Raw genomic sequence first — 144179 nt, forward strand, 5'->3', positions numbered from 1 at the left:
CTCTGCTGGGCTCAGTCAAGGGCCCCAGACCTGCTGTTCGCTGGCAGGGATCTGCCACAATCAATTACACCAGGCCTGGTTAATGGGCCTCCCTGATTTCTTGCCCCCTCTCTCACTCTGGACTATTAGGAGGAGAAGTTCAAAATGGAAGAGGGGAGACAATGACCCTTCAAAGAGAAACACTATATATATATGGATGTTTCTTGTGTTGATGTGCTGAAGTCATACAGTATGCTGTGGCTTTGTGTTGGTCGAAGTTGTTTATGTGGGTTATATGAGCCCCTGTGTGTCTGTGTGTGTGTGTGTGTGTGTGTGTGTGTGTGTGTGTGTGTGTGTGTGTGTGTGTGTGTGTGTGTGTGTGTGTGTGTGTGTGTGTGTGTGTGTGTGGGTGTGTGTGTGTGAGTGAGTGAGTGAGTGAGTGAGTGAGTGAGTGAGTGAGTGAGTGAGTGTGTGAGTGTGTGTGTGTGTATCAGGGGGGGCTAAGGTTGATTGGGCTGATTAGGGGTATGTGTATAATGCCTGAGTGCGTTCCTTCACAGTAACCACATAGCTGTGCTGCCGACTCAGTAGGATGCTTCCTTTCATCCTGTCCGCTCCCTCGCTCTCTCTCTGCCCAGGGACCAGGCAGGTCCAGCCTGACACCGTTTCAGACACACACACACACACGCACACACACGCACACATGCACATTCACGCTCAAACACAAACAGACACACACACATGAACACAAACAGACACACACACGTTTTAAAAATTAAATTAAAATAATGTATGAATCAGTTAATTTTGTACCATAATTGAAACATAAAATGCCAGTGGTTAATGTATTACTAATGCAACAACACTCACATATGTACGTACACAATGTGTATGTCTTTTTATTAATAGGATATTTATATTGTTATTATGAAAATGAGTGAAATGTACTTTTTCTAATATTTCTCTCTTTGTCAATTCGGTGTTGTGTATTTTTATGATCTATTTTCTAGACGTGAAGCATGGACTGGTTTTATTATTATCCTGCTGAGAAGACTCAAGAGGAAATGAAATAGGAAAGTTAGATCATTGTGAAACTAAATAAAGGTTAGTTAAATAAAGCTTAAATAAAATAAAACTAATAAAATACATTTTTATTATCAGATAAGTAGATATTAAATATTAAAATGTGTATACTAAAACAGTTACCTATTGCTGATGTACAGGTACATGATCAACACAAAGTCTCTGGATGAGTTACATCCTCATCAATTACATGTTATCGATTACATTAAACATTGATTACATTAAATATTCCTTCAGGAAATCACAGCTAATAGAAAAAAATGTAGGATTACATTTTTTATATGATAAATAAAATGCTAATGAAGAGCTGATTTCCTTTTTGAGAGCTCAATGGAGGCTAAACAATGTAGTTACATTATTCAATTCTGTGTCACAATTGATTGAGTCAAACATGTTTTACCATGCCAAGCTGAGTGAGGTCGAAAACAAATACATCTGACATCAACCAAACAGTAGTTAACTGTTGTCTTCTCAGACGACTAACCTCTGAAACACAATTTATTGTTGTTGTTTTTTTAGATGCTTTAACACTTTATTCACACAGTAAGGAAATCGGAGAGGGAGTCAGGCAAGAGGGAGAAACAGTTGGAAGAATAGACACGAGGATGAACCCTGGTCTCCAGTGGGGAGTTGTATTTGTGACATGTACTGGGAGTGCTACCACTGCAGCAGGGCTCTGGGCTCAGGGCTCTGGGCTCAGGGCTCTGGGCTATCTGAAACACTACTACAGTAGATATCATGAGTAGTGTTCACTCTCTCCATCATCTTCTACTTTCTCCAGTCTTTTTCCTTCATTGATACAGAAAATTGCATCTTTCGATCTTTCATATTCTTTCTCAATACAACAACGCATCAGTCACTTTAAAGTTCTGAAGAGTGACATCTCTAGCCGACATGTTACCATCTTCTGGTATAAGATGATGCTGTCTTTTGTTGTGTGTTGTAAAAGCCAGGTTTTAAGTGCCTTTGCAGAGGCTCCAATTCAACTGGGTGTTTGACACTCTCCCATGGCCTCTCCTGCTTCTCCGTCTCTCAGATTTAAAAACATGTCGCTGCGACCCCTGATCTCCAGCGGCCCACTTCCACTCTCCGCCAGGAAGCCCCATACATGCCTGAACAATTAACTCCCCCACAGCCATCAATTCAGCCCAAAGGAAAGGAAAGACAGAAAGGACCAAGTCACCTGGGTTCAGGAGAAAGAGAAGAAGAAGGGGGGAAATGAGGAGAAAGGTTTTTGTGGAGAAAAACAGCTTTTTATCAGTCCACCCGTGTAACTGTCACAGCGACTGACAGCGAGACACTTAGGAAGGCCTCCTTTCATTCAGTCAGCCAGTCGGCCCCGTCGAATGGTTCAACAAACAATCCCAAGGTGCCTTGGGGTTGTGTTTACCTTTCAAAATCAGGGTCGCAAAAGGTTTGTTCACATAAAAGCGATGATGAACTGAAGTGGCATGTCTGTTTGGTTTCCCTGACTCCCCTGCAGTAGCACAGTGTATATTGATCTCCATCACGCATCACTAAGTGGTCAGTAGGACTCTGTCGGCTGAACGAAGGACTCTCGCTCACTGTTTGAAGCTGCCCTGCAGGTGTCCAAAGCACTGCCTCAGATCCCCATGGAGACACAATTAGCTGCTTGGCCGACCTTTATTTGTGATGCTGCTTAACTTTTCCCAAACACCAAACCATTCCTTAAAGTGACTCCAACTTTACCTGTTATTGCCTGGGGACTGGAGTATACTGTAGTGTTGAACCTGTGGTGTAAAAAGCAATATGAAATAAACTTTTTCATAGAAAAAAGATTGTAGATCAGCAGCTTCCTGTGTTCCAGGAAAAACGACTGCCGCTACCATAGAGTCATTATGGTGGAGGGGTAAAGTATGTACAATACATGACATTACATCAGAACACTCTCAAGTAGGCCAGCACCAACTCACTGAGAAACACACACAAACACAGACACACACTTCATTGAAGGCCTTATCGACAGTAGCTAGAGAGAGAGAGAGAGAGAGAGAGAGAGAGAGAGAGAGCGAGAGAGAGAGAGAGAGATTGCTATTGTCCATTGTATGGTCAATTTTACCCTTGATTATTGTTGTTACTGATTGTCCCATTGACAATCTTGATTATTATCATTAATATTGTAAATGAATCCCTTAATCTCCAAAGTACGCTTTGGCAATATGTACATTGTTACGAATTAGGAATTAAATAGAGAGAGAGACGGCGTGTGAGAGATTTCTCAGTTGCTTTCCTCTCCTTTGATCTGAGGACAGTGATATTGTAGGAAATTCCCAAGGTCAGTTATCCCACTGGAGAGACTCACTGATAGCCAGCACTGAGGACTCCTCCTATCTCTCTTTTTCCTCTCCTCCTCTCATCCCTCCACCCCCTTCTCCTGTCCTTCTCTCAGCCTTCCATCCCCCACTCCTCTTCTATCCTCTCATCCCTCCATCCCCTCTCCTCTCCTCTACCTCTCATCCCTCCACCCTTTCTCCTCTCCTCCTCTCATCCCTCCACCCCCTCTCCTCTCCTCCTCCTCTCAGCCCTCCACCCCCCTCTCCTCTCCTCCTCCTCTCCCCCTCCACCCCCCTCTCCTCTCCTCCTCTCATCCCTCAACTCCCTCTTTTCTTCTCTCTTTCTCTCATCCCTCCACCCCCTCTCCTCTCCTCCTCCTCTTATCTCTCCACTCCCTCTCCTCTCCTCCTCCTCTCACCCCTGCACCCAATTCTCCTCTCCTCCTCTCATCCCTCCATCCCCCTGTCCTCCTCCTCTCTTTGAGTCTGAAGTTGAGTGGTGAGCCCTGCCTGCCAATTAGTGCCAATCAGGCCAGCGGTGTGATGAGTTGTGCAGGCAGGCAGGAAGGTTCTGGGACTGGGACCACCTGGCCACAGCCCACATCTGGCCTCTCGTTCACACACCTGTCAGGGCCAGGCCCACGGTGCTGCTGTACAGGCAGGGCAAGTGTGTGGAGCCTATACTCAGCTGGCATGGGTTATTAAAGGTGTGTGTGTAAAAGGAGTGTGTGTGTGTGTGTGTGCGTGTGAGTGTGAAGCTTCCGGCACTACCACAGCAGCGTCTCTCCGCAGCCCCTCTCTCACACCTTCAGACTCTCTGCTGCTCAAACCAGCGTTTTAGGACTCAAGATCTCGCCAGAAATTGTGGCTGATCTGCCTCGCTAAATAATGCATCAATGCAGGGTTTTTGTTATGTAAAAAAAAAGGCTTTTAGCTGCGCTTGCGGGACAGTAATGCCACCTGACAATCGCTCCCCACAGTCTTGGCAGTGGCCCGGAGTGAAGCAGCCCCGGCTCCTTGTGATTGACAAGGACAAAAAAGAAGACAAATCCCATTCATGTTGTTGAATTGTCAACCGCAGCCGTGGGATTTGAAAAAGGAACCGGATGAGACCGTGACTTTGACGAGAAGAGGTAAAGAACTTAAACATGACAAGTGTGATTAAAATATCCCCAGAAAGTCAGATAGGGCGTCGAGGTAGGAGAGAGACCATCTCCATAAGACATTCCATTATTGATGAGGACTGGGACAGAGGAGCTGGGAGTTTTTCAAGGCCAAACGTATTTGTGTAGCGGCAGCAGCTTACACAGCTTGTTAAAGATGGGTGTTTAGTCACAGGTACTTCAGCATGGTCGACATCACCATTCAGAAAAACAACAGATTCTGTTTGACTGAGGGAAAACAGGCCATAAGCCACTGTTCTGGACAGGTTACGCACCACCATAGTTGCTGGAACCGTGCTGGAAAGGACAATGTGAGGAGAAAATGTCCGGGTCAGTACAGTATGGTATAGTGTGTAAAGGGTATACATTTACTCAATCGTCTTCTGTCCATTTGTCAAGAGTATACAACAGTAGCATGACCCATACATATGAAAGTTGAAGACTTGACCCTCTATGATTTGAGAAAACTGTCTCTACCACACTTTTAGTTTACAATGCACATTAATTGAATATATTTAATCTAGTTCTGGTGGTTGACACCAGTGGTTTCTGGAGAACTGGATATGCTAAGTGAATCCTCAAGCAAGTCCATCTCATTCTTACGTATAACTCATTCATTCCAGCCAATCACTAAATCTGACACATGAAATGTCACTACTTTCATTTATCTGTCTCCTGTCCTCATATTTAGCCTCACATTGAACATCACCATCAAATCCCCGGACTGAGCCACCAGAAATAACTGGTTCGGTACAGTATCTCCATACTTGACCCTGTATGAGGGCAACCGTTAAGTGGAGGATGTGTGCATCAAACCCACAGATACCTGCTCCCACACACACCCTCTAACGGTGCTAGTATATTGGTCATGTTCTGGGGCCATATCAGATGAAGTAGAATTATCCAAGCTATGATTCAGGTTCATCCTGAGTAGTTGAAAAGTAACAGTGACACACTGTACCATGATGCATTCAAAGCCCCCTTTTTACATGAGGAGCCAGAACACAAAACCCATACAGCTTTTTGACCTGTAGACTTTGTCATATACTGTACTGTATGACACATTGATTTAGCAGCAAAAACGTTTTTTTTTCTTTGTACCCATCACAGCCTCCAACACACCAGGCCTCCACTGAGCGTGTCACTCATCACACGGGTCAGACTCTCCAGGCCTTACTTACTCTTCCATATGGGTCCAATTTACCCCGGCTAGTCTGTTCTAGAAAGTTCCATGGCGTTCCTGAGGCCTGAGCCTGGGAGGCCTTGGGACAAGGAACCGTTCAAGGCTCTTTCCGATAAGTCTGTAGAGAAATGACAGACATTCTCTCTCTCTGTGAGTCTGGTTCTATCAGTCTCTCTCTCTCTATCTCTCTCACGGTCAATATGAGCAGAGAAATGCTCACTCGGACAGCGCATTCTTTCCACCAATCCCCATGCTGTGTTTCTCCCAGGTTCACAAAGTAATCAGAAACACATTTGACATCTGTGTGGCTTTACAGGTTGAAGTAGCATAGAATCCATATCCCTTCACAGTACCTGCTCCTTACTTTAGCTGTCTGAGATTGCGGCTGAGGAGGCCAACATTGAAATGGGAGAAATTCTTCTGCTCTTTCTGCCTATTTCTTTCAGCCAATACAGTATAACAGATGTCCATTACAAAACTACGTTGAGGTCTCTGTGATTTTATACATTTGTAACTTTTTCATTGGTTTTTAACAGAGGCCAGATGAGGTCTCCCTGACGAAAAGTACACACCAAAGCCATGACATTATTCAATAAGAATATAGACAGTAAAAAGCAAAAAGGTAAACAGGTTCACAATTAAATTGTTGGGAGCACATTTAAAATGTGTGACTTTATTTCACTGTATATAAAAATATAGACAGAAATAAACATTTACTTATGTCAATTGTTCGGATTAAATAAATAATGGCACAATCCTTTTTTTCTAATGGAACTTAAATTCACAGTCCGTAAGAATTCCAGTCATTACAATTAATGAAATATACCATATTCTTTATATTTTTTAAGAATATGGTGAATAATACATAACATTGTTTATATTTTTGTTGGTAGCCGAGATTGTTTTGATGTCTATGATGTCATCCTGTGTTTATTTGTATGTGACTGTCCTACGTATATTCTACTGTCTTCGTGAAGCAAAACAAATTGCCCAGTGGAACGATAAAGATCTACTCTGCCATGCGTTAGAGAACGTCTAAATCCCTGTCCACAAAATGAGATGTTCCCATTCTCCCTCTGCGCTGTGAGAACATGACACCTCCCCTGTCCACACACACGCACAAACACACACACACACACACACACACACACACACACACACACACACACACACACACACACACACACACACACACACACACACACACACACACACACACACACACACACACACACACACACACACACACGCGCAGAGAGAGAGAGAAACACACCATGTCCAGTGCAGCCGTGCTCAGTGGACTGCGATCGCAGGGTGAGCGGATGTGAAACGTATCACTGACCCAGTCACACACACTGCGGGCCGGGGCACGGAGGACAGACACCACACCAGATGCCGAGTGGTGCCCAGGGCATCAGAGGCATCCCTGTGAGGGGAAAAGGCCCATCGAGCCAGCACAGGGAAATAAGCACCTGTCATGTGCCAAGTGGAGTGTTAAGTGCACAAATTGTGGAGGCGTGGGGGATGTTTCCGCGGGGGTGACAGCTCGGGGCTCTGGGTGCCATGTCAGGGCCTGGCAGATCATGTGGAGCCTTTTCCACCGTTCCTCCCCCATCCTCTCAACCATCTCTACCCCATCTCTCCCCCATCCTCTCAACCATCTCTACCCCATCTCTCCCCCATCCTCTCAACCATCTCTACCCCATCTCTCCCCCATCCTCTCAACCATCTCTACCCCATCTCTCCCCCATCCTCTCAACCATCTCTACCCCATCTCTCCCCCATCCTCTCAACCATCTCTCCCCCATCCACTCCACCATCTCTACCCCATCTCTCCCCCATCCACTCCACCATCTCTCCCCCATCTCTCCCCCATCCACTCCACCATCTCTCCCCCATCTCTCCCCCATCCACTCCACCATCTCTCCCCATCTCTCCCCCATCCACTCCACCATCTCTCCCCATCTCTCCCCCATCCTCTCAACCATCTCTACCCCATCTCTCCCCCATCCACTCCACCATCTCTCCCCCATCTCTCCCCCATCCACTCCACCATCTCTCCCCCATCTCTCCCCCATCCACCACCATCTCCCCCATCTCTCCCCCATCCACTCCACCATCTCTCCCCCATCTCTCCAACATCCACTCCACCATCTCTCCCCCATCTCTCCCCCATCCACTCCACCATCTCCCCCCATCTCTCCCCCATCCACTCCACCATCTCTCCCCCATCTCTCCAACATCCACTCCACCATCTCTCCCCCATCTCTCCATCATCCACTCCACCATCTCTCCCCCAGCCCTGCCGCTGCTGAGGGGCACAATGGCAACAGTTATTAACTGGCTGTCTGCCTCATTTATCTACATTAATCCTGGCTGGGCATCTTTGGGGGGGGGGGGGCGATGTGGGGGGTGTCATCGCTGAGGGGCGTGGCAAAACAATCTCTGCTGAGCGTTTAGATCGTTTGTTCCCGAGCGCCGGGTGTCAGCCACAAACCAAATTGCCAGCCACGTTTGTGTCGCCGCCACGGTCATCCTCTCACCTCACTCGGACTCGCCTCAACCTCTCCCCTCAGGTTGGCGAGGGACGCGGGCCATTGTTGGTGCTCAACCCGCGTGTCACATGGCCTTTTTACAGAGTAACATTAATGCCACATGAAGGGCTGACGCCGAGCGGTGTGAAACTGTGAAATGTATTATAAATTGACCGAGCCGGCGGTGGTTGTACAGTATGGATGTGAAGAACTGTGAGCGCTGGTCGCAGGCATTGTTATGACTCTGGCTGTTTAGTATCATGGGAGTTGACAGGGCAGTACTGGTGGCCATGGAGGGGCAGAGTTCTGTGTGTTCTGTGAACAACAGCCACAGAGCTGCCAGAGAGAAAAACCATTAACTAAAACAGAGTCAGTATGAAAGATGGAGTCTAACCATGCCCCGCTGTTACATGCTTAAATGGATGCCTATTCTCTGCTATTCCAATATAAGGGTTTACCATTGACATGTGACACTCACTTTGTCCTTGTTGTATTTTACTCATGTGCTTTTATTGTGTTGAAATGAATCTCCTATTGGAATTACGAATTGGTGTGAACTTACCATAACCTAAGATGTTGTTTCCAACAGTTCAACTCAGAGCAGTGAATAGCTGCTTCTTGTTGTTTTCTTTCAGGGACGGTCTTAAACAGCGCCTCCATAACATTCCTCCTTATTGGCCGGTGCTCTTTAGGGTTCTACAGTGTTGTTATCAGCAGCAGAGGTAGCACTTGAGATGAAACATCTGTAGGAGGGAGATGGGAACCAGGTGCCAGAGCATCCCTGTGACGAGGGTCTAATCATCCCTCTAGGATTCTACTGCCACCCTCAGGATACAGGCCCACCAGCCACATACCAGTACACACTGACAGCATGAACTGCTTAACCACTTGGCTTTTGCATTGTTACTTTACATTGAGTTTTTTTTCTCCCCTAGTTTTATTGAAAGGGATAAACAGAAATGAGGTGGGACTGGGAGACAGATAGAAGGAACACAGTGTGAATTTTGTCATTGCTTTTGTACACCATAATCAACTGATTAGTTATTTAATCACTGAAGTTCACAGTATGTATGAGATCAGCTCTCAGCCCTTTCTGCTGGAACACCTGCTGACATCTGGTGTAGGGTGAAGTTGCCCCTTACATTTTCCCCACTTATGGTTAGGGTAAGGGCTGGGGGAGGGGAAGCTGATCCTAGATCTGTACCTAGGGGAAACTTCACCCCAGAGCCAGACATCTTAAAAAACTTGATAGCTGAATTATTTGGAGTCACATAGTGAATTTGTAAGAGGGAAGAGTGAACAAACTAATTCTAAAAGAATTCAACCAGTAATTATTTATATAGCCTACAATACAGCATATATAACACATCAACAAGCACTGATATTTGATAAATAGGGTATACCATCTACATAGAGTGTTATCTGTCATACAGTACCTTTATCATAAATGAAATACAAACCCCAAAAAATCACAAGAACCATTTTTAAAAAGACTAAAGCCACACACCAAAAAGGAAGCTTATTCTGCATGCTTTATTAGACTCCATTTGACAAATAATAAAATGTGATGAGAATATATTATAAAGCTAACAATTAATGTAGCTCCCATACCATAATTCTAACTGTGTCAAGGTCATAAATACAGTACCCGTCAAAAGTTTGTACATACCTACTCATTCAAGGGTTTTTCTTTATTTGAACTATTTTCTGCGTTGTACAGTCATGGCCAAAAGTTTTGAGAATGACACAAATATTCATTTCCACAAAGTTTGCTGCTTCAGTGTCTTTAGATATTTTTGTCAGATGTTACTATGGAATACTGAAGTATAGTTACAAGCATTTCATAAATGTCAAAGGCTTTTAACGACAATTACATGAAGTTGATGCAAAGAGTCAATATTTGCAGTGTTGACCCTTCTTTTTCAAGACCTCTGCAATCCGCCCTGGCATGCTGTCAATTAACTTCTTGGCCACATCCTGACTGATGGCAGCCCATTCTTGCAAAATCAATGCTTGGAGTTTGTCAGAATTTGTGGGTTTTTGTTTGTCCACCCGCCTCTTGAGGATTGACCATAAGCTCTCAATGGGATTAAGGTCTGGGGAGTTTCCTGGCCATGGACCCAAAATATCGATGTTTTGTTCCTCGAGCCACTTAGTTATCACTTTTGCCTTATGGAAAGGTGCTCCATTATGCTGGAAAAGGCATTGTTCGTCACCAAACTGTTCCTGGATGGTTGGGAAAAGTTGTGTTGGTACCATTCTTTATTCATGGCTGTGAGTGAGCCCACTCCCTTGGCTGAGAAGCAACCCCACACATGAATGGTCTCAGGATGCTTTACTGTTGGCATGACACAGGACTGATGGTAGCGCTCACCTTCTCTTCTCCAGACAAGCTTTTTTCCGGATGCCCCAAACAATCAGAAAGGGGATTCATCAGAGAAAATGACTGTACCCCAGTCCTCAGCAGTCCAATCCCTGTACCTTTTGCAGAATATCAGTCTGTCCCTGATGTTTTTCCTGGAGAGAAGTGGCTTCTTTGCTGCCCTTCTTGACACCAGGCCATCCTCCAAAAGTCTTCGCCTCACTGTGCGTGCAGATGCACTCACACCTGCCTGCTGCCATTCCTGAGCAAGCTCTGTACTGGTGGTGCCCCGATTCCGCAGCTGAAACAACTTTAGGAGACGGTCCTGGCGCTTGCTGGACTTTCTTGGGTGCCCTGAAGCCTTCTTCACAACAATTGAACCGCTCTCATTGAAGATTTTGATGATCCGATAAATGGTTGATTTAGGTGCAATCTTACTGGCAGCAATATCCTTGCCTGTGAAGCCCTTTTTGTGCAAAGCAATGATGACGGCACGTGTTTCCTTGCAGTTAACCATGGTTGACAGAGGAAGAACAATGATTCCAAGCACCACCCTCCTTTTGAAGCTTCCAGTCTGTTATTCGAACTCAATCAGTATGACAGAGTGATCTCCAGCCTTGTCCTCGTCAACAGTCACACCTGTGTTAACGAGAGAATCACTGACATGATGTCAGCTGGTCCTTTTGTGGCAGGGCTGAAATGCAGTGGAAATGTGTTTTGGGGATTCAGTTCATTTGCATGGCAAAGAGGGACTTTGCAATTAATTGCATTCATCTGATCACTCTTCATAACATTCTGGAGAATATGCAAATTGCCATCATACAAACTGTGAAAATTAATATTTGTGTCATTCTCAAAACTTTTGGCCACGACTGTAGATTAATAGTGAAGACATCAAAACTATGAAATAACACATATGGAATCATGTAGTAACCAACAAAGTGTTAAACAAATCAAAATATATTTGAGATTCTTCAAAGTAGCCACCCTTTGCCTTGATGACAGCTTTACACACTCTTGGCATTCTCTCAACCAGCTTCACCTGGAATGCTTTTCCAACATTCTTGAAGGAGTTCCCACATACATTGAATACTTGTTGGCTGCTTTTCCTTCACTCTGCGGTCCAACTCATCCCAAACATTCACGGGTGATTGTGGAGGCCAGGTCATCTGATGCAGCACAACATTACTCTCCTTCTTGGTCAAATAGCTCTTACATTACTTGGAGGTGTGTTGGGTCATTGTCCTGTTGAAAAACAAATTATACTCTCCCACTAAGCGCAAACCAGATGGGATGGCGATCGCTGCAGAATGCTGTGGTAGCCATGCTGGTTAAGTGTTCCCTGAATTCTAAATAAATCACAGACAGTGCCACGAGCAAAACACCCCCACACTATCACATCTCCTCCTCCATGCTTCACAGTGGGAACCACACATGCAGAGATCATCCATTCACCTACTCTGCGTCTCACAAAGACATGGCGGTTGGAACCAAAAATCTCAAATTTGGACTCATCAGAACAAAGGACAGATTTCCACCGGTCTAATGTCCATTGCTCATGTTTCTTGGCCAAAGCAAGTCTCTTCTTATTATTGGTGTCCTTTAGTAGTGGTTTCTTTGCAGCAATTAAACCATGAAGGCCTGATTCACGCAGTCTCCTCTGAACAGTCGATGTTGAGATGTGTCTGTTACTTGAACTATGTGAAGCATTTATTTGGGCTGCAATTTCTGAAGCTGGTAACTCTAATAAACGTATCCTCTGCAGCAGAGGTAACTCTGGGTCTTCCTTTCATGTGGGGTCCTCATGAGAGCCAGTTTCATCATAGAGCTTGATGGTTTTTGTGACTGCACTTGAAGAAACTTAACATTTTCCGGATCTAGCCATTTTCCAGATTGACTGACCTTCATGTCTTAAAGTAATGATGGACTGTCATTTCTCTTTGCTTATTTGAGCTGTTCTTTTCATAATATGGAATTGGTCTTTTACCAAATAGGGCTACCTTCTGTATTCACCCCTACCTTGTCACAGCACAACTGATTGGCACCTGTTAATTGAAATGCATTCCAGGTGACTATCTCATAAAACTGGTTGAGAGAATGCCAAGAGTGTGTAAAGCTGTCATCAAGGCAAAGGGTGGCTACTTTGAAGAATCTCAAGTATCAAATATATTTTGATTTGTTTAACACTTTTTTGGTTATTACATGTGTTATTACATCGTTTTGATGTCTTCACTATTATTCTACAATGTAGAAAATAGTCAAATTAAAAAAAACTTGAATGAGTAGGTGTCTCCAAACTTTTGACTGGTACTGTAGTTAGCAACCAGCATTACCTCTACGTTTGCAGGTATACTGTAACCTTAAACATCAGGCGAGCTAGGCTTTACAGAGACAGAGAAGTCATCGTGTGTGCGAAAATCATTTTCTCAGCCTCATCTATGGACCACCTCTGCTCTTCTGGGTATACCTGCAGACCAATTTCTAATCCAAATACATGATGAACAACTTAATGTATATGTTCACTTCACATGAAATGAATGGGAGTGTAAAAACTGCTCTTAGTCTGTCCCCCTTGTGGTGAATAGGAGCTGTGTCTGTGAGGTTTGAGATATCTTGTTCTAAGGCTATGGCGCCTCCTTGTGGTGCATATTGTGTACAATGAACACAGTTTATAACAGTTTATAATTTATAATCCAACAGAAGCAAATCAATCAATCAATCAATCACAATTGAATTATACCAAGTATCAGGTTTGTTTTTCTTGAGACAACTGTTGCCCTAGAGGACCAATGTTGGAGGAAACACCATCAAACACTCTTGTAAAAGTGACTTCCTAATCACATATTTGATATTGTATATCTCCTTAGTTTCTACATATATTTTTTTACTTTTAAATGAATTATATATATCCATTGATTCTTGAAGAGTATAACTTATAAATGCCTCATGAGCTTAGTTCATCTGTCGTGCCCCATTAGAACCCCAAATATAAGTTATACGTTTTATTCCAATGTTTGTAAACAATGTAAATGTAAACAAACACTGTGCAGCCTCAAAACATGGTTCAAATATAATTTTGATATACTGGATGGTCAGTCCTTGTATCCACAGCTCAGTCTATGAAATTGAGAGTGGTTACATTTCTCCAGGCCCATGCCTCAGCTTTTTACCAAAACAGAGGTGGGACAGTGCTTTGTTATTGTTTCAACTGCGGATTAGCTGTAGCACTTTCATGCATTCAAATGACCTAGTGGTCACATGGGTGAAATGGTATCAATAACACTGAAAATCTGGTGTTTCTATGTCAAACGGTTTTGTTATATTTCAGTCGTCTGTAATGTATATAAAGTGTAATATTGGGATGCAAACTCAACATTTAACACATTTCAACTGTATATCTGACATGGTACAGGTGTCTTCTTTCTTTATCCCATAACCATGTGTGTGAGGTGTATACTTTTGTTTCAAAGTAGAATTGTTTAAGACTAGCAAGAAACACTATGTGTGACCCTGATTTAGCCCACTGCAGTAAAAGGTTAAGCAATTATGCCAGAGAGGCTATAGAATAAATCTGTGCATAACACATACATTGAGATGTTTCCCCAGTATAGTATATTATAGTATAGTAGAATAATAAACTATAGTATAGTATAGTATAGTATAGTATAGTATAGTATAGTATAGTATAGTATAGACTGTATAGTATAGTAGTGTAGTAAAGTATAGACTGTATAGTAGTATAGTTTAATTTAGTATAATATAGACTGTATAGTATAGTAGTATAGTAGAGACTGTATATTATAGTACTATAGTTTAATTTAGTATAGTATAGTATAGACCCCTCAAACTCAACTCTGGACCTGAAAGCCAGTTCCACTGCATTTTTTTCATTGTTCCCCTTTAATCAGGGACTGATTTAGACCTGGTGGGTGCAATTAATTATCAGGTAGAACAGAACCTGCAGGCTCCAGACCTCGTAGGGTAAGAGTTGAGTACCCCTGTTATAGACGGTATAGTATAGTATAGTATAGTATAGTATAGTATAGACAGTATGGTATAGACAATATAGTATAGTAGTATAGGTAAGTATAGTATAGACAGTATAGTTTAGTATAGTATAGACTGTATAGTATAGTAGTATAGTATAGTAGTATAATATATACAATATAGTATAGTGGTATAGTATAGTATATTATAGTAGTAAAGTATAGACAGTATAGTAGTATATTATAGTAGTGTAGTAGTATAGTAAAGTATAGTTCAATCATTAGGATTGTTGTACTGGAAGTTATGTTGCTAGCCACACATTCTCGCTTGAGTTTTTTCTGAAAGTTAATATTAAGTACAGTGTAGATCCACTGCCATCCCCATTCAAATACATTATTTGTACTTTCTGCATGCTATGGTTTGGTGAACACTCTTGACTGTCCTTGGATGTATGTGTCAGGATCCATGTGAATCAGCAAACAGCATGTAGACATTAGGCACCAAACAGAAGAAAACAGACTGAAACAGGGAGGGACTACCTAAACTTGTCCAATAAGAAACACTTGTTTTCGTTTACTGTTGCAAAACGTTTTGCTATGGTACACCCTAATGAATACAGCCCAGGGTATGCCGCTAGGAGAGCTAATAGAAGACAATGCATTTTTAATGAGTGTAAATACTCTGAGGGCTTCCAGGAAGCACTGCTGGGTGACTCTCATAACCTAACTGCCTACAATCTGCTATGTCATTATTTTTGTACAGATATAGGCCTTGTAGAAGGTTCCTGAGTAAAGTGTTGCCCACGTAGCATAGTTAGAATGAATGTAGAACATGTATAATGAAAGGCTTTATACCCTGAAGCAGAACCATGTATTTATCTAAATACACGGCTCTGGCCTGATGTAGCTATAGGAACACTACTCACGAAAAGGTTCCCCATACTGTAACCAATTGACACAACAAACCAGCAGACCAGTGGCCGTAACTTGCTGCACATTCTGTTCCATTACAGCAGGGGGCAGCAAAGTCTTTCAGAACATACTTTCATAATTAGGCCTAGACATTGTAATAGGGCCCGAATAAAACAACCTAAATAACAAACATAAGTATGGCCAAAATACAATGTTTTTGTTGCACCTGCAGTTTGAGTTGGTGATATAGGCCTTTCCCTTCTGTAGCCCTACCAATAGCATGGACTTCCTTGGCAGAAAGTATGTAATAAATCATGAAACTATACAATACCAGATAAATTATTTGTCAATCAATACTTATGAAAATCAACGACATCACGACTCACAAATAGGGTACTGTCGCTTTCTCTTTCCGTCGAGTGCTGTTTTTAAGCGTGGGCTTCCACCGCTCAATCAAATTTACATAAACTTAGCGCTTTCCACCAATCAGGATTGAGAACGCGCGACATCTCTGCGATGCAGGAAACCGCTCCTCCAACGCAAGCAGCGGCAACATTGTAGCGGAGAAACGCCAGCGGACTGGAAGCAACGAGGGGAGCACCACGGAATAGACCCCATTATATTGTTGTGTTTCCCCCATCTAGATCGTATTCTGTCAGGTCTCTCTGAAAAGTGAGTCGATACACCACTGAGGATGTCCGTGGCAGGGCTGAAGAAGCAATTTCACAAAGCCAGTCAGGTAAGCAGGAGACGCCCCGTTATATCACAATAAGTGGTCATGTTTCATCATAACGTTATGCTTTTAATTAACCTATCTAAACATGACATTGATCTATCTGTTATACAAACAACGACAATATAATAAAGCAATATTTCTGGCTTGACGTAATGGTCTATCAGTTCCAATCCACTCTCGCTTTCATAATCAAGCTTACAAGTAGCGAGTCGACATCATTGTTGTGTTGTGTATTTTCTGGCCCGTGCCTCCAGTGTTGTCAGGAATGTGCATGTATGGTCGGGAGCGAGCGATCTACTTGAGCCTAGAGAGAGAAAAACATGTAGGCGACCTGCAACTAGTAGCAAGTGCAGCAGGTCCTTTTTCCAAACTTGGGATTGTTTTGCTTGCCAGCGCGATTTTATCATTAATTTGCCAGATGGTGCTATTCTCTGAATAGGGTTCCTGACTAATATGCATTTGCTCGCAGGCTTAACAAAGACTCCCACAAAGACTCCCACATACAATGGAGAACATAGCAGTACCACAAGCTGTCCACCTCCTTTTGGTCAAGTTCTCAACGGGCTCTCAGCTAGCTTGCCAGCCACCTGCTGCCGCTGCTTTGCTGTCCTTTAGCCTAGTTTTATCCAATGTTCTTTCATGGTAGCACCCAATGTGCACGTAACCTCAGTTGTGAGTTGATGAAGATATCTTCCTATCTTGTTTCAGAAGTGTTGCTCCCTTCCCTATTTATATTATACAATTGGTCTGTCTGTCCATCTGTCTGCCTTTATAATCTGTCTGCCTGCCTGTAAAGTACAGTTGAAGTCGGTAGTTTACATACACTTAGGTTGGAGTCATTAACACTCCTTTTTCAACCACTCCACAAATTTCTTGTTAACAAACTATAGTTTTAGCAAGTCGGTTAGGACATCTACTTTGTGCATGACACAAGTAATTTTTCCAACAATTGTTTACAGACATATTATTTCGCTTATAATTCACTGTATCACAATTCCTGTGGCTCAGAAGTTTACATACACTAAGTTGACTGTGCCTTTAAACAGCTTGGAAAATTCCAGAAAATGATGTCATGGCTTTAGAAGCTTCTGATAGGCTAATTGACATAATTTCAGTCAATTGGAGGTGTACCTTCAAGGCCTACCTTCAAACTCAGTGCCTTTTTGCTTGACATCATGGGAAAATCAAAAGAAATCAGCCAAGACCTCAGAAAAAACATTGCAGACCTCCACAAGTCTGATTCATCCTTGGGAGCAATTTCCAAATGCCTAAAGGTACCACGTTCATCTGTACAAACAATTGTACGCAAGTATGAACACCATGGGACCATGCAGCCATCATACCACTCAGGATGGGGACGCGTCTGTCTCCTAGAGATGAACGTACTTTGTTGCGAAAAGTGAAAATCAATTCCATAGCAACAGCAAAGGACCTTGTGAAGATGCTGGAGGAAACAGGTACAAAAGTATCTATATCCACTGTAAAACGAGTCCTATATCAACATAACCTGAAAGGCCGCTCAGCAAGGAAGAAGCCACTTCTCCAAAACCGCCATAAAAAAGCCAGACTACGGTTTGCAATTACACATGGGGACAAAGATCGTACTTTTTGGAGAAATGTCCTCTGGTCTTCCAGAGATGGCATCATGAGGGAGGAAAATTATGTGGATATATTGAAGCAACATCTCAAGACATCAGTCAGGAAGTTAAAGCTTGGTCACAAATGGGTCTTCCAAATGGACAATGACCTCAAGCATACTTCCAAAGTTGTGGCAAAATGGCTTAAGGACAACAAAGTCAAGGTATTGGAGTGGCCATCACAAAGCCCTGACCTCAAACCTATAGAAAATGTGTGAACAGAACTGAAAAAGTGTGTGGGAGCAAGGAGTCCTACAAACCTGACTCAGTTACACCAGCTCTGTCAGGAGGAATGGGCCAAAATTCACCCAACGTGTTGTGGGAAGCTTGTGGAAGGCTACCTGAAATGTTTGACCCAAGTTAAACAATTTAAAGGCAATGCTACCAAATACTAATTGAGTGTATGTAAACTTCTGACCCACTGGGAATGTGATGAAAGAAATAAAATCTGAAATAAATAATTGTCTCTACTATTATTCTGACATTTCACATTGTTAAAATAAAGTGGTGATCCTAACTGACCTAAGACAGGGAATTTTTACTAGGATTAAATGTCAGGAATTGTGAAAAACTGAGTTTAAATGTATTTGGCTAAGGTGAATGTAAACTTCCGACTTCAGCTGTATGTCTGCCTGTCTGTCTGTCTGTCTGTCTGTCTGTCAGAATCTGATTCCACTTGTTTTCAGGAAACCCCTTGTTGTGTTCGAAGTCACATTCTGCTGCCATGCTGTGTAGGCTAAAATACATCTTTTCACATGTGGAGATAGTTAACATGTTACCAGACAACCTAGATAACGTGCACACTGAATAGAAAACACACAACACAAAGAAAATGGCTTTGTTCTAATTCTAAAACTGCTGCATTTTCCACACTTGACTTGAGCTCAGTCTGTAGGCAAACAACCTATTTATTCCCATACGGTAGACCAACTAGTGGGGTTTTGGTCCAAGCAAGTACAAACATGTCACATTGGTTGTATAATCTGTCTATTATTCATTCTCATTAAGAATTCAATGACCTTTTCTAATGCGAACATTGTTACCTATCTTCCAACACAATTACTCAGCATGAAAAGACAGCATGACGTTGGAATATGACATATCAGAAGGATGACTCATGGATAGACCATGTGTGTGTGTGTGTGTGTGTGTGTGTGTGTGTGTGTGTGGATTCACATTACCACTCTCTGAGAATGGATCGTTTTCAAAAACGGTAGAACATTGTCATTCAGTTGTTGCTTGGGACCATGAGGTTGAAATATATGCATTATTATCTGATTACGTAGCTGGGTAAGAGTTATTAAAAGTGATTCATTTAGTGGTAAATATTTCCAATAATCTGAACATTGTAACTGTATTTTCTGTCTGTCGTTCTGGTTTTACTGCCTCAGCAGAGTATGTTTTTGTCTGGTTCCTGTCTGGTAATGTACTACCAAAGATATTAAACTCATTCCTGTTATTTGGTTCAATCGGCGTGATTTTCCACTGTTATTCACCTAAAAGGAAGCAGAATGGAATATTGGCCTTAGATGAACAAACAGGTGTGTGTGTGTGTGTGTGTGTGTGTGTGTGTGTGTGTGTGTGTGTGTGTTCACAGTCACACCCAGTAGTGTTTATGAAGCTACCTCTATTTGATCACATCAAGGTGTGATCCATTCTGACAATGTGACAACAGTGTGGCTGTGTCCCAAGTGGCACCATATTCCCTATATAGTGCAATACTTTTGACAAGGTCCCATAGGGGTCAATATCAGTGTACTATATAGGGAGTAGGGTGCCTTTTGGGATGCAACCTGTGACTGACAGAAAACACAATACTGTAGTCTTCTCTCCCCTCCCTATATCTCCCCGGTGATAATTGGATCTGTTATGTGCGGTGGTGGTCTCTCAGCCATCCACTACTCTGTTTACGGTGTGAAGTCCATTCATTACCTTGATTACACTCCTTCAGAGTGAAAGATGAAGCCATTGTCTGAGAGAAGATTTATGGGTATCTTCTTTATCTTGTACATTATTTTATGTATCTGGGTGGAGTAAACTTACCGACCTGAGTCAGGCTCTAACACAGGGGCGGAAATCCCGGGGGGGACGGGGGGGACACGACCCCCCCATCCTGGGAAAAATATGATTTGTCCCCCCCAATATATCACTGAAACATAACTATGTAATTTAAATAATATTAATAATACGCAATGAAAGCAATTGTGCTGATTATAGACACTTAATAGCGCGTTTTTAAGTTTCAAAAGATTACGACCCCCCCGCCCTTTGCCTCACAATGGTTTGATCCACTGCCAGTTCCTTAGCTTGCTACGTAACTGCCGTGAGGTTCATCCAGTCAATCGCGCACACACACACTAGCTGAATATGCAGAGCTAGCGCGCAAATATTAACTATTAAGCTAGCTAGTACCTATTCCATTTATGTGGCGTCGTCAAAGATGGAATCAGCATGCAGATGATGTAAGTTAGTGCTTCAAAGTCCCTGTGATAAGGTTAGCGATAAACTGAAGTCCAAACTGAACAGAACTACACTCTCTTCTACCATTGTCTTAAATATATTTAATGGTCTCGTTGCAAAAGCTAAATTGTCGCAAGGGAACTTTTATTTATTTATTTATTTTATTTCACCTTTATTTAACCTGGGTAGCAAAGATTATAGCAAACACCACTGAAACTGAATTGGTGCTCGCTGCTTTGCAAATTCAGCTATTGTTGGAAGCCAGCCAATATGAAACAAACTATTAAAATTACAAAAGGTTGCAGCATATGTTGTGTAAATGGGGAACTCATACAGCTGTCAACTCTTGTCATTTTAATCCGTTTCACATTTGCTAGCTACCTTTTAGATCGAAGCCCATATAGAATGATTGAAAATGATAGAAGCCCATCTCCTACTGTAAATAACCTACACACTGTGTGTGTAGCCAGCCAGCCAGGTAGAAAAATGGCAGAAAAATAAAAGACGGACATCAGAGTATTTTTCAATACACCAAAACGCATAGTAAGAACCCTAGTAGCCTAATATCTCAAAGACTAGTTGATAAAATGTTCATAAGAAAGAAATGAAATTCTAATGGAAATGTTTCACAATGATGTCATTAGGCAGAGCAGGCAACAGCTGGCACACAGACAGCAGAGTTGGGTACAGATATGCAGGGACAGACTGGCAGAGACAGGGAGTCTCAGGTAAGTTTGTTGAGTCTTTGTTTGGCAACATTATGAAAGGTTCTCAATTTTTTTGACTTGTAAAATAGGAACATAATTGGAAAATGCCATGGATACCCCCACTCTCAACTTAAACTGGTGACTGAACTAAGATTTGTTAAAGGCAATGATATTGCTGTTGTGATTAGTTGTGTAGTTTTGGGTACCGGTAGTTAGGAGTACGGCAAACACCTTATTTCTTTGGTTCCTCAATATACATTTACCATATTACAATGTAGGCTATGTGTTACAGCACTACTTTTGGTGTCCCCCTCAGGAATTGCTCTTGAGAAAATGTCATGTAATTGTCCCCTCCAAAGTGGATATCAGATTTTCGCCCCTGCTCTAACAGGCTGTAAAATAAGGTAGTCAATACTTAGGGACACGTCATATAAAAATATATACATTTAGTCTTATCCCAAACAATTAGAGTTAGGTACATTGCTCAAGGGCACATCAACAGATTTTTCACCTAGTCAGCTCAGGATTTGAACCAGCAACCTTTCAGTTACTGGGCCAACACTCTTAACCGCTAGGCTACCTTCCACCCAACATCACACACCAACCATTATATACAGTATGTAACACAGTATCGTGTACCCTCCAATGGTGGACGCCAAGGCCTCTTGGCAAGGTCAATTTACCTAGGTAGGAAGAAACCTTGAGAGGAACCAGAGTCATAAGTAGAAGGCCTTCCTCTAGTTAGACACAATGGTCTGCATGGGTAGAAGTTCAAAGTACATGCAGTATTAAACCATCAATGCCAGACGGTTCTCTTTCAAGGTAAAATACAATACCTGTTCCACTCTGTACATACAGTAGTCCCGGTCAGTCAGAAATACTGTGTGTTATCAGGGGACAGTGTTTAACCTGTCTGCGTGTGTGTTTATCATTGGAGGTCAAGGTGCATGCTGCTTCATCTTGCTGTGTGTGTGAGTGCAGTTGTGCGTGGTGTATGCAAGGTGTGTGTGTGTGTGTGTTTGTGCTAGAGGTCGACCGATTAATCGGAATGGCCGATTAATTAGGTCCGATTTCAAGTTTTCATAACAACCGGAAATCGCTATTTTTGGTCGCCGATTTGTCCTATTTTATTTTAGTATTTTTTTACACCTTTGTTTAACTAGGCAAGTCAGTTAAGAACACATTCCTATTTTCAATGACGGCCTAGGAACGGTGGGTTAACTGCCTTGTTCACGGGCAGAACGACAGATTTTTACCTTATCAGCTCGGGGATTCAATCTTGCAACCTTACGGTTAACTAGTCCAACGCTCTAACCACCTGCTTTACATTGCACTCCACGAGGAGCCTGCCTGTTACGCAAATGCAGTAAGAAGCCAAGGTAAGTTGCTAGCTAGCATTAAACTTATCTTATAAAAAACAATCAATCAATCATAATCACTAGTTAACTACACATGGTTGATGATATTACTAGTTCATCTAGCCTGTCCTGCATTGCATATAATCGCTTAGGTACACGTTGGGTACCTAACCATAAACATCAATGCCTTTCTTAAAATCAATACACAAGTATATCTTTTTTAACCTGCATATTTAGTTAATATTGCCTGTGAACATGAATTTCTTTTAACTAGGGAAAATGTGTCACTTCTCTTGCAACAGAGTCAGGATATATGCAGCAGTTTGGGCCACCTGGCTCGTTGCGAACTGTGAAGACTATTTCTTCCTAACGAAAGACAGCCGACTTCGATGATTTAACAAAAGCGCATTTGCAAATAAAGCACAATCGTTGCACGACTGTACCTAACCATAAACATCAATGCCTTTCTTAAAATCAATACACAGAAGTATATATTTTTAAACCTGCATATTTAGCTAAAAGAAATCCAGGTTAGCAGGCAATATTAACCAGGTGAAATTGTGTCAAGTTTCTTGCGTTCATTGCACACAGAGTCAGGGTATATGCAACAGTTTGGGCCGCCTGGCTCGGTGCGAACTAATTTGCCTGGTTAACGCCTGGTTAACGGTTCCGTATTTCACTGAAAGTAAAAACGCTTTGTTTTCGAGATGATAGTTTCCGGATTCGACCATATTAATGACCTGAGGCTCATATTTCTGTGTGTTTATTATATTATAATTAAGTCTATGATTTGATAGAGCAGTCTGACTGAGCGCTGGTAGGCAGCAGCAGGCTCGTAAGCATTCATTCAAACAGCACTTTAGTGTAACCGATGTGAAATGGCAAGCTAGTTAGCGGGGTGCACGCTAATAGCGTTTCAAACATCACTCGCTCTGAGACTTGGAGTAGTTGTTCCCTTTGCTCTGCATGGGTAACGCTGCTTCGAGGGTGGCTGTTGTCGATGTGTTCCTGGTTCGAGCACAGTTAGGAGCAAGGAGAGGGACGGAAGCTATATTGTTACACTGGCAATACTAAAGTGCCTATAAGAACATCCAGTAGTCAAAGGTATATGAAATACAAAGTGTATAGAGAGAAATAGTCCTTTAATAACTACAACCTAAAACTTCTTATCTGGGAATATTGAAGACTCATGTTAAAAGGAACCACCAGCTTTAATATGTTCTCATGTTCTGAGCAAGGAACTTAACGTTAGCTTTCTTACATGGCACATATTGCACTTTTACTTTCTTCTCCAACACTTTGTTTTTGCATTATTTAAACCAAATTGAACATGTTTCATTATTTATTTGAGGCTAAATTGATTTTATTGATGTATTATATTAAGTTAAAATAAGTGTTAATTCAGTATTGTTGTAATTGTCATTATTACAAATAAATGCAAAAAATCGGCCGATTAATCGGTATCGGCTTTTTTTGGTCCTCCAATAATCGGTATCGGTATCGGCATTGAAAAATCATAATCAGTCGACCCCTAGTCTGTGCGATGTTATCACTGGCTTTAAATGGGTTTTTTAATGCTGTGTTTCAGCACGTAAGCTGGTGAACATGAAATCCATTACAGTAGCTAAAGGAAGCTGTTGTTTAATGATGGTATTGAATGCGGCTAACACCCCCGTAAAAAACATATGAATCATTCATGTTAAAAAGGAAGTTTATCAGCTGTCTATTTTGAGTTCCATTGGGAAATCCAGCAGCCATTCTTTTTGTGTAAATTAGGCTCTGGGGTGAAGTTTCCTCTAGGTACAGATCTAGGATCAGTTTACCCTCCCCCAATCCTAACCTTAACCATTAGTGGGGAAAATGCAAAACTGACCCAAGATCATCACTACGTGTAATACTAGTGTCATTATGGCTGTTATAACTGTTATAAGGAGCCATGAGCTGAATTTAGCAAGTCATGTAATCCACTGTGGTGTGACAGGTGACATTCTAAAGACATAATATTACTTTACATATGGTTCATAGTAAGCATTATGACTGTCTTGGCTACCTTACACAGAAAGTGAACAGGTCAAACCACAAGCCCTAAAGGGTGAAGCTGTGGCAGGTTTTTAAAAGCATTGTTTTTATTTCGCTTTGCGTTCTTGGAAGAAAAAAAAGTCTAAGGTCACAATGTTTCATATCCTGTGTTGTGTAGCTGAAATTGGCTTGTGTGTGTGTGTGTGTATGTGTCTTCTGGAAACCAGACTGCTTCCTTCTTCCGTTGAGTTTCTCTATCAAACAGCGTTCCATTTCCACTGTTTTTGACAACATTATCTAGCCCAACATTCTACACACAATAGTGTCATTGTGTGTCATCCTGCCTGCATACCAAATTCCCTTATGGGACAATAAAGATTGACTGAAGAAATATGAATACACAAAAAAAAAAACATTTTTGTTGTTGTGTTCTGAGTTCCGACACACAGACCGTAAAATCTTCTGTTCAATGCCAAGCCCAGCACAGTGACAGGGCTATCCTGTCTTCTGTCAGAAATGTCATTAAGGCCTAAGGAATGGAATTCATTTCCCCACTGACATGTAGGAGTGTTTGTGTAATCTAGCTGTCCCAGGAGATGTCTCTGAATGTCCTAACAAAGCTCCCACCACTCTCTCTCTCCAGTCTCCACTATCACTTATTATGCTGTGCTCCCTCTTCACGGTCATCCTCAGAGACAGACAGGCAGGCAGGACAGATTGAAAGAGAGACAGACAGACAGGCAGAAGCAGGATGTCCATTGAGCTTTGACCAGCCATCTCCAGTGGACCCTGACCAGTTGTTCCGTCACTTTATCTTGTTGTGTTGTGAGGCCTTGTACATAGGAGCCAGCAAAGTGCACAGCACACACACACTTCCAGCAGTGGGTTGGATTTAGGCATTGATTAATATATGCCTAAGAACATTTGCTAATCAAGACTGTAGCTTAATAAAATAATAATAATACAAATAATAATGTTTGGTCTCCACACCTTGTTCTTGGATTTTCAACATTGCAGAACCAATTTTATTTTAGTAAACTAAACATGTCGATCCAGAGCATCACAGACCTGCTAAGTGGGTGACATGTCTGGTGCGTATGCAGGCTATGGAAGAACTGGCAAAAAGGGAAGAGGTCTGAATACTTTTCGAATGGACTATGTACAGTGCCTTCGGAAAGTATTCAGACCCCTTGACTTTTTCCTAATTTTGTTACGTTACAGACTTATTCTAAAATAGATTAAATAAAAAAATGTCCTCAGCAATCTACACACAATACCCCAAAATGACAAAACAAAAACAGGTTTTTAGACATGTTTGCATCTCTGCAGCACTCCACCAATCAGGCCTTTATGGTAGAGTGGCCAGACGGAAGCCGCTCCTCAGTAAAAGGCACATGACAGCTCGCTTGGAGTTTGCCAAAAGGCACCTAAAGGACTCTCAGACCATGAGAAACAAGATTCTCTGGCCTGATGAAACCAAGATTGAACACTTTGGCCTGAATGCCAAGTGTCACGTCTGGAGGAAACCTGGCACCATCCCTACGGTGAAGCATGGTGGTGGCATCATCATGCTGTGGGGATGTTTTTCAGCGGCAGGGACTGGGAGACTAGTCAGGATCGAGGGAAAGATGAATGGAGCGAAGTGCAGAGAGATCCTTGATGGAAATCTGCTCCAGAGCGCTCAAGACCTCAGACTGGGGTGAAGGTTCACCTTCCAACAGGGCAACGACCCTAAGCACATTCTGACAAGTCTCTGAATGTCCTTGAGTAGCCCAGCAAGAGCCCGGACATGAACTCGATCGAACATCTCTGGAGAGACCTGAAAATAGCTGTGCAGCTACGCTCCCCATCCAACCTGACAGAGCTAGAGAGGATCTGCTGAGAAGAATGGGATAAACTCCCCAAATACAGTTGTGACAAGCTTGTATATAATATATATTATGATTCTAATTCTAATAATATTTTTAATTCACACCTGCACTGTTGGATCTCATAACTGAAGTATTTTACTGTAACTACATCTGAGACCCTGTACATGTGACTAGATAAACATCTGATCTGCTGAATGTGTGTCAGTGTGTCAGCTACATAATGTAATCAGACCTACTGGATCTGCAATGTGTTTCATGATTATTGATAAGCTTGGTGTTGGTGCTTATCATCGGTCAAGAGGGGTTTTAATCAGGTCATCAGTAGGAGTGTGTGTATTGTCTTATGACATAGTGGTCCACCTAACAGTTGTTCCCAGGGCAGTGGTTGACCTTTTCATGACCTTGTGGCACAACACCAAAAACATAATTCAACTATAAGATAGAATTGTAAGATTTTTCCATATATCCTGCGTTTCCCTCCTGATTACCTACATTTTGTAACCCTGAATCTGATTCACTCGTAGTTTAAACCCACCAGAATTCACCCTGGTCCTAGTCTACTCACTTTCAAAGCACTAACAAGTTGGTTACAGCCAGCTGCTGTAGTATCATCAATATTCATTTTTCAGTATTCGTATTCATACCTTATTTCTCTCTCTCTCCCTCCTACAAGAATGTTTGCTCCCTCTCTCTCTCCCTCTCTCTCTCTATCTCTCTCTCCCCCCTACAAGAATGTTAGCTCTCTCTCTCTCTCCCTCCTACAAGAACGGTAGCTCTCTCTCTCCCTCCAACAATAATATTAGCTCTTTCTCTCAAAAGAACATTCTCTCCTACACAATCATTTTGTCTCTCTCTCTCTCTCTCTCTCTCTCTCTCTCTCTCTCTCTCCCTCTCCCCCCCTCTCTCTCTCTCTCTCTCTCTCTCTCTCTCTCTCTCTCTCTCTCTCTCTCTCTCTCACCCAAAATAATTCTCACTGTTAAATAAGCACCATCATTCCTCTTGACAGGCCCTTAAAATATTCATGTCTGAGATGTTTTGTTTATAGTGGGTTCTGACCTTTCGCTGGTGTGGAGTGTGGCTATGGTGATCTATGATGTTCACCATGTCCAGGCCTTAGTGATACAGTGGCAAATGAAAGTCTATACATCCCTTGCACAATCTTCACATTTTTCTGCCTTAGAATTCAATAAAAACATGTATTACATTTGATTTATTTCCTACAGATGTACACAACCTACTCCATATAGGCTTGAATATTGCAGTCCAGCGATGGTTTCCCTAAAAATGTACTGAGCTTGTGTAATTTTGACAAAAACAATGGATAACTGTTTTATTTTTATTTTACCTTTAGTTAACTAGGCAAGTCAGTTAAGAACAAATTCCTATTTTCAATGACGGCCTAGGAATAGTGGGTTAACTGCCTTGTTCAGGGGCAGAACAACAGATTTATACCTTGTCAGCTCGGGGATTCAATCTTGCAACCTTTCGGTTACTAGTCCAACACTCTAACCACTAGGCTACGCTGCCCTAAGAGTTGTGCAAAGTTGATAGAATCTTATTTAAAATGATCCACAGCTGCCAAAGTTGCTTCCACCAAGTATTAACTCTGGGGTGTGAAGACAACTTAATTTATTTTATTTTATTCATTTGAAACATTTTCTATAATTTTTCTTTCGCTATGAAAATATGGAGTAGGATGTGTAGATAGGTAGGGGAAAAAATCCCTGAAATGTATTCCCTTCTTAGATGTCATTTTAAGGCAACAAAATGTGAAGACTGTGCAAGGGGTGTGTAAACTTTCAATAGCAGTTGTATATGATAGTGTTCTGACCAGTTGTTGCTGTTCCATCTCTCCCAGTCCAAAGTCCTGCTGAATTCCCACTATAATCTCTCCTGGGCTGGGAGATTCAGGAAAACAGGGGAAATACTGAAAGCAGCTGGGTTTTTCAAAGGAAATGTAGTAGCTTATCAGTGTTCAGTTGTCTCAGTTAGTATCAGTAGCAGCATCAATGGGAAATGACAGGGTGAACTCCTGGAACTGATGGGTGTGATTGTTTTGAAAACAGTACTGCAGGCCTATACTGTTACTGCACTGTACTGTTGGGTATCAGTTCTTACATTGGTATCGATGTAGACTTAGTACTAGATGCCCTACTGTATCTAACTAATCCAATAACAACAGGTTAGAAACTTTAGCAAGGCTAATTTAGGCCTTTATTCCTCATGCTATTGAAGATTGTTACCTACAATAAGCTATGGCCGGAATTCGAGCCAACGCAGATTAAAGGCTTGCGCACAGCGATACGCAATTAAAGGGCATTTCCCTGACGTTTGCGGAGATCACATTCGCTGTAAATGCCACGATTGCTGACTCAAGGGGAAATCGCCTTTAGAAAATGAACCGCATAGCACAGGTCGTGTGATTGTTTGAATCCCGACCTAAATATCTCTCTTTAGTTTCTCAACTGTTGTCATGATAGCAGGGAGCAGTTTCAGAATGGTTTCCTGCCCACTTGTTTAACTGTTGTTATTCATTGTCGGTTAGTTGTTTGTTTATACAAATCATTGTAAAGGTGTGGTGGCTGTGTGTTATCACAGCCCAGGGAATTGTCCTGTTATATCCCTGTGGAAGGAAAAGAGTCAATGTGAAAACTCCCCCCTGGACTTTCTGAATCCTCTTTATATTGTTGCCACGGCATTCTTTTCAAAGAACAGGAAACTGCAGAGTAACATTCGCAGCGTAACACTCGGTCTCGCATTGTCAACATATAAAAGAAAAGCACAGTATGAAAAAAAACGTTATTGGCCGTAACTTCTAAAACATTTGAAAAAGTTTTTCCTCAGTTTCCCTTCACGAGCAATATTGGGTCCATATTCATGATTCTTCTCAGAGTAAGAGTGCTGATCTAGGATCAGGTCCCCCCTGTCCATATAAATCTTATTCATTATGATTTAAAAGGCACATAAGTTCCTAGACCAGCACTCCTTCTCTGAGACGCTGCATTAAAACGTGCCCAGAACTTTCCCAAATGCTCAAAGAAGAGCCAACTGTGTCTAACTGAATTCACTTTTCAGTAGAATGGAATATAAAAAAATATAATTGGTTGTACCGTCCAAAACCTTTTAAGAACTTCGTCATCAGTTTCACTTCACGCAGTTCAGAATGTTCCCAAATGTTCAACGTAGAGCCCAACAGCATCTAATTAACTTCACTTCCGAAGTCACTCTTCCTTGATTAGATTTGGAAGTCCAAGGCTCTTGCCCCCAGTGGTAATTTTTGTTAATTGCTGGGGGATAATTACACCTCCAATGTACATTAGGTTACGTCAATCTGGATTAAGAGCTGCAATGGTTTTGACCTGTAATCTGGTGCGGTGACTCAATGGTGAATTAGGAGCAGCTGTGGCCAGCTGGAGACGATCATTGTCACCCTACAGCTGCTCTCTTTATCTCTGCATTTTTTTCTAGTTCTATCACTCTCTCTCTCTCTCTCTCTCTCCAAACCCAGTGTCATTGTCACCCCACAGCTGCTCTCTTTATCTCTGCATTTTTTCCCTCGTTCTCTCTTATAGCAGCAGGCCAATGACCCCAACACTGCACATTGGCTATGCTAAAATATCTTAATTTAGTTTGATTCTATGTTGTTTCAAAAGGTCCATCCAATTGGGAATGGACATTAATTCAACATCTATTCCATGTTGGTTTAATGTCATTTTGTTGAAATGACGTGGGAACAACGTTGAATCAACCAGTGTGTGCCCAGTGGGATGTCAGTATTCATGCAGGTAGAAACTCTAGTCATTGAAGTGGTTGCAATTCCATATTTGACACATTTGCTCTGTAGCCTAGCTGTGCTACATTTCTCCACAGTACGTTTCATTCACATCTCTCTGCGATTCACCCCCTCCGTTGTCCTAGAAATGTTTGGCAACCGTATTGGGCTAATATCCTCCGTCAGAGATTGCTAATTTTACCCAGTGGCCTAGATGGGGTGTTGAGCGTTCAGTGTTCAGTGGCAGACTGGTAGTAGTAGAGGCACAGTGTTAAAGGGAAAGAAAAGGGACAGATTTGAGGCAGCCAGCCCAGGGGATAGAGCAGCTAATGGGGGAAGGCCATGTGGGCTCCCCCCTGGAGTGATATGACTGGCTGGTATTAGGTAAGTAGGTGGGTAGGTGGTGTGCTGGTATAATGGAAAGGGTTTGGAACCATGCTTGCATGATAAGTAACCTTGTCTGAGACCTATAGATTTGCGTTGGACTGAATGTCCAATTTTGTGGAGTGTTTCATTCCTCTGCACCTGTGATGCTTTGTCAGGTGTGTCGATGGCTATCCTATTCTGATTTCACGATCACTATTTATTTATTTGTTTTTATTTTTTATTTAACCTTTATTTAACTAGGCAAGTCAGTTAAGTACAAATTCTTATTTACAATGACGGCCTACCAAAAGGCAAAAGGCCTCCTGCGGGGACGGGGGCTGGGATAAAAAAAAAAAAAATAGGACAAAACACACATCACGACAAGAGAGACAACACAACACTACATAAAGAGAGACCTAAGACAACAACATAGCATGGCAGCAACACCTGACAACACAGCATGGTAGCAACACATGACAACAACATAGTAGCAACACAACATGACAACAACATGGTAGCAACACAACATGACAACAACATGGTAGCAGCACAACAGGCAGCAAGCAGCACAACATGGTAGCAGCACAAAACATGGTACAAACATTATTGGGCACAGACAACAGCACAAAGGCAAGAAGGTAGAGACAACAATACATCACACAAAGCAGCCACAACTGTCAGTAAAAGTGTCCATGATTGAGTCTTTCAATGAAGAGATGGAGATATAACTGTCCAGTTTGAGTGTTTTTTTGCAGCTCGTTCCAGTTGCTAGCTGCAGCGAACTGAAAAGAGGAGTGACCCAGGGATGTTTGCGTTTTGGGGACCTTTAACAGAATGTGACTGGCAGAACAGGTGTTGTATGTGAAGGATGAGGGCTGCAGTAGTTATCTCAGATAATGGGGAGTGAGACCTAAGGGGGTTTTATAAATAAGCATCAACCAGTGGGTCTTGCGACGGGTATACAGAGATGACCAGTTTACAGAGGAGTATAGAGTGCAGTGATGTGTCCTATAAGGAGCATTGGTGTCAAATCTGATGGCCGAATGCTAAAGAACATCTAGCCACTCGAGAGCACCCTTATTTGCCGATCTATAAATTACGTCTTCGTAATCTAGCATGGGTAGCATGGTCATCTGAATCAGGGTTAGTTTGGCAGGTGGGGAGAAAGAGGAGCGATTACGATAGAGGAAACCAAGTCTAGATTTAACTTTAGCCTGCAGCTTTGATATGGTGATGATAGGGGCTGCAACCTTAAAGAAGAAAGGATCTAAACCATCTGACCCAGATGTTTTTTGGGGTCCAGTTTAAGGAGCTCCTTTATCACCTCAGACTCAGTGACTGCCTGCAGGGAGAAACTTTGTAGCGCGGGCATGGGCTTCCAAACTAATAATGGATCACAGTTCTAGAGCTTTTATTTACACATTGTACTATATCTCAAAGGACTTGAGATACTCTATGGTAACATTCTGTACCCTGTCCACCACCAATACTGTAGAGGGCCTAACTGAAAGCATGTTTGAAAAGTAGGCTAGCTAACCCTACTGACACAGACACAGGCAGTGCCATGCAGCAAAGTCTGCACTAGAAAACTCAATGGGCTGAACTTCCTTTGAGAAAGTGGGTCTGTAGTAGCCTATTGGTTCGTTGCAGTCCCTTAGATTTCACTCTTACTGCTACAGTGATACACGCCGTGTCTTCGACAGCCCTGTTGATCTAGCAGCTTTGCTGACTGCAGGGCTGTGTTTTTTGTGTCCCAAATATCTACACAGTGCACTATATAGGGAATAGGGTGCCATTTGGTTCAAGCTATGGTGTCTCCACTAAGCTCACAGAGTCACTTCTGTTTCCTGTCTTTCCCCCATCTCTCTCTCTGCTACTGTACATTGTTGTGTTGATTTGCTGGCCCATTGGTTGCATAAGGTTAGTGGGTGGTACTGTGTGAATACTGGCCCATTGGTTGCATAAGGTTAGTGGTTGGTACTGTGTGAATACTGGCCCATTGGTTGCATAAGGTTAGTGGGTGGTACTGTGTGAATACTGGCCCATTGGTTGCATAAGGTTAGTGGTTGGTACTGTGTGAATACTGGCCCATTGGTTGCATAAGGTTAGTGGGTGGTACTGTGTGAATACACTGTCATTGACGGTGTCGTCATAATGGTTAGTGATGACAAATACACACTGCCAGTGTATTGTGACTAATATGTGTGGAAATTGAACAATATTCAAAATGCCTGGGTTGATGTGAAGTCCATTCGTTTGACAACGGGTATCTTCCTCCTCAAATTGAATCATCGGTAGAGAACTAACTTTAATAGCCAGTTAGTAAATGCGATTGTTCTGCACTACATCACTAGATGTGTACAGTGTGTAACCGAGAGATTTAAGAGGAATGATACCAGTGATGATTGGCCTCTGTATGACCTGCTTCCACAGAGACCTGATCCAGGATGTCTGGAACTAACAAACCAACAAAGGCACACACAACTTGGGTCACCATGATAACCTCACATGGTGGTGATATAATTAAAGGTTCTTGGTGTTACAGACTAATTGTGGAGGGATTCTCTGTCTGAAAGGAGTCTAGGACTTAATCTCCAGATTCCTAAGGAAGAAGACTATCTCAGATTTCCCCTAACATTGTATAAGTGAGGAGGGAGTCCCCGCCTAGCTCTGTTGACCGATACCTAATAGAGTTTGGCTTCTATCAGTTTCAGTGGATAGTTTTTGTGCCAAAGGTCTTGGATGTTGCTTTGGGGGCCTATTCACCCTGTTCTATGCTGCTGCTGCGGTTGGCCCTACTGTACAGTAGCTTCTGCTATTCTGTGAACTTAGCAGCAGCTGGTGTGTCTATGGCCATGCTTCCTCTGTCTCCGTCTGATAGGTTTTTTCACACTCGATTCTGCTGATGTTACGCTGTCATCAACCCCCAGTGCTTTGGGTGAAGTTTCCCCTAGCTACTGATCTAGGACCAGCTTCCCCTCCCCCAATCCTCACATTAACCAATAGTGGGGGAAATGCAAAACTGACCCAAGATCAGCGTCTAGGGGTAACTTCTCCCTACACCCATCGACCCCCAGCTGACACAGCTATGACACAGTATTCATTTTGCCTAGGGGATAACACACTACCCAAGCCTGAGAGGGAACTGTGAGACAAATAGATTTTTGCAGTGGGCTGATTGCACAACGTTTCGGTTGGTTTCACTTAACAAGGAAACTGTGACTAAGTTTGCACTACAGCTGTGATAGGCCTACAGTGTTTCATCATCAACCAATCTGGGTGAGTTTCCTGAAAACCTTGTTTGATAGGCAATGTATATGTGTGAACGAACAAAACGTGTGAAATGAAGCACTTTGCTGTTCTACAAGTGATGTGGGTAGTCTGGGTCGTCAAAATAAATTGAGAACCACATTAGCTACAAGGCTTTCAGGAAACTGGCAACTGAATGATAAGCACACAGCTGTCTGTTGACCTTTAGGCCAAGACTCCACTTTGACAACTTTGACTTAGCTTGTGAGCTGTTCTTGAAAGAAAAGCCTTTCTGCCACAGATTTCTTCTGCAGTGTGGTAGATAAACTCATTCAGATGACTCGGTCAAGGCTTGCCCGCACACAAACACATGTACACACACACACACACACACACACACGCGCACGCGCACGCGCACGCGCACGCGCACGCGCACGCGCACACACACACACACACACACACACACACACACACACACACACACACACACACACACACACACACACACACACAAACATACCCAAGCATGCAAGCTCTCTCTCTCACACACACACACACACACACACACACACACACACACACACACACACACACACACACACACACACAAACATACCCAAGCATGCAAGCTCTCTCTCAACACACACACACACACACACACACACACACACACACACACACACACACACACACACACACACACACACACACACACAAACATACCCAAGCATGCAAGCTCTCTCTCTCTCACACACTCACACACACACACACACACACACACACACACACACACACACACACACACACACACACACACACACACACACACACACACACACACACATTCACATTCGCTTTCAGGAACTGAACCAGTCAGTGGTTGTCATTGTTCCTGTAATGAATGACAGTAGTCGTTTCAGCTGACAACCCCCAGGCTTGTAGAACACGGAGTGTTTCCTGAGGGGAAACCTTGTAAAATCACAGTTCAGCCCTGTACTGCATAAATACTACAGCCACAGTGTCACAGTTCAGCCCTGTACTACATTAATACTACAGCCACAGTGTCACAGTTCAGCCCTGTACTGCATAAAGACTACAGCCACAGTGTCACAGTTCAGCCCTGTACTACATTAATACTACAGCCACAGTGTCACAGTTCAGCCCTGTACTGCATAAAGACTGTACTGCTGTACTGCTAACTCCTGCACCCAAGAAAAGGACACAAGCTGGTCTGAATCAGTGGTTGCCTTCCAAATGTCACCCTATTCCCTATTTAGTGCTCTACATTTGACCAGGGCCCAATAGGGTCTGGTTAAAAGCAGTGCATCCTATATAGGGAATAGGTTGCCATTTGGGATGCACACAGTCTCTGTACAAATTGTACAAATTCAACTGGGAGATTATCAGGTGTTATCGATGGCAGATAGTTTTGTGAACTCTGATCAGTTCAGTAACACTGGCCATGAAGAGCTACGGTTGTGCAGGCTTTTGTTCCAGCCATGCATTAACACACCTGATTCAACAAATCAAGACATTGATTTGGAGGCCAGTTCTGCCATATCTCTCTGGTTAGTGTCAAATCACTGAATCAGGAGGAGCCTGTCTGTCTGTCCTTCCATCTGTCTTATCTGTTATTAGCCAGTGCTGTGGCGTTGTGCCTGTGCCTTGTAAGACACATTAGCGCCGTTATATTTAGCCACCTGATGACAGTGTGGCATGCTGCTTTCTGTCCTCGCTAATTTGTGTGACATCACTCGTCATTCGCAGTGTTAGGGTGAAACCAGTCTACTTTTAGGAAAACGAAACACCAAGTTCAAGGTTTATTTCCCTGTAGTCGTTTCAGATAATGTTAGTGCTCTGAAGTGAAACCCAAAAAATGGTCTGTGAGGATGAGGGTGAGGAGAGTGCACTTCTCTGATAAAAGAGCATTTCACTGCTGGTTGATGTTCAGACTTTCAGCTACAGTACAGTCCTACACTGTTGCAGTTAGCAAGTGGAGGTTCTTCTGTAGCACTTGTTATAGTGAGACCTGGATTCAAATAATATTTGAAATCATTCCAAATACTTTAGCTGTTCTTTATTGAGCTTGCCTGGTGCGATGGAACCAATTGAAAAGTCCCAAAAGTGCAAACCTCTCCCACCAGGCTTTCACTAAAAGTATTACTGTTTCAAATAGCATTTGAACCCAGGTCTGCAGTAGACTACTCCATCCAGAAATAGGATGTCTGAGAAGCAAGGCTACACGCCAGACAGTACCTCTTAGAAAAAAAGGTGCTATCTAGAATCTTAAAGGGTTCTTCGGCTGTCCCATAGGAGAACCCATTGAAGAACCCTTTTTGTTCCAGGTAGAACCGTTTTGGGTTCCATGTAGAACCCTTTCTACAGAGGGTTCTACATGGAAGCCAAAAGGGTTCTACCTAGAACCAAAAAGGGCTATACCTAGAAAAAATGGTTCTCCTATGGGGACAGCCGAAGAACCCTTTTTTCTAAGTGTAACAATGTAGTCATTTCCTTCCCATTGTGTGGTAAGGAGTAAAGGCTATCACAATTTCCTCAGTCATGTAGATGTACAGAGAAAGGCATCTTGTGGCCTGTGTCGTCCAGCAGCTAGAGCCTCTGACCCCGGTACACATACTGTTTGTCAGAGTCGGCATGGGTTAGAATCTTAAGACAAAATACATTCTACACTTCTAGGATACCCAGCATCACCACGCATGTTATGCGGCGTACATTGTGGCGTACATAGTATTTGTTTGTATTTGACTGTGTAAGGTACAGTGCAGTGGAGGCTGCTGAGTGGAGGACTGCTCAAAATAATATCTGGGATGGAGTGAACGGAATGGTATCCAAAACGTGTGTTTGATGCCATTCCATTTGCTCCGTTCCAACCATTATTTTGAGCCGTCCTCCCCTCAGCAGCCTCCACTGGTACCGACTGCTTTATGTGTATGATGTTAACTTCAGTACCCTGTCCCATGGCTTAACTTACCCTGTCCCATGGCTTAACCTACCCTGTCCCATGACTTAACCTACCCTGCCCCATGACTTAACCTACCCTGTCCCATGGCTTAACTTACCCTGTCCCATGGCTTAATCTACCCTGTCCCATGGCTTAACTTACCCTGTCCCATGACTTAACCTACCCTGTCCCATGGCTTAACTTACCCTGTCCCATGACTTAACTTACCCTGTCCCTTGACTTAACTTACCCTGTCCCATGACTTAACCTACCCTGTCCCATGACTTAACTTACCCTGTCCCATGGCTTAACTTACCCTGTCCCATGACTTAACTTACCCTGTCCCATGGCTTAACTTACCCTGTCCCATGGTTTAACTTACCCTATCCCATGACTTAACCTACCCTGCCCCATGACTTAACCTACCCTGTCCCATGGCTTAACTTACCCTGTCCCATGGCTTAACTTACCCTGTCCCATGACTTAACTTACCCTGTCCCATGGCTTAACTTACCCTGTCCCATGGCTTAACTTACCCTGTCCCATGGCTTAACTTACCCTGTCCAATGACTTAACCTACCCTGTCCCATGGCTTAACCTACCCTGTCCCATGACTTAACTTACCCTGTCCCTTGACTTAACTTACCCTGTTCCATGACTTAACCTACCCTGTCCCATGACTTAACTTACCCTGTCCCATGGCTTAACCTACCCTGTCCCATGGCTTAACCTACCCTGTCCCATGGCTTAACCTACCCTGTCCCATGACTTAACCTACCCTGCCCCATGACTTAACCTACCCTGTCCCATGACTTAACCTACCCTGTCCCATGGCTTAACTTACCCTGTCCCATGGCTTAACCTACCCTGTCCCATGGCTTAACTTAACCTGTCCCATGGCTTAACCTACCCTGTCCCATGGCTTAACTTACCCTGTCCCATGACTTAACTTACCCTGTCCCTTGACTTAACCTACCCTGTCCCATGACTTAACCTACCCTGTCCCATGGCTTAACTTACCCTGTCCCATGACTTAACCTACCCTGTCCCATGGCTTAACTTACCCTGTCCCATGGTTTAACCCACCCTGTCCTATGGCTTAACTCACCCTGTCCCATGGCTTAACTCACCCTGTCCTATGGCTTAACTTACCCTGTCCCATGACTTAACCTAGCCTGTCCCATGGCTTAACTTACCCTGTCCCATGGCTTAACCCACCCTGTCCCATGGCTTAACATACCCTGTCCTATGGCTTAACTTACCCCATACCCAGAGTCATTTGTGCAAAGAGACCAGTTTTTTTGGACAAGCTATGTTTTCAAAACTAATGTTTACATGAATTCTGATTATATCCAGAAATACAGTATGTGTATATATCTTTGTTAGGAAGAATGCTATATTTCCGTTGATGGAGTGATGCTGAATGTAAAAAAATGTTTTACTTACCCCACTCTCCCTTAAATGTCTGTGTCCTTTCCATAAAACCTCCATTACACTGTTCTTATCAATAAAACCCATGTTACATCGAAGTTCCATCATCTGCTGTTCTAGGTGCTGTGTTCCACCTCCAGAGGTCAGGGGTCAGGTATATAGTGTCCTAGGTAGAAGTTGTCCTCAGGCTACAGTACTTACCCTCCTCATACCTATATCAGTGTCCGGTCTTCACAAAAAGGAGAGATGTAGAGAGAGTGTGGGAAGGTTTTTCCAGCTCTGTTGCCTCTCAACCTAAAATTATTTGACATGGTAGTACATTCACATGCTCCAACACACATCACCTCTATTGGATAGTGGCAAACGTAGAATTATTGGTTAGTGGCAAACGTAGACGTTGTCCTTTCCTCAGCCTACTAACCCTCCCTCCTTGCATGGCTAAGTTACAATTAGACATAAATTGAAGTTAGGATTCACCCCTTAGTGTCTTAGCAGAACAGAGTCAGAGGGATATTTCTGCAGTGATGCATACTGGTGTGTCTTGTCCTTTAGCAGTGCCTGGGTTTTTAAGCTCTCTGACCGGTCTTCAAGGAAATCAAATTTATGGACGTCTCACTGACTGGTGGTCTTCAGGGAGCTCAAAGTTCTGGGCTTCTCTCTGACTGGTCTTCAAGGAGCTCAGAGTTCTGGGCTTCTCTGACTAGTTTTCAGGGAGCTCAATGTTCTAGACTTCTCTCTGACTGGTCTTCACGGAGCTCAGAGTTCTGGGCTTCTCTGACTGGTTTTCAGGGAGCTCAATGTTCTAGACTTCTCTCTGACTGGTCTTCACGGAGCTCAGAGTTCTGGGCTTCTCTCTAACTGGTCTTCAGGGAGCTCAACGTTCTAGACTTCTCTCTGACTGGTCTTCAGGGAGCTCAAAGTTCTGGGCTTCTCTCTGACCTTCGTGGCTCAGCTGTTAGCCTACCTTTTAAGGAATTAGCCTACTGTACTGTACTGAATTTTAATCTTCTTATCACTGCCAAAGGAATGTTCTCTCTGCTTGAGAACTTAACTCCTTAGATTGACACCCAAGCTAACACATTTTGATTCCCACAACGTTATGGGGAAGTTGTTTTTCAAATAACCAAAGGAGAACTTTTAGGCAATGTTATGGGAACGTTCAGTGTTAGCTGGGACAGTCCTTCAAAACAAATGAGCCTGCCTGGTAGTGTCCCTGTCTGTTTGTGCTTTATTCCTCTGAGTGTGTTGTCATTCCCTGATTGATGACGTTTAATATGGGACCTATTTAGTACGTTGTCATGCCAAAGGTGTGCTGTATGACTTGACGATGATTAAAGAGTTGGCTGCATCATGTACAGTAGGAGACCACGCTAAAACCAAATGGTGAAACAGTTTCCTCTGGGGTTTGTAATCGGCTATCTATATTATTGTGTTTGTGCTTCCATAGCATGTATCTGCTACCAACCAACACATCTTTCTTTATAGAGTGATATATGGCACCACTTGAGCATGTTTTATGTAAATGGTTTCAGTTAAACACAGCCCATTAAGAATGACCATCTCTCGATCCAATTTGTGAACCATCAGACAAGGTACATGTAGATCACAGGAGGTTGGTGGCACCTTAATTTGGGAGGACGGGCTTGAGGTAATGGCTGGAGTAGAATGAGTGGAATGGTATCAACTACTATGTGTTTGATGCGGGTTCCATTTGCTCCGTTCCAGCCATTATTATGAGCCGTCCTCCCCTCAGCAGCCTCTTGTGATGTAGATTCAGACTGATACACTCTGACCTGCTGCAGGGGGGAGTAAGCAAGAGAAGTTGTGATTGCCTCTGCAGATGTCATCTCTCTGAAGGGCCCACACTGTTGAAATGAATGAGGGAGATAATGAAGGGAAAGGAGGGAGGGAATGATACAAGGTAAAAAGAGAGAAAGAGGGAGTGAAGAGGAGAGGTAGTGGATACAATGAATGAAGAGGCAGAGAGAGGGATGGATAGTGAAGAGGGTAAAGGAGAGAGAGGGAGAAAGATATAAAGAGAAGAGGAGAGGTAAAGGAGAAATGAAATGGAGAAAGAGCCAGAGAGAGAGAGAGATGAAACCTAATAGCCTGGTGATTATTACCTCTCTCTCTTCCAGACCTCTGAGCGTCACCAGAGTGCCACTGTGCTGTTCAATTCCATGAGGAGTTTACCAGTGTCATCATTACACACACACTGCCATTTCTCCCCCAGTATCCCTGATCTAATTTCTTTCTCACACACTATTCAATCTAATGACTGTTACTGCATGATAAATGTCTCTGTCTGTGTCAGTGAGAGCACATCAACAACAAGAAAAGTGATGATACTAAATCTCTCTCTTTCCTCTCGCTTACCCTCCCTACCCCTACCTCCATCCCCTCTCTCTCCTTCCATCCCCTCCCTCTCTCTCTCTCCATTCCCTCTCTCTCTTTCCCCCCACCTCTCTCATCTCCTCTACCCCCCCTCTCTCTCTCTCTCTCTCTCTCTCTCTCTCTCTCTCTCTCTCTCTCTCTCTCTCTCTCTCTCCCCACCTCTTTCTCTCATCCCCTCTCCCTCTCTCTCCCTCTCTCTCTTTCCCCACCTATCTTTCTCTCTCTCTCTCCATCCCCTCTCCCTCTTTTATCTCTCTTTCTCTCCCCCTCCAACCTCTCCCTCTCTCTCTCTCTCTCTCTCTCTCTCTCCCCACCGCTCTCTCTCCCTCCCCTCCATCTCTATAGCTGTTGAGTGAGAAGATAAGTGGTGCTGAAGGGACAAAGCTGGATGAAGACTTCATGGAGATGGAGAGGGTAAGGATGACCGAGATGGCGCTATTAGCAACCCAAAACATCCTTGGAGAATACACAATGGCTGGCTCTGGGTTGTAGTGTCCCTAGGTACAGATCTAGGATCAGCTTCCCCTCTACCTATCCTAAACTTAACCATTAGTAGGGAAAATGCTAAACTGAACTCTACTCCCAATGGTTGCGTCCCAAATAGCAACCTATTCCCTATGTTGACCTGTTGACTACTGTTGACCTGAGCACTATGGGCCTTTTTTCAAAAGTAATGCACTTAATAGGAAATAGGGTGCCATTTGTGACTGAGACAATAACTACCAGACCTCAGGATGGATGCACTACTGCTCTTTTACTGTCCACGATGGTGTTCTTCTGTGGTCCTGGGAACTCACAGGGGTGCAGGCCTTTGTTCAAGCCCAGTACTGGGCACAGACTTCAGTTCAACGTCTAGTGTTGATTTACATTTGGTTGAGTTGTCAGCTACGTGAAATCAACGTAAAATATATATATATATATATACAGTTGATGTTGGAAGTTCACATACACTTAGGTTGGAGTCATTAAAACTCGTTTTTCAACCACTCCACCAATTTCTTGTAAACAAACTATAGTTTTGCAAGTCGGTTAGGACATCTACTTTGTGCATGACACAAGTCATTTTTCCAACAATTATTTACAGACAGATTATTTCACTTATAATTGTAATAAACTGGGTTTGGAGACGTAGTGGAGTCAGGCGCAGGACACAGGTTTGAGTGTAAACAGTCTAGTTTACTCAAAAAAAACACCAGCAAAATCTCCAACAGGAAACAACAGTGTGAGGAGAAACACCTCCAACAACCACTGACAACGAACAATCACAGACAAAACAGAAAGGTAAGCCAGAGGGTTAAATAAGGAACATAATAAGGGAATTGAAACCAGGTGCGTGTAATCAAGACCAAACAAAACGAAAAGGGAAACATGGATCAGTGGTGACTAGAAAGCCGGTGACGTCGACCGCCGAACGTCGCCCGAACAAGGAGAGGGGCCGACTTCGGCGGCAGTCGTGACAATAATTCACTGTATCACAATTCCAGTGGGTCAGAAGTTTACATACACTAAGTTGACTGTGCCTTTAAACAGCTTGGAAAATTCCAGAAAATGATGTCATGGCTTTAGAAGCTTCTGATAGGCTAATTGACATCATTTGAGTCAATTGGAGGTGTACCTGTGGATGTATTTCAAGGACTACCTTCAAAGTCAGTGCCTCTTTGCTTGACATCATGGGAAAATCTAAATAAATCAGCAAAGACCGCAGAAAAAAAATTGTAGACCCCCACAAGTCTGGTTCATCCTTGGGAGCAATTTCCAAACGCCTGAAGGTACCACGTTCATCTGTACAAACAATAGCACGCAAGTATAAACATCATGGGACCATGTAGCTGTCATACTGTTCAGGAAGGAGACACGTTCTGTCTCCTAGAGATGAACGTACTTTGTTGCGAAAAGTGCAAATCAATCCCAGAGCAACAGCAAAGGACCTTGTGAAGATGCTGGAGGAAACAGGTACAAAAGTATCTATATCCACAGTAGAACGAGTCCTATATCGACATAACCTGAAAGGCCGCTCAGAAAGGAAGACGCCACTGCTCCAAAACCGCCATAAAAAAGCCAGACTACGGTTTGCAACTGCACATGGGGACAAAGATCGTACTTTTTGGAGAAATGTCCTCTGGTCTGATAAAACAAAAATATAACTTTTTGACAATAATGACCATCGTTATGTTTGGAGGAAAAAGGGGGAGGCTTGCAAGACATTAGAACACCATCCCAACCGTGAAGCACGGGGGTGGCAGCATCATGTTGTGGGGGTGCTTTGCTGCAGGAGGGACTGGTGCACTTCACAAACTAGATGGCATCATGAGGAAGGAAAGTTATGTGGATATATTGAAGCAACATCTCAAGACATCAGTCAGGAAGTTAAAGCTTGGTCACAAATGGGTCTTCCAAATGGACAATGACCCCAAGCATACTCCCAAAGTTGTGGCAAAATGGCTTAAGGACAGCAAAGTCAAGGTATTGGAGTGGCCATCACAAAACCCTGACCTCAATCCCATAGAACATTTGTGGGCAGAACTGAAAAAGAGTGTGCGATCAAGGAGACCTACAAACCTGACTCAGTTACACCATCTCTGTCAGGAGGAATGGGCCAAAATTTACCCAACTTATTGTGGTAAGCTTGTGGAAGGCTACCCGAAACGTTTGACCCAAGTTAAGCAATTTAAAGGCAATGCTACCAAATACTAATTGAGTGTATGTAAACTTCTGACCCACTGGGAATGTGATGAAAGAAATAAAATCTGAAATAAATAATTGTCTCTACTATTATTCTGACATTTCACATTGTTAAAATAAAGTGGTGATCCTAACTGACCTAAGACAGGGATTTTTTACTTGGATTAAATGTCAGGAATTGTGAAAAACTAAGTTTAAATGTATTTGGCTAAGGTGTATGTAAATTTCCGACTTCAACTGTATATTCACCATGTCATTGGATTTGGGATAAATGTTGGGTGAAAAAAAGGCGAAATCCCCTTACGTTGATGATTTGGGGTAAAAGGACGTGGAAACAACGTTGATTCAACCAGTAATTGCCGAGTGGAAACACACCTGAATCAACCTATCATTGAGTGTTTAAGTGGTTGAGTCAGGTTCCTGCCGGGGGTGCAGGCTTTTGTTCCAGCTCAATACAAATACCTGATTCAACTTCTCAACTCACCATCAAGTGTTTGAGTTTTTGGATCGGCTGTGTTGGTACTGGGCTGAAACACAGACCTACAATGGGCTGGAAGGGTCTCCAGTAGAGGTCGACCTCTAGTCTCCAGGACCAAGGTGGAAGAACAGTTATCTTCTAGTAACCAATAAGTGCTGAAATAAAGACCATCTCTATTGAGCTAACATGATCGTCTTGTTTCTAGAAAATCGATGTCACCAACAAATCAGTGTTGGACCTCTTGACCAAAACAACAGAATACCTACAACCTAACCCAGGTGAGACAACACTTTACAGAATATTGACTAATGTTCAAAGTTGGTGAAGATGATATCTTTGAAGTTGGTGAAATAATGCAGAAGTTATAGAACTTTGCCTTGTAGGTGAATAGTTAGGATGGATGGAAGGATGGATGGATGGATGGATGGATAGAAGGGGTGGATGATGGAAGGAAGGAAGGAAGGAAGGAAGGAAGGAAGGAAGGAAGGAAGGAAGGAAGGAAGGAAGGAAGGAAGGAAGGAAGGAAGGAAGGATGGATGGATGGATGGATGGATGGATGGATGGATGGATGGATAGAAGGGGTGGATGGATGGAAGGGATAGATGGAAGGGGTAGATGGATGGATGGATGGATGGATGGATGGATGGATGGATGGATGGATGGATGGAAGGGGTGGATGGATGGATGGATGGATGGATGGATGGATGGATGGATGGATGGATGGATGGAAGGGGTGGGTGGATGGATGGATGGAAGGGGTGGGTGGATGGATGGATGGATGGAAGGAGTAGATGAATGGAAGGGGTGGATGATGGAGGGAGGGATGAATGGATGGATGGATGGATGAAGGGATGGATGGATGGAAGGGATGGATGGATGGAGGATGTAAGGGGTGGATGGATGGATGAATGGATGGATGAAATCAAGTCAGCAGTGTGATGCAGGGTGGTATGCTGCTGGTGACAAACAAAACAAACACAAAACAAAGTGATCACTGTTTTGTTGTAGCTTCTAGAGCCAAGTTGGGGATGTTAAACACAGTGTCGAAGATGAGAGGACAGGTGAAGACCACAGGATACCCACAGACCGAGGGCCTACTAGGGGATTGTATGATGCGCTATGGACATGATCTGGGAGATCAGTCCTCCTTCGGTATGAATCACACACACGCACATTCAGCACACATACGTGTATACACACACACACACACACACGCTGTGCTATGTGAGGGCTGTGAGGAGCACGAGAGGAAGCCTTTGAAAAGCTTTTCATCCTAACCTGACTGTGCACACGCCCACCAACCCACACACACACACACACACACACACACACACACACACACACACACACACACACACACACACACACACTGTGTGCAGCCAGCTAGTATGTACTGTGTTTCCGCCTGTGAAAACCTGTGGCTTTGTTGAGCTGCTTCCCGTCTCAACTCTGACACCTGGTGGGTACAAAACGTACTTACTCTGAACATGGGTTTTGATAATATCATTAGTATAGGCCCAGTTTCCCGGACACAAATTAAGGGTAGTTCTAGACTAAAGCCCATGTTCCCATCTTAGTGAAAGATTAAGGCCAGGAATGGAAGGTGTGCTATAGAGCAAATCACTTGACAGCCGACAATGCACCTTTTAAAGCAATTTGGAGATCACATTCATGATAAATGCTGCGAATGTTGGTTCAAGCATGAATAACCTTCAACCGTGTGCTGCTCTATGAATGAATCCCAGCCTAGACTTCATCTGTGTCTTGAAAACCAGACCTTAATATTCAATATAAACTTGAAACAGGCGTTACATTATCAAGTTATCAACTATCTAGAAACCAAATCATTATTTCTCAGTGATCTCGATTTTAACTTTGCAATTCCATTGAGTAATGCACACTGATATGGAATTCTATATAGAATTGCTAGCTAGTTAATTCATTTTTCCTGCATCACCTTCTTGCTGTAAGTTGTTAGTGACACATGAATTCAGTGAAAGTGACCCATGCGGGAATCAAACCCTCAACCCTGGTGTTTTGCTAGCACCTTACTCTCAAACCCACACACCATCAGAAACACCATGTTTCTGTTTCACATGTTTCGCTTGTATCTGACAGCAGGGTCGTATTATGTAAGTCGCTCTGGATAAGAGCGTCTGCTAAATGACTAAAATGTAAAATGTAAAAAAAAATGTTAAACCGTAGAAAAAGGTTTTGCAACAGAAAATGAAAGTGTTTCTTATTGGACAAGTTCGGGTAAGTCCCTCCCAGTTTTGGCCTGTTTCCTTCTGTTTGGTACCTTGTGAATACGACCCAGGCATTTTTGTCTGCAGGCGGTGCGTTGGTGGACATCGGTGAGGCCATGAGAAAGATGGCCGACGTGAAAGACTCTCTGGACATCAGTGTCAAACAAAACTTTATTGACCCACTGCAGAACTTACAGGACAAAGACCTCAAGGAGATCACGGTCAGTGGTATAATACATCTCAGTTTCCGTTAGCTTTCAGAACTCCATGTGTGCATCACAAATGGCACCCTGTTCCCTTTATAGTGAGCTACTTTTGACCAGGACCCATATGGGATGTGCATAAAAGTTGTATACTTGCAATTGTATTCACAAAGGTGATTTCACAATATGTTTAATTTGTATTAGTTATTTTAAATGTTTCATAAAGGTTTTGAGGAGGGCCGTTGTCAATTCCTCCTGGGAAGAGCCTCTGTACTGCCCCATATTGCCCCTTGTCAATCATCTCTCCTGATTGTTTTGTGTGCAGCATCACCTGAAGAAGCTGGAGGGGAGGCGGTTGGACTTTGACTATAAGAAGAAGCGTCAGGGGAAGGTGCCTGACGAGGAGATCCGTCAGGCGGTTGAGAAGTTTGAGGAGAGCAAAGAGCTGGCTGAGAGGAGCATGTTCAACTTCCTGGAGAACGATGTGAGTGAATAGTAGAGGCATACGCTACCTGTTGTAACGGTTCTCTCTCTCTCTTTCTCTCTCTCTTTCTCTCTCTCTTTCTCTCTCTCTTTCTCTCTCTCTGAAAAAGAGTGCCACCATGTGGTGGTCTGCAATAGAGGTGCCAGTTTCCATTATAGGTGCAACTGTCCAAGCGCCCCGGTTAGAGGATGGAGATGACCAGTAAGAGGCAGGGATACAATTCACACTTTATTTTCATACACACACACACACACACACACACACACACACACACACACACACACACACACACACACACACACACACACACACACACACACACACACACACACACACACACACACACACACACACAGCAAAGAGGAAGAGGAATAGAAACGTATCCTCTGTGGTACCTTGCGGTTGGATGCCAAGCTGTTACCTGTCGCCTCAACACAACTCACCCTGGACCCTTCCTACAAGGACAAGCCTCCACCCTGGACCCTTCCTACAAGGACAAGCCTCCACCCTGGACTTCCCAATCGTGTGTTAGTGCGTCACTGCGGTCTGTTTCCTAGTAGGCTGTCATTGTAAATAAGAATTTGTTCTTAACTGACTTGCCTAGTTAAATAAAGGTAATATATATATATATATATATATATATATATATATATATATATAAAAATTGAGGTGGTGCAGAGTTCTTGTTCTTGTAGAAAGGGCCCAGTGTTGAGGTGGTGCAGAGTTCTTCTGACCTGTTATCTCTCTGCACCCCCTGTGTCCAACTAAAGAACAGGCTTGAATCGGTCTGTTACCTCACCAGATAGGACCTGTGATTGGCTGACCAGGTCAGCTGACTGTGTTCCCTGGCAACCTGGTCCCTAACAGGCCTAGTGGCCTCTGCTACTGGACAAAGGAGTCAGGCTGAGGTGGGGGATGGTAGCCTCTGCTGCAGCTGAAAGGTCACAGAGTTTGTCTGTATGTCCTAACCAGAGAGAGGGTTCAGTGAGGGTTTCATGATTAAAGGTATAGGGTTTTGTAAACACGTTCTCTCTCTGACTGTGACAACTCGCTGGAGCTCTGAGGCCTAAACACCCTGCTAGCAGAATCAATCAAGCAGCTTCTCCCTCAACGTCAGCAAGACAAAGGAGCTGGTCGTGGACTACAGGAAACAGAGAGCCGAGCACGCCCCCATTCACATCGACGGGGCTGTAGTGGAGCAGGTTGAGAGCTTCAAGTTCCTCGGTGTCCTCATCACTAAGGATCTATCATGGTCCAAACACACCCCCTCAGGAGGCTGAAAATATAAGGCATGGGCCCTCAGATCCTCAAAACGTTTTACAGCTGCACCATTGAGAGCATCTTGACTGGCTGCATCACCACTTGGTATGGCAACAGCTTGGCATCCAACCGCAAGGTACCACAGAGGGTAGTGCGGACGGCCCAGTACATCACTGGGGCCGAGCTCCCTGCCATCCAGGACCTCTATACCAGGCGGTGTCAGAGGAAGGCCCAACATTTTTTCAGACGCCAACCACCCAAAGGATACGCTGTTCTCTCTGCTACTGCATGTCAAGTGGTACCGATGCACCAAGTCTGGAACCAACAGGACCCTGAAGCCATAAGACTGATAAATAGTTAGTTAAATAGTTAACCAAATAGCTTTGACCCTTTTTGCACTAACGTTTTTGACTCATCACATACGCTGCTGCTACTGTTTATTATCTGTCACTTTATTCCTCGTTATATGTACCTATCTACCTCAATTAACTATTACCCCTGCACATCAACTCAGTACTGGTACCTCTTGTATATAGCCAAGTTATTACCTCATACCCCTGCACATCAACTCAGTACTGGTACCTCATATATAGACAAGTTATTACCTCATACCCCTGCACATCAACTCAGTACTGGTACCTCATATATAGACAAGTTATTACCTCATACCCCTGCACATCAACTCAGTACTGGTACCTCATATATAGACAAGTTATTACCTCATACCCCTGCACATCAACTCAGTACTGGTACCTCATATATAGACAAGTTATTACCTCATACCCCTGCACATCAACTCAGTACTGGTACCTCATATATAGACAAGTTATTACCTCATACCCCTGCACATCAACTCAGTACTGGTACCTCATATATAGACAAGTTATTACCTCATACCCCTGCACATCAACTCAGTACTGGTACCTCTTGTATATAGACAAGTTATTACCTCATACCCCTGCACATTGACTTGGTACTGGTACCTCTTGTATATAGACAAGTTATTACCTCATACCCCTGCACATCAACTCAGTACTGGTACCTCTTGTATATAGACAAGTTATTACCTCATACCCCTGCACATCAACTCAGTACTGGTACCTCATATATAGACAAGTTATTACCTCATACCCCTGCACATCAACTCAGTACTGGTACCTCATATATAGACAAGTTATTACCTCATACCCCTGCACATCAACTCAGTACTGGTACCTCATATATAGACAAGTTATTACCTCATACCCCTGCACATCAACTCAGTACTGGTACCTCATATATAGACAAGTTATTACCTCATACCCCTGCACATCAACTCAGTACTGGTACCTCATATATAGACAAGTTATTACCTCATACCCCTGCACATCAACTCAGTACTGGTACCTCTTGTATATAGACAAGTTATTACCTCATACCCCTGCACATTGACTTGGTACTGGTACCTCTTGTATATAGACAAGTTATTACCTCATACCCCTGCACATCAACTCAGTACTGGTACCTCTTGTATATAGACAAGTTATTACCTCATACCCCTGCACATCAACTCAGTACTGGTACCTCATATATAGACAAGTTATTACCTCATACCCCTGCACATCAACTCAGTACTGGTACCTCATATATAGACAAGTTATTACCTCATACCCCTGCACATCAACTCAGTACTGGTACCTCTTGAATATAGACAAGTTATTACCTCATACCCCTGCACATCAACTCAGTACTGGTACCTCATATATAGACAAGTTATTACCTCATACCCCTGCACATCAACTCAGTACTGGTACCTCATATATAGACAAGTTATTACCTCATACCCCTGCACATCAACTCAGTACTGGTACCTCATATATAGACAAGTTATTACCTCATACCCCTGCACATCAACTCAGTACTGGTACCTCATATATAGACAAGTTATTGTTACTCATTATGTATCTATTATTACTTTTATTATTACACGTTTTACTTTTCTATTATTTCTCTATTTTCTTTCCCATCAGAAAGCATTTCACTGTTAGTCCACACCTGTTGTTTACGAAGCATGAAAAAATACAATAGGATTTGAATCAATCAATCAGTTGTATATCCCGTATTGACAACAACAGTTGTATATCCCGTATTGACAACAACAGTTGTATATCCCGTATTGACAACAACAGTTGTATATCCCGTATTGACAACAACAGTTGTATATCCCGTATTGACAACAACAGTTGTATATCCCGTATTGACAACAACAGTTGTATATCCCATATTGACAACAACAGTTGTATATCCCGTATTGACAACAACAGTTGTATATCCCGTATTGACAACAACAGTTGTATATCCCGTATTGACAACAACAGTTGTATATCCCGTATTGACAACAACAGTTGTATATCCCGTATTGACAACAACAGTTGTATATCCCGTATTGACAACAACAGTTGTATATCCCGTATTGACAACAACAGTTGTATATCCCGTATTGACAACAACAGTTGTATATCCCGTATTGACAACAACAGTTGTATATCCCGTATTGACAACAACAGTTGTATATCCCGTATTGACAACAACAGTTGTATATCCCGTATTGACAACAACAGTTGTATATCCCGTATTGACAACAACAGTTGTATATCCCGTATTGACAACAACAGTTGTATATCCCGTATTGACAACAACAGTTGTATATCCCGTATTGACAACAATAGTTGTCACAAAGTGCAGCACTTTACAGTACAATCACAATGTCAATCTTACCAAGAAATAGTTTTCTTCATACAAGATAAAAAGTGCTTGATAAGATGGATAATATTCTTGTGTTGTGTGTTTGGTAGGTGGAGCAGGTGAGTCAGCTGTCAGCGTTGGTTGAAGCAGCGTTAGACTACCACCGTCAGTCCTTGGAGATCCTAGAAGACCTCAACACCCAACTACAAAACAGGCAACTAACTAACTACAGCTATCACACTCCACAGTCCCTAAACAGCCTGCCTCCTCGTCTCCTTCCCTTATTCTGCACTGATGTGAAAGACCTGGACACGTGAAAGCAACTCCCTAGTGAGCATCCACCATTTTGCTTTCACCTTTTCAGTTGTCAATTCAGTAATTCTGATTCAACTTGAAATTCACTGCCTGAATTAAAAAATCATCCTCAGTTCACATTCTAATTGCAAAAATTGAAAACCAAATTGAAGGAAAACCAACCATTTGAAGGAAACAGGACAAGGACAGGAGGACTCCACTTTAGACTCTGCAGCCAGTAATGTACACATGTTGTTGGGCCACAGTGGATAATATCATAATGTCTCTCACAGGATATCCTCAGCAAGTAATGTACACATGTTGTTGGGCCACAGTGGATAATATCATAATGCCTCTCACAGGATATCCTCAGCCAGCAGTCGACCGAAGAGAGAATTTAAACCAAAGTCCATCATGAGCAGCATTGAGACCATAGACAACACTCAGCACAATGGATCATATAGCTCCTCACTCAAGTCCTCAGGTACTGTACTCTGTGTGTGTGTGTGTGTGTGTGTGTGTGTGTGTGTGTGTGTGTGTGTGTGTGTGTGTGTGTGTGTGTGTGTGTGTGTGTCAACTCTGCTCATATTTGTTTTGATCAACCCCATCAGTTTGTCCAAGTTATCCTTTCACCCATTGTTATTTTTCCCAAGTCATTAGTCATGTTATATGTTTCTGTGGTTCTTTGCAGACATCCAGATCAACCACACAGTAAATGGAAATGGGAAAAGTAGGTATACTTGGACTGATCACATCAAACAGGTGTCGCACCCATACATAGTCTTAAGAATGACTTATTCTGACTCTCTAGAGATAATCTGAGGCAAATCAAAACTCCTGTGACGTCATGATCATTTTTAGCCAAATAATAACTTGCTAGTTCTCTGGCTTCATCAATGTGACTTTTAAAAAGCTATTTTCTGCCCTCTTGTGGTTAGAGGGTGTAACAACCTCCATGAAAATTGCTCTGGGTTAAACCATTAGTGGGAAAAATGCAAAACGGACCCAGGATCAGCGTCTAAGGTCAACTTCCCCCTACACCGCTAAGAGCCTTTACAAATAGCACACTGAAAAGATCACATCTGTAATAGGTTTAAAAGATTAAGATAAAAGCTGTTATCCCCTCAGATTAAAGTTTATCAGTCAGTTTATTTTTGTGATATCCAATTGGTAGTTACAGTCTTGTCCCATCGCTGCAACTCCTGTACGGACTCGGGAGACCCCGCCAAGCCTCACTGCTTCTTGACACACTGCTCGCTTAACCCGGATGCCAGCCGCACCAACGTGTCGGAGGAAACACTGTACAGCTGGCGACCGAAGTCAGCGTGCATGCGCCTGGCCAGCCACAAGGAGTTGCTAGAGCGCGATGGGACAATGACATCCCGTCCGGCCAAACCCTCCCCTAACCCGGACGACGATGGGCCAATTGTGCGCTGCCTCATGGGTCTCCCAGTCGCGGCCGGCTGCAACACAGCCTGGGATCAAACCCGGGTCTGTAGTGACGCCTCCAGCACTGCGATGCAGTGCGCCACTCGGGAGGCGTCAGTCAATTTATTATTCATTCATCAGATATTGGTTGCTGTTTCAACCATGGCAGGAATCATCATGTCATGAGTAGGGTAGGGTCGCAAAATTCATGTAAATTTCAACCAAAAAATCGTGTTGGAAGATTCCTGGAATCAGGATTGAAAAAGCAGTACATCCGGGGGTCCTCCTTTGAGGATTTCTGGAAAAACTGGGAATTTTAGGAAAGTTACAGGCATTGTGTTTGTTGGTGTTTGTCTCATCTTCCATCTCCATATTTCTCCATCCATCTCTCACCCAGCTGATCCCTTCACCACCGTTCCTCTGTCCTGGCCAGAGAGTCCCACTTTCAACGGCCACCGTGAGTAACACACACACACACACACACACACACACACACACACACACACACCCCCTCATACCTTGGTCCAACAACAACCCAGTCTACTGTAACTGTCCTCTACTCCTCCATACTGTCACTATCACACCACTGTCTGTTTGTCTTAATGTGTTGGATTTGTTTTGCTGCACCAACCCACATCAGATCCTTATCAGAGGAAGATACACTCCTGGGAACAGAAGACGATACATGCTGGTGTTTGACAGTTCTCTATTATTCTCCCTTTTCTCCTACCCCCATCCCCCTCTCCTTCCCTCTCCCCCTTCACCTCTTCTCCTCCCTCCCTCACCCCTTATCCTCCCTCTCCCCCCCACTCCTTCTCCTCCCTCTCCCCCCCACCCCTTCTTCTCCCTCCCTCCAGAATCGGAGGTGCTGGACCAGCCGTGTGCCAGGTCCCTGTATGACTTTGAGCCAGAGAACGATGGCGAACTGGGCTTTAAGGAGGGTGACATCATCATCCTCACCAACCAGATAGATGACAACTGGTACGAAGGCATGATAAACGGAGACTCTGGCTTCTTCCCAATCAACTATGTGGAGGTTATCGTACCCCTGCCCCAGTGAGACAGGAACGGACAGGACACCACCCAATCAGGGACCAATCTCCAGAGCCCAACCTCCTCACAGCCGCCCCTAGTCCCTACACCCTATGCACCTGTGGAGATCTGAGAGGATTTTGTTATTTTGATCTGAGAGCTATTTCCATATACAGTGGGGCAAAAAAGTATTTAGTCAGCCACCAATTGTGCAAGTTCTCCCACTTAAAAAGATGAGAGGCCTGTAATTTTCATCATAGGTACACTTCAACTATGACAGACAAAATGAGAAAAAGAAATCCAGAAAATCACATTGTAGGATTTTTTATGAATTTATTTGCAAATTATGGTGGAAAATAAGTATTTGGTCAATAACAAAAGTTTATCTCAATACTTTGTTATATACCCTTTGTTGGCAATGACACAGGTCAAACGTTTTCTGTAAGTCTTCACAAGGTTTTCACACACTGTTGCTGGTATTTTGGCCCATTCCTCCATGCAGATCTCCTCTAGAGCAGTGATGTTTTGGGGCTGTCGCTGGACAACACGGACTTTCAACTCCCTCCAAAGATTTTCTATGGGGTTGAGATCTGGAGACTGGCTAGGCCACTCCAGGACCTTGAAATGCTTCTTACGAAGCCACTCCTTCGTTGCCCGGGCGATGTGTTTGGGATCATTGTCATGCTGAAAGACCCAGCCACGTTTCATCTTCAATGCCCTTGCTGATGGAAGGAGGTTTTCACTCAATATCTCACGATACATGGCCCCATTCATTCTTTCCTTTACACGGATCAGTCGTCCTGGTCCCTTTGCAGAAAAACAGCCCCAAAGCATGATGTTTCCACCCCCATGCTTCACAGTAGGTATGGTGTTCTTTGGATGCAACTAAGCATTCTTTGTCCTCCAAACACGACAAGTTGAGTTTTTACCAAAAAGTTCTATTTTGGTTTAATCTGACCATATGATATTCTCCCAATCCTCTTCTGGATCATCCAAATGCTCTCTAGCAAACTTCAGACGGGCCTGGACATGTACTGGCTTAAGCAGGGGGACACGTCTGGCACTGCAGGATTTGAGTCCCTGGCGGCGTAGTGTGTTACTGATGGTAGGCTTTGTTACTTTGGTCCCAGCTCTCTGCAGGTCATTCACTAGGACCCCCGTGTGCTTCTGGGATTTTTGCTCACCGTTCTTGTGATCATTTTGACCCCACGGGGTGAGATCTTGCGTGGAGCCCCAGATCGAGGGAGATTATCAGTGGTCTTGTATGTCTTCCATTTCCTAATAATTGCTCCCACAGTTGATTTCTTCAAACCAAGCTGCTTACCTATTGCAGATTCAGTCCCAGCCTGGTGCAGGTCTACAATTTTGTTTCTGGTGTCCTTTGACAGCTCTTTGGTCTTGGCCATAGTGGAGTTTGGAGTGTGACTGTTTGAGGTTGTGGACAGGTGTCTTTTATACTGATAACAAGTTCAAACAGGTGCCATTAATACAGGTAACGAGTGGAGGACAGAGGAGCCTCTTAAAGAAGAAGTTACAGGTCTGTGAGAGCCAGAAATCTTGCTTGTTTGTAGGTGACCAAATACTTATTTTCCACCATAATTTGCAAATAAATTCATAAAAAATCCTACAATGTGATTTTCTGGATTTTTTTCTTCTCATTTTGTCTGTCATAGTTGACGTGGACCTATGATGAAAATTACAGGCCTCTCTCATCTTTGGAAGTGGGAGAACTTGCACAATTGGTGGCTGACTAAATACTTTTTTGCCCCACTGTAGATTGCACCGGTCGAATCCGCTCAGATCTCCACAGGTGCGTAGGGCGCAGGGTCTTGGGGTCGATTTGGGATTATACACAGTGTCCATTTCATCAGACTTCAACCCCCACCCTCAAGCCTCCAGTCATCAACCCCCAGCCTCCAGTCCCTACCCGTACACTCTCAGCCTTAGAAACACAGTACTGAATCCCAAATCGACCCTATACCCTAGACACTTTTGTAGATCTGAAAAGATTGGACAGGTATAAGGAAGGAAGTGGACATTCTAAGCAGTCTATCAGAAGACAGAGTGAAGCAAATCTGATCTTGTTAATACCAATCCTTTAAGAGCAATAGGAGTGTGTAGGGGTTAGAGGGGATATGGGTTTATTTGGGATTTCATCACAACTCTCAGCACAAAAACTCTCAGCACAACAACTCCTAGCACAACAACTCCTAGCACAAACCTATGTCTAATTTATTGTCAAAGCTACATGTAATCCCTAGTCCAAGACTACAACCCTCCAATACCCCAGCACCCACACAGCCCCTAACCCAAACCACAAACTCCATGAAATCGTCATATGAAATTGATCACAACACACTTCATCAATGTCCTCCTCAGATGACGACGCCTTGCTTTTCGCCACAGACATTTAATAAGTGTACTACTTTTCTCTTTGTCTTTTACAATATTTATTTTCTACATTGTTCTTTTCATTGTTTGTGAAATGTGAAAATTAGGGTTCCTCCCCCAAACAGTGTTCCATTTGGAGCAGCTACAGGTGACGCCATCAGACAAGACGACTAAAATAATCACCTGAAAATTGCTGTGTAACAGAAACCACTTATGGTTTGAAATATTTTCTGGTTGTAAACTGAAGAAAGTCATTCCAGGTTATCAAAGATGATGCTTTTCTCATGATCTGCCACCATGAGAAAACAAAATGGAGTCTCCTGGAAAAATCCACATTGCTACTGTGCATCTCTGTTTGGTTAGGGTTTTCCTGTGTAACTCTTCTTCAAGTGTTGATGTTGAGTTAGGAGTGGTCTTTTTGTTCCTTTTCTCTGCTGTTATCTGTAGGGCCAGGAGTTATGCCTGACCATGTTACCTGACCAAGACGAACTCTAGTCCCTAGTTCTAGGTTATTATAGGCTTTAACATGTGTCCAGAGTTGTTCCTGTTGTCTGTCTCTCTGTACCTCCGTCTGCCTGCCTGCCTGTCTGCCTGTTGTGCTCTTAAGTGTTATCCCAAACACATATTTTTAAACTGTAAGGAACTGATTTTACAACTCTGAATGTCCCTCTCTCTCTCTGTGTTTACATGGTCTGGTCTTACTGTGACGTAAAGACTCCTCTAAGGACTGTACCACTGTTCTGTGTCAGATGGGGGTGAATGCCTTGACCCACTTGGACCGTTTAAGTGCTTTTTAAAATGTTAAAAAGCTTTAGACCCAAACGCGCACCTCCGGACATGCACATACTGTATGTTTTCTAGTTTCTCCTCAAGCACTGCACTTTCTATGTCCTTCACCATGAGAGGAAATATCTATATCACATCAGTACCGTCTGTTAAGTTATCGCCATGGTGAATATATAGGTTGATATGGACCACAATATGTACTGTATGTGATGAAACAGTTTGTCTGCCATGTAACATCAGACCACCATTGTAGATTGAATGAAGTCTCAAAATTATACACATTAAAGGCATACTCTGTCACTTTTCTTTCCCCTGTGGTAGCGCCACAAAGTACTTACACACTCGAAACCAAACACACAAACAAAAACTAACATTGTTTGATTCACATCAGTCAGCCTCTTCTTTGTCTTTGTACTTTGCACTTGCGAAGACTCTCAAGCCTCCAAAACAAACAAGTGTTATCTAAGGCCTCACAGGTGACCAGAAATAGAAGCAATGAAGTGTGCCTTTAATGAGATATGCCTGTCTAGTATCATGTCTGAAGTCTGATAACCCTGGGCTTATTTAGGAAGTGCAGCATTGCTCTGACCTGACCTTCTAATTGACACGTCTCTTTAGCCTGATAGTTGCTTTTTAACTGCCAATAGCCTCTCTCTCTCTGCTGAGAATGGAATTTATCAGAGCCCTATAATAAGTATTATGTACTGTGTATATATAGCTCTGGATTTTATATGTTCACCATTCAACAGAATGGATAACTCCATATTGATTGAACAACAATGCCATAACTGAATCATAATCATGTATGGCCATTTGTTTTCCTTTTTCATTTAGAAAAACAGTATTTAAAAAGCCACGAGTTTGTGGCCATTCCCTTTACCCAAAAGTCTGGATTGGATATTTCTACCAAAATACACTTAAAGATTCTTAAGCATCTTCTTTCTCTAAGTATAACGATGTTCTGGACCAACTACACTAACTAAACAACAGGGGAAATATAGGACCATGTCCAAAGGTGTCTAAAGGTAATACACACTGTTTTCATAATGCTAGTGAATATGGAAAACCCCTGTTTGCATGATTTGAAAAGAAAGACTGTAGCCATGGATTTGATTGTGAGAGAGAAAACAGATTCTGTCTGATGATTGACAGTGTGTGTGTCCGTCCCATTTGGGACAAAGCCACTGTGTGATGACTGAGATGACACTTCCCCAACACTACAGCTGGACTATATGTCCATGTCCACTGTTAACGCTCTCTTTGCTCTACTTAACCAGCTCTGAAACCACTCTGTTCAGTGTCACTTCACCCCAAAGTTAGTCAATGGAAACTGGCTGTACATACTTCATGACCTCCTTTTTGTATTTTATTTCTGTAACATAATCTATATAAAATGTGTTTTATTGATGTTGTAAATGAATATATTAATACGTACTGTATATTGCGTAAATAAATGAAAAGCAAATACTGAGCCATCTTTGATGTTGTTTTAAAATTGTTTAAAAACTTTAAACACGTTTGCCTTTTTAGTATTTATTTGTTCCTACCATACACAGCACAGCTCCAGTATGCAGGTGTCTCCATACCTTAGCAGGTTGGGCTCAGTTCCATTCGAACGACCAACCCAGTGAATGAAAAACTTTTTAAAAATCCTCATAAGTATTGAAAGTGATGGACAATGAATTCCTTTCCTGAATAGACTTGAGTGGAAATGGAATTTACTTCAGCCCTTCCATAGCTTTCAATTGAAATATACAAATGATATAAATAGCCCTCATAATTGAGGGCTCAGAGCCCTGCTACGAAGTAACATTTTCCACATATAGGACAATTGACACGCATAGAACTGACCTTGGTACAGTACAACATTGGTGGAAAATGTACATTTTCATCCTTTTAGTGGATTTCAGGTTTTAAGACTCACCAAGTATATAATGTCTATAGACCAGTGATTCCCAAATGGCAGGTGAGGGCTGAAATCTTTTGGGTTGTGGCTGAAACGACTTGTTCTATTCTAGCTTTAGTCCAAAATTTTGAGTCAGTCAAAATGTGTCACTATTCCTAAAGGTTTTTGTGCGTCATAAATGCTTGAGAACCACAGTTGAAAACAGCACAGTGCTGAGGGAAGCTTGGTAAAATGTTCACTCAAATCCACACCTCAGACACTCAGGTACTCTGTTTGGTGTATTTTCTCAATTTTCTTGGGAAACAGCATTACCAGTGATGAGTACCACAGTATATCTGTATGGACTTGCAAATACAGCGTTCTGTAACATAAGTTATTCCCTAGTAGCTGTCATGGAATAATTCCAAAGCACTATACAGCGTTTCAATTCTTTCATTCATATCCAGACCTCTGTACTGCGCAGCTTGGATTTCCAGCCCTCCCTCTTGCTCTTCAGAAGCTGTGTCTCTCCTCTCTGGAGCTCCTGGTTGTTGGGAAGCTGCAGCCCTGTCTCTATACCAGCATCAGGCTCCTTGTTAAATGGGGAACAGTTCCCAGCACAGGTCCAGTCAGGCCGGTGGTCGACTACCAGATCCAAGGTCGGTAGCAACGTCGTACTGGTGACATCCCTAAGGCTGAGAGACGACATCAGTGAGGGGCTGTCAGGAGCAAAAGTCTCAAAGGTTTCCTGCCCCCCTTTCTCTACCCCATAATTCCCCCATGATCCTCCCTCCCTGAGCCTCACTGAGTGTCTGATCTTCTTCCATCCTAGATGATTAAGCTCCAGAAGGTTGAGGAGGATGCAGAAGAGCCCCACGCAGAACATGAAGAGGAGGAAGATGGTTTTCTCTGTGGGCCGTGATACGTAGCAGTCCACGGGCTGCGTGCAGGGTGGGGCCTTGCATAAAAAGTGGACGGGCACCCGGAAGCCGAAGAGAAACCACTGGGCCATGACAAAGCCCACCTCCAGCAGAGCCCGGAAACACACATGGAACACGTAGTACTTGGAGAGGACGCCTCCGGTTCCTCCTCCACCTCCAGGACCCCCCGGTGCATCGTAGTGACTATTCCTGTAGACGCGAGCCCTGGCCTGGGTTAGAGACGTGGCGGTGGTGGCTGTAGTGGTGGCAGCTCCCTTTAGGAGGCTCTGACTCTGGGCAGTGATTCCCTCCAAGACATTGGCCAAGCTGTGACCTAAGTGCCGGTGCGAATGAATGGAGCAGCTATCCGAGTCGCAGCTCCGGTTGAATGCCTCTCGACCTCCATCCTTTCCCCCGTCTCGAGGCAAGTCCCTTGGGTTAACCCCCTGGCCCTGCCCGCTGTGTCCCTGCGGAAGCTTCGACAGATTATGCCACGTATATATGATAAAACAGAGAGACGGAGTCGAGACGCTGATGATGTGGAAGACCCAGAAGCGTGGCTGTGAGATGGGCGCGAAGGCATCATAGCAGACTGTGGCGCAGCCCGGCTGCAGGGTGTTGCACACAAACATCTCCTGCTCGTCGGCGTACACGTCCTCAGTCGCCACGGCAATGATGAGGAGGCGAAAGATCACCATGACGGTGAGCCAGAGGCGTCCAATCATGGTGGAGTGCTGGTGGACGGAGTCCAGGAGACGTTTGAGGAGCGTCCACTCCGTCATAATGGCGGCCGATGGCCGTCTTCCTCTCAGAAAGACAAGAGGATTCTAATACAGTGGAACACAGCGGTCTAGGAGCACAGCGGTCTAGGAACACAACGGTCTAGGAACACAGCGGTCTAGGAACACAGCGGTCTAGGAACACAGCGACTAGGAACACAACGGTCTATGAACACAGCGGTCTAGGAGCACAGCGGTCTAGGAGCACAACGGTCTAGGAACACAGCGAACTAGGAGCACAGCGGTCTAGGAGCACAGCGGTCTAGGAACACAGCGGGCTAGGAGCACAGCGGTCTAGGAACACAGCGGTCTAGGAACACAGCGGTCTAGAAGCACAGCGGTCTAGGAACACAGCGGGCTAGGAACACAACGGTCTAAGAGCACAGCGGTCTAGGAACACAGCGGTCTAGGAACACAGCGGTCTAGAAGCACAACGGTCTAGGAACACAGCGGTCTAGGAACACAGCGGTCTCATCCCCACCTCCATGCTCTTCCTTGGTTTTAGATCAGATATGGCACTGGATCCACTCTTCTTCTGGATGCACTGATATACAACACTCTGACCGCTGGTGTCCTGCTGCCTCGGGGAAGAAGGACGAGCTGCCTGGTGTAGCCTACAGCGGCATGTAAAGCGCTTTGCGCACTGGAAAAGCGTTATGTAAATCCAATCAATTATAGTGTAGGCAGATCCAGTTCTCCTCTCCGCCAGTCCTGGATGTACAGGAAACAGGGGCTGTAGATCCACTGTAGCCCTGGATAGCTTGCCTGGAACACACAGTGGTCAAAGAAGGGCAACACCTCCCTTCATCCACCCTCCTTTGTTGTAGATGTAATAAAGCCCTGGATGGTTTTTTCCCCTGTCTGTCCTGAAATACACCGCTCTGACTTGCAGCTCCAACACTCCTCTGGGTCCACTCCAACCCTGGCTCTCTTAGGAGGAAATACCTGAGGACCGTCACTCTGAGCTGGGGCTAATGGTACAGCTTCAGCCCTGGACCCATTCTAACCTTGATTGTACTAGCATGCAGACTTTATCCCCCTGCCCTAAAATATACAGCAATACACTGATCTCCTCTAGCACTAACTGCCCTGCAGTAGAGCCCTCCACTCACACCAGCCGTCCTGTAGTACAAGACTCTTAGGATATCCACTGGTTGTAGATGCACTGGAGTCCTGGCTCCTCTGTAAATAGACAGGCAGGCACTCTCCTTTCTCCTGTCTCTGAACCAGAGAAGTGGAGTCATCTCGGCAAGTGAGCCATCTCATCCCAGCACTTCTTCAAAGATAAGGAATGATTCTAAACACACACATACACAAATGAATGGACACACACACAAAAACAGTCTCACACACACACATTCATAGACGGACACAAAGACACACATGCATTTGCACACACACACTCTATCCTGCTGGACAAACAGCCACTTGACCCCACTCCCATGGATACCCTCTCCCTCTTGTCTTCAGGGTTCCGTTTTAAACCCCCTTCTAAGAGACTCTCCCTACTTTAGAGAGCTGACTGATAATGCTGGCTGATGTACATTCTTTATAGATTACTCTGTGGCCAGAAGATATGGCAATGAGCTTGTCCATGAATGAACATCAATTTATAAATGTTACCCTGATACAGAATCCAAACAGAGGTATTTTTTGTTATCAAAGATTGAAAAGTTTAAAAGCATTTTTACACTTTTGACTTGAAGAAAGTGCTAACTCGATTTCTTAGAACCTTGAGTACTGTTGGTTTATTTAGTTGAATACACAAATTCTTTATTATATTTGTGTATTCATGTTTGTGATATCAACTTTATTTAAATAGATTATGAATGACTATAAAATGTTTTTCTGTATTTTTAACCATTAGCTTACGAGATGGAAGCTTGTACAAAAACCACACTTTCAATGGGAAATGAATGTTGCTTTAGGATTGCAAAATTCTGGTAACTTTCCACAAATTCACTGGAGTATTTCCCCTTATTCTCATCCTTATTCCAAGAATCTTCCAACCAGAATTTCTAGAAAAATTTGGAATTTTGGAAAGGTGACTGGAATTGTGCAACCTTAGCTCGCTTACATTCTACCAAAATAGAAAGATTTAGGGTAAAACAACGGACAATAAAGCGAATGATGTTTTATCTTGTTGTGACTGCTCCTCTCACTAGTCAATCCTGCTATCAGTGCTTTAAAAAAGACCCTTGAAATGTCTGCCACCATCAAATGACAGAGCCCCCACAGATAAAACAGTCCCTGAACTGTTGGCTTACTTCAAACAGCCCTGTCTAGCCATGTCTGACTGGGTCTGTCTGTCTGGGTCTCAGCTCTCTCTGTGTGTCTGTCTGTCTGCCTGTCTAGCCATGTCTGTCTGTCTGCCTGTCTATCCATGTCTGCCTGTCTAGCCATGTCTGTCTGTCTGCTTGTCTAGCCATGTCTGTCTGTCTGCTTGTCTAGCCATGTCTGTCTGTGTCTAGCCATGTCTGTCTGTCTGTGTCTAGCCATGTCTGTCTGTCTGGGTCTAGCCATGTCTGTCTGTCTGTCTGTCTGTCTGTCTGTCTGTCTGTCTGTCTGTCTGTCTGTCTGTCTGTCTGTCTGTCTGTCTGTGTGGGTCTCAGCTCTCTCTCTCTGTCTGTCTGTCTGTCTGTCTGGGTCTCAGCTCTCTGTCTGTCTGGGTCTCAGCTCTCTCTCTGTCTGGGTCTCAGCTCTCTCTCTGTCTGGGTCTCAGCGCTCTCTCTGTCTGGGTCTCAGCGCTCTCTCTGTCTGGGTCTCAGCGCTCTCTATGTCTGGGTCTCAGCGCTCTCTCTGTCTGGGTCTCAGCGCTCTCTCTGTCTGGGTCTCAGCGCTCTCTCTGTCTGGGTCTCAGCTCTCTCTCTGTCTGGGTCTCAGCGCTGTCTCTGTCTGGGTCTCAGCGCTGTCTCTGTCTGGGTCTCAGCGCTCTCTCTGTCTGGGTCTCAGCGCTCTCTCTGTCTGGGTCTCAGCTCTCTCTCTGTCTGGGTCTCAGCTCTCTGTCTGTCTGTCTGTCTGTCTGTCTGTCTGTCTGTCTGTCTGTCTGTCTGTCTGTCTGTCTGTCTGTCTGTCTGTCTGTCTGTCTGCCTGTCTAGCCATGTCTGACTGGGTCTGTGTCTGGGTCTCAGCTCTGTCTGTCTGTCTGTCTAGCCATGTCTGACTGGGTCTGTCTGTCTGGGTCTCAGCTCTGTCTGTCTGTCTGTCTGTCTGTCTGTCTGTCTGTCTGTCTGTCTGTCTGTCTGTCTGTCTGTCTGTCTGTCTGTCTGTCTAGCCATGTCTGACTGGGTCTGTCTGGGTTTCAGCTCTCTGTCTGTCTGTCTGTCTGTCTGTCTGTCTGTCTGTCTGTCTGTCTGTCTGTCTGTCTGTCTGTCTGTCTGTCTGTCTGTCTGTCTGTCTGTCTGTCTGTGTGGGTCTCAGCTCTCTCTCTCTGTCTGTCTGTCTGTCTGTCTGGGTCTCAGCTCTCTGTCTGTCTGGGTCTCAGCTCTCTCTCTGTCTGGGTCTCAGCTCTCTCTCTGTCTGGGTCTCAGCTCTCTCTATGTCTGGGTCTCAGCTCTCTCTCTGTCTGGGTCTCAGCTCTCTCTCTGTCTGGGTCTCAGCTCTCTCTCTGTCTGGGTCTCAGCGCTCTCTCTGTCTGGGTCTCAGCTCTCTCTCTGTCTGGGTCTCAGCGCTGTCTCTGTCTGGGTCTCAGCGCTCTCTCTGTCTGGGTCTCAGCGCTCTCTCTGTCTGGGTCTCAGCGCTCTCTATGTCTGGGTCTCAGCGCTCTCTCTGTCTGGGTCTCAGCTCTCTCTCTGTCTGGGTCTCAGCGCTCTCTCTGTCTGGGTCTCAGCGCTGTCTCTGTCTGGGTCTCAGCGCTCTCTCTGTCTGGGTCTCAGTCTGTCTGTCTGTCTGTCTGTCTGTCTGTCTGTCTGTCTGTCTGTCTGTCTGTCTGTCTGTCTGTCTGTCTGTCTGTCTGTCTGTCTGTCTGTCTGTCTAGCCATGTCTGACTGGGTCTGTCTGGGTTTCAGCTCTCTGTCTGTCTGTCTGTCTGTCTGTCTGTCTGTCTGTCTGTCTGTCTGTCTGTCTGTCTGTCTGTCTGTCTGTCTGTCTGTCTGTCTGTCTGTCTGTCTGCCTGTCTAGCCATGTCTGACTGGGTCTGTCTGGGTCTCAACTCTCTCTGTCTGTTAGTCTGTCTGCCTGTCGATCGATGGGTCTGCCTGTCTGCCTGTCTGTCTGTCTGCCGATCGATGGGTCTGTCTGTCCTGGTGCCAGCACTCTGTCACACAATGTTAGTCTAACAGAACAAAAAATTACCTGAATTGAGTGGGTCACACAATCAACAGAACACATTCCTGCTTGTGCGCAAAATGACAAATATAAAAAAAAACATTTAAACAATTTTAATTTCTAATATGTCAATGTCTCTAAAGTTTGGTACTGCTTATTCGCACTTCACGAGAGGGATCCATTGGATTTAACCCTCTGTGTGTACTCTGGAGTGACTGGAGTGGCCGCTCAAGTCGTCCCCTAGGGGGATTACAGGGGCCTAGTCCCTAGACAAAGGAAGTGAACTCAGGGGCCAGGCAGAGAGAGTGAGAGAGAGATAGAGACAGACAGAGGTAGTCGGAGAGAGAGAAGGCAAGAAGGGCCTTCTATGCCATCAAAAGGAACATAAAAATTATACCAATTAGGATCTGCCTAAAAATACTTGAATCAGATATAAAACCCAATGTCCTTTATTGTTGTGAGGTCTGGGGTCCGATCACCAACCAACAATTCACAAAATGGGACAAACACCAAATTATCCTCAGTGTACACGTAAAACACCAAATAATGCATGCAGAGCAGAATTACGCCGATAACCGATAATTATCAAAATCCAGAAAAGAGACCCTAAATTCTAAAACCACCTAAAAGGAAGCGATTCCCAAACCTTCCATAACAAAGCCATCACCTACAGGGAGATGAATCTGGAGAAGAGTCCCCTAAGCAAGCTGGTCAAGGGGCTCTGTTCACAAACACAAACACACCCCACAGAGCCCTAGGACAGCAACACAATTAGACCCAACCAAATCATGAGAAATAAACAGATAATAACTTGACACATTGGAAAGAACTAACAAAAAACAGAGCAAACTAGAATGCTATTTGGCCCTAAACAGAGAGTACACAGTGGCAGAATACCTGACCACTGTGACTGACCCAAACTTAAGGAAAGCTTTGACTATAGGCAGACCTGACTCTCAAGGGAAGACAGGCTATGTGCACACTGCCCACTAAACGAGGTGGAAACTGAGTTGCACTTCCTAACCTCCTGCCAAATGTATGACCATATTAGAGACATATTTCCCTCAGATTACACAGATCCACAAAGAATTTGAAAACAAACCCAATTTTGATAAACTCCCATAGCTACTGGGTGAAATACCACAGTGTGCCATCACAGCAGCATGATTTGTGACCTGTTGCCACAAGAAAAGAGCAACCAGTGAAGAACAAACACCATTGTAAATACACCCCATATTTATGTTTATCTTTTGTACTTTATCTGCACATCGTTACAACACTGTATATAGACATATGACATTTGAAATGTCTTTATTGTTATGGAACTTCTGGAGTGTAATGTTTACTGTTCATTTTTATTGTTTATTTCACTTTTGTATATTATCTACTTAACTTGCTTTGGCAATGTTAACATGTGTTTGCCATGCCAATAAAGCCCCTTGAATTGAATTGAGCGACAGAGCGAGAGAGAGAGTGTAACAGCCGTCGTTAAAGGTAGACCAAGGCACAGCGTGTTGAGTGCTCATATTTGTATTTATAATACTGACACGCTATAAACAAACCAAGAAAACGACAGCCAGCAGTTCTGTCAGGTTAACATGAACTAAACAGAAAATAACCACCCACAAACACAATGAAAAAAAAACCCTACTTAAATATGGTCTCTAATCAGAGGCAACGAGATTCAGCTGCCTCCAATTAGAGACCAACCCCAAACAAAACCAACATAGAAATAGATACCCTAGAATAAACGTAGAAATAGAAGAACATAGAACATAACCCCAAAACACACAGAAAAACACCCCCTGCCAAGCCCTGACCAAACTACAATAACAAATAACCCCTTTTACTGGTCAGGACGTGACAGTACCCCCCCAGAGGTGCAGACCCCGAAATGCACCTCAAACAAAAAAAACACAAAAACAACCCCAAACTTAAAGGGAGGGAAGGGAGGGTGGCCACCGTCAACGACGGTTCTTGTGCTACACCCCCCCTTCCCAATCCTACCCCCTACCTAGGTGGCTCAGGAGCGGGACGTAGACCCCACTGGAGGCGCACAAAATGAGGTGGAAACTGAGCTGCACTTCCTAACCTCCTGCCAAATGTATGACCATATTAGAGACACATATTTCCCTCAGATTACACAGATCCACAAAGAATTTGAAAACAAATCGAATTTTGATAAACTCCCATATAATTTGGGTGAAATACCAGCGTGCCATCACAGCAGCAAGATTTGTGACCTGTTGCCACAAGTAAAGGGCAACCAGTGAAGAACAAACACCATTGTAAATACAACCCATATTTATGTTTATTTATTTTCTCTTTTGCACTTTAACTATTTGCACATAATATGACATTTGAAATGTGTTTATTCTTTTGTAACTTCTATGAGTGTAATGTTTACCGTCCATTTGTATTGTTAATTTCACTTTTGTTTATTATCTATTTCACTTGCTTTGACAATGTTTATATATGTTAACCATGCCAATAAAGCCCTTAAATTGAAATTGAATTGAAAGAGAGAGTGGCGACCAGACACAACACCATCTCACCCTAAACCCCTGCCCCCAACCTCACCCTAGCCCCGTCTCGACAGATCCCCCTTATAAAAATAGGAAGTCCTTTTTCCAAGGCGGTGTGACGTTGGGAATCATTTGTGGTGTTTCTATTCTATCTGTTGCGTCTGGGGTTCTGTGTGCTACTGCTGCAGGAGTGTCAGAGGAATTACCCATCCTCTCCGCTTGATCATGACAGAATGCCCAAGGATGTCCGGAACTCTCTATACCCTCTGGGCTTTGTTAAGAGGCAGCCAGTGAATGAATGGCAGATAGGATTAGAAGGAGGGGGGGAGAGAATGGAGGAGCGAGGAGGAGAGCATGTGAGACAGAGACAGAGAGAGAGAGAGAGAGAGAGAGAGAGAGAAACTCACAGAGACCAGCTTTGCCAGTCCAAGAGTAAGTCTCTCTCCACTCCAACAAGTCCTCTTCAGAGTGCTCCAGCAATACTTTCATCTGAGCTTAGTGTGAACGTATAATGAGAATAGAAGCCATATAGATATGAATGGAAAGGCCTCTTTTACTGGCCTTGCCTGTTCGCTGCTAATCTCTAATCTTGCAGACAGTGGAAGATGCTTTCTCACGTTCTCTCAGTTTATAGGCTACAAAATCTTCCTCCCTGATACTTTTCATTCAAAATATTGCAACAGTTTCTCTGCACCTATTGTGAATGATTTCAAAATGTTCTTGACACAATTGTTTAGACACCAACTCTTTCCCATAACATGTACAATAACAGGTTACATCGACACTGGCTTTTTTTCAACTCTGAATCACTGCTTGCACAAAACCTGAGGGAAAAACAACCCCGACTATTTATCTATTTATCAAGTCAAACTCAGTTTGGTGATAGAGGCAGAACATGATGTCACAAGGCAGGATCAAAGAACCAGCTATCTTCCCTATATATTCAACAACAAAACAACTCCATATAATCCCAGTTCACAGAAAAAGACTGACTAGAAACTATAATGGTATGATTTACTGGATATATCTCCCCCCAAAATGAATTTGCTTCCTTCCTAATAAAATAGCAAATCCCCAAGTACATATCAATGTTTATCGAAGTCAGCTGGGTTACTTATAGGATCCTGCTTTGTGACGCACCCCTCTGATGTCATTCTGTTGCCTACCTAAGTACTTCTTCCATCCTGCCCTCATTGCCTCATTGAGTCGGCTCTCAGACACAGACAACTGGAGAGTCTGAGCTGTGGGCTCTGTGGGAGACGTATTCAACACTTTACAGTCTGCTGCCTCCATTGACAGTCATCACAGAGTGTCAGACCTATTGAATTCTATAGTCAAGGCTTAGTTTATCTGCTATGAGGAATGTGGTAAAAAGATCTCCGTCCCACTTCGAATTTCCTCTGGCCGAATAGATGGTCACAGCAAGTGTGCTCTCTAAAGTGCAGAAACATAAACACTCACACACACACACACACACACACACGCACACGCAGGCACACGCACATGCGCACGCAGACACACACACACACACACACACCACTGAAGTATAACAAAACTACTGCATCATTATACAGTACACTGTCTCTGTCAACGTAGAATACACAAATGAATTATAACAAAACTCTTCCCTCATCCAAAGAATTACCGTGCACTTCCCTGTCAAATGAATAATATCAACCAAATAAAAGAGTACACCAAAACCCTTGCCTCAGCCACCACCTTCGCTCCTCCATGGAAGGTTTATTCTAGCAGCATTACCATATGGACCGAGACGCGGGCTCAATGAGTGAAAGGGCCTTGGTTGAGGCTGTCTGTAACAGGATTATGGGGATATTATGGTGAGTAGGAGTGGCTCCCGGTGTAACTGGCTGTGATGTGAATAGGATTTCTGTGTGTCTGGTCTGATCAGGGCCGAGGCTGGGGGAGGGCTACTCTCCTCTCCCCTCCTCTACTCCAGATAATCCTTTACTGTTCTCTTCTCACCCCCCTGGCCGACCGGTCGACCTTCAGGATACTTCATCTGCAGCCACACACACACACACACACACACACAGGCTGCTACTGCTGCGACTGAGTTTCTCACTCTCTCGGTCTCACACACACAGAAATTCCCACAGAAAGGGATATAGAGAAGAGAGAGAGAGAGACAGAGAGAGAGAGAGAGAGAGAGAGAGAGACAGAGAGATAGAGAAATAGCAAGCAGCCCTTGAGAATAGGGCTTCACACTTTTTATTGAGGCCTGGTGACATGAAGAACTCTACTGGGATGGTAAGATCACTTGTTTACTTCTCTCTCTCTCTCTCTTTCTCTCTCTCTCTCTCTCTCTCTCTCTCTCTCTCTCTCTAAAAATGTCAATAGCAGTGTGTTTACATTCAAATTAATTAGTTGTTTCCTCAGAAAATTCCCATTTTGACATGTCCCACATCAAGATTTGAACCCACTTTATTTAACCTCTTGACCTGGGAAAACACGATTTATTATGAAGTTCAACACGTGCTCTTCATGACAGCATGTTACAATGAGGTGAAATTAATAGATTGACAGAATGACATGTCCCTAAAGGCAGTCTACTCATCGAATGATGACCCATGTGTGTTTGGTGTTATCTTGGCTGTGCCTACAGTAGCAGCTTAGGTATTGGTGTATTGGCGCTAGTGTTTTGGTGATTCAGTGAAATTATTCGTGGTACTGAACATGTGGGCTATACTGTCTCTGCAAGAAGGCTTTGGTAGTGAAAGAAGTACTCAACTTAAAACAAAAACCAAATGAATTGAAATGAGCAGATATTTAGTCAATTCAACTGAACATTTGTTATATGTTTTGTATTAATCATTGCATTACTAGGCTTTAAAGCTAGAATCTGCAGTTAATACAATAACAAAGCAGAAACCCCGCCTTTGTTTTGGTAAAAAACTGAGGGATAGGGCTGGAGAAATGGAACCACTCTCAAATTCAAAGACAGAGCTATGGATGCAAAGACTGACCATCTATGGTATTAAAATTATAGTTTTAACCATGTTTTAAAGCTATACAGTGTGTGTTTACATTTACGTTGTTGACAAATATTGGAGTAAAACAAGCTTATATTTTGGGTTCTGATGGGTTTCAACAGTTGAACTAAGCTCATGAGGCATTTATAAGTGTTATTAATTTATAAGTCCAAAAATTGACGTAGCAACTAAAGATTCTAGCTTCAATAGGTATTACATTTTGATTGGTGTCAACATGTTTCCCTACCACCAAGCATTATGTGCAGTTCAGATATAACAACACATTCATCTTTTATATTTGACATGGTAGTAACTAGATTCCATTAACAGTGTCTCTTATACAGAAGGACTTATAATCAAATAAGGGACCTAGAAAGGAAGTGTTATTTCAGTTGTGATCCATCTCTTCTCACAGCCGCTGTAGCGTGCAGAGCACCCTCAGTCTGGCCAGAGACTGGGATTGACTATACACTATACTGAACATAGACCTTCCATTACTCTTCCATAATAGTCTTATGTATTAGTGTAAATGGCTAGAGGTAATTGGTAGTGGCTATGTCAAAGCTACTTACTGTATATGGAAGCATAGTCCTGCCATAATCGAATTCAAATTGGGAGTTGATTTTGCCATTCACAGCCTCACAGTCAAATAGTTGGATCGTCAAACTCCTGATTTAGCCACATGGCTTGCTTCATTGTTTTGAACTGATTCTCCTGCCAACAAATACCATTGCAAGATATATGATCACAGTGTACACTGATATTATATGATGCTAATATATTATTGTCCAAATGTGTAGCAGAACCCCACACCAGTCTGATTGAATGGCCCCCTCTGTAGCAGCCATGACCCCAGAGCAGCTCCTGGACCTGCAGGTATGCAGTCCTGTAGGTGAAGTGAAGGTCTTGCCTGAGGAGGAACGAGGGGAGGAGTCTGTCCCCTGTCCCCAGGAAGTGATGGACTGCTATGGCCACTCCCCCTCAATGACTCACAGCCCCAGCACCGACAGGTGGGTCAGGAAACGAACAGACACACGACACACACAACACACGCACGCACGCAGGCACGCACGCACGCACGCACGCGCACACACACACACACACACACACACACACAGAAACACACAGAAAGGGAGGCAAGGGAGAGAGAGTGAAGCACAGTGAGGAAGAGAGAGGATAAGAACACATGGTACAAGAAGGAGGGGGGTAGAGAAGTTGTATGTGAGGTTATTCATAGAACAATCCTTTAATAAGGGGATTTAAATGATGTACATCCATTGACTCTCTCTTACGTCCTCCTTGTCTGGGTCCCAAATGTCTCCTTATTCCCTATATAGTGAACTACTTTAGACCAGAGCCCTGTGGTGTTATATAAAGGGAATAGTGTGCCATTAGGGACTCATCCCTGGACTCTCCGTTTTGCCATGTATTGACTTTGTCTCTCTGTTGTCCTGCAGTCTTAGCAGTGAGGGGCCATTCTGTCGTATCTGCCACGAGGGAGGGGGTGTCGGGGAGCTGCTCTCCCCCTGTGAGTGTGCAGGGACGCTGGCCATGGTCCACCGGGGCTGCCTGGAACACTGGCTCACTGCCTCCAACAGCAGCCGCTGTGAACTCTGCCACCACCAGTACTCCCTGGAGAGACTGCCCAAGCCACTCACTGAGGTAGGGGAGAAAGAGTAGGGTGAAGTTACCCCTAGACGCTGACTTTGGGTCAGCATTTCCCCCCACTATTGGTTAAGGTTAGGATTAAGGGAGGGGAAGCTGATCATAGATCTGTACTTCATGGACATTTTACTGTGGCGTTAGGTGAGATGGAGACATAAGCACTCACATGCATGAAGGCATAGACACATGCAAGCAAACACACACGCTCAAGCACACATACACTAACAAACGCACACTCATAAGCAAACACACACGTGCACTTCCGGGAGAAAGGGTGCACACACCAGAGGAGGCTGGTTGGGGGGAGCTATAGTAGGACAGGATCATAGTAATTAATGGTTGGACTGCAATTAATGGAACGGAGTCAAACGTGGTACAAAATAGATGTCATAAAAAGCACCATAAAACTACAGTAAAACAGTCATCACAACCCATTTGGAAAGTATTCAGACCGCTTTACTTTTCTACATTCATTTTGTAACGTTACAGCCTTATTCTATAGTTGATTGAATTATATTTTTTCCTTATTAATCTACACACAATACCCCATAATGACAAAGCAAAAACAGTTTTGGGGGAATTTTTTTGCAAATGTATATATTTTTTTAAATACCTTATTTACATAAGTATTCAGACCCTTTGCTATGAGACTCAAAATTAAGCTCAGGTGCATCCTGTTTCCATTGATCATCCTTGAGATGTTTCTACAACTTGATTGGAATCCACCTGTGGTAAATTCAATTGATTGGACGTGATTTGGAAAGGCACACACCTGCCTATATAAGGTCTCACCGTTGACAATGCATGTCACAGCAAAAACCAAGCCATGAGGTCGAAGGAATTGTCTGTAGAGCTCCAAGACAGGATTGTGTCGAGGCACAGATCTGGGGAAGGGTACCAAAACATTTCTGTAGCATTGAAGGTCCCCAAGAACACAGTGACGTCCATCATTCTTAAATAGAAGATGTTTGGAACCACCAAGACTCTTCTTAGAGCTGGCCGCCCGGCCAAACTGAGCAATCGGGAAGAAGGGCATTGGCCAGGGAGATGACCAAAAACCCGATTGTCACTCTGACAGAGCTCCTCGGTGGAGATGGGAGAACCTTCCAGAACGACAACCATCTCTGCAGCACTCCACCAATCAGGCCTTTATGGTAGAGTGGCCAGAGGGAAGTCACTCCTCAGTAAAAGGCACATGACAGCCCGCTTGGAGTTTGCTAAAAGGCACCTAAAGGACTCAGAACATGAGAAACAAGATTCTCTGGTCTGATGAAACCAAGATTCAACTCTTTGGTCTGAATGCCAAGTGTCACGTCTGGAAGAAACGTGGCACCATCCCTACAGTGAAGCATGGTGGTGGCAGCATCATGCTGTGGGGATATTTTTCAGCGGCAGGGACTGGGATAATTATCAGGATCGAGGGAAAGCTGAACGGAGCAAAGTACAGAAAGAACCTTGATGAAAAGTTGCTCCAGAGCGCTCAGGACCTCAGACATGCGCAACGGTTCACCTTCCAATAGGACCGCGACTCTAAGCACACAGTCAAGACAAAGCAGGAGTAGCTTCGGGACAAGTCTCTGAATGTCCTTGAGTGGTCCAGCCAGAGCCCGGACTTGAACCCGATCAAACATCTCTGAATGTTTGAGACCTGAAAATATCTGTGCAGCTACGCTGCCAAAGGTGCTTCAACAAAGTATTGAGTAAAGGGTCTGAATATTTATGTAAATGTGTTATTTTCAGTTTTTTAATTTTATTAACTTTGCTAAAAATTCCAAAATACGTTTTCTTCTTTGTTATTATGGGGTATAGTGTGAAGATTGATGAGGGGGGAAAAACAATTTAATATATTTTAGAATAAGGCTGTAAAGTAAAAAAATGTGGGAAAAGTACTTTCCGTATGCATTGTACATCAACTATATTATGCACTCAATTTATCAGGTTTGAGGTCACTTTCAATTCCCTTCCTGAATTGACTCAATTGAAATGGAATTTACCCCAACCCGCCTGTCACTTAGTTTCAAACCCATTAAGGAATATACAACTGCTGTCTCAAAGTCTTCATAGAAGAGAAGAAAACAAACAGTATTCAGGTTGCAGATAGAGATATAATGTATAGAACTGCAACGATTCCCTATTCTACAGTCCACATAACCCTATCTATTCTATTCAATACATTTCTATCTGGCCATTGTGTAACAATTCACCCTCCTGAACAGAGCCCCTAGCTGGATTCACATTGGAGTGTCTGATGTCACTGACTGCTTTTACCAGTAAAGCCACTTAGCCTGAGAAACAGATTAGATGGTGTTTCCTGTCACTTGCTGTAGCTGCTCCATAGAGTTTGATAGATGGTTCACTTAGCCCAAACACTGTTTTAGCATGGGCACAGCGATATCAAGGGCTTTCATCATTGTGAAGTAGTCAACTGGGTGGGACTTGCAATGGCTTAAGGAAGGATCCCAGAATTTCATCCAGGTCAGCAGAAGGGGCTGAAATATATTCCTGAGAAAACATTCCATAATGGCAGGTGGCAGTGAATAACCAACCTTGGCTTTAGCCTATACTTCCAGATTATACACACTCCAGCACAGTAAGTGGTGCTATGCACCTTTTCAGTTTATTTAGAAACTGGCAATTCACTCTCAGAAGTAGAAAAAGAGGAGATTGTCTACTTTAAAATGGAGACAGCATTGCCCTCAATGGCACTGCCCATGTTGAAACAGAAGCAGCCATTGCAAAGATATGAGCTTTCTAATGCATCTCTATGAGATTACTCAGGACAGGGTAGGACATTACGTCGTCTGGTACCTTGGTCTCCTCCCAGCCTATCGCATGTGTGTTGGCCACTGGCACCGGGTAATCTGTTAAGAACCACGTGTTGTATGGAGGGAGCTAATGTACGACACACACACACACACACACACACACACACACACACACACACACACACACACACACACACACACACACACACACACACACACACACACACACACACACACACATAGGGAGTAGGAGAGAAAACAACAGCTGATCTGACAGATGAATAGAGATATGGCCTGGATCATCATCAAAGGGTTCAATATTCAGTGGTTAACATTTTAAAGTCTCAAATTCTAAAGTGAAATGTGATTTTCGATACTCATCCAAAAGCCAAAAACTAACACCATCTACTGTAGATACTGTACTTGTACATAACAGTGATTTAGATTGTTCTGTTGTCTGGTCTACCCACTAACTTTATGTTCCCTGGCTTCCTCTCAGTGTCAGTGAATGGCACATATGAAATCATGCAATGCTTAATGTCATTTTGAATTGAACTGAAAATACCATCATTCTATCCATTCTAATTACAGTACATCCCCCACCTCCCCCGTCCCCTCTCTCCCTCCCTCCCTCCCTTCCTCAGTGGCTGGGCTCACCAGCCATACAGCATCAGAGACGGACGCTCTGCGGGGACGTAATCTGCTTCCTGTTCATCACGCCGCTGGCTAGCCTATCAGGATGGCTGTGTGTGCAGGGTGCCATGGACCTGTATTTCAGTAACAGTATGGAGGCTGTTGGACTCATGGTGCTCACCCTGGCTCTCTTCACCATCTACTGTTTCTGGACTGTGGTGAGTTGTTGGGGCTGTTGTGGGTTGTTGGGGCTGTTGTGGGTTGTTAGGGCTGTTGTGTGTTGTTAGGGCTGTTGTGGGTTGTTGGAGCTGTTGTGGGTTGTTGGGGCTGTTGTGGGTTGTTGGGCCTGTTGTGGGTTGTTGGGGCTGTTGTGGGTTGGGGTTACATTGGGATTGTGTATAGCAGTGGTGCCTGGTGGGAGGAGCTATGGGAGGACAGGCTGGAATGGAATAAATGTAACGGTATCAAACACACGGAAACCATGTTTGACTCCATTCCATTTCTTCCGTTCCAGTCATTACAATGAGCCCGTCCTCCTATAGCTCCTCCCACCAGCCTCCACTGGAATGGTGGAACAAAGTAAATAGAATTACTAATAATACTATAATTATTAAAGGGTTAATGCAATATTGTTTCTACTTCCCCAGAGTCAGCTGAACTCATGGACACATTTTTAAGTCTCTGTGGCCAGTATAAAGAAAGCTAGAGGTAGTTTTACCAATGCTAACTAGCGTTAGCGCAATGACAAAGTCTATGGGATCAGCTAGCTGATTGTGCTAACGCTAGCTGATCCCATAGACTTCCATTCATTACTATCCGTCAGAGATGATAGTGTAAACCAAAGCCAGCTGTTATTGGGCAGTTTCCCATTTAAAACATTTTTCAAGGTTCCTGTATGCGTAAGTGGACGTTCCCTCTCTCAAGTGAGCATCTTTGAGCATGCTTACCTATGTATGCTCATGCGGAAAGCATGCTCAAGCGAGAGAGGGAACGCCCACTTACACAAACAGGAAGCAATGACTAACTGACTTTTTTGCGACGTCTTCATTATCCACCATCTTTGATGTCCGTTTTCTTCAGTTTGGTGCCTAATCAACATGGCCCTGGTTGGGGAAGTAAACTAACACAGCTTGCATAAGTGAAGTCACCTGTGTTTTAATTAAAGGGGAAGTTAAGTATTTTACAACTTAATGTTAGATGGTTCCTCACCCTGAAGGTAGTCTATGCACCAGGAGAGATTGTAATCCATGGTTCTGTTTTTTTAGAACAGCCACTACAAACTTCCCTGACTTAAAGAGAAATTTCACAATTTTCCCTTGTCATATTCATCATCTCCAGCACCACCGCAACATCAACATGTGTGAAAATGGTGCGTTTTCTATCTTTTGTAGTAAAAAAAGATAAACGTTTCCAATGACATCATCTGTGTGCATCATGTGATTTTAACCAATTATGAGTAGTAATTGCCTACCAGCTGGTTGATGTCATTGGAAACACTTATCTTCCTCTATCTTTATTAATACAAAACATAGAAATGCGCCATTTCACATATGTTGATGTTGGGGTGGTGCTGGAGTGAACATGAAGTTGAATATTTTTTAAATGTTCCTTTAAGCCACTGTCTGTTAAAAATCAACTGCTCTCTTCTACCACCAGGTGTCGCTGCGCTATCACATCCACTTGTTCAGGACGTGGAAACAGACAGACCAGAGAGTCAGGCTACAGATCCCCCGACCGGCACAGACCATGCACACACACCACACACTGAACCTCAGCTTCCTTAGCAAGGACACCAGAAAGGAGACTGTGGTGTAGATGGAGTGGAACTGGGTGCAGTGTGCACGATACTTTGGCAAGAAGACTGTGATGTAGCCAGAATGGGACTGGGTCTAGTGTCATATTTCTAGTGTCACATTTAACAGGTCCACAGTGTCCAGTCTGGAGCGTGAAGTCACAAGCTCTGCTGGTTGGCTACTGCATAGTAACCTAGTGGTGCCAAAAGCCCTGGTCTGCCCTAAAAAGCCTATGTCAACGATCGCCAGAACGGCCAAACATATATATTTTTACGCCTGTTTTGGACTCCATTATGTGTTTATTATGATCAAGTTCAATCCCGACTGTGAATTATTTAAAAGTTCGCTACAAATCGAGAAATTTTATTAAATAGTGATCCATTCTGACTGCTGCATTTGTCGTCACACAGGATCAGGTGCTGACACAGACCAATCAGGGGCCATAAAGCTACGAGCAGGCTCTCTCAGGCAGGATGAAAACGACTACGTTGACCATGATCCTTCGCTAGTTACTGCCACTTTCACCATGATCCTTAATGATTCTTTGGCGCCATTCAGCAATATGGTGCGCTTCAAAGTCAAATAATTCCATCCGCCATCGGGAGCTTTCATAGGAATACGTGGATGACGTCAGCGCTATCACCATCTACTGGTTTTAATGTCTATGGTTTCCTGGGCAAGGATACTTTGGTGTAGCTGGAGTGGGACTGGTCCCAGTATCCACTGTATGCTCAACAAGGAGACAATGACATGAGCAAGGAGACTGTGGTGTAGCTGGATTGAAACCAGGCCAGATCTCTCTAAGGATACAGTGGTGTTGCTGTAATGGGACTGGGCCCAGTCCTCATGCTGCTTCAACAAGGATACAAGGTTAATTTCTATTAGGATCAGGCCCCGTCTCCACACTTTTTTTTAACAAAGATTTGGATCAAGGAGACAGCGATGAAAATGTTCTACCAAGGAACCTTCAGAGGACCAAACCTTTCTCTGCGAAGAAGACTTTTTATATATTTATAGACACCAGCCTTTTGGAGACTTACTCAGTTGAACGCAACTCTTTTTCTAAAGACTGTTTTGTAAAAGAGTGATGAGATTAATGACAATGAAATTGATGTCCCACTCCCAATTTATGTTGGGCCCAGAGTTTTTCCCAACCCTGTTCCCAGACTATGAAAAAAACTATTGGACTCTTGTTTAGAATGACTAGTTATCGTTCACTTAACAAGCTTTGTTAGACCTGCAAACATCTTAAAAGGAAAATGCCTGACAAACTTTGATTTGAAAGTGTAATGTCCCTTTAAGTGACATTTGAAAACAATCTTTCCTGAGGACCACAAAGTCAGAAATGTTGCTTTGACAATCTGTGGTGTTGCAATGTCGTTATTTATACAAATCTTTTGTACGACTTTATACTAAGTTTGTCACTACAAACACAGTGGCTAATTACTGTTGTAATATCACTACTAGAGTAATTTCAGCATTACTACATAGGTATAAGAGACCATTTTATGTAAAGGGTTATCCATTGTTTTTCCAGGCACAGGCTATACCAAACCACACCAACAATAAACCAAACACTTACATTAGTTAAGGAAAAATCTTTATTGAAATCAGAAGTATTCTGGTGCATAAGGACAAGCCAACATTGAGTTTCTTCACAAGTCAATCGGACGTTTAGAGGATGTTAAAGTTTATTTTCTTTCTATTTAGAAAAACAACTAAGTTTCAGAAAATAAAGAGAAACAATATTGCAAAGCCACCAAAGTACCTGTCAAACCATCCTGTCCACATACTTCAGAATAAACATGAAAAATGTCCACATTGTACTATGGATATATTCAGTGTATAACTCCTCTATCTCAATGGCAAAAAGTGCTGCAGGTTAAAGGGATAAAATACCAGAAAACATTCATCTTACAGTTAGTTATAGCACTAACATACTGTAATACCATACAAGCTTAACAATCTTTGTCATTTTCCCAACCAGGATTTTAAACAGTCAGGACACAAGGCATATTCACACAGTATAACAAATGAAACATTTTCTTAAAAACTTTGACAATTGAATGATGTCGCATTTAAAGACTGTAAGGGGCATATGAATGTCGCTCACAGCAAGCGGGAGGAGAGACGTGTTACGAACGCCAGAATAGCAGGAAATGCCATGTCGCTGCTTAAAGAATACAAGCCTGGTCCCAGATCTGTCTGTGCTGTTTAGACAAATGACCATAGGAGTTGACTAGACAGCACAAACAGATCTGCAATTTTAAAGGGCTACCCATTATTTTTCCAGGTACAGGCAACTATACAACCAACCAAACTCTTGCATTAGTTTAGGAAAAATCTGCATTGAAATCACACACATTTGTGTAGCAGTGCTCCCAAATCACCATCAAGCTCCCACAGGGCACATAATACCATTGGTGACATGGCCAGTGTCAAATGACACCCATTTCCCTGTGCAGTGGCCACACTGTGGTTCATGGCAAAGTAACACACTATGTAGGGAATAGGATGTCATTGTAGCCTTTCCAGTGGTTTTCCCGGGATATCCCGGGTCAGATGCAGCATTCTCAGGTCAGAATTGTGAAAGGAGGAGGGTGGAGTTACATAACGGAGCAACTCTCGTTTGTTCCCCCTGGCGCCTGGAAAACATAGAACACAGCCTCAATGTCAGTGAAGAAATACACGCTCAGCCTCTTGCCACATGCCTCGTGCACACACTCAAACATACAATTAGTACAGCAATGATCACTCACACAAACAATTAGACTCAATGTGTGCGTGAGTTGGCCAGCACACAGCAAGCATGGTTCATGCAGGGGTGACGAACACACAGCAAGCATGGTTCATGCAGGGGTGACGAACACACAGCAAGCTGAGCAAGTGATGTCATCACAAGGGAGGAACAGCAGCCATTTGCAATGAAGTGTTGCAGGCCACTTCATTTTGGATGCACCCTAGGCCGTACTTAAGCCCACAGGCTCTGTTCAAAAGTAGTGCTTTAAGAACCATTTTGAACCATTTTGAAATGATAATGGATTATGTATTAGAAATGTGTATGGTGCCAGTCAGTAATTGGAATAGGCTGATAGAAGCCAAGCAGAGTTTTTTCAACCATGTCATTTTGTTTGGCATCTTTTCATTTCATGATCAATTTAGTGTCATTTTTTAAGATAACTTTGCCATCATCAGCAGCTTTGTTCAAAATACCTGGAATACAAGGAATGTCTTCATTACCCAATCCTGTGAACTGTGTGAAAGAGCCATTGTGTGTAGTACATTTGTGAAGATCATTGCAATCAAGAACTCACACGTATTGATTGGATTTCTGGATAAATGGGAAATGAGTTGGAACCTCCAGTACCTGCATTTGTGTCCAAATGAAATGGCTATTTAGAATGCTGGACCCCACAAAAGCCATAACAAGTGCCCTATATAGGGAATAGAATGCCATATGGGATTTACATATGGCACCCTACAGGTTAGGTTATGGAGCGTTAACAAGAGCTGTAGTAGGGATTAGACAAGCAGGGGCTTCAACCCAAATGGCACCCTATTCTTTATAGTGCACTATATAGGGAACAGGGGGCGATTTGGGACAAATCCAGGGAGTCAACAGCCACGCTGTAGGCAGTCACCTCCTCACCTCCAGCGGTCTGTGTGTCATGAGACAGGCTGTTCACAACACCAGACAGCACTTCCTTTTCCTTCTCTTGGGCTTTTCCATCAGGGGGAATGGAGATCAAAAACACAGTACTGATCAGTTTCCCCTGGGTACAGGCCTGGGTACAGGCCTGGGTACAGGCCTGGGTACAGGCCTGGGTACAGGCCTGGGTACAGCATTTACCTGTCTGCTGAGGAGCAGCGTGTGTGTTTAGAGGTTTTCTGAGGCATGTATGCATGCATGTATGTATGCATGTATGTATGCATGCATGTATGGACAGATCAGTGTGGATTTATACGTCTCCTGGGGTGTGTGTGTGTGTGTGTGTGTGTGTGTGTGTGTGTGTGTGTTTACCTGTCTCCTGAGGTAGTGAACATCACTCCCTTCCGTAAACTCTTCATCAACCTCCACATCGGAGTCTTCCTCTCCTCTCTCCTGCACACGCAGCTCTGCAGTCTCCTAGTGATGATGACAGCCAATCAACATCAAACATCCACTCACAGCTGAGCCGATTGGAGTAGGGTGAGGTGTCCCCCTAGTCGCTGATTTTGAGTCAGTTTTACATTTTCCCCACTAATGGTTAAGATTTTAAGTGGTGGAGGGAAACTGATCCTAGATCTAAACCTAGAGGAAACTTCACCCTGCTGCAAATTCCTTACACTAATGGTTGCATTCCACTTCATCTTATTTGCAGGGTGCTTACATCATAATTTGTGTGGTTCGTGAGACACAAAACACTTCTTCAGGTCTTGTGAGATATCAAGTGTCTCAGAGTAGGAGTGCTGATCTAGGATCAGGTCCCCCCTGTCCATGTCATCTTATTCATTGTGATGTAAAAGGCTGAGAGGTTTGATACATATGGCCCCAGATCCATCTACGCAACACAGCTGCAATGAAGACAACCTGAAATGCAACAGACATCTCTGCGAGCTTAGGAGCTTAAAGATCTTTGCAAGATGGCTATTAGAGAAGTGCACAAGGATAGAAATGAAATTAACTATATTCACCCGTGTACAAGGATATGAATGAAATGAACTTGATTTCCCCCGGTGCACAAAAATATAGAAATGTATTAAGTAGATTGGGCCAGTAGACTGGGTCGTGGTGGCCAGTAAGTAGTGGTCACCTCTTCATCTGGGTTCAGTAGGGTGACAATCACGTTGTTGACCGGACCCCAGTTCCTCTGGTTCTTCATGACCAGGTCACCTGGAGAGGCCTCTACGCCTGCCTCCGAACCCCAGATCTGACACACACAATCACAGTCCCACACGGTCAGCTGGCAACAATGCATGTTTTAAATGTTATTTTAGTTTTACTAATCATTTTTGGAGATGAGGACCATTGTATATGGAGGCCTGGTTAGTTTCCCCAAATACGTACATATGCGCGCGCGTGTGTGTGTGTGTATTAGGTGCATGCGTGTACTCACAGTGAGGGTGTTGCCCCCAGCCAGTATGTAGGAAGGGGGGATCTGGAAGAACAGTTCAGGAGAGTCCAGGTTACTCCTCCTCACCACCCAGCCCTCTAGTGGCTGCTCCTGGAACAGCAGGAAAAAAACAGCCGGGTCGTATTCATTAGGCATGTCCAATAAGGACTGCTTGTTCTGCTGCAAAACGTTTATAACGGTGAGCTCTAATGAATACGACCCAGATGAAATTCAGATTGGGGACAGCAGCACGTTCAGCCGGGCATACTGGAGCAAAGTGTTTTGCAATGGAAAACAATGGTCTCTTTTCTAAATTGGACAAGTTCAAGTAGCACCTCCGGTTTAAAAACGCGTCGCCCTACTGAACACAACCCAGATCTTTCACACAGTTTCAGAGACTGGAATCGTTGTCAGGATACATTTGCATTGCAATAGCACAAAACACAGGTTAGTAAACACAAAACACTAGACTTAAAGAGACTGTCTCAATGACACCCTATACCTCATCTAGTACTCTACTGGTTAACCAGTGGCCTGAGTGACTTTAGAGACTCTACTGGTTAACCAGTGTCCTGGGTGACTTTAGAGACTCTACTGGTTAACCAGTGTCCTGGGTGACTTTAGAGACTCTACTGGTTAACCAGTGTCCTGGGTGACTTTAGAGACTCTACTGGTTAACCAGTGGCCTGGGTGACTTTAGACTCAAAGTAGTGCACTAAGTAGAGACGTAGAGCTTCAGATTCTCTCAACAATGTCTGATTGGTCAAAGCGAGGCGGTAGGTACTTCAAGATTGAATCCTTATTAATGGTCAAACTGCCTTGTCCTTTTGTGATATTACAACAAAGAAATTACCAACACTTATTTCCATCTCTGACATCATCACACGCACGATAGAAAAACACAATATGTACTGCATTTTATTACCATGCTACACGACACTCCTCAGCTCAGCAACAACAATAACAATGCTGGTGGGGCGGCCAGTGGCACAGTTTCCCCCTACTGCGGATTCCATCTTTAATTGGTCAGAGTGGGTGGTAGGTAGGTACCTCCTCAGAGTTGTTCTTCAGCTTGACGTAGTTCCCCTTCAGGTCTATCTCCGACACCATCATGTGACTGTGGGCCTTGGCGTGCTGCGAGACCTTGTAGGCTGGCGAGGACCCCGTGCCACCTTCGTTCTTGCGTTTCTTCCCGCGGACAACTCGGCGGGTGCCCTGTGCGTGCGTGCGTGCCACGGCCCCATGCTGGGAGGGGCTCGGGGAGAGGTGGAGTCTGGGAACACAGAACAACGTCAGGAAGATGTTTGGGAAACCCTGGTTTCTCTGTTTTATCTACTGTGCTCCATCTTTGCTGCCATCTAGTGACCCGTTTTCTGTGACTCCCCTTGTTCTCACTAAATGTACCCCTCCTATTCAAGACCAGGACTACTTTGTCTTTTCTAATACTTCTAACCTTAATTTGCATTTTTGATAATATATCTACATCACAATTTTGAATTTATATTGCCTACTGCCGTGTGGCTCAGATGGTAGAGCATGGCACATGCAACACCAGGGTTGTGGGTTCGATTCCCACAGCACTCACTACTGTAAGTCACTCTGGATAAGAGCTCTGCTAAATGACTAGAATGGAAATGCCATTTACTATGCTGTGTCCACCAATGACTATTCTGTAACCACTCCCTCTTCAGTCAGGGTTAAGTAGAAGATGGTTTGTTCAAAAGAAGACTGCTTATCATTGTTATTCCGTGATGAAGGCCAGTTTAAATAAAGGCTTTTTAACCAATTATATGATGAGTGTCTTGGTCCTCTTAGCTTTTTATGTTTGCTGAAAGGACCTTGTAACCGTGTGTGTGTGTGTGTGTGTGTGTGTGTGTGTGTGTGTGTGTGTGTGTGTGTGTGTGTGTCAGACCTGGGTTCAAATTAAGGTTGACCCCAAAGATTTGAATAATTCAGAATAGATTTGCTTTACTAGAATTCATCATTTCAAAAAGTATTTGACCAGGTCTGAGGTGTAAGTACGTTTGTATGCGTGTGAAGGCACGCACCTGCTTGCAAACTGTACCCTCACTAATGTCTCCATTTCCCCTCACCTGCTCTCCTCTCCCTCACTCTCTCTCTACCCCCCTCACCTCCTCTCCCTCACTCTCTCGCCACCCCCCCTCACCTCCTCTCTCCACCCCCCTCACCTCCTCTCTCCACCCCCCTCACCTCCTCTCTCCACCCCCCTCACCTCCTCTCTCCACCCCCCTCACCTCCTCTCCCTCCAGTCTCTCTCCACCCCCCTCACCTCCTCTCCCTCCGGTCTCTCTCCACCCCCCCTCACCTCCTCTCCCTCCAGTCTCTCTCCACCCCCCTCACCTCCTCTCCCTCCAGTCTCTCTCCATCCCCCTCACCTCCTCTCCCTCCAGTCTCTCTCCACCCCCCTCACCTCCTCTCCCTCCAGTCTCTCTCCACCCCCCCTCACCTCCTCTCCCTCCAGTCTCTCTCCACCCCCCCTCACCTCCTCTACCTCCAGTCTCTCTACCCCCCCTCACCTCCTCTACCTCCAGTCTCTCTACCCCCCCTCACCTCCAGTCTCTCTCCACCCCCCCTCACCTCACCTCCTCTCCCTCCAGTCTCTCGTCACCCCCACCAGTCTCTCGCCACCCCCCCACCACCACCGCCACCAGTCTCTCGCCACCCCCCACCACCAGTCTCTCGCCACCCCCCCCAGTCTCTCGCCACCCCCCACCACCACCACCACCAGTCTCTCGCCACCCCCCACCACCACCAGTCTCTCGCCACCCACCACCACCAGTCTCTCGCCGCCACCCCCCCCCAGTCTCTCGCCACCCCCCACCACCACCACCACCAGTCTCTCGCCACCCCCCCACCACCACCAGTCTCTCGCCACCCCCCCCACCACCAGTCTCTCGCCACCCCCCCACCACCAGTCTGGCGCCACCACCACCAGTCTCTCGCCACCCCCCCACCACCACCGCCACCACCAGTCTCTCGCCACCCCCCCCACCACCACCAGTCTCTCGCCACCCCCCCCACCAGTCTCTCGCCGCCGCCCCCCCACCAGTCTCTCGCCACCCCCCAGTCTCTCGCCACCCCCCCAATCGGGCTCTCGCAGGCGCCCCCCACCAGTCTCTCGCCACCCCCCCCACCACCACCAGTCTCTCGCCACCCCCCCCACCACCACCACCAGTCTCTCGCCACCCCCCCAGTCTCGCCACCCCCCACCACCACCACCAGTCTCTCGCCACCCCCCCACCACCAGTCTCTCGCCACCCCCCCCACCACCACCAGTCTCTCGCCACCCCCCCACCACCACCAGTCTCTCGCCACCCCCCCACCAGTCTCTCGCCGCCGCCGCCCCCCCACCAGTCTCTCGCTACCCCCCCAGTCTCGCCACCCCCCCACCACCACCAGTCTCTCGCCACCCCCCCACCAGTCTCTCGCCGCCGCCCCCCCACCAGTCTCTCGCCACCCCCCCGTCTCGCCACCCCCCCACCACCAGTCTCTCGCCACCCCCCCACCAGTCTCTCGCCGCCGCCCCCCCACCAGTCTCTCGCCACCCCCCCACCACCACCAGTCTCTCGCCACCCCCCCAGTCTCGCCACCCCCCCACCACCACCAGTCTCTCGCCACCCCCCCCACCAGTCTCTCGCCACCCCTCCCCCACCACCACCAGTCTCTCGCCACCCCCCCCACCAGTCTCTCGCCACCCCCCCCACCAGTCTCTCGCCACACCCCCAGTCTCGCCACCCCCCCCCCACCACCAGTCTCTCGCCACCCCCCCACCACCAGTCTCTCGCCACCCCCCCCACCAGTCTCTCGCCACCCCCCCAGTCTTGCCACCCCCCCACCACTACCAGTCTCTCGCCACCCCCCCCACCAGTCTCTCGCCACCCCCCCCACCACCACCAGTCTCTCGCCACCCCCCCCACCAGTCTCTCGCCACCCCCCCCACCACCACCAGTCTCTCGCCACCACCACCAGTCTCTCGCCACCCCCCCACCACCACCAGTCTCTCGCCACCCCCCCACCACCACCACCACCAGTCTCTCGCCACCCCCCCCACCAGTCTCTCGCCACCCCTCCCCCACCACCACCAGTCTCTCGCCACACCACCAGTCTCTCGCCACCCCCCCCACCACCAGTCTCTCGCCACCCCCCCACCACCACCAGTCTCTCGCCACCCCTCCCCCCCCACCACCAGTCTCTCGCCGCCCCCCCACCACCACCAGTCTCTCGCCGCCCCTCCCCCACCACCACCAGTCTCTCGCCGCCCCTCCCCCACCACCACCAGTCTCTCGCCACCCCCCCCCACCACCACCAGTCTCTCGCCACCCCCCCCACCAGTCTCTCGCCACCCCCCCCCACCAGTCTCTCGCCACCCCCCAGTCTCGCCACCCCCCCCACCACCACCAGTCTCTCGCCACCCCCCCCACCAGTCTCTCGCCACCCCTCCCCCACCACCACCAGTCTCTCGCCACCCCCCCCCCACCAGTCTCTCCACCCACCCCACCCCCCCCTCACCTCTGCTCCTCTCCCTCCAGCATCTTGCGGTAGGCGTTGATCTCCATGTCCAGTGCCAGCTTGACATCCAGCAGCTGCTCGTATTCCTCCAGCTGGCTCTGCATCTCGGCCCGCATGGCCGACATCTCCTCGTCCTTGTGGCTCAGTCGCTGCTGCCACACCTCGCGCTCCCGGTCCAGGGTCCGCTCCAGCTCCCGCACACGCCCCTCTAAGGCCCCGTTCTGAGGGGAGATATGGAGGGGGAGGGGCGGAGACAGAGAGAGAAGAATCAGAGAGAAATAGGGGTTGTGAGAAAGTCATCCACACAGACAACTTTCAGACTCCCTGACTCCAGTCAACATAGTTGTGGTCAAAAGTTGAGAATGACACAAATAGTAATTTCCACAAAGTTTGCTGCTTCAGTGTCTTTAGATATTTTTGTCAGATGTTACTATGGAATACTGAAGTATAATTACAAGCATTTCATAAGTGTCAAAGGCTTTTATTGACAACTACATGAAGTTGATGCAAAGAGTCAATATTTGCAGTGCTGACCCTTCTTTTTCAAGACCTCTGCAATCCGCCCTGGCATGCTGTCAATTAACTTCTGGGCCACATCCTGACTGATGGGAGTCCATTCTTGCATAATCAATGCTCGGAGTTTGTCCACCCGCCTCTTGAGGATTGACCACATGTTCTCAATGGGAGTTAACAAGCCATGGACCCAAAATATTGACGTTTTGTTCCCCGAACCATTTAGTTATCACTTTTGCCTTATGGCAAGGTGCTCCATCATGCTGGAAAAGGCATTGTTCGCCACCAAACTGTTCCTGGATGGTTGGGAGAAGCTGCTCTCGGAGGATGTGTTGGTACCATTCTTTATTCATGCCTGCGTTCTTAGGCAGAATTGTGAGTGAGCCCACTCCCTTGGCTGAGAAGCAACCCCACACATGAATGGTCTCAGAATGCTTTACTGTTGGCATGACACAGGACTGATGGTAGCGCTCACCTTGTCTTCTCCGGATGCTCCAAACAATTGGAAAGGGGATTCATCAGAGAAAATGACTTTACCCCAGTCCTCAGCAGTCCAATCCCTGTACCTTTTGCAGAATATTAGTCTGTCCCTGATGTTTTCCTGGAGAGAAGTGGCTTCTTTGCTGCCCTTCTTGACACTAGGCCATCCTCCAAAAGTCTTCGCCTCACTGTGCGTGCAGATGTACTCACACCTGCCTGCTGCCATTCCTGAGCAAGCTCTGTACTGGTGGTGCCCCGATCCCGCAGCTGAATCAACTTTAGGAGACGGTCCTGGCGCTTGCTGGACTTTCTTGGGCGCCCTGAAGCCTTCTTCACAACAATTGAACCGCTCTCCTTGAAGTTCTTGATGATCCGATAAATGGATGATTTAGGTGCAATCTTACTGGCAGCAATATTCTTGCCTGTGAAGCCCTTTTTGTGCAAAGCAATGATGACGGCACGTGTTTCCTTGCAGTTAACCATGGTTGACAGAGGAAGAACAATGATTCCAAACACCACCCTCCTTTTGAAGCTTCCAGTCTGTTATTCAAACTCAATCAGCATGACAGAGTGATCTCCAGCCTTGTCCTCGTCAACACTCACACCTGTGTTAACAAGAGAATCATTGACATGTCGTCAGCTGGTCCTTTTGTGGCAGGGCTGAAATGCAGAGGAAATGTTTTTTGGGGATTCAGTTCATTTGCATGGCAAAGAGGGACTTTGCAATTAATTGCATTCATCTGATCACTCTTCATAACATTCTGGAGTATATGCAAATTGCCATCATACAAACTGAGGCAGCAGACTGAAAATTTATATTTGTGTCATTCTCAAAGCTTTTGGCCACAACTGTACATAGTGATGTCCAACATCAAAAGCCTTATTATATCTCTAGTCTGTTGTTTTTCAGTCTGTAACCAGTCAAATGTTCCTGTACTATAGTAAAGCCCTAGCAGCAGCCTGGTAGGTACCCGTTTCTGGAATGTCACTCACACACCTCCGGGGTGAAGAGTTCCCTAGCTACAGATCTAGGATCAGCTTCACTTCCCCAATCCTAAGCATAACCATTAGTGGGGAAAATGCTAAACTGACCCAAGATCAGCATCTATGGGCAACCTTACCCTACACACATACCTGTTTTTGGAAGTGATTGAGTTGTGAGGAGAGGGTCTCGATGCGGAGCTTGGTGCCAGACAGCTCCTCTCTGGTGGACGAGGCAAAGTTACTACTCTTCAGCGCCGTCTGATGGGCGTTCTCCAGCTGTCAAAACACACCCACACCAAAGGAAAAGCAATGTGTTAATGTCATATGTTTTGACATGAGACCGAGCTGCATTATATGTTTGAATTTTTTTATTTTTTATAAATAAATAAACACATTTGGATTTACAGATTTACATAACTTCATGAGTAGAGGTACCTAACATACCAGAGTCAACTGCATATATGTTGAATACTTGAGGTGAACTTCATTTGACCAGTACATATGGTGGACTAGGTTTGCACTTTTGGGACAACTCAGTTGGTTCCATTTTACAGAGCAAACCAAATAAGGTGTACCTCAAGTGTTTGCTATTGGCTACAGTATGAGGACACTTCTACCCAACACGGGCTGGACTGGTGAGAATACCTTTATCAGCTGGACAAAGCTCTCCCTAATCTGCACTGTCATCTTTCTCACTCCTCTTTTCTCTTCCGTCATCATGCACTCCTGCTCTAACAGTGTGCACGACACACATAGCGACTCCCTGACACACAGCTCTCTCTGAGAAACATACATACAGTTATACACCAGCAACACAGACACAGTGCCAGTCAAACGTTTGGACACTCCTACTCATTCAAGGGTTTTTCTTTCTTTTTTTATATTTTCTACATTGTAGAATAACAGTGAAGACATCAAAACAATGAAATAACACATATGGAAGCATGTAGTAACAAAAAAATAAATTAAAAAAGTGTTAAATCAGAATATATTTTATATTTGAGATTCTTCAATGTAGCCACCTTTTGGCTTGATGACAGCTTTGCACACACTTGGCATTCTCTCAACCAGCTTTAAAAAATGTTAACTAGGCAAGTCAGTTGAGAACAAATTCTTATTTACAATGACGGCCTACTTGTAAAGCCCCCCTGGCCAAACCCTCCCCTAACCCAGACGACGCTGGGCCAATTGTGCACCGCCCTATGGGTCTCCCGATCACGGCTGGTTGTGATACAGCCCGGGATCGAACCCAGGTCTGTAGTGATTCCTCTAGCATAACGATGTAGTGCCTTAGACTTCTGTGCCACTCGGGACCAGCTTCATGAGGTAGTCACCAGGAATGCATTTCAATTAACAGGTGTGCCTTGTTAAAAGTTCAATACTGGAATTTATTTCCTTCTTAATGCGTTTGAGCCAATCAGTTGTGTTGTGACAAGGTAGGGGTGGTATACAGAAGATAGCCCTATTTGGTAAGACCATATTATGGCAAAAACAGCTCAAATAAGCTAAGAGAAATGACAGTCCATCATTACTTTAAGACATGAATGTCAGTCAATGAGGAAAATTTAAAGAACTTCGAAAGTTTCTTCAAGTGCAGTCACAAAAACCATCAAGCGCTATGATGAGGACCGCCACAGGAAAAGAAGACCCAGAGTTACCTCTGCTGCAGAGGATGTCCATTAGAGTTAACTGCACCTCAGACTGCAGTCCAAATAAATGCTTCAGAGTTCAAGAAACAGACATCTCAACATCGACTGTTCAGAGGAGACTGTGTGAATCAGGCCTTCATGGTTGAATTGCTGCAAAGAAACCACTACTAAAAGGACACCAATAATAAGAGAGACTTGCTTGGGCCAAGAAACACGAGCAATGGACATTAGACCGGTGGAAATCTGTCCTTTGGCCTGAGGAGTCCAAATTTGAGATTTTGGGTTCCAACCGCCGCAGAGTAGGTAAGCGGATGATTTCCGCATGTGTGGTTCCCACCGTGAAGCATGGAGGAGGTGGTGTTATGGTGCTTTTCTGGTGACACTGATTTATTTAGAATTCAAGACACACATAACCAGCATGGCTACCACAGCATTCTGCAACGATACGCCATCCCATCTGGTTTGTGCTTAGTGGGAATATCATTTGTTTTTCAACAGGACAATGACCCAACACACCTCCAGGCTGTGTAAGAGCTATTTGACCAAGGAGAGTGATGGAGTGTGCATCAGATGACTTGGCCTCCACAATTCCCCAACCTCAACCAAATTGAGATGGTTTGGGATGAGTTGGACCGCAGACTGAAGGAAAAGTAGCCAACAAGTGCTCAGCATGTGGGAACGCCTTCAAGACTGTTGAAAAAGTATTCTAGGTGAAGCTGGTTGAGAGAATGCCAAGAGTGTGCAAAGCTGTCATCAAGGCAAAAGGTATCGACTTTGAAGAATCTAAAATATATTTTGATTTGTTTAACACTTTTCTGGTTACTACATAATTCCATGTGTGTTATTTCATAGTTTTGATGTCTTCACTATTATCCTACAATGTAGAAAATAGTACAAATAAAGAAAAAACCTTGAATGAGTAGGTTTGTCCAAACTTTTGGCTGGTACTGTACATACAAACCTCAACATAATCTAACATATACTGTGTATGTAAAATGTACATAGGTTCAGAACTTTGTTAAACATCACAGCATAGTTGAGAAATATATGGCATATAGAAATCAAAACTGGATGGTCTTCAGAGATAGATGGGAGGGGTTGAGGATAGCTGGGTGGGACTAAAACCATCTGCCCTTGAGCAAAGCACTTAACCCAAAAACAATAAGCTGGAAGTAAAAGCCTAACTGCTGTTGTCCATTAGTTTACTCCAATTAGGGGAGGTAGGGCTAGGGGAAAATATATTATAGACTGCTCAAAAAAATAAAGGGAACACTTAAACAACACAATGTAACTCCAAGTCAATCACACTTCTGTGAAATCAAACTGTCCACTTAGGAAGCAACACTAATTGACAATACATTTCACATGCTGTTGTGCAAATGGAATAGACAACAGGTGGAAATTATAGGCAATTAGCAAGACACCCCCAATAAAGGAGTGGTTCTGCAGGTGGTGACCACAGACCACTTCTCAGTTCCTATGCTTCCTGGTTGATGTTTTGGTCACTTGAATGCTGGCGGTGCTTTCACTGTAGTGGTAGCATGAGACGGAGTCTACAACCCACACAAGTGGCTCAGGAAGTGCAGCTCATCCAGGATGGCACATCAATGCGAGCTGTGGCAAGAAGGTTTGCTGTGTCTGTCAGCGTAGTGTCCAGAGCATGGAGGCGCTACCAGGAGACAGGCCAGTACATCAGGAGACGTGGAGGAGGCCGTAGGAGGGCAACAACCCAGCAGCAGGACCGCTACCTCCGCCTTTGTGCAAGGAGGAGCAGGAGGAGCACTGCCAGAGCCCTGCAAAATGACCTCCAGCAGGCCACAAATGTGCATGCGTCTGCTCAAACGGTCAGAAACAGACTCCATGAGGGTGGTATGAGGGCCCGCCGTCCACAGGTGGGGGTTGTGCTTACAGCCCAACACCATGCAGGACGTTTGGCATTTGCCAGAGAACACCAAGATTGGCAAATTCGCCACTGGCGCCCTGTGCTCTTCACAGATGAAAGCAGGTTCACACTGAGCACATGTGACAGAGTCTGGAGACGCCGTGGAGAATGTTCTGCTGCCTGCAACATCCTCCAGCATGACCGGTTTGGCGGTGGGTCAGTCATGGTGTGGGGTGGTATTTCTTTATGGGGCCGCACAGCCCTCCATGTGCTCGCCAGAGGTAGCCTGACTGCCATTAGGTACCGAGATGAGATCCTCAGACCCCTTGTGAGACCATATGCTGGTGCGGTTGGCCCTGGGTTCCTCCTAATGCAAGACAATGCTAGACCTCATGTGGCTGGAGTGTGTCAGCAGTTCCTGCAAGAGGAAGGCATTGATGCTATGGACTGGCCCGCCCGTTCCCCAGACCTGAATCCAATTGAGCACATTGGGACATCATGTCTCGCTCCATCCACCAACGCCACGTCGCACCACAGACTGTCCAGGAGTTGGCGGATGCTTTAGTCCAGGTCTGGGAGGAGATCCCTCAGGAGACCATCCGCCACCTCATCAGGAGCATGCCCAGGCGTTGAAGGGAGGTCATACAGGCAGATGGAGGCCACACACACACTACTGAGCCTCATTTTGACTTGTTTTAAGGACATTACATCAAAGTTGGATCAGCCTGTAGTGTGGTTTTCCACTTTAATTTTGTGTGACTCCAAATCCAGACCTCCATGGGTTGATAAATTGGATTTCCATTGATTATTTTTGTGTGATTTTGTTGTCAGCACATTCAACTATGTAAAGAAAAGATTATTTCATTCATTCAGATCTAGGATGTGTTATTTTAGTGTTCCCTTTATTTTTTGGAGCAGTATATATTTAAAAAAGAAAGAGGTAGGGAGGCAGAGAAGGAGGGAGAGAGAGAAAGAGAGCGAGTACCTTGGCATTGAAATTCTTCTCCAGATCCTCTTTATACTGCTGGATTTGTCCGTCATGCTCCTGCCGTAGCTGCTGCATGGCCTCGGCCAACTTACTCTCAAATTCTTTCTGTCTCCCAGAATCCACCTCCACCAGGCGACTCTCGTGTCTGCTCCGGATCTCCCTGACCTCCTACACACACACACACACACACACACACACACACACACACCGACATGAACAGACACACACGCCTACCGCAGGAAGACAACATGGGTCACATTCCATTCTAACCCCTAGTCCTCTCCCAGAACCTACCCACCACCACCACGACTCAACATGGAGAAAACGACATGGGTCACATTCCATTCTAACCCCAAGTCCTCTCCCAGAACCTACCCACCACCACTCAACATGGAGAAAACGACATGGGCCACATTACATTCTAACCCCTAGTCCTCTCCCAGAACCTACCCACCACCACCACGACTCAACATGGAGAAAACGACATGGGCCACATTACATTCTAACCCCAAGTCCTCTCCCAGAACCTACCCACCACCACTCAACATGGAGAAAACGACATGGGCCACATTCCATTTCAATCCCCAGCTCCTAACCATTTCTTCTCACCCTCCTACCCCTAGCCACTTCATTAACCCCTTCCCTCCTGCATGCTGTGGATACCCCACACCTCATAGAAAGACAGGCAGAGACAACAATGAGTTTGATATCTTACTATTATTAGTATTTGTCAATAGTTACCCACTTCAACAACCGACCAATCTGACTGTGTCGCTTCTGTGGTAATAGTGGGCCACATGTGATGTCTTTTTTATGCAGCAGTTACTGCAGTGTGTGTGTGTGTGTCCGGTTGTGTGTTTGTCAAGTGTGTGTGTTACCTGTTCGCCGATGTGTCTCTGGAACTCCAGCTGTTCCCGTAGCGTCTGCACCTGGTTCTCCAGGTCCACCCTCCTCAACATCTCAGAGTTCAGCTGGGTCTTAGTCTCCGCCAGCCCACACTCCAACTGAGACAAGGAGTCAAAGAGATCCCATTTTGCATTCAAGGACTTAACATTTAGCCAAAATGAAGCAACCCCCCTCATAAATTACCTAGCCACGTCTCATAACAGCCCATAAGCATCTTCTCAGTTGATGCTCGCAAGCTAATGTTAGCCACCCTACACTAGTACCAGCTTAAACCTATGGCTAGCCAAACTAGTTAGCTTTAGACTATTTAAAAAAAAATTATAACAGGAGAATCAAAAGGTTGAATCAGCGCATCTCTAGGCAGAATATACTTTGTTTTGTCTGATGCTGTTTAATGCCTTTTGCGTTGTCACCCACTCCTTCTCAGAGCTGCGTTCACACCTGACACAGAACCTGATGCATAACACTGTCAAAATGCTGCAAAAACATCTGTATGTGGTGTTGGTTTAATTGTATTTAACTTTAAACAAAACATTAAATTAACCTCACTAGAAGGCCTATAGATGGCAGTCTAGTCCTTACATTGGCCACCTGGGCCTGTAGGTCAGTGACGTCATCCGCCTGTCTTCTGTTATCTGCCAGTTGATTGGCCAGCTCTGCGTCTTTAGAGTTGAGAACCGCCTCCAAGTTCCTCCACTGACCCATGGCCATGTTACACTCTGCTTCCTTCTTCTGGTTCCTGGTAGGATGAAAAAGAGAGGACAGGTGGTTACTATGGTTCCTGGAAGGAGGAGAGATGAGAGAAGACAGGTGGTTACTATGGTTCCTAGAAGGAGGAGAGATGAGAAAAGACAGGTGGTTACCATGGTTCCAGGAAGGAGGCAAAAGTGATAGAAAGAAGTGAGAGGTCAGGAAGGTTAGTATGCTTCCTGGAAGGAGTGAAGAGAGATGACAAGAGACGAGAAGATATGGCTTCCATTGTTCCTGGTGGGAGGAAAAAGAGATCACATTTAAATTTGAGTAATTTAGCAGACGCTTTTATCCAGAGTGACTTACAAGAGCATTTTGGGTTAAGTGCTTTGCTCAAGGGCAGATCGCCATATTTTTCATTTAGTCAGCTCGGGATTCAAACTAGCAACCTTTCATGACTACAAAATTCAGGTTAGCCTACTATGGTGTTACACGGACTACCTATTAGTGGGACTAGGTCCCCATCTAGTGGCCTTCATGTGTATTGCACCTAGAGTATGTGATGCATTGTCTACTATCCATCCTAGCGTTGTTTTTTGAACATGACTGAAGTTAAAGCGCAACTGAATGCAAGAACCAACTTATCTGGTTAAAATGTGGCATTAGTCAAACATGTATTCCAGTGTAAAAATTGACAAAAAAGTGTAAGTATGATAATTTTGGCCATAAAGTCAGTATTATTCCAAAACAAAATAGTGTGATATTTGTCTAACGAGTTCGTCACGACTTATTTGGGGTTGGGCTTTGATTTCGATCATGCCTACTATAAAGGAATTGTAGCGCCTATGGCAAATTGTCATGCACCAAGAAGCAGCTGTGCTGATTGTGTTCTTTGGTATGATTAGATAGAGCGTAGACAGACCTGCCCACATTACCCAGCACCACATTACCCAGCACCTCGGACTTGTTTACATAAGACAACACATTGCCAAATGGTGGAGTTCGTTTTGCATGGCCCCAGGAGCCGATGCCCCGGGTGGGTGGAGATTTCACATTAAGGACCAATGGAATGGTCTAAAATGAGCAAACTCTGCCTACCCGGGGGCACCGGGCCATGCAAAATGCCCTTGATCATTATGTTGAAAGAAAACTTGGCCCAGAAGCCCTTTATGAAGTGGCCACTTGCTATGGTGTTTGATAGGGATCACTAGTTTGCCTAGTGGTTGACTTGGACTGAAATAGGTGCCGGTAGCCTACTCCTTTAGGGTGCCGGTACTGTTTATATTTAGGTGCAGGAACTCCATAATGCTTTTGAGCTAATATTCTATTTGAGGTGCAGGAACTCAAGCAGTTGACCTCTTGCCCAAGTCAAGCACAGTCTGAGAATTGACTGGAGATGATGCGTGCACTTGTATCCCAACTGCCACTTGTCAACATTCCAAAATTCTGAACCCATTAGCAAGCATCTTGTATCCTGCCATGACTTTCTTTGTTATTTTTATTTGATTTAACTAGGCAAGTCAGTTAAAACTTCTTACGGCTTGAATCCCGTTAGCGGGATCGATATGATGACAGCCAGTGAAAGTGCAGGGGTGGCAAATTCAAAACAACAAAATTCTCAATTAAAATTCCTCAAACAAACAAGTATTATACACCATTTTAAAGCTTTGCTTCTTGTTAATCCTGCCAGTGTCTGATTTCAAAAAGGCTTTACGGCAAAAGCAAACCATATGATTATGTTAGGTCAGCGCCTACACACACAAAAACACAGCCATTTTCCAGCCAAAGAAATGATCCCACAAAAAACAGAAATAGAGGGGAAATTAATCACTAACCTTTGATGATCTTCATCAGATGACACTCATATGACTTCATGTTACACAATACATGCATGTTTTGTTCGATAAAGTTCATATTTATATAAAAACAATCTCAGTTTACATTGGCTCGTTATGTTCAGTAATCTTTTGCCTCCAAAAACATCCGGTGATTTTGCAGAGAGCCACATCAATTTACAGATATACTCATAAATGTTCATGAAAATATAAGTGTTATACATGGAACTTTAGATAAACTTCTCCTTAATGCAACCACTGTGTCAGATTTCAAAAAAAGCTTTACCGAAAAAGCAATAATCTGAGTACAGCGCTCAGACACAAAAACATGCCAAACAATATCCGCCATGTAGGAGTCAACAATAGTCAGAAATAGCGTTATAAATATTCACTTACCTTTGATGATCTTCATCAGAATGCACTCCCAGGAATCCCAGGTCCACAATAAATGTTTGTTTTGTTCGATAAAGTCCATCCTTTATGTCCAAATACCTCCTTTTTGTTCGTGCCTTCAGTTCACAAATCCAAATTCAGGACGCGCATGTCAGATGAAAACTCAAATTTCCATTACAGTTCGTAGAAACATGTCAAACGATGTATAGAATCAATCTTTAGGATGTTTTTAATTGTAAATCCGCAATAAAGTTTCAACCGGAGAAATCCTTTGTCTTCAGAAATGCAATGGAACTGAGGTTCCTCTCACGGGAGCGCGCATACCTGAGGCTCATGCCCTGCTGGCAGTGTTCTGACTCCAGTAGCTCTTATTCATCCCCACTTTACAGTAGAAGCCTTAAACAAGGTTCTAAAGACTGTTGACATCTAGGTTTAGCCTTAGGAAGTGCAAAATGACCCCACAGACACTGTAGTTTGGGTAGGGAATTAATTGAAGTCCTACAGACCACTTCCTGTCTGGATTTTTTCTCAGGTTTTTGCCTGCCATATGAGTTCTGTTACACTCACAGACATTTACGTCATTTAGCAGACGCTCTTATCCAGAGCGACTTACAAATTGGTACATTCACCTAATGATATCCAGTGGAACAACCACTTTACAACTATATCTTTTTTTTTGGGGGGGGGGTTAGAAGGATTACTATATCCTATCCCAGGTATTCCTTAAAGAGGTGGGGTTTCAGGTGTCTACGGAAGGTGGTGATTGACTCCGCTGTCCTGGCGTCGTGAGGGAGCTTGTTCCACCATTGGGGTGCCAGAGCAGTGAACAGTTTTGACTGGGCTGAACAGGAACTGTGCTTCCGCAGAGGTAGGGGGGCCAGCAGGCCAGAGGTGGATGAACGCAGTGCCCTTGTTTGGGTGTAGGGCCTGATCAGAGCCTGAAGGTAGGTCCAAGGGTGCCAAACCCTCATCCCACATCATCATTCAAACAGTTTTAGAAACTTCAGCGTGTTTTCTATCCAAATCTACTAATAATATGCATATCTTAGTTTCTGGGAGTGAGTAGCAGGCAGTTTACTCTGGGCACGTCAGTCATCCAAGCTACTCAATACTGCCACCATCCATAAGAAGTTAAGAACAAATTCTTATTTTCAATTATGTCCTAGGAACAGTGAGTTAACTGCCTTGTTCAGGGGCAGAACGACAGATTTTTTTACCTTGTCAGGTCGGGGATTCAATCTTGCAACCTTTCGGTTACTAGTCCAACGCTCTAACCACTAGGCTACCTGCCACTTTACATGATTCACTATAAAACAGTGCCAGAAAGACGCATACTAATAGAGAGAAAGTTGAAAAAACATAACGGCACCGAAGCACATACCTGCCAGTGATTTGATAGGCTGATTTATCTAACGTGGCTTTCCTGCTCAATGTGCCTGCTAGCTAGCTTCATTGACAGACACAGATGGAACTTAGCCTGCTAGTGATTTTGGCCTCTGTTAAACAGCGTGTAGCTTATGCTTCATTTACAATCGTTTGCCAGCTTGCTGATTAAGGTTGGAACGAATCAGTCCTGTGCAGCTGTTGTTTATTCATGTTCTGTATGATGTCATGTTTCATGTTTTGTGTGGACCCCAGGAAGAGTAGCTGCTGCTTTTGCAACAGTTAAATGGGGATCTAAATAAAATACCAAATAAATAGCTCTGTGTGAGCAGCAGCAGACTGGATATTCTTCTGCATTGCACTGCTAGTTTTCATGCACATTTTTGAACTTGAGAAATACTGCACCAAACACCTAGCTAGGATGTAAAATTGCACAACAAAAATGTCCTCGGCAAAAACGTCAAAATTAACTACAGATTTCTTGATTCATCTTAGATCAATTGTGACTAATTTGGGGAAGTGGTAAGCTAGTGGCTCCGTTGTTGCTATAGTGTCTCAAAAGCAACAAATGAAAAAGAGAGAAATTATTTCATAGAGAAAAACTGCTCCCTTGGACCTTATTTTAAGAAAAAATATATTTCAGTCTTGAAATCAAATTTTTCTTTAAAAAAATGTAAGTCCAAGGGTGCCTTTTTCACCTCAATATCCAACATTTCTGGGTAACAATTAAGTACCTTACTGTGAACATTTTATTTGAAAACAGAAAAAAAAAGATATCTAAAATAGCTTCTTAGCAAAGAGTAATTTCTCAAGCAAGAATTTTGCTAGGACTGTCAGAGTGGTCTGAATGGGGAGGGGAAAATTGACAACTATCTGTTATTGGCAGAGAGGCTTGGAACTCTTTCTGATTGGTCTATTAACTAATTCACAGCATGGTGATGTAACCATGGAAGGCCAAAAACCTCATCCCACCAAAACAGGCTGAAATTTCAGGCGGTCTTTCAAACAACTTTTACCGTAAATTCCGGACTATAAGCCGCAAATTTTTTCCCAGGCTTTGAATCTCGCGGCGGGCAGTATTTGCACGGCCGGATAAAAAAACGTACCCGATTTAATATGGTTACTACTCCTGCCCAGTAACTAGAATATGCATATAATTAGTAGATTTGGATAGAAAACACTCTAAAGTTTCTAAAACTGTTTGAATGGTGTCTGAGTATAACAGAACTCATATGGCAGTCAAAACCCTGAGACAAATCCTAACAGGAAATGGAAATCTGATGTGTGGAATAACTTTTGCCATTGAAACACACAGGGGCTTATTAATCATTTAGCACTTCCTAAGGCTTCCACTAGATGTCACCAGTCTTTACAAAGTGGTTTGAGTCTTCTATGGTAGAAACTGACCCAAAGAGAGGCTTTGGAAGTTGGTCACAGGGGGAGGGCCATTACCATTATGACGCGGGCGCCCCTGGCTACCCTCCCCTTTCGAAACGTTTAGTAAGACAATGCAATCGTCCGCCTTGAATATTATTGAAGCTCTGGTTGAAAAAGGCCCTAAAGATTTATGTTATACAACGTTTGACATGTTTGAACGAACGTAAATATATATTTTTTGCACATTCGTGATGACAAGTGCAGCGCGCCTCGTACATTATGAGTAGCCTTCGGAATGTGCTAACAAGAAGGAACTATTGGGACATAAATTATTAACTTTTTCGAACAAAACTACATTTGTTGTGGACCTGGGATCCCTGGAAGTGCCTTCTGATTAAGATAATCAAAGGTAAGGGAATATTTACAATAGTATTTTTGATGGTTGATGGTTCCAAGATGGCGCTAACATGTATCGCCTAGCCTATTTTTCTGAGCATACCACGTCGTTTATTGCAAAGTGTGATTTCCCAGTAAAGTTATTTTTAAATCTGGCAATGCGTTTGCATTCACGAGATGTTAATCTATAATTCTTTGAATGACAATATTAAATTTTAACAATGTTTTTGAATAGTAATTTTGTAAATTGTAGCGCTAATTCACCGGAAGCATTTGAGGGAAAATATTTTCTGAACGTCATGCGCCGATGTAAAATGCTGTTTTTATATATAAATATGAACTTTATCTGATGAAGATTGTCAAAGGTTAGTGCTGCATTTAGCTGGGTATTTGTGATGCATGCTAGTTGCTTTGAAAATGGCAGTGTGATTATTTCTGGCTGGGTACTCTCCTAACATAATCTAATGTTTTGTTTTTGCTGTAAAGCCTTTTTGAAATCGGACAACGTGGTTCAATTCAGGAGAGGTGTATCTATAAAACGGTGAAGTTATAGCATTTATGAGGTTTTGTATTTCGCGCGACGCGATTCCACTGGCTGTTGACTAGGGTGGGACGCTTAACAATGACGCGACTAATATATAGATTTTTCCCGCTTTCAATTTTTTTTCCAAAAAAAAAAAAAAACACATTCTGTGACATGCTCAGTTTTTTGGCGGCATGAAGCTTTCATTAGACCAATGAAATTGCCGAATGGGTTAAGGTCAAACAACTTTTTTGTTTACTGTTTAGATTAAATCGAGCGCTCTCAAACTTCCCATCATTCTGATTACGGTAGTCATTTTGTCACCCTCATCATGGCAAAGACACGGAGAAATGCATATGATGCAGCTTTCAAGTTGAAGGCGATTGATCTGGCTGTTGGAAAAGGAAATAGAGCTGCTGCACGGGAGCTTGGTCTTAATGAGTCGATGATAAGACGTTGGAAACAGCAGCGTGAGGAATTGACTCAGTGCAAAAAGACAACTAAAGCTTACTGCTAATTTTTTATTTTTTGTTACAAGCCGTGTTTCGTTAAAGCCTGTGTAAAGTTCATTTGTTTCAATGTACCGGTAGGCACCTGCGGCTTATAGACATGTGCGGCTTATTGGGTGTGGCTTATATTCAGGTGCGTTTAATAGTCCGGAAATTACGGTACACTAAAAGTGCATTATCATTTTCACAAATTCACAGTATTAGTCCAACCTCAGTGTGAAAATGTATATAAAACTCAGGAAAATCCCATTTGACTGCACTGAGCCTTTAAATGAGCAACAGAAAGACAAGGGGAATCACTGAGTTCAGTCGCCCTTTAAACCTTAGCTCCGACTCTTTGCCATTATTACTACACAAACACCTGGTGGGAGGAAAAGAGATGACAGAAGACAGGTGGTTGCTATGGTTACTTGTAGGGTAGGATAGAGATGACAGAAGTCTGGTGGTTACTATGGTTCCTGGTAGGATAGAATAGAGATGACAGAAGTCTGGTGGTTACTATGGTTCCTGGTAGGATAGAATAGAGATGACAGAAGTCTGGTGGTTACTATGGTTCCTGGTAGGATAGAATAGAGATGACAGAAGTCTGGTGGTTACTATGGTTCCTGGTAGGATAGAATAGAGATGACAGAAGTCTGGTGGTTACTATGGTTCCTGGTAGGATAGAATAGAGATGACAGAAGTCTGGTGGTTACTATGGTTCCTGGTAGGATAGAATAGAGATGACAGAAGTCTGGTGGTTACTATGGTTCCTGGTAGGATAGAATAGAGTTGACAGAAGTCTGGTGGTTACTATGGTTCCTGGTAGGATAGAATAGAGATGACAGAAGTCTGGTGGTTACTATGGTTCCTGGTAGGATAGAATAGAGATGACAGAAGTCTGGTGGTTACTATGGTTCCTGGTAGGATAGAATAGAGATGACAGAAGTCTGGTGGTTACTATGGTTCCTGGTAGGATAGAATAGAGATGACAGAAGTCTGGTGGTTACTATGGTTCCTGGTAGGATAGAATAGAGATGACAGAAGTCTGGTGGTTACTATGGTTCCTGGTAGGATAGAATAGAGATGACAGAAGTCTGGTGGTTACTATGGTTCCTGGTAGGATAGAATAGAGATGACAGAAGTCTGGTGGTTACTATGGTTCCTGGTAGGATAGAATAGAGATGACAGAAGTCTGGTGGTTACTATGGTTCCTGGTAGGATAGAATAGAGATGACAGAAGTCTGGTGGTTACTATGGTTCCTGGTAGGATAGAATAGAGATGACAGAAGTCTGGTGGTTACTATGGTTCCTGGTAGGATAGAATAGAGATGACAGAAGTCTGGTGGTTACTATGGTTCCTGGTAGGATAGAATAGAGATGACAGAAGTCTGGTGGTTACTATGGTTCCTGGTAGGATAGAATAGAGATGACAGAAGTCTGGTGGTTACTATGGTTCCTGGTAGGATAGAATAGAGATGACAGAAGTCTGGTGGTTACTATGGTTCCTGGTAGGATAGAATAGAGATGACAGAAGTCTGGTGGTTACTATGGTTCCTGGTAGGATAGAATAGAGATGACAGAAGTCTGGTGGTTACTATGGTTCCTGGTAGGATAGAATAGAGATGACAGAAGTCTGGTGGTTACTATGGTTCCTGGTAGGATAGAATAGAGATGACAGAAGTCTGGTGGTTACTATGGTTCCTGGTAGGATAGAATAGAGATGACAGAAGTCTGATGGTTACTATGGTTCCTGTTAGGATATAATAGAGATGACAGTAGTCAAGTGCTTATATGCTTCACTTCCTGAAGGGAGGGATTAGAGATTGTTTTTTATTCTGGGTATAATTTAATTGTTACTTTTAATGTGGATGTTAATACATGGCATATGGTTCTATTGATATTAGGCTACTATTATGATATTGTGGTTATTAAACCAAGACATAGCAGAAGGATAATAATAACAGGAGGATATTCTCATGCTTCTTATTAGGAAAGAAAGATGACAAACCAAATCTCTCTGAGGTCTCTTCCTCAAAGGTAATCATGGATATGCCTTACTATCTGTAGATCATGTCGTGCAAAGACAAACATTATATTATCATAAATGGGGAACCCCAATCTCAAAGGGAGTCTAAGGGGAGTTGGGATATGCAAAAAACACATGAACAATTCACACGTGTATAATACACAGTTATATATGGGTGAAATAGGAAAAATATAAGCACCCACCTAATTATTATTATTAAAAATGAGAATTTGCGATTATCAATAATAAACAAAGGCTACACATTGATTTTTGTAGAATTTAACTTAGAAATGCATCATTAGCTTAGTTCAACTATCGTACCCTATCCCAAAATATAAACTTTTTACTTCAACAATTTAGGCCTAATTGCAAACTAACACTTTATGCTATTTTTATAAAAAACGGTGGATCTCAACAATCAATGACAACAGCGTGAATGCACAGGACAAACATAGATACATAGATTGGTTTGTATGTTATCATATCTAACGTTACCTGGCTTGTAGTTTGTTATGCTCTTCAGAAAGATGACCCATCTCTATCTGCAGCCGGGCCCTATCGTTAGCCAGCACGTCCAAGCTCTTCCTCGCGTCGGCCAACTCGGTCTCGTACAGCCGCCGAACGTTGGCCGTCTCCCGGGTCGTGGACTCCTCTTTCTCCTCCAGGAGAAGCAGCATTGAGGACTTGTCATTCTCCAGCTGGCGGACCCGCTCTATGTAGGCGGCCAGGCGGTCGTTCAGGTGGCTAAGCTCCTCTTTCTCCTGGCTTCGGGAGAGCCGGGTTGGGCTGGTGCTGGACGGGCCGGCGCCGCTTCGTCCGGAGGAGCGAGTTGAGCGACTGGTTGAGGTAACTGAAGCCATGGTGCGTTCTCATGTGACTGCATGCAGTGTTGCCAACTAATTTTCAGGGTAAATTGCTAGAGGCAGGTTGATTTGTTGCTAAAAGTTGCTAAATGACGTTGTCACGCAACTGCGTCATTACGTAGAATACACAATAACGTTACTCAAATTGACTGGCCATTTCGGCAAAAACTATGATTTGACATTTGTTCAGGTACAGACTCCCACTATTTTCTGTACTTCTGGCTGTACATTTTTGATTGAGGCATGTTGATTGATGTTGTAAGTTTGGTACAAGATCAAACATTCGTGACCAACTATATTCATTGGGTTTGGCTCGTCGAACCCGTACTATTGCTGCTGCAGTCAGCCACCAATGATTTGCAATTTGCTGAAATTGCTGCTGGCCTGCTGCTGCCTGTGCACGAGCTGAGCACCTGCTGCTGAGGTCACTCACAATGCACTTTTGCAGGCAGGCACATGTGTTGTGACTGAGTTCGTGACAGAGAAAATCGTTTTTGTGTCATTTAGAGGGGAAATGCGTGCATTTTAACGTTTGAGACACTTTTCAAAAGTTCCAAATACATTTTTAAAAGTAGCTAAATTTGTTGCTAGGTGCTGTTTGACAAAAAGTTGCCAGGGTAGTCTGAAAAGTTGCTAAATTGGCATCACTGACTGCATGCGCTGGGTTTGGGCTGAGTTTGCACCAATTATTTATATATACACTAGATGATATTTAGGGGGATCTGTGTTGAAGCCACCGTGCCTCCATCTTGGCAATCCCCCAACGTTGTAAAACATGTAGGAAGCTATGGAGATGCATTTATTAATGTCTACATTCGTTTTTGCCACATTTATTATATTACATACACCTTAATGCATACTTTTAAATTAATTTTATGTGAGCTAAACATACAAATAAAACATTACAAAAAATATAAAAACATTACAAGTAAAACAAGTATAATTTTTAGAGATAGCTAATGTTACTGTCCCCAACATCCCAAAATAAGTACTTAAATACATGTAATTTTGTCCTTGAAACAATTAATTGAAATACTGTAGAATTCCATTCATTCCTGTGGAGGACTGCTCCCACTGGGGTGTGCTCTCAATGGCCAATAGATAGAATTACATTCCAGGATTTATATACATTATTTGTTTGCACTGAGTTCTTCTTCTTCTTCTTCTTCTTCTTCTCTGGTATAATGGTGGTCTGGAAACAAACGTTTGAGGTGAATGCTGACACCTACAGTGCTGGAGGTGGTGGCGCAGAGTAATGGAGAATAAATTAATTAGAGGTTGACCGATTAATCAGAATGGCCGATTTCAAGTTTTCATAACAATCGGTAATCGGTATTTTTGGCCACCGATTTGCCGATAAAAAAAATAAATATATATATATATAATTATTTTTTTTCTTTCTATATAATCTTTTTTAACTAGGCAAGTCAGTTAAGAACACATTCTTATTTTCAATGACGGCCTAGGAATGGTGGGTTAACTGCCTTGTTCAGGGGCAGAACGACAGAGTTTTACTTTGTCAGCTTGGGGATTCAATCTTGCAACCTTACGGTTAACTAGTCCAACGCTCTAACCACCTGCTTTACATTGCACTCCACGAGGAGCCTGCCTGTTACGCGAATGCAGTAAGAAGCCAAGGTAAGTTGCTAGCTAGCATTAAACTTATCTTATAAAAACAATCAATCAATCAATTATATCCTGCCTGTTTGGCCCTGTCCGGGGGTATCATCGGATGGGGCCACAGTGTCTTCTGATCCCTCCTGTCTCAGCCTCCAGTATTTATGCTGCAGTAGTTTATGTGTCGGGGGGCTAGGGTCTGTCTGTTACATCTGGAGTATTTCTCTTGTCTTATCCGGTGTCCTGTGTGAATTTAAATATGCTGTCTCTAATTCTCTCTTTCTGTCTTTCTCTCGGAGGACCTGAGCCCTTGGACCATGCCTCAGGACTACCTGGTATGATGACTCCTTGCTGTCCCCAGTCCACCTGGCCGTGCTGCTGCTCCAGTTTTAACTGTTCTGCCTGCGGCTATGGAACCCTGACCTGTTCACCGGACGTGCTTGTTGCACCCTCGACAACTACTATGATTATTATTATTTGACCATGCTGGTCATTTATGAACATTTTAACATCTTGACCATGTTCTGTTATAATATCCACCCTGCACAGCCAGAAGAGGACTGGCCACCCCTCATAGCCTGGTTCCTCTCTAGGTTTCTTCCTAGGTTTTTGGCCTTTCTAGGGAGTTTTTCCTAGGGAGTTTTTCCTAGCCACCGTGCTTCTTTCACATGCATTGCTTGCTGTTTGGGGTTTTAGGCTGGGTTTCTGTACAGCACTTTGAGATATCAGCTGATGTACGAAGGGCTATATAAATACATTTGATTTGATTTGATTTGAATCAATCATAATCACTAGTTAACTACACATGGTTGATGATATTACAAGTTTATCTAGCCTGTCCTGCGTTGCATATAATCGATGCGGTGCGCATTCGCGAAAAAGGACTGTCGTTGCTCCAACTTGTACCTAACCATAAACATCAATGTCTTCCTTAAAATCAATACAGAAGTATATATTTTTAAACATGCATAGTTAGTTAATATTGCCTGCTAACATGAATTTCTTTTAACTAGGGAAAATGTGTCACCTCTGCAACAGAGTCAGGGTATATGCAGCAGTTTGGGCCACCTGGCTCGTTGCTATTTCTTCCTAACAAAGACAGCCGACTTCACCAAACCGGGATGATTTAACAAAAGCGCATTTGCGAAAAAAATCACAATTGTTGCACGACTGTACCTAACCATAAACATCAATGCCTTTCTTAAAATCACTACACAGAAGTATATATTTTTAAACCTGCATATTTAGCTAAAAGAAATCCAGGTTAGCAGGCAATATTAACCAGGTGAAATTGTGTCAGTTCTCTTACGTTCATTGCACGCAGAGTCAGGGTATATGCAACAGTTTGGGCCGCCTGGCTCGTTGCGAACTAATTTGCCATAACATTGAATGTTGTGCAATGTAACAGGAATATTTAGACTTAGGAATGCCACCCGTTAGATAAAATATGGAACGGTTCCGTATTTCCCTGAAAAAATAAACGTTTAGTTTTTTCGAGATGATAGTTTCCGGATTCGACCATATTAATGACCTAAGGCTCGTATTTCTGTGTGTTTATTATATTATAATTAAGTCTATGATTTGACATTTGATAGAGCAGTCTGACTGAGCGGTGGTAGGCACCAGCAGGCTCGTAAGCATTCATTCAAACAGCACTTTTGTGCGTTTTGCCAGCAGCCCTTTGCACTTCTTCAAGCATTGCGCTGTTTATGACTTCAAGCCTATCAACTCCCAAGATTAGGCTGGTGTAACCGATGTGAAATGGCTAGCTAGTTAGCAGGGTGCACGCTAATAGCGTTTCAAACATCACTCGCTCTGAGACTTTGATCATATTACTCCAGTGCTAGCCTCCCTACACTGGCTTCCTGTTAAGGCAAGGGCTGATTTCAAGGTTTTACTGCTAACCTACAAAGCATTACATGGGCTTGCTCCTACCTATCTTTCCGATTTGGTCCTGCCGTACATACCTACACGTACGCTACGGTCACAAGACGCAGGCCTCCTAATTGTCCCTAGAATTTCTAAGCAAACAGCTGGAGGCAGGGCTTTCTCCTATAGAGCTCAATTTTTATGGAATGGTCTGCCTACCCATGTGAGAGACGCAGACTCAGTCTCAACCTTTAAGTCTTTACTGAAGACTCATCTCTTCAGTAGGTCCTATGATTAAGTGTAGTCTGGCCCAGGAGTGTGAAGGTGAACGGAAAGGCTCTGGAGCAACGAACCGCCCTTGCTGTCTGGCCGGTTTCCCTCTCTCCACTGGGATTCTCTGCCTCTAACCCTATTACAGGGGCTGAGTCACTGGTTTACTGGTGTTCTTCCATGCCGTCCCTAGGAGGGGTGCGTCACTTGAGTGGGTTGAGTCACTGACGTGGTCTTCCTGTCTGGGTTGGCGTCCCCCCTTGGGTTGTGCCGTGGCGGAGATCTTTGTGGGCTATACTCGGCCTTGTCTCAGGATGGTAAGTTGGTGGTTGGAGATATCCCTCTAGTGGTGTGGGGGCTGTGCTTTGGCAAAGTGGGTGGGGTTATATCCTGCCTGTTTGGCCCTGTCCGGGGGTATCATCGGATGGGGCCACAGTGTCTTCTGACCCCTCCTGTCTCAGCCTCCAGTATTTATGTTGCAGTAGTTTATGTGTCGGGGGGCTAGGGTCAGTCTGTTACATCTGGAGTATTTCTCTTGTCTTATCTGGTGTCCTGTGTGAATTTAAATATGTTCTTTCTAATTCTCTCTTTCTCTCTTTCTTTCTTTCTCTCTCTCTCGGAGGACCTGAGCCCTAGGACCATGCCTCAGGACTACCTGGCATGATGACTCCTTGCTGTCCCCAGCCCACCTGGCCATGCTGCTGCTCCAGTTTCAGCTGTTCTGCATGCGGCTATGGAACCCTGACCTGTTCACCGGACGTGCTACCTGTCCCAAACCTGCTGTTTTCAACTCTCTAGAGACAGCAGGAGCGGTAGAGATACTCTCAAAGATCGGCTATGAAAAAGCCAACTGACACTTACTCTTGAGTTGCTGACTTGTTGCACCCTCGACAACTACTATGATTATTATTATTTGACCATGCTGGTCATTTATGAACATTTGAACATCTTGGCCATGTTCTGTTATAATCTCCACCCGGCACAGCCAGAAGAGGACTGGCCAGCCCTCATAGCCTGGTTCCTCTCTAGGTTTCTTCCTAGGTTTTGGCCTTTCTAGGGAGTTTTTCCTAGCCACCGTGCTTCTACACCTGCATTGCTTGCTGTTTGGAGTTTCAGGCTGGGTTTCTGTACAGCACTTTGAGATATCAGCTGATATAAGAAGGGCTATATAAATACATTTAATTTGATTTGAGCAGTTGTTCCCCTTGCTCTGCATGGGTAACGCTGCTTCGAGGGTGGCTGTTGTCGATGTGTTCCTGGTTTGAGCCCAGGTAGGAGCAAGGAGAGGGACGGAAGCTATACTGTTACACTGGCAATACTAAAGTGCCTATAAGAACATCCAATAGTCAAAGGTATATGAAATACAAATCGTATAGAGAGAAATAGTCCTATATTTCCTATAATAACTACAACCTAAAACTTCTTACCTGGGAATATTGCAGACTCATGTTAGAAGGAACCACCAGCTTTCATATGTTCTCATGTTCTGAGCAAGGAACTTAAACGTTAGCTTTTTTACATGGCACATATTGCACTTTTACTTTCTTCTCCAACACTTTGTTTTTGCATTATTTAAACCAAATTGAACATGTTTCATTATTTATTTGAGGCTAAATTGATAGTATTTATGTATTATATTAAGTTAAAATAAGTGTTCATTCAGTATTGTTGTAATTGTCATTATTACAAATAAATAAAAAATTGTCCGATTAATCGGTATGGGCTTTTTTTCGGTCCTCCAATAATCGGTATCGGCGTTGAAAAATCATAATCGGTCGACCTCTAAAATGAATAATCAGTGTATGTTAGAAATAAATGGAGGGCATCCGTAGAAGAACGTGGAATAAGCAGGTACGTGTAAAGCCTATCAATGTCAAAAGAAACGTGCATTACACTTATTAGAGAATTCACATGACATTCCTACACAATTAAATGTTGAAAGAGTGTGGAGGTGCATTACTAGAAAAAAATACTGTAGACATCTGATTGTGAATTTTAAGGTCATTGGTCCATTTTAATTAATTGTTTGTTTGCTCTGATTAGTTGCAGGAGTGGCTCTGGAAAATGCACCCATTCAGTTTGATTAAATGTTTGCAATGTTCGGTAATGGCTTGTACTGAACGTTCTTGAACAGACTTTGATGTATGTTTGCTCCATTTGGTGGATGTGGCTTGACGCAATGAGTGATGTATTTAAAGGGCAGCGGTGCATTTTGAACCCACAACCCAACCCCTCCTAGTTGTTCAACTGGTTGTTCAGAACAGCACCATTTCCGTTTAATTGAACGTTGCAGTATGTTGTTTCGTACTGAACGCAGCCCTGACCTACTGTAGCAGCAAACCTACTTTCATTGAGGGGATTCGATTAATCTGTCCGGGCGCCCGGGTTGGCGTGTTGTGCATCAAGTGAAAGTTGATTGCATTAGTTTTGGAACCGAGCTGCCTCCTGGGCATGAGCCAGGTGCCCCGTTCAAATCCCACGGTGAAGTCGTCTAAAAAAAATGACATAATTATGAGTAGGATTCTGTGTTTTCACATGCAAAAGTGATTGGTTTTGATAAAAAATGCTTTACGTGCCTTCCCAATGAAAACTAGTTTGAAAATTAAAATGTATATTTTATGGAAAAAATCTGTTGTATGTTTCTGGGAGATGCACCATGCTGCCTTCATGTTGACAACATGGCCGATCGGCGCAGATTACTGTTCCATTTGAGAAGGGTGCTCCTCCCCCACCGCTTTTTCCCGTTCAAGTCATGGGCCATAGACCGATGCCCCACGGCTCAGCATAATCAAATCCAACGATTCACAGCTGACAAGGCTTCTATCCAGTCTCTGTGTTCTGTTAATGTGTTAATTGTAAGTAGGCCTATCCTGAGTACAACTTGTGTTTGGTAATTGTGCGGACATGGAGATAGCCAGCAAAGGTATTTATTGTGTAATTGTACAAAAGCTTGATTATTTACACGCTACCTGTCGGATGGTTGTAACCAACTATTATTCATTATATTGACAACATAGTCGAGTGACCACTCTAACGCATGTCCTCAAAGATGGAAGGCAGGCGAGATCAGGTGGGACTATACTAGCCAATGAGAGGGCAGATATGTGCGTGAACAACAGCACAACTCCAATATAAAATATGTTTTTTCAAAGTTGCCGAAATTCCACGTGCGTCCACTTATATCAGTGCATTCGTAACAACCTAACCATTACGAAACTTCTATTCGATCAAAGAAGCCTTGTGTAGCAAATTAGCAATTGCATTTTTTGCTGACCAAATTCGACGCTCTCATTGACCTCCATTGTGGACAGATTTTGGGCAGAGTAAACCCTCTCGCTTCACCTCTTTCTCTCTGTTGTAACATATGCAAAAATATGAATAGAACATTGTAACAACCACAGGTTTTATGATAGGGCAGGATCAATGGAGACTACAACTGGATGCTGGTAATGGAATCACACAACACAGGATTATCACAAAATATATATTTTATTACAAAGATGTTTAAAATAGTACACAAGCTGTACGGGCTGGCGGGCTTAGAATGGCAGTTTCAGTGTTTTCAATACAAAAGGCTGATATAATCATTTCAGTGTAACATGCAATATTCAGTTCTTCAGTAATATAGCTCAGGCACAGTAAATTTCAAGATGTCAAGTTCAGCAGCGCAAACTTCACACAACACGTCTTGTAAGGTAGGGGCCTATTTCCAAAAGGGTCTCAATGTTGTAAACACTGAAAGTGCTTCATGCAATAAATAATCAAGCACTTGTACAATATAAATAGATGAAATATGTCCCATCTGATTACTGTAATTTGTCACTGGTTAGATAAGAATGCTGGACAAGCTGCCTCTGTGTCCCAAACTCTGCTGACTCCTGGCTCTCATGGGTCCCTCTAGCTCTCAAACTCCTGACTCCTGGCTTTCATGGGTCCCTCTAGCTCTCAAACTCTCCTGACTCCTGGCTTTCATGCGTCCCTCCAGCTCTCAAACTCTCCTGACTAAACCTGCTGGCTCTCATGGGTCCCTCCAGCTCTCAAACTCACTTGACTCAACATGCTGGCTCTCAGGGTCCCTCCAAATGCCTTCTACAAGAAGATGGAGGGGCTCTTTGCGGATCACGGTTACCCTGAGAAGAACTGAGTTCAGACGTAAATTGGGGAACATGCTAAGAACCTACAAACAGGCCAAAGAACGTTGCCGGGAGACAGGCCAAAGGGAGAACCACTTGGCTGTGCTTTGAGGTTAATGTCTCTCTGGTGCATAGGGTTATGATTAACACAATATGACCTTCTGTATTTCTTATTCCCTGCAGGTAATGAATGACATACAGTTTATAAATCATTCACTATTTATTCTAACATAAGTTGAAACAAAAAAAACATATTTTGGTGTTCACACGTGTATTTGTTTGATTTACAAAGTCTGCACAGGACCAAGAAAATAATTGAAACTGAAATTGAAACGGTTGACTCTGTTTTTATGCATTTCACTGTTCTTGTGCATGTGACAATAACACTTGAACTCAGAGGAGAAGGTGGTTCGAGACCTCAATGCTGGAGGCAGTGGCTGCCATGCAGCACATTCTTCAGCAGATGCTTATGTCAGAAAGAAAGGGTTACACTGTTGAAAAAGGAAAACAAATGATGCTTGACATTCCTTCTTGTCTGTCTTTACTAGCCCAGGTGTTGTCCCATTATTTCTATTTGGAGTGTTTATCTCCTTTATGGTGGAACCATTGAACACCTCTAACAGCAGACATGCAGGTGGTAAACTTGTTTCTAAAATACTGCTTTCACTTTGTGCAAAGTATAACCCTTTAACCAGAGTGTGTTGTTTCTTTGTCGACGACAGGCAGTCTGGATATGGAATCTTTATCCGATTTGAATCAGGCACAGGATGACAGGAGGTTGAACCGAGGTTCCCAGATGGATTTTGGCATGAAACGATGCCTGTCAGACAGATCAGTTTCGTCATCTTCAAAAAATGCAGCCAGTTTCAATTGTCTGTGGTAGGAACGTATCTCTGCGTAGTTGTGCCCATGTAATGCCCAGCGTTGGAATAAATGACAGACCTCGTCGTGGTAAAGTACTCTGAGCCAATGTCGGGCGGAAGTGACTGGATAGTTCACCTTCGGCACCCAGATTGATGCGCTGTATTGAACAGAAGGCGAACACTCTTGTTGTGGGACTGAGTCGTGCCCTTGTCCTTGTTGTTAAGACCAAAGGACAGGATCACCTTCCTCACCTAGGGAAAACATCCTTCCTTGTGGTCCCTCCCAACTTCCTGCCAGTAGGAAAGGAAGTCACTGGAAGCCCCCAAATGCACCACCCGTCTGATGTCGTCCACCTGGATGCCCATGCCGAACGCCACTTTGGCCACCACACACCTGATGTGGCCATTGCCTGAAGTAAAGTCTGACTGAATGTGCTCCTAGGTCTCCGGGTCTGTCTGGCTGTGAAACATCTCCACCATTCTTGTGTCTATGCATTGAGATTCTCCAGGCATTAGGTCTCAGTGCTTCCTGAAGGCGGAAGTAAACTTCCGTGACCGGTTTAATTGTCCTGGAGACATCAAAGACAAGTAATATTGGTACTGATTTGTTCATAATTGATTCCTACATACATTCCTACATGTCTTTTTTTACATGAATGTCAGTGGAATTTTCTATCCCAATGATAATAATTAACAATCAATAAGCCTTGACTAATCCCCAAGGTTTGTAAGACACTGGGTTAAGAATAATTAGGCAAGGACTCACCTTTCTGCAAAAGGTCTGTACAGTTTATTCAGAGAACGTTCTGAAGTCCATTACACTGTAACGGCTGTCTACGGAAGAAGTGGACCAAAATGCGGCGGAGTTAGGGTTCGTCATTTTTAATGTCACGAACACTATGCAATTCACAAAACAACAAAACTGACAGCCAACACAGTCCTGTCAGGTGCAACAACTGTGACAAGAACAATTACCCACACCCACACAACGTAAACGTAGGCAACTTATGTGTGACTCCCAATCAACCACAACCCTCTACAGCTGTGCTTGATTGGAAGTCACACGGCCAAAATTAAATGAAACAATAAAACACTCACTCCCTTCTGCCACGTCCTGACCCAACTACACCCTCTACTGGTCAGGACGTGACAGTACCCCCCCCCTCAAGGTGCAGACCCCGGGATGCACCTAAAAAAAGGAAAACACAAAAAAAAAAATCCCCAACAAAAGGAACACCTAAACAATAAGGGAGGGAAGGGAGGGTGGCTGCCGTCACCGACGGCACTGTGCTACACCCTCCCTCCCCAACCCACCTATCCTGGAGGTGGCTCAGGTGCAGGACGTGGACCTCGCTCCACCTTCGGCGTCGCCCACTCTGTTGGCGCCGATCGCTGCGCCGGGCAGACGGGCCACTCGGGCTGACCCTGGCAGACGGACCACTCTGGCTGGGTCGGAAGACATGCGGGCCACTCGGGCTGGGCCGGAAGGCATGCGGGCCACTCGGGCTGGACCGGAGGGCAGGAGGACCACTCGGGCTGGACCGGAGGGCAGGAGGACCACTCTGGCGGATCCTGACAGGCCGGGCACCCTGGCAGATCAGGGCAGGCGGGCACCTCTGGCAGAACAGGGCAGTCCGGCCACTCGGGCAGAACAGGGCAGTCCGGCCACTCGGGCAGAACAGGGCAGTCCGGCCACTCGGGCAGAACAGGGCAGTCCGGCCACTCGGGCAGAACAGGGCAGTCCGGCCACTCGGGCAGAACAGGGCAGTCCGGCCACTCGGGCAGAACAGGGCAGTCCGGCCACTCGGGCAGAACAGGGCAGTCCGGCCACTCGGGCAGAACAGGGCAGTCCGGCCACTCGGGCAGAACAGGGCAGTCCGGCCACTCCGGCAGTTCAGGGCAGTCCGGCCACTCCGACGACTGTTGACTGGCGGGCAGCTCCGACGACTGTTGACTGGCGGGCAGCTCCGACTCAGGATTCACCAGGCTGGGGAGACATAACGGAGGCCTGGCTCTGGGCGCAGGCCCTGGACTCACCAGTCTGGGAAGGCCCGCTGGAGGCCTGGTTTGAGGAGGTGGCACAGGAGAGACCAGGGTGGAGAGACCCACTGGAGGACCGGTCCGTGGAGGAGACACGGGCTTGACCAGGATAGGGAGACCCACTAGAGGACTGGTCCGTGGAGGAGACACGGGCTTGACCAGGATAGGGAGATCCACTGGAGGACTGGTCCGTGGAGGAGACACGGGCTTGACCCGGATAGGGAGACCCACTGGAGTACTGGTCCGTGGAGGAGGCACGGGCTTGACCAGGATGGGAAGACATGCAGGAGGCTTGGTTCTGGGCGTAGGTACAGGATGTGCAGGGCTGGGAAGACATGCAGGAGGCCTGTTTCTGGGCGCAGGCACAGTCTTTACCAGACAACCAGCACGCACCTCAGGACGAGTATGGAGAGCTGCCTCAGGTGACATCATACCCACAACACGCTCATTAGGGCGAATGCCGTACTTTATGCACCACACTAGCAGCTCTCTCTCTCCTAATTTTCCCATTAACCCCGTCACAGTCTCTGTCTCATATCCCTCGCTCACCTCCAATGTCATCCCGACTGGCTCTGGTTCCGACCTCAGCTCCACCGACTGTCCCGTGTGCCCCCCCCAAAAAAATTCTTGGGGCTGCCTCTCGCGCTCGTTGCGCTCTCTCTCCTCGTAGTATCGCCACTCCGCTCTCGCCGCTTCAATCTCCCACTGCGGGAGGCGATAATCCCCAGCCTGAGTCCATGGTCCCTCTCCGTCCAGGATCTGTTCCCACGTCCATTTGTCCATAACGCAGTAGTCCTGCTGCTCCTTCCTCTTCCGCCGCTTGGTCCTTTGTTGGTGGGTAATTCTGTAACGGCTGTCTACGGAAGAAGTGGACCAAAATGCGGCGGAGTTAGGGTTCGTCATTTTTAATGTCACGAACACTATGCAATTCACAAAACAACAAAACTGACAGCCAACACAGTCCTGTCAGGTGCAACAACTGTGACAAGAACAATTACCCACACCCACACAACGGAAACGTAGGCAACTTATGTGTGACTCCCAATCAACCACAACCCTCTACAGCTGTGCTTGATTGGAAGTCACACGGCCAAAATTAAATGAAACAATAAAACACTCACTCCCTTCTGCCATGTCCTGACCCAACTACACCCTCTACTGGTCAGGACGTGACATACACAAAGACATTCATTTTATGTTAACTCTCCACCTATGCACATACCTCCACACAAAGAGTAGGTGAGTTGTATCCCTCCCTGGAATTCTCACCACTGTTAATCACTACCCAGTGCTGTCTGCCTTTCCCCCGAGATTAGAGAGACCTTGAGGGTCACTCCCTTTCTTCTCTAAGTTACTCAAAGTTCCTCACTAGGTCGGGTCAAACACAGTCTACTATTTTCTTAGGCACACTAATACACACACACACACACACACATTTCATTTTTGTCCCGGGCCTCTACTAGACCTTATGGGCATTTCGATTAGTACTTTAATTATTCATTATACATGCTACATAACTACTAATTACTCATTGGTTACGTGACAGGGTTGGATTCTTTAATCATTTACCTTTGAACATATTATTCCCTTATCAATGAAGGAATTGCCAAATGCATCATTTATAGTTACGACAGTGGATGTACTGCATGCTGCAAAACACAACCTTGGTTGCTTCTCTGCCACCTTCTCTCAATTTATCCACCAGCCATGGCCCCTCAACTACGATGTTGATGCTATGGACGGACAGTTAGATTTTGGGTCAGTCTTGGATCTGATGATACACAAGCCCAGTTGTATAGTTACTGTAGCATTCGCATCATGGAACATGTGACAATAAAACATGCAATAATTTCACAATCATGGGCTGGAAAAAAGCACTGTGTAAGCTATCACTAATAAAGGAGGAAGTAGCCACAATCACAGACTAGGAAGAACAGTCATCATCTCAAAGGAGCTCATGGAGAGGTCTATGCGCTCGCCATCTTCCAGTGAGCATCAGGATGGGTGCTGAAATTATACTCCTTACAGACGGGATTTTAAGGTACACTCGAAAGGATGTGAGCCCCTGTTAACCTGTTGGGGCTAGGGGGCAGTATTTTCACGGCCGGATAAAAAACGTACCCGATTTAAACTGGTTACTACTCTTACCCAGAAACGAGACTATGCATATAATTAGTAGATTTGGATAGAAAACACTCTAAAGTTTCTAAAACTGTTTGAATGGTGTCTGTGAGTATAACAGAACTCATATGGCAGGCCAAAACCTGAGAAGATTCCATGCAGGAAGTGCCCTGTCTGACAATTTGTTGTCCTTCTAGGGCATCTCTATCAAAAATACAGCATCTCTGCTGTAACATGACATTTTCTAAGGCTTTTATTGGCTCTCAGAAGGCGCCAGAAAGTGGAACGAGAGCTCTGCAGTCTCTGGGCGAAAAACAGCAGGAGTGTTTGTGAGTGGTCAGGCAGGGAACACTGACACTGGAGTGCGCATGCACGAGAGGACTCCATGTTTTTCTTTCTCTCTTTGAACGAATACAACGTCGCCCGGTTGGAATATTAGCGCTATTTTACGAGAAAAATAGCATAAAAATTGATTTTAAACAGCATTTGACATGCTTCGAAGTACGGTAATGGAATATTTTGAAATTTTTTGTCACGAAACCCTTCGGATACTGACCTCAACACATGAACAAAACGGAGCTATTTCAATATAACTATGGATTATTTCGAACCAAAACAACATTTGTTGTTGAAGTAGAAGTCCTGGGAGTGCATTCTGACGAAGAACAGCAAAGGTAATCAAATTTTTCTTACATTAGCATGTGATGTTCAGAACTAGCATACTAGCATACGTTTTTTATACGGCCGTGCAAATACTGCCCCCTAGCCCCAACAGGTTAAAACACACTGTTTTGCAATGAAGGTCTACAGAATCCTCAGCAGCACTCTGTAGGGTAGCACCATGGTATAGCCAGCAGACCGCTAGCTTCTGTCCTCCTCTGGGTACATTGACTTCAATACAAAACCTAGTAGGCTCATGGTTCTCACCCCGTTCCATAGACTTACACAGTAATTATGACAACTTCCAGGAGGAGGTCCTCCAACCTATCAGAGCTCTTGAAGAATAAACTGACATGTTGTCCACCCAATCAAAGGATCAGAGAAATAATCTAGTACTGAAAGCATAAGCTACAACTAGCTAGCACTGCAGTGCATAAAATGTGTTGAGTAGTCGACTCAAAGAGAGATAAAGACTATATTTGAACAGTTTTGAAAAAATGTCTTTCTTCCAAAATTAAGGAGAAGCAAGCAAGAGAGAGTGTGTATATTTTTGTTCACTTTCACTTACTTAGCTAGTTTAGCCTACTCAAACACCCAGCTCAAACAGAGAGGGAGGCTATGTTAGCTAGTTGTCTTTGGCTATCCAACACTGGAACTCTTCCAAGTCAACATAAGCTTTTGGTTTTATTATTGCCAGCGGGCTGTAACGGCTAAACTGCTTGCTGCTGACTGTACACTGTACTGCACTGGGGAGTAACGGCTAAACTGTACCCTGTACTGCACCGGGGAGTAACGGCTAAACTGTACACTGTACTGCACCGGAGTGTAACGGCTAAACTGTACACTGTACTGCACCGGGGTGTAACGGCTAAACTGTACATTTTACTGCACCGGGGTGTAACGGCTAAACTGTACACTGTACTGCACCGGGGTGTAATGGCTAAACTGTACACTGTACTGCACCGGGGTGTAACGGCTAAACTGTACACTGTACTGCACCGGGGTGTAACGGCTAAACTGTACATTTTACTGCACCGGGGTGTAACGGCTAAACTGTACACTGTACTGCACCGGGGTGTAATGGCTAAACTGTACACTGTACTGCACCGGGGTGTAATGGCTAAACTGTACACTGTACTGCACCGGGGAGTAATGGCTAAACTGCTTGCTGCTGACTGTACACTGTACTGCATGATTGTAGCGGGTTTACTAACACATTAGTTCTAGTAGCTACGTTGACTATGACATGACATGGATGTAGGGTGTGTGTAGCGGTTAGCGGGAGTTTTTTTTGCCTGGTCACAGACAGCTGATGTAAAGTCCACAAGGGAGGGGAAAAAGTGAGAGGAGAGCACGTAGATAGATGCGAGAAGTTATTATATATATTCAATGAGCTGTTTGTATGTGGCTGCTATGAAAGTGAACTGTGTTTGCGTGTGATTATTTTGAAAAATGATTCTTAAACGGAAGCAAACGGGACGAAACCGGATAAACATATCTGAATTTGTCCAATAGAAACTCTCGTTTGCAACTGTTAGACTAATGCTTACACCCTAGATCAGCTAGATGCAGGCAAGAGTGTGAAAGTCAGTATTGAATGTGTCAATGTCTATCACCTAGATTACTCAAAATACTATCGACCTGTAAACTTTGATTCAGGCAAGGTTGTAGCAACCTCATGATGGTTATAGGGAAAATAAGAGTATCATGTAGTCGCCTAAACCTATCGATATTACATTGAACTGGGTGAATGGAATATGAATAACAGTCATCCAACATGCTGTAATAGAAATAAGGCCATGCTCATAAAAAAAGTATCCTCATCTTTAACTGCACCAATGGGCCACTGCTTTGTTGGATTATTGGGAGTGGCACCACAGGATGCCCCTCTGGACAGGCATATTTTTTTTTATTTAACTAGGCAAGTCAGTTAAGAACAAATTCTTATTTTCAATGACGGCCTAACTGCCTTGTTCAGAAGCAGAACGACAGATTTTTACCTTGTCTGGTGAGGGATTTGATCTTTAACCTTCCGGTTGCTAGTCCAACGCTGTAGCCATTGGATAAAGGAAGTCATGTGTCAGCTCAAGCTAGAGAAAATGCGCTATTCCTTAAAATGATCTGCAATTCAATTGTATGATATCTGGCAACCTTTCCTATCTTTTGTATAGAACATGGACCTAGCTAATTTCACAACTGCATAAACTAACCCAAATAAGAATTTATATCACTATTTTTACTTTTATTGTATCTTTGTTTTTCATTATTTGATTATATCACTTCAATTCTGTCATGCCTGTTTAATAAAAGTCTGGTATTCGGGTGGTGCTCTGTAGGAGCATGAGGGTTGGGCTGAGTTTGATGTGGTAACTTTGTGGCGCAGCTAATCATATACTGAGCACAACATAACGATTCTAAACAATATTAGTTGATCGTTCTAATAATGGACAGTGTGCCCACTGTGTGTCTGGCACCGAGCTCCAAACACTGCTGAACATCTTGTGCCACGGTACTCAATAAACAATTAAATAGTACCTGTGCATTCATTATCATTTCTATGGGATTGTGACAGGATGAGAACAGTCAGTCCAATTTGGCAATAATTTGACAGCGGGAAAATTCTGGGTCATTTGGTTAATCAAACAGCAGAGGGAGACAAATCTCCAGAAAACAGCTCTGCAGCAAACGAGTGTAAAGGAGGAAGTGTGTTTCAGATTGTCCCCCTGCACCGGCTGTGATCTTAGTAGAATGACTCGCACAAAAACTAGAAAAGCATACCACAAAAACCGTGGCAAGCCCAATACAGTATAGGAACAGAGGGTTTGTAATGTCCTAGTTCAGTCAAAGCCCCCGATTCTGTCTCAGCCTTTATTCGTGACCCCTTAATTACTGGCAAGCTGACTACCTCCTGACTATGATGCCTAGGGTCAATACTAAAGGGGCACCTGTACTGTACTGTACCCAGGCATTCAATTGGGTTGCGCAGGGGGTGGAATCATCCATTCATCCATCCACCTACCAATCCATTTGATCCATCCGTCCGTCCATCTGTCCATCCACCTACCTATCCATCGATCCATTCGTCCGTCCGTCCGTCCATCCACCCATCCCCCTATCTATCCTAGCTATGAGTTTACACGTAAGCACGCCAGAGTTACAAAGACAATAGGATCATTGGTTGAAAGTCAAGTGAGTTTGTAATATCCCAGTTCATCCTGGTCAAAAGCCCTCTCTCTCATCTCTCCCTCCCCCTCATACTGCCCTCTCTCCCCCTGTATCTCCCCTATGCTTTGCCAACATCTATTCCTCACCTCATAATAAAGGAGAACCCCCCGGCATGTTGTAATACCCACTTTTATCTGCCACTCCAAAGGGCATGGTGAGTGATAGCTGTAATACACCACTTCTCTACAGTGTCTGTATTAGGGCCAGGCGAGTGAGCAGCGGTGACAGCAACAGCATAATATGAGTCCAAAATGTCACCCTATTCCCTACTACTTTTAGCCAAGGCTCATAGGGCTCTGGTCAAAAGTGGTGTACTGTATAGGAGATAGGGTGCCATTTTGGACATAAACAAAACTGTGTTGGAGTTTGCCTATCTGAGTTGATTAAATGCCCAAAATCACAGTGACACACAAGTTTAGTAGGGAGGTCTTGAAACGTTATATCAGTTTCAGGATGAAAATGTGTCTGGGGGTATGGGAAACATGACATGGAACTAGTTACAGTACATACTGTTACAAACTGGTGTAGTACATGAGATGATGATGACTGCACGATGATTGTTTATGATGATGATGGTGAAAATCATGAGTATGATGATCATGATGATTATTAGGATAATGATCTGAATGATGATGATGGTGAGGAGGATGATTGTTGTTATTATAGTTATTATTAATGTGACGAAGATTATGATCATCATGATGATGATAACGATCATGATGATGTTGAACTCTACTGAATAAACGTGAAGCTCGAACAAATTTGGCATAATCACGTACCCCTATTCTCCTGTAGCCGATTCTGAAATCCATATTGGCGATGGGACGGGGGCGGCAATCAGCTGCGCAGCGCTCTAACTTTGTCCCTTCATTATTTGAGCTCCATATCGCTACTGCCCAGTCGCGCTACATTTAGAGCGAGAGAAAGAGGGAGAGACTTCAGACTTTTATTGTGACTCCGTAGTAGGCCACAGCACAACGGAATATTTAGTTGTTGTATGCGAATTAGTTGTTTATGGATTTGATACATCATATCATTGACTGCGAGTTTTGGTTGCGGTTCTGAAATCGGGGAGTGTCGCGGCGGGTGGAAATCAGGTTTGAGGAATCAGTGGGATATGTTGATCTGTACATGAGCGCAGCGCATTCTTCCGAAAGAAGGTAACTTATATATCTGTGCCATCGTACTGTCATTCTGTCCAAATGTCTGTGAAATATTTGGTGTCTGTGAATGGTCTCTATCGCGCCACAGAATCAGTTTTACCAAGTGCAAGTTGATTATTTCAGCCTAAATATTATTGTTCTGGCATTTTATGTTTACAGAACAGCGTTTACATTTAGAAATGCGCCGCGTCATCTTTTTGACACGGTAGACATTCTCTTCGCTGTTGTAAATATCGTTATTATTTTAAATACGTTTTATAGACACGTGAACCTCCTACTCTACTGCCCTAGACATCGCTGAACTGTACCTTTAGAGCTACCCCTACCCTGCGGGAGCATCCTTCACAGTGGCGGTTCTACACCATTTCAACTGGGGGGAAGGGGGGGGGCAAGCTGGGGCCAGTTGTACTGTTAGAGGGGCCAGTTACATTAGACGTTATTGTTGTCATATCGTTATCTTCACTTCATTTTCAGGCATTAACAGGCAAAAGACCATGTTCATAATCATCATCGTTGCCACTGTCTAATAAAGGATGTAAAAAAAGAACGATAGCAAAAATTAGTTCTGTAAAAATTATTTCATACTCCACATTTGGGGGGGGGCACAAGGGGGTCCAAAATTGTTGTCACAGGGGCACTGGCCCCCCCCTGGCCCCCCAGAACCGCTAGTGATCCTTCACTGTCTAGAATGAACTTTCGAGAAAGTGGGAGCCTATCTGACAAGTAGAATGAATTTGCTAGAAATCAATAATTGGCCAATGCTCTTTCCAGCGGAGGGAAGTGCTTCTCCCAGGATTCCATCCATGTAGCGGTTGTGCTGTTACATGTGCCAGTTATCCATCAGCTTTTCAGTACATCGTTATAATCACATTCATGCAATATTGAACCCTGATACCCAAAGAAACTACCTAGCTAGTCTCATTCATTGTACTTTACAGACGCACATATGCCAATATCTCTATTTTTATAGGCTATACATTCAATCTCAATCTGATTCCTTTTATTTAGGCTCATTTATACAATCTAACTTTATCATCGGTGACAGCTGATAGCCTATTCCTGTATTTTCACACATGTTTTTTCAACATCACTGTATTGTGTAGGTATTAGGCTGGCCATAATAATATTTTGATTTGATGGGAAGAGCGGTGCAAATTCTGGGTTTTTGCCTTTCTCTCCCCCGTCTTGACACTGACTGAAACATGTCCTCTCTATCCCAGGCTGCACCTCACCAACACATAACAGCACGTTTAACCGCGGAGCTAAGATGAAACCACTCCTGGTCCTGCTCTGGGAGACTGGGCTAGCTCTCTCTCTGCTCTACTCCACTGCACAGGTACTGTACCATTCACATGGTGGCATTTAAATCAACGTTTGGTTCAATTTGATATGGCACAGTGTTTCAGAAATGGTGGGTAGGGCCCGCTAATTGGACGATGAGGCCACCCACTGTGGAGTCGTAAAACTTCATGTACAGTGTGATCAAACCTTCACTTATGTGATATTTTATTTGAAGGTTGCTTGTTCAACCCTGAAGAAGGCCCTGGGTTCCAGAACGTTGGTTCTGTTATAAATGATTGGGAGTGATGAAGGGTGCATCTCAGTTGTATTTCCTTCATTCTTTGAGTCTGATGTCCTCACCTCCTTCTCAAAGCATGTTGGAGGAGAAGGTCTGAGGGGAGGAACCTCCCCACTGGGCACAGATGTCAGTTCAACGTCTAGTTTTGATTTACATTTGGTTGAGTGGTCAACTCACGTGAATTCAATGTGAAAATTCAGTCAGTGTATTTAGGTTAAAAGTTGGGTGAAAAATGATGAAATTCCTACATTCATGACTTTTTACAAATCCAATCAGTTTGATTCAACGTCATCACATTCCAATTTTGGGTTGAAATGATGTAGAAACAACGTTGATTCAACCAGTGTTTGCCCAGTGGGTCAGATCTTCTCCTCCAATGCGTTGTGAAAAGGACACAAGGATGTGAGAAATCAAGCAAAGACCAGATTCACCCGTAGAGATTCTCACTTTCTTCGTTTTTTAAAATTGATGGTCAGTATATAGTCTGCACCTTGTCAACTATACGGGGGTGTGCCTCTCTTCCAAATGACACTCCGTTCCCTATGTAGTTTACACTACTAAGTAGTGCACAATATAGTTTACACTACTAAGTAGTGCACTATATAGGGAAAACGGTACCATTTGGGACACACACGTGGTGACATCTCGAAGCTCTTGTTCCTGGGTATTTCAGCCTATACAGGTGTGTGGCTATTATTGTAGATGTGTGTAGTACAGAGCTATGGGACAGTTGGAGGATGTTCGTCTGCCTGGCTATGTCTATATGGAGCCAGCTGAATTGAATGTTCTCTCTCTTTATGAGGATCAACCCTCTAAAGCCCTAAGGTTGATATATATATATATATATATATATATATATATATATATATATATATATATATATATATATATATATAGTGATTATAGTAGTGGGTTGTAGTGGTGTCTAATACACACACACACCACACACACACCACACACACACACACACACACACACACACACACACACACACACACACCACACACACACACACACACACACACACACACACACACACACACACACACACACACACACACACACACACACACACACACACACACACACACACACACACACACACACAACAGGCTGCTGAGGGCCAGTTGATAACAGAGATCTGTTGGGCTCTGCCACTGAGTGGTGAGGCCTTTTTTTAGGATAAGGGATGCATCCCAAATGGGACTATGGTCAAAAGTAGTGCACTTTATAAAATAGGGTGCCATTTGGCACACAGCCAAGGCTTGCTAGTTAACATGTAGTAAGCTAGTGTGTGAATACAGATGGAGCACACTGAAACCTGAATCTGCCAGTTGACTGTGATGTTGGACACGCTGCTTTAGGCTTCTACAGGAGACCAAAATAGAGTTCGAAGTCTGTTTTATGATTTGCTTGTATAACATGCTGGTATTTGTATTTACATGTTGTCTGTATGGAGTGAAGGGAATTACCCATAGAGATTAGAATAACTTTGAGTCTCCTCTACTCTCTCGTGTTGATTCAGTTTTCCCAATAGCACAATGTAGGGCCCCTTTACATTTACATTTTACATTACATTTTTACTTTACAGCACTTGTAATTGTCTGGTTTCTAAAAGACGTGTCTGTCTTATAGGTCCAGTCCTGCATTTCATTTCTGTCTGTATGTGAGTGTAACATGTGGAGCCGTTGCGTGGGTAGTAAGTCAGAACAATGAAAGCCACCAGTGTCTTGAGGACAGGTGTGTCTGCCAAGGCTCTCTCCTAGTTCCCAGCCCTCTCACTCATCTGCTCATACAATTAGACCCTGAATCTGGTGCCTAAGTCTGAATTTCTTGAAGTATGTAAAGGTGTACCACAGAGGTTGATTTTGGGACCTGCTCTCTTCACTATTTACTGTGTATACACACCATTGGTCAATCTGTTAAAAATTGTGAACTTCATCTATATGCAGATGATAGTATTATGTCTGCAACTGCCCGACTTGATCTGTCTGTTGATCTGTCTGTTGATCTGGCTGTTGCTCTGACTGTTGATCTGGCTGTTGATCTGACTGTTGATCTGACTGTTGATCTGGCTGTTGATCTGGCTGTTGATCTGACTGTTGATCTGACTGTTGATCTGGCTGTTGATCTGACGGTTGATCTGGCTGTTGATTTGGCTGTTGATCTGGCTGTTGATCTAGCTGTTGATCTAGCTGTTGATCTGACTGTTGATCTGACTGTTGATCTGGCTGTTGATCTGACTGTTGATCTGACTGTTGATCTGGCTGTTGCTCTGACTGTTGATCTGGCTGTTGATTTGGCTGTTGATCTGGCTGTTGATCTAGCTGTTGATCTAGCTGTTGATCTGACTGTTGATCTGGCTGTTGATTTGACTGTTGATCTGACTGTTGATCTGGCTGTTGATCTAGCTGTTGATCTAGCTGTTGATCTGACTGTTGATCTGGCTGTTGATCTGACGGTTGATCTGGCTGTTGATTTGGCTGTTGATCTGACTGTGTATCTGGCTGTTGATCTGGCTGTTGATCTAGCTGTTGATCTGACTGTGTATCTGGCTGTTGATCTGACGGTTGATCTGGCTGTTGATCTAGCTGTTGATCTGACTGTTGATCTGACTGTTGATCTGGCTGTTGATCTGGCTGTTGATCTAGCTGTTGATCTAGCTGTTGATCTGACTGTTGATCTGGCTGTTGATCTGACTGTTGATCTGACTGTTGATCTGGCTGTTGATCTGACTGTTGATCTAGCTGTTGATCTGACTGTTGATCTGACTGTGTATCTGGCTGTTGATCTGGCTGTTGATCTAGCTGTTGATCTGACTGTTGATCTGACTGTTGATCTGACTGTTGATCTGGCTGTTGATCTGGCTGTTGATCTAGCTGTTGATCTGGCTGTTGATCTGACTGTGTATCTGGCTGTTGATCTGGCTGTTGATCTGGCTGTTGATCTGACTGTTGATCTGACTGTTGATCTGGCTGTTGATCTGACTGTTGATCTGGCTGTTGATCTGACTGATGATCTGGCTGTTGATCTGGCTGTTGATCTGACTGTTGATCTGACTGTTGATCTGGCTGTTGATCTGGCTGTGTCTAAACTACAGTCAGCTTTTAGAGCTATACAGGAATCCCTTGCTGATTTAAAACCTGATATGGAGAACACTAAATACATGCTGTTTTGAAACTCTCTCAGAATGTGTCAGATGACCTACATGTTCACTCATTAGATGGTTCTCCAATCAAATGTGTTCCCACATATAAATACTTATGTCTTTGAAATTTTAAAAACATAGATGAGCTGGTTAAGAAGCTAAGATTTAAAGTTGACTTTTTCTACAGAAACATATGGTGCTTTTCTCTAAGCAGTAGGAAGCAGATCATTCAGTCAACCTTTTTATCTGTTCTTGTTTATGCAGCTGCTACTACACTTAAACCTTTGGATATCATCTACCATAGTGCCCTTTGTTTAGTTACAGGTGAAGGTTTTAATACTCATCACTGCATCCTGTATCAAAAGGTTGGCTGGACTTCGCTAAAGACCCGTAGATCTCTACATTACTCCCTTTTTGTTTACAAGGCCCAACTTCATAAACTTCCCTCTTATCTAACTTTACTTTTGAAGTATAGACACCTGAGTTGCCTAATCCGTTCATGGGATTGGTTAACTGTTGAGGTTCCTAGGGTCTCCACAGAGCTAGGTAAATCTGCTTTTAGTGTTAATGCACCGTATTGCTGGAACAAAATTCAAAATACATTTCATCTTGATGTTCTGGTGCCGTGCTGATTGGGGACTTATTGTGGAGGAATGTCTTTTTTTCTGGGTGATTTGTGATGTTTTGTTTGTGCTTCCCATGACTGTATTTTAATGTTTATTTACAGTATATAGTTTGGGTATAATGTGTTGTTGTATATACAGGGCGCATTTGCAAAAGAGACCTAGGTCTCAATATGTTGTCCCTAAAGGTTAAATAAAAAAAGATAATATGGATAGATGCATATGTACGCATGACTGCTCATGCGCACACACACACACACACACACACACACACACACACACACACACACACACACACACACACACACACACACACACACACACACACACACACACACACACACACACACACGGATGCATACTCACGTAGGCAGGCACATGCACGCAGGTAGGCTTCCCCTCTCTCTCTCCTTCTCTCTTTCCCTCTCTCTTCTCTCTTTCTCTCACACACAGCTGCCAGAGGTCTTTCACTGGCCACACCTGTGGCTTAGCCTCCCTCTGTGACCAGTGGAACAGAGGCTCACACAGGCCCTGTGTGTGTGAGAGAGACAGCAAGAGAGAGCGAGCGAGAGTGGGAGAGAGAGAGAGAGAGAGAGAGAGAGAGAGAGAGAGAGAGAGGGGGTCTCCTAGGGAACAGGTGGAGGGGAACACATTATATCAGCTGAGTGCTTTAGCAGATAGCATGTCCAGGTTTATTTGTAATTCTGTTGAGTTCATGTCTCCATGATATATCAGTTGTCCATTCCCCCACTTTATCTCTCACACTCTCACACACTCTCTCTCTCACACACACACACACACACACACACACACACACACACACACACACACACACACACACACACACACACACACACACACACACACACACACACACACACACACACACACACTCCAACTGTGCCTCTCTCTTAGCTGCATATCGCCCCAATAATGAGTTAACTGCAGAAAACGACGTGCTAAACTCCTTAAAGTCTCTTAAAAGTGCTGATTTCACCACATTTGTGATCACGTGTCGCTGTAAATACTGCTGCTGACAGGAGCAAGGGACACAGCTTGCTCGGTCAGAGCACCGGCCTCCAGAATGCTGCAGTGATTTGTGAGTTAGACCTCAAAACACTTCTCTTTCTCCCCTAAACGCTGTTTTCCGGGACCCAGAGTAGCCCTTTCCTGCAGTCAATGACCAAAAGTGCCCTCTTTGGCCTCATGGGTGGAATGTTATTACTTTTTTCATAATTTCATAATTATTGAAGATACTTTTTTTAACGACAAATCTGGTGTGTCAATGTCAAAGAGTTTTGTTATATTTCAGTCTTCCGTGATGTATATAAAGTGTAATATTGGGATGTTATTCATTTCAACTGTATATCTGACATGGTACATGTCTTTTTTTATATAAGTCCATAACCATGTGTGTGAGGTGTATACTTTTGTTTCAAAGTAGATTTGCTTAACACTACCAATAATCTCTCTGTGTGGCCCTGATTTAGCCCACTGCAGTAATTGAAGAAGGCATCTATTTATCCTTCAAAAGTTTAACTAATTTAAACTTTTTCCTGAAAAAAAACCGGACTAATGGTGGATGGTCTGTTGCCGGTCAACGTATGAGCCCCATACTGTCTTGGGCTCAATGTTAGTCTCCAGTTTTACGTAATTCATGACTGATACAAAATCTCTGAATCTCTGTGTGGCCCGCTGTTAATCTCCTCCTGACCTGTACTATAATTTAAACTCAATGGAGTTTCAATGTTTTTCTGTTAAAACTTGGTGGTGGAATGTTTGGGGCATTGGACAGTAGAGTCAGCCAGCCAGCCAGATAGCCAGTCAGTCAGGTCAAATGAGGATTAGTAGGGTGGGGGGTTATGGGGGCTGTAGTTAGGGAAGGGTGGGGAGTTATGGGGGCTGTAGTTAGTAGGTCCATGCTTGGCTGGGTGTCCGCCTGGATTATGACAAGCAGATGTGGGATTAGACTCACGCTTGATTGGCTTTTATTGTTGCCGTGGTTTTCTAGAGGTGCTGTAAGACTTCGAGCTCTGCCCTCCTCCTCTTCAATTTCTCTCTTTCTCTTGATCTCGATCTCTCTCTCCTTCTTTCAGTGTCACTCTTTCTCTCTGTCTCTATCTCTCTATCCCCCCTTTCTCTCTCTCTGTAACCTCTTTCCTGTCCCTGTCTTTGTCTTTGCTGTATCTCTCCCTCCCCCTCTTTCTCTCTGTCTCTATCTCTCTATCCCCCCTTTCTCTCTCTCTGTAATCTCTTTCCTGTCTCTGTCTTTGTCTTTCCTGTATCTCTCTCTCCCCCTCCCCCTCTTTCTCTCTCTCTGCCTTAGACTCCAGAGGTTACTGAGTACAGAAGTTCACTACTGGCATTGTGCTGTTAGTCAGGCATCCATTTTGACAGATTTAGCTCAGGTCAACAGGTCAACACTTTGTTGTTGTTGTGTTCATTGGCAACAGAAAATAGTGAGAAGAGAGAGAGTGTGTGTGTGTGTGTGTGTGTGTGTGTGTGTGTGTGTGTGTGTGTGTGTGTGTGTGTGTGTGTGTGTGTGTGTGTGTGTGTGTGTGTGTCTGTGTGTGTGTGTGTGTGTGTGTGTGTGTGTGTGTGTGTGTGTGCGTGCGTGCGTGCGTGTAGACTCAGGAATAGAAGAATAGAAGGGTACATGGCTGTTATCTCCCACTGACGATGGTGTTGGGGTAACAGCTCCGTAATCACAGGGTATTCTTCTTGGAGCCTTCCTGAGATCAACACCTCTCTGTAGTGGAGGGAGACTCAAGACACTCAGAGGGTATTAGCACTGCTAACAAAAATACTCTCCCACTCCCCCCTCTCTCTTCCCCTTCTCTTTCTTTCTCTCCCTCTCTTTTCCCCCTCTTTCTCTTCTCCCTTTCTCTCTTTCTCTCATTTATCTATCTCTGATTCTTTCCTTCTCTCTATATTTTCCTTGCTATAGAAAATATGAATGTGTGTTGGCAACATGATCAAGATGGCTTATGGCGTTTTCTTCGAAGACTACTTTCTGGTGAGCAGGTATCCACGTTGTCGCACCAGAGAGCTTTTCATTGCAATGCAGTGAAGGATATACAGTATGTGTGCTAGAGACGGTAGCTGCCCTGTAGGCAGAGGAGGGTGGGGTGGGAGTGGTGTTCCCATGGCTCCTGTTTGGATACAGAGGGGTTAAGGGGGCACACAGTAACCACATTGTGTTTGAACAGCTGTCTGTTACAAACAACAGGCTGAGGGATGACAGGAAGTCACCTGGGAGGTCAACAGGAAGAGGAAGTGGACAGGGGTAGATTTGGGAGTAGGTGGAGTGTTGTAGAGATGATACTGTATGCTGTGATAAAGGCAGAAAGGAGAAATGGCTTCCACAATAAAAACCATGGAAATCCCTGAGGGAGATGGTCTCTGTGTGTGTTATAGAGGGAATAGTATGTTAACGTGTTGTTATTATCCATTAATGCAGGTTTTCACAGCAGTCCCAGCGTGAATCTCCCTATGTCAACCCCTCCCTCCCTCTCTTTCTCTCAACATGTTAACCCCTCCCTCCCTCCCTCTTTTTCTGTCAACATGTCAACCTCTCCATCCCTCCGTCCCTCCCACTTTTTCTCTCAACATGTCAACCTCTCCCTTCCTCTCTACCTATTTTCCTCTCAACATGGGAGGAAACTCACTGATGAGGAGATTTAGCAGTTCACAGAAACATCAAGTGTGCTGTTAACTGACTGTGTTGTGACTCTGTTATCTTGGTTTGGGTGGATTCTACCATGGGTTCATGGTATTGCACTGGGACCTTAAGACCTACTCTTTACAGTAGGGGTACCCTTGGTGTAGTGGGTGTGTTTGGGTGTAGTGTGTTGTTGATTCACCACAAGTGTGTGTGTTAGTCTACAGTGTATTTGTGTGTTACTGTGCAAGCTTGGAGTGTGTTGTCAATATTCTACAGAGGCCCCTATTACACCACAATTGAGTGTGTTAGTCTGCAGTGTTTGTGTGTTACTGCAAGGGTGGTGTATTGTCAATCTTGTACTGAGGCCCCTAACACCACAATTCAGTGTTAGTGTGTTGTCAATCTTCTACAGAGGTCCCTATAACACAATTTTGAGGCCCTTGGATACTATCCATCTTTGATTACGCCATGCAAACTGCCCTGGCAGCCACAGGCACCAGTCCTTCACAAATTGGACTCCATTAGATCCATGCAGGCGATAGCATTAGCGCTAGCGTCGTCGCTAGCCAGTCTCTCAGTGTCAATCATTAGCATGGATTTCACAGCTCTGTTCGAAGGGGAAACCCAAAACCCTGGCGCAGGATGATAATAGTAAGTGCAATCTGGAGTACAATCTGGAGTAATGTAATTTTGACCATGTGGCTGGGCTAGTGACGGTGGCTAGCCTAGCGTGTCTTAGCGTGTTTTGTGTTATCGCCGTTGTCCTTGTTTATTCACAGTTTGGCTCCTGTTTATTTTTCGGTAGTGGATTCATTACGTCTCGGAATGTCGTTATCAAGACGAGAGTCTTGCTGGTGAATTTCCTTTCTGTGGTTTATTATTGATATTACTCCAGCCCCGGCTGACTCTCTCTCTCACAGCTGTATGTGTGCCTGCGTGTGTGCATGTGTGTATGTGCGTATATGTGTATGTGCACGTACGTGTGTGTGTTTCAGCCATCCATTTAGCAAAACTCTTTCCCGGCCAGGAGCAAAATCATTTTCACATGTGGGTGTTATTAAAGGGACAGTGCAGTCAATTCTCCTGTTTTTTAATGATATTTCCACAGGTGAAAATTATGACAATGCCCTTTTAGTGTAAGAGCTTTAAAAAGAAAAACACCTGGAATTTTAGCCTGTTCAGAGGGGATGAAGTTTTTGGCCCACAGCATGACATCACAATCAAATCTGATTATTCTGATTATTTGCATATGTATCCTCCTACATTAAAGAGGTAAGCGGAGTAGCCTGTTAAACTCTGAGTGGTTGTTTTGGACGATGTACAGTACACCTGTGGTACCCACTCTGTCAATTTCAGTCAGTAAATAGAAAGTGACATATCATTTAAAAGCTACAGCACTTGTCTTTTTGGTAATGAAAGTCAAACCTTCATATTCATAGAGTATGCAATTTAGGTAAAGTCACCAAAAGTGCAAAAATGTTGCATGCATGGAAAGGGTAAACCCTGGTGGTCATCATAATGCCATTTGGGGTGCCATGTGGGACACAGATTGCTTTTACATCTTGTGGTGGAACAGCTAACACACCAGCTGCCTGTGGGCCCTGGTCAAATGTAGTGCCCTATATAGGGAATAGAGTGACATCTGGAACTCAGCAAAGAACTATGAACTCTGGAGGATAGCAAACTAATGTTCCCTAATAAAAGACACGTAGCGGAGGGATACGAGGCGAGGCAGAGGTAGTGGTTCTCACATACTGTTTGTAGGGCTTGTGTATGGATCAGTGGGTGAGGAGGTGTAGCCTGTTTATTGAAGTATGACAATTTCTATACTTGTTATGTAAATGCCTCCTCCAAGAAGAAAATACCCTTGCAGGTAGGGTTGTACATTCTGGGGAATATTCAGAGGTGGAAACTTTCTGTGGGAATTAACGGAAATATATGCAAATTAATATTAATACCATTTAAATGTAGATGTTTTTTGCATTGGATATATTTACCATATCATATAGAGACCGACACATCAACATTTTACCTTATCATAAGTAAACATAATTTCAAATGATTAAATCCTTACAATAGAAATAAAAACAACAATTTAGTATGAATTGAACTTTAATTAAATGAGTTGACTCTTCACATGGGATGATTTCACTGAACAACAAAAGAAAGGGAATATTGAATGATCCCCAATGATCCATCGCATCTCCCAAAAACTTTTTCAACATACATCTGTAAAATGATAGTCTAGAAACTACAACTTTGGTTGTCTTCCTCTCAGGCTTCCATGTCTTCTCCCTGGGCCTCCTCAATGTCCACCTCTTGAACATCAGACTCTGAGGCATCATCTTCACTGTCACTTTCCAACCTTGTTGAGGATGGCTTGTTGTCGGGCACAAAAAGCCTCAAATTTGCCTGGATGGCCACCAATTTTTCAACCCTTGTATTGGTCAGCCTGTTGCGTGCTTTGGTGTGTGTGTTCCCAAACAAGAACCAGTTGCTCTCTGAAGCGACTGATGTTGGTGGGATTTGGAGGATGATGGAGGCAACAGATCCACAAAGTCCCTTCCACCAGGTGGCTGATGACTGCCTTCAGTTCATCTGCAATGTAGAGACTGGTGTGTCTGTTGTCCCTTGTGTCTGTGCTCTTGTGGAATACTGGTTGAGGGGTGGAGATGATGTAGTTAACTTCTCTAGGGCCAGTGGGACGATTTCGTCCCACCTACTCAACAGCCAGTGGAATCCCGTGGCGCGTTATTCAAATACCTTAGAAATGCTATTACTTCAATTTCTCAAACATATGACTATTTTACACCATTTTAAAGACAAGACTCTCATTAATCTAACCACACTGTCCGATTTCAAAAAGGCTTTACAACGAAAGCAAAACATTAGATTATGTCAGCAGAGTACCCAGCCAGAAATAATCAGACACCCATTTTTCAAGCTAGCATATAATGTCACATAAACCCAAACCACAGCTAAATGCAGCACTAACCTTTGATGATCTTCATCAGATGACACTCCTAGGACATTATGTTATACAATACATGCATGTTTTGTTCAATCAAGTTCATATTTATATCAAAAACCAGCTTTTTACATTAGCATGTGACGTTCAGAACTAGCATACCCACTGCAAACTTCCGGTGAATTTACTAAATTACTCACGATAAACGTTCACAAAAAACAGAACAATTATTTTAAGAATTATAGATACAGAACTCCTCTATGCACTCGCTATGTCCGATTTTAAAATAGCTTTTCGGTGAAAGCACATTTTGCAATATTCTAAGTAGATAGCCCGGCATCACAGGGCTAGCTATTTAGACACCTACCAAGTTTAGCCCTCACCAAAGTCAGATTTACTATAAGAAAAATGTTATTACCTTTGCTGTTCTTCGTCAGAATGCACTCCCAGGACTTCTACTTCAATAACAAATGTTGGTTTGGTTCAAAATAATCCATAGTTATATCCAAATAGCGGTGTTTTGTTCGTGCGTTCAAGACACTATCCGAAAGGGTAAAGAAGGGTGTTTCGTGACAAAAAAATGCTAAATATTCCATTACCGTACTTCGAAGCATGTCAACCGCTGTTTAAAATCAATTTTTATGCAATTTTTCTTGTAAAAAAGCGATAATATTCCGACCGGGAATCTGTGTTTTAGTACAAAGAGGGAGAAAATAAAAACATGGGGTCGCCTCGTGCACACGCCTCAGTCTCATTGTCCTCTGATAGACCACTTACCAAAGGCGCTAATGTTTTTCAGCCAGGGGCTGGAATTACATCATTCAGCTTTTTCCCGGGTTCTGAGAGCCTATGGGAGCCGTAGGAAGTGTCACGTTACAGCAAAGATCCTCAGTTTTCAATAAAGAGAGTCAAGAAGAACAAGAACTTGTCAGACAGGCCACTTCCTGTAAGGAATCTTCTCAGGTTTTTGCCTGCCATATGAGTTCTGTTATACTCACAGACACCATTCAAACAGTTTTAGAAACTTTAGGGTGTTTTCTATCCAAAGCCAATAATTATATGCATATTCTAGTTTCTGGGCAGTAGTAATAACCAGATTAAATCGGGTACGTTTTTTATCCGGCCGTGTAAATACTGCCCCCTAGCCCTAACAGGTTAATTATTCCTTGCCCACGAACATTCAACCACTCATCAGAGATGATTGCAATACAGTCTGCTTTCTCTATGATTTGCTTGACCTTCACTTGAACTCTGTTGAACTCTGCATCCAGTAAATGTGTAAATAAAGCATGTCTGGTTGGAGGGGTGTATGCTGGGCAAAGAACATTCAGAAATCTCTTCCAATACACATTGCCTGTAAGCATCAGAGGTGAACCAGTTGCATACACAGCTCGAGCAAGATATTCATCAGCATTTCTCTGACTACGTTCCTCCATTGAGTCAAAAAAACTTCTGATTCCAGGAGGACCATGAGCTGTTGCTATTGATAAGGTGTCTGATTCATAATTTTCACCTGAAATAGAAGTAGAGGGACTTTTGTCAGAGGTTGCTTGTTGTGAGCGCTGAGGGAACTTTATGCACTTGGCAAGATGATTCTGCATCGATGTTGCATTCTTCACATATGATTTGGCACAGTATTTGCAAATGTACACAGCTTTTCCTTCTACATTAGCTGCAGTGAAATGTCTCCACACATCAGATAGTGCCCGTGGCATTTTCCTATAAAGATTAGAAAAAAAATTGTAAAAAAAACCCAAATACAATTCCATGTACAGATAAATAGTTAAGCAGATAGATTTAACATTGTCACGACTTCTGCCGAATGCCCCTCCTTGTTCGGGCGGTGCTCGGCGGTCGACGTCACCGGTCTTCTAGTCATCATTGATCCATTTCTCATTTTCCATTGGTTTTGTCTTGTCTTCCTACACACCTGGTTCCAATCCCATTCATTACATGTTGTGTATTTAACCCTCTGTTTCCCCTCATGTCCTTGTCAGAGATTGTTTGTTGTTATGTGCTCGTGTTGTTGGATTGGTGCACGACGGGTTATGGTACCCATGTTTATTTTATTATGTACTTTGGTTTTGGAGTTTGTTTTTACTTTATTAAACTACTCCAGTGACACCAAGTTTGTTTCTCTTGCGCCTGACTTCCCTGCCACCTACACACACGACGTGACAGAATCTCTGACCCTAATATGAAGTCAGCAGGAGAAGGTACCCCGGACATGGAGGTGGAGGAGCGCGTCCAGGAGCATACGGAGAAGCTTCACCATCTGTGCGCCGCCATGGATCGCGTTGTCCAGAATATGGATCGCTGGGAGAGACAGGGAGTTCTTCCAGTGCCTCCACCAGCTCAACCGGGGTCTATCCTGAGCGCCCCCTTTCCGTCTGAACCCAGTGGGATCCGTCTCTCCATGCCACAGGGGTACGACGGAAGTGCTGCCAACTGCCAGGGTTTCCTCCTCCAATTAAACCTTTATCTGGCCACGGTCCACCCAGCTCCATCGAACCGTGAGAAGGGTTTTGCCCTCGTCTCGTGCCTCACCGGGAGAGCCCTGGAGTGGGCCAGCGCCGTGTGTGGAGAGGGAGATGCGGCGTTGGACCATTTTGAGGAGTTCACCTGCCATTTTCGGGCAGTCTTCGACCACACACCCGAGAGCAGAACGGTGGGTGAGCGCCTCTACCATCTGAGGCAGGAGACGAGGAGCGTCCAGCAGTTTGCCCTGGAGTTTAGGACCCTGGCAGCCGGCGCGGGATGGAACCACAGGGCTCTGATCGACCATTACCGCTGCAGTCTGCGAGAGGATGTCCGTCGGGAACTGTACGGCAAAGACACCACCCTCACCTTCGACCAGCTGGTGGATCTATCCATCCGGCTGGACAACCTGCTGGCTGCTTGAGGACGTCCAGATCAGGGTCTGGTGGTTCCATCCTCCCGCACCCCCTCTCCAATACCCATGGAGCTTGGAGGGGCGGTGCGCAGGGAGACCAGAGAGGGGTTCCCGCTCGTGAACCATCTGTGGCCGCAGAGGCCACACTGCTGGTCGTTGCCGGGTTGGTTCCTCTGGGAATCGAGGCAGCAGGCAGGGCGCTCTGGCGTGACCCCAGGTGAGCTGGCACCATTCTCACCCAGAGCCCTCTGTTGCACATATATTTGTGTCTGTCACTTTTCCAGAATTTTCCCCGCGTTCCCAGCATAAGGTGCTAGTAGATTCAGGCACAACTGGGAATTTCATTGATAAAGCATTTGCTCATAGTTTCGGGACCCCCATTGTACCCGTGGATGTGCCTTTCCCCGTTCACGCCTTAGATAGTTGACCATTAGGATCAGGGTTTATCAGGGAGGCCACCGCTCCTTTGAGTATGGTGACGCAGGGGGGTCACACGGAAAATATTTGTATTTTCCTTATTGACTCTCCTGCGTATCCCGTGGTGCTGGGCCTACCCTGGTTAACTTGTCATAACCCCACCTTTTCTTGGCCACAGAGGGCTCTCACGGGGTGGTCGCGAGAGTGCTCAGGTAGGTGTTTAGGGGTTTCCGTTGGTGCTACTACGGTGGAAAGTCCAGACCAGGTCTCCACCGTGCGCACCCCCCGAATATGCCGACTCAATTACCACCCCATCGACGGGGGGATTGTGCGATAAATCTCCTGGTAGACTCTGCACTTCGCAGGAGTCACGTGTATCTCCTGTCGCAAGCGGAGACGGTGGCTATGAAGACATATGTCTCCGAATCCCTGCGTCAGGGGTACATTCGGTCCTCTACTTCACCTGTCTCCTCGAGTTTCTTTTTTGTGAAGAAGAAGGATGGAGGTCTGCGTCCGTGCATTGATTATCGAGGTCTCAATCAAATCACGGTGGGGTACAGATACCCGCTACCTCTGATCGAGCATGTGTCCCTGGTGCGCAGAGTGCTTGGTCGCCTGTTGTAGCATGACCTGTACGTCAAGGCTGAGAAATGCCTGTTCTTTCAACAGTCCGTCTCCTTCTTAGGGTATCGCCTTTCCAGGTCAAGAGTGGAGATGGAGAGTGACTGCATTGCAGCAGTGCGTAATTGGCCAACTCCCACCACGGTGAAGGAGGTGCAGCGATTCTTAGGGTTTGCCAACTACTACTGGAGGTTTATCCGGGGTTTTGGTAAGGTAGCTGCTCCCATTTACCTCACTGCTGAAGGGGGGCCCGGTGCGCTTGCAGTGGTCGGCTGGGGCAGACGGGGCTTTTAGGCACCTGAAGGCTCTGTTTACCTCGGCTCCTGTGTTGGCCCATCCGGATCCCTCTTTGGCGTTCATAGTGGAGGTGGACGCGTCCGAGGCTGGGATAGGAGCTGTGCTCTCTCAGCGCTTGGGTACGCCACCGAAGCTCCGCCCCTGTGCCTTCTTCTCTACGAAGCTCAGCCCGGCGGAGAGAAACTATGATGTGGGGGACCGGGAGCTGTTGGCTGTCGTCAAGGCTTTGAAGGCGTGGAGACATTGGCTTGAGGGGGCTAAACACCCCTTTCTCATCTGGACTGACCACCAGAATCTGGAGTACATCCGGGAGGCGAGGAGACTGAATCCTCGCCAGGCAAGGTGGGCCATGTTTTTCACCCGTTTTGTGTTTACCCTCTCGTACAGCCCAGGCTCCCAGAATGTTAAGGCAGACGCACTGTCCCGGCTGTATGACACAGAGGAGCGGTCCATGGATCCCACTCCCATACTCCCAGCCTCTTGTTTGGTGGTGCCGGTAGTGTGGGAGCTGGGCGTCTGTACGTTCCGTCTGCTGTCCACGACCGGTTGATCTATTGGGCCCACACGTCACCCTCCTCTGGTCATCCTGGGATCGGTCGGACAGTGCGCTGTCTTAGTGGGAGGTACTGGTGGCCCACTTTAGCTAAGGACGTGAGGGTTTATGTTTCCTCCTGCTCAGTGTGCGCCCAGTGCAAGGCTTCTAGACACCTGCCCAGAGGTAAGTTACAACCCTTAACCGTTCCACAACGGCCGTGGTCGCACCTGTCGGTGGATTTCCTGACCGATCTTCTACCTTCGTAGGGTAACACCACGACCCTGGTCGTTGTGGATCGTTTTTCTAAGTCCTGTCGTCTCCTCCCTTTGCCCGGTCTCCCTACGGCCCTACAAACTGCGGAGGCCCTGTTTACACACGTCTTCCGGCACTACGGGGTGCCTGAGGATATAGTGTCTGATCGGGGTCCTCAGTTCACGTCAAGGGTCTGGAAGGCGTTCATGGAACGTCTGGGGGTCTCGGTCAGCCTTACTTCAGGTTTTCACCCCGAGAGTAACGGGCAGGTGGAGAGAGTTAACCAGGATGTGGGTAGGTTTCTGCGGTCTTCTTGCCAGCACCGGCCGGGGGAGTGGGCGGCGTTCGTGCCCTGGGCAGAGATGGCCCAGAACTCGCTCCGCCACTCCTCCACTAACCTCTCTCCCTTTCAGTGTGTGTTGGGGTATCACCCGGTTCTGGCCCCTTGGCACCAGAGTCAGACCGAGGCTCCTGCGGTGGACAACTGGTTCTGGCACGCGGAGGAAACATGGGACGCCGCCCACGTCCACCTTCAGCGCACCGTACTGCGCCATAAAGTTGGCGCAGACCATCACCGCAGTGAGGACCCAGTGTTCGCACCGGGGGACAGGGTCTGGCTCTCGACCCGAAACCTGCCCCTCCACCTGCCCTGCCGGAAGCTGGGTCCGCGGTTTGTGGGGCCGTTTAAAGTCCTGAGGAGAGTGAACGAGGTATGTTATAGGTAACAGCTTCCCCCCGATTACCGCATGAACCCCTCGTTCCATGTCTCTCCTCAGGCCGGTGGTGGCTGGCCCGCTCCAGGAGGCTGAGGTGCGGGAGGTTCCTCCGCCCCCTCTGGACATGGAGGGGGCCCCGACGTACTTCGTTCGATCCATCCTGGATTCGGGCGAGGGGCCTTCAGTACCTCGTGGACTGGGAGGGTTATGGTCCAGAGGAGAGATGCTGGATTCCAGTGGAGGATGTGTTTGATCCTTCCCTGCTGCGAGATTTCCACCGTCTCCATCCGGATCGCCCTGCACCTCGTCCTCCGGGTCGTCCCCGAGGCCGGTGTCGACGCGCTGCTGGAGCCGCGCGTCGGGGGTGGGTACTGTCACGACTTCTGCCGAAGTCGATGCCCCTCCTTGTTTGGGCGGTGCTCGGCGGTCGACGTCACCGGTCTTCTAGCCATCATTGATCCATTTTTCATTTTCCATTGGTTTTGTCTTGTCTTCCTACACACCTGGTTCCAATTCCATTCATTACATGTTGTGAATTTAACCCTTTGTTTCCCCTCACGTCCTTGTCAGAGATTGTTTGTTGTTATGTGCTCGTGTTGTTAGATTGGTGCGCGATGGGTTATGGTACCCATGTTTATTTTGTTATGTACTTTGGTTTTGGAGTTTGTTTTTACTTTATTAAACTACTTCAGTGACACCAAGTTTGTTTCTCTTGCGCCTGACTTCCCTGCCACCTACACACACGACGTGACAAACATCTCCTTTGTAAGATACATGTTTTAAAATGAAACATGCATGGAAACAGGTGACTTAACACTACTCAGTTAGCAGGCTCAAGCAAGCTAAAATCCACATGGTAGCAAAAACTAACTAGCAGAAATTGTTAACAAGTTAGAAATAATTAACACACTTTGCTGTAGGCTACTATTTACTAGTTAACAAAAAACCATGTCATATAAAATATTTTCCCCCCACCCAGTATTGTAATCAAAACTTACCAGAAAGAATATAGTCCTTGGCTTAGACAGTGTAGTAGTGTGGGTTCAATAGCATCTCATTAGTGTGCAAGATTTTGAGAATAAGCTGTACATGTGATGGAAGAGTGTACTGCACATGCGATGGAAGAATGCACTGTGCATGCAGAGGGTTGTAATTCCATTGAATTTGGGATAGTTTAACCAAAATATGCCACAAGACCTAGAATTGCCTTATGTGTATCCCACAATAAAGGTTCACTGTTATAAGCTAATTTTGGGGGAAAATTTCCTGGAAAGTTTTCGACCCTTTGCAACCCTACTTGCAGGTCTCTGTTATAGAAGAGTTGTTACAGCACATCTAGTATGGTACCAAACTAGGCTGCTCTGCTCTGCCTGCTCCCTCATCTTCTCTCTAATGCAGGTTCAATGTCAGCAGCCCTGGTATTTGAGCCAAAGCTGAAGAGTGAAAAGATCGCTTTCTGTCCTCACACCTCAGGCACCAGTCACCTCTTCACCCCACAGCTGAACCTCTACTGAGGGCTGCTTTATGGCCAACCCTGTGGCCTGCATGGGCCAGTGTGTGTGTGTGAGGTGTGCGTGTGTGTGTGTGTGTGTGTGTGAGGAGCAAGTCACAGGCTTGTGTGAAAGACTCTTTCATTCACATGGACAGTGTGTCCATTCAGTCTCCTCTCAGCTGCAAACACACTGGCTCCATTTCCACTCTGGGTTCTCTGCCAATCAGCTGGTTGGAATCTGTTTCTCTCTCCTCTCTGTCACTGTCTATCTGATTTATCTCACTCTACCCCCCCCCCCCAGTTCCTCCATTTCAAGTGGGCCACGTATGCAATCTCCAGAATGATTAAATCAGTGATTTAAAGTTAAAGTTGCACTTTGCAGAAATCTCTCCACCATTGCTGAAACTCTAATAGTTTGCTTAATTTCAGTTTATGTGACAAAATAACAAAGTATACTGTAGATAATCATTGTACCATCTAAACTGCTGTGAAGTATATTTTCCATAACCAAAAATATTGTTAATTTAGCTGCTTGAAGCTGGTGTACAAAACAGAAAGTAAAAAATGCAAAAACAAAATGGGAAGCATGGAAATGGCACACGTAGAACAGATCTACCGCTTCTTAGACTTGCTTTTAAGTAGAATGATAGATCTATAACTCAATTTCTATGTGAATTTGGTTGGTGTTTCCCAAAAAGTTGTGTATTGCCACTTTAAAACCTCTAAATGAACATTTTAAAGAAGTATCATCATGTAGAATGGAATAGAACTTTATTATTCCCACAACTAACAACCAGCAAGGAACACACATTTGGGAGGAGCACAGGGTAGGGCGTCATTACTGAACAGCAAACATTTTAATAATAGTTTTTATTTAAATTGATCAAAGTCAACAACAAAAAATGATATATATATATATATATATATATATATATATATATAGGGATGTAAAATAAATAAAAAATAGAGTTAATCGCAAGATTTGCAATGTTCAAATTCTGAACTTGCTCGAATAAAGCTGTAATTTAAGATTTTCTTACAAAAAAAGCATTAAAAGAATATTGACGTCCTGATTTTTCTAAAGTGATGGTTAGCAACATTAGGTAAATTGAGAAAGCACACTTTCGTTAACCTCAATGTCAACTTGTTTTTAGATTGCATTGTTGGTTTTAAGCTGTATAGATTATGTATTTGGGATGTTTTCAGTGTATTTTGAGTTATTTCAGATAATGCAAGTTATCACGTAAAAAAAAATTATGCACAAAAATTACAAGAAGTTAATTTGAGTTATGTGATTAACTCTGACAGCCCTAATTATTTATGGTAATTCTTAATATTTTTCCCTCAATGATAGTTTCCCCCTCATCTGATCTACACATGTTCCTCAAACCTCTTTAATCCGATTTTTATAAGGTTGGATGGGATGCCTCATGATATCACTCTCGCCTAGTCCAATCTGGTATCTGTATCACCCTGTTCTGCAGGACAACTTTGTCTTCGGTTTTTGGAATGTCTTTCAATATCCATGCTCTGTAGTCACATCTAGGTTAGGTGTAGTAGATGTAGATGAGTAGATGCCTCTCCTATCAACTTGTCCTCTTCCCCCTGGTACCCAGATCTTTCTATTAAATGTGACGGGCCATGGGCGACACACGCCATTAAACCTCTTTGGTTCACACTCCATTAACATTCGCTGCAATTGATCCGTCTCTCATAACAACCATCCATCAAGGCGATAGTGACAGGAAGTGTTACCCTGGTGAGGGAAGCATTCTGGAATCTGTGGATGTCTGAGCTATTTGCCTCTGGAGAGATGGGCTAGAGATGACGTAGCGTTCCGAAGGGATGCCAATCGGGAATACAGATCAGGAACACCACACTTCCAGCAAGGCATTAACGTGGGAAAACAGCAGGGCTTTGTTCAACAGGGCACAACGTTGTGCAACGTTCAATTGAATGAAAAAGGTTGTTGAAGAACGTTGCGATTATGGCGGCTCGGGGGGCGAGTGCAGGGCCGTGCACAGACCTTTCAGGGGCGGATGCTCAAAATGAACCCCCTCCTCTCCCCGCGCTTGAAAAAAATGAATACATTTATAATTCATATCTCGAAATTCATAACAAACCAGATTTTTTGTTATTGCATTGCATATTTATTTCTGCAACAAGACAAACTCATCATCACAAATTGTAAGCAATCTAGTTACAGTGCCTCCTAAAGACATGATTGACATGGGGAAAAGAGGGTGGAGTGTCAGCTGATCATTGATGTTGATGATTGATGTAAATATGCTACTTCGGCTATCTCCATTTATTTTACTGATTGTGATTTACCTCTCTATGTATTTCTGTCTCTCTCTGCTGCGCATCAGCCAACCAGACTCAATATTGATGTAGGCTAAATGAAATGTTATCAAGTGTTATCAAATGTTATGCTGCTGTGGCAGTACTGTTGTATTTAAACTAGGTAGCAGACACTCGACTGGTGACCACATCTCTCAAGCCGTGCGTGTTTAGATAGCGGGCACGCGCAATCTCTGTACAGGCCATAGTGGGAAAAGGCACAACCGGGCATGGGGAGTGGCAAACTTGACAATGACTTGCGGGCAGTGGGTCCCGAACAACAATAAAAAGAGCTATACAAAAAAATCATAACACCACCAAAAAGGACACTTTGGAGACAGGAAGGGCAAAGGGTCATGTGCTCTGCACAGGTAGAGCCCTATCTGTGCACGTGCCTGGATGGGTGTGTACTGCAGCTGCTGCACAAGTTTTTCAATTCCAAATGGTGACACTCTCATATGGTCACACCCTGCCACACCCGACAAACCATCATGGAAGTAGCCAATTGTTTAATGAACTGAATGCGGTCCCTCTCCCAGAGTTTCTCCCAGAGTTTCCCACAGACATTCATGTCAGAATTTCTCATAGACGGTCTACATGGCAGCTTCAGAGACTTATGCTTCATAGTCAAGGGGCAGTGTTTCCCTTGAAGAAGCCTTTTGGGCAGCAACAATTTCCATTGAAATCAGTTGAAACCAAAGCATTTCAGGTGGGGGGAGATAGATATGACTTTGAAGAGGTCAACACCTCTAATTAATGGTTTCTTCCAAGAGGGGCTCTTTACATTTTCTTAAACTCAGGGGCAGCTTTAGTTTAGCTTTCAACTTCGTTCTGATAAGCAACTGGATCTAATTGGAACGCTTTGAACTCTTAACAGCACTGTTATTAATACTGTGTGTGTACTCCCCCTAAACCTTACCCTCTCTGAACAGTGAACTAGATAAGACATTCCACCATAATACAAAGCTAGGCCAAAGGGGTCCAAAG

At 44.4% G+C, this 144179-nt stretch overlaps 5 protein-coding genes across 10 annotated transcripts in view; 3 read left to right on the forward strand and 2 right to left on the reverse strand.

Annotated features, from left to right (window-relative positions):
* Positions 1-16023: 16023 nt before the first annotated feature.
* Positions 16024-53516, forward strand: LOC106562713 (endophilin-A3). Of its 3 annotated transcripts, XM_014127701.2 has the most exons (11): positions 16024-16235; positions 40801-40869; positions 43821-43893; positions 44624-44767; positions 45949-46082; positions 46390-46548; positions 50643-50746; positions 51189-51310; positions 51518-51556; positions 52652-52711; positions 53112-53515. In XM_014127701.2, the coding sequence occupies exons 1-11, from the start codon at positions 16191-16193 to the stop codon at positions 53312-53314; spliced, it is 1152 nt and encodes a 383-aa protein (XP_013983176.1). In that variant the 5' UTR covers positions 16024-16190; the 3' UTR covers positions 53315-53515. The 3 variants fall into 3 exon arrangements, with proteins under 3 accessions (XP_013983176.1, XP_013983177.1, XP_013983178.1); XM_014127702.2 differs by lacking the exon at positions 52652-52711 and having other exon boundaries at positions 53112-53516; XM_014127703.2 differs by lacking the exons at positions 51518-51556; positions 52652-52711.
* Positions 53517-57826: 4310 nt separating this feature from the next.
* Positions 57827-60432, reverse strand: LOC106562717 (gap junction delta-2 protein). Its single transcript, XM_014127712.2, has one exon. It carries the CDS (start codon positions 60048-60050, stop codon positions 58806-58808), a length of 1245 nt encoding a protein of 414 aa, XP_013983187.1. The 5' UTR covers positions 60051-60432; the 3' UTR covers positions 57827-58805.
* An 8254-nt stretch (positions 60433-68686) lies between these two features.
* On the forward strand, positions 68687-78270 carry zgc:158785 (RING_CH-C4HC3_MARCH2_like domain-containing protein). 2 transcript variants are annotated; one of them, XM_014127709.2, is made up of 5 exons: positions 68687-69106; positions 70632-70838; positions 71286-71490; positions 74903-75109; positions 76548-78270. In XM_014127709.2, exons 2-5 carry the CDS (start codon positions 70654-70656, stop codon positions 76704-76706), a joined length of 756 nt encoding a protein of 251 aa, XP_013983184.1. In that variant the 5' UTR covers positions 68687-69106; positions 70632-70653; the 3' UTR covers positions 76707-78270. The 2 variants fall into 2 exon arrangements, with proteins under 2 accessions (XP_013983184.1, XP_013983183.1); XM_014127708.2 differs by having other exon boundaries at positions 68689-69106; positions 70629-70838.
* A 1-nt stretch (position 78271) lies between these two features.
* Positions 78272-103828, reverse strand: LOC106562715 (lamin-L(III)). Of its 2 annotated transcripts, XM_014127705.2 has the most exons (12): positions 103319-103828; positions 94292-94448; positions 93682-93807; positions 92801-92971; positions 88435-88560; positions 86308-86528; positions 82828-83050; positions 81781-81888; positions 81478-81594; positions 80706-80810; positions 80334-80405; positions 78272-79329 (listed from the first exon to the last, which is right to left on the reverse strand). In XM_014127705.2, exons 1-11 carry the CDS (start codon positions 103681-103683, stop codon positions 80367-80369), a joined length of 1758 nt encoding a protein of 585 aa, XP_013983180.1. In that variant the 5' UTR covers positions 103684-103828; the 3' UTR covers positions 78272-79329; positions 80334-80366. The 2 variants fall into 2 exon arrangements, with proteins under 2 accessions (XP_013983180.1, XP_013983179.1); XM_014127704.2 differs by lacking the exon at positions 80334-80405 and having other exon boundaries at positions 103319-103827.
* A 17510-nt stretch (positions 103829-121338) lies between these two features.
* Positions 121339-144179, forward strand: part of LOC106591568 (ADAMTS-like protein 3) — a 282134-nt gene continuing 259293 nt past the window's right edge. Inside the window, exons 1-2 of one of the 2 annotated variants that reach the window (XM_045689442.1) lie at positions 121339-121644; positions 122868-122983. In XM_045689442.1, the coding sequence (XP_045545398.1) occupies positions 122915-122983 (69 nt within the window). In that variant the 5' untranslated portion in view covers positions 121339-121644; positions 122868-122914. The remainder of the gene's footprint in view (positions 121645-122867; positions 122984-144179) is intronic. The other variant, XM_045689441.1, reaches the window with a different exon arrangement.

Source organism: Salmo salar, chromosome ssa11 (assembly GCF_905237065.1).
Source record: "Salmo salar chromosome ssa11, Ssal_v3.1, whole genome shotgun sequence".
In the NCBI taxonomy this organism is placed as follows: Eukaryota; Metazoa; Chordata; class Actinopteri; order Salmoniformes; family Salmonidae; genus Salmo; species Salmo salar.

Excerpts from the sequence above, each read along its gene's own strand:
- LOC106562713 (XM_014127701.2), top strand. The coding sequence starts at position 16,191 with ATGTCCGTGGCAGGGCTGAAGAAGCAATTTCACAAAGCCAGTCAG. Across the intron at positions 46,083-46,389 it reads AAGACCTCAAGGAGATCACG|CATCACCTGAAGAAGCTGGA; the intron begins GTCAGTGGTATA and ends TTTTGTGTGCAG. Across the intron at positions 46,549-50,642 it reads TCAACTTCCTGGAGAACGAT|GTGGAGCAGGTGAGTCAGCT; the intron begins GTGAGTGAATAG and ends TGTGTTTGGTAG.
- LOC106562715 (XM_014127705.2), bottom strand. The coding sequence starts at position 103,683 with ATGGCTTCAGTTACCTCAACCAGTCGCTCAACTCGCTCCTCCGGACGA. Across the intron at positions 88,561-92,800 it reads AGAAGAATTTCAATGCCAAG|CTGGAGAACGCCCATCAGAC; the intron begins GTACTCGCTCTC and ends GTGTTTTGACAG. Across the intron at positions 80,811-81,477 it reads TACTGAACCCAGATGAAGAG|GAGACTGCAGAGCTGCGTGT; the intron begins GTGACCACTACT and ends CATCATCACTAG.
- zgc:158785 (XM_014127709.2), top strand. The coding sequence starts at position 70,654 with ATGGCCCCCTCTGTAGCAGCCATGACCCCAGAGCAGCTCCTGGACCTG. Across the intron at positions 70,839-71,285 it reads CACAGCCCCAGCACCGACAG|TCTTAGCAGTGAGGGGCCAT; the intron begins GTGGGTCAGGAA and ends GTTGTCCTGCAG. Across the intron at positions 71,491-74,902 it reads TGCCCAAGCCACTCACTGAG|TGGCTGGGCTCACCAGCCAT; the intron begins GTAGGGGAGAAA and ends TCCCTTCCTCAG.
- LOC106562717 (XM_014127712.2), bottom strand. The coding sequence starts at position 60,050 with ATGACGGAGTGGACGCTCCTCAAACGTCTCCTGGACTCCGTCCACCAG.